The sequence below is a fragment of the Platalea leucorodia genome (genome assembly GCF_965183815.1).
Source record: "Platalea leucorodia genome assembly, chromosome: 5".
Taxonomy (NCBI): Eukaryota; Metazoa; Chordata; class Aves; order Pelecaniformes; family Threskiornithidae; genus Platalea; species Platalea leucorodia.
In genome coordinates, this window is record NC_138827.1 from 81,717,212 (window position 1) to 81,861,390 (window position 144,179).

General features: G+C 36.1%; 2 protein-coding genes across 16 annotated transcripts; both read left to right on the forward strand.

The window, feature by feature from the left end:
- Positions 1-4,280: 4,280 nt before the first annotated feature.
- On the forward strand, positions 4,281-65,723 carry LOC309590419 (sodium channel protein type 2 subunit alpha; the record flags this gene model as incomplete). 15 transcript variants are annotated; one of them, XM_082311569.1, is made up of 26 exons in its annotated part: positions 4,281-4,547; positions 8,180-8,316; positions 9,207-9,287; positions 10,827-10,955; positions 11,466-11,557; positions 12,601-12,873; positions 13,176-13,239; positions 14,133-14,274; positions 14,427-14,633; positions 17,523-17,822; positions 21,919-22,284; positions 24,083-24,215; positions 27,688-27,926; positions 30,851-31,024; positions 32,255-32,611; positions 34,667-35,152; positions 45,123-45,243; positions 45,831-45,985; positions 47,066-47,239; positions 53,394-53,516; positions 55,482-55,763; positions 58,945-58,998; positions 60,261-60,402; positions 62,097-62,221; positions 63,351-63,621; positions 64,531-65,723. In XM_082311569.1, 26 exons carry the CDS (start codon positions 4,281-4,283, stop codon positions 65,721-65,723), a joined length of 6,087 nt encoding a protein of 2,028 aa, XP_082167695.1. The 15 variants fall into 15 exon arrangements, with proteins under 15 accessions (XP_082167695.1, XP_082167697.1, XP_082167693.1 ...); XM_082311571.1 differs by having other exon boundaries at positions 17,532-17,822; XM_082311567.1 differs by having other exon boundaries at positions 17,532-17,822; positions 21,919-22,119.
- Positions 65,724-113,358: 47,635 nt separating this feature from the next.
- On the forward strand, positions 113,359-135,990 carry SLC38A11 (solute carrier family 38 member 11; the record flags this gene model as incomplete). Its single annotated transcript, XM_082311781.1, has 11 exons — positions 113,359-113,467; positions 113,878-113,952; positions 116,214-116,348; positions 118,045-118,110; positions 119,808-119,914; positions 120,461-120,540; positions 128,693-128,763; positions 129,732-129,893; positions 131,645-131,757; positions 132,431-132,562; positions 135,745-135,990. Exons 2-11 carry the CDS (start codon positions 113,892-113,894, stop codon positions 135,988-135,990), a joined length of 1,173 nt encoding a protein of 390 aa, XP_082167907.1. The 5' UTR covers positions 113,359-113,467; positions 113,878-113,891.
- Positions 135,991-144,179: the final 8,189 nt, after the last annotated feature.

A 144,179-nucleotide genomic window follows, 5' to 3' on the forward strand; every position in this document is an offset into this window, starting at 1 on the left:
CGAACACCAGAAGTTTGCAAAACAACTTCCCAAATACTAAGAGAGGGAGTTAGGATGACTCATTTCTTTAGAATCTTCCTGCATACACTCCCTCTGTACTCCTTTCCTCCTCAGGACAGTGGTAGTTTGAGTTGAGGTAATTTTCTGACAACATCAGCACAGAACAGCTACACTTTTTACTTCTAAAGCTGCAGAAAATCATCTCTAGCTGATGCTGAAGTGGTGCCACTAACCCTGTTGTTTCTGTCTCTCCTTCCATGGGAGCCCCACCTTTTTGATTTGGACAAATATCTTTACTGGGCTAATGTGAGACAGCTAGTCTTATTAACATGAGTGATTTAGAGCAGAGTTTTTAATCCAGATTTTAGCATTTGAGAGGCTATTGCTGTGCTTGGCATAAAGGAAGATATTATTCCCAAATTACAGCCTCTCAAATAAAAGATTAGCATAAAAAAATTATGGTATTTGGTCATTTTACAGATTCCATTTGCTAGCCTCGCGCTTATTCCAACTCAAATCAAATACATGTTTGTGTGCCAGTGTTTCAGTTTTAATGGAACGAAAATCTCGGTAGACAGCTTTTTCAAGGTTTTAGCAGGAAAATAATAATGATACCAGTGTTGTAAAAGAAAAAAATCCAGCCCATAAGAAAACTGCATGTTTTGTTATTTCTCCACCTTGAAAATTTTGAAGGGTGCATGTGGATTGTTTCACGCAGAATGTGAATAACCTGTTAGATAACTTCATGATTTTAATAAATAATCATAGTATCTGCCTGGTTCTTACACAGATACTTTCACTTTTACCATTTGCCTGATTTAAGATATTATAAGAATAGATACTTCAGGACACTTCTGGCTTTTTCAGAGACACACAAAAATTAATTTGACATCATTAGCATAGATATTTCACTTACTTTCTGAGTCATCTTCTGTGTAAATGATGAGAAGATAATTATATTCAAAAATAAAATTTAACAAGTTATCCATAGACATAATATAAATAACTCAAATATGCATAAAATTAAGAACATATGGATAGTGTTTATTGTTCAATCTTATTATTTAAAGGAAGGGACTGAAGGAAAACTGGATAAGGATTTATGGAATGCAGTGCTCAAATGCAACTAAATGGATTTATTTAGCAAAAGCATGTCTTTAATAAATTGGAGCTTATTCTTTCCAATGAAATCTATTGAATTGTAGACCATTATACATATGGTATCTAGGCCCAAACTGCATTTCAAACACTTGAAATTCTTTTCCCTGAGCAGTATCAGGTACTGAGGGGCCTGGACCACTCAGATCTGACATGTATTTTTGAGACTATTCCTTTAAAGATAGTTTTTTAATGAAAGCTATTCTGAAATTATTAGATAGACAGAATTCTTTCTTTGTCTGAATTCTGCCCAGTATCATTCATGTCCTGGCAGTTTAGTCACAGGATAACAAGCAATTTTAAAACCAGTGAAGGAAGAAGAGGGAAGCTATCACTAAAAACCAAGTGGTTCATAGTTCAAGGGTTGCTAAGAGCTTGTTCAGGGCTCAGTGCCGGGAACAGAATTACTTTTCTTTCATTGTTCTATTAAACTACTGCATGTATAGCAACAGCAATCACATATTTGTGTGTTATTCTATTAATCTGAATGAAAACACTTGAGGTATATTTAGTATAGGGAAAAACTTCTTGTGTAATAGGAGCAGCCAAGAAAGATATAATTGCACTAGACAGTAGTGGAGGCAGGACTCAAGTCATGTTTCCAACTTGTCAAGAAAACTTTTTTAAAGCAGGTTTTATGACTGTCTGAGAAATACAGTGAAACCCCAAGTCTGCTAATATTACTTTTCCCAGTCATTCATTGGCCCCTTTGTGGACTTCTAGCAATACAAATATGTGTATTTCTAGTGAGGACAATGTATTTTGTTATAGCATTCATAACTGTAACTGTTAACGGATGAAAAGCAGCCTAACCAAATGCACTGAACTATAAAGAGAAGATGGACCCACTGATGACTCTAGGAGGGTGCACATTTTAAGACTAGCTTCATAGAAAAGGCACCTAGGTCAACAGCTTGAATCACAGACCTGTAAAACGTGTAATAAAGGAATCAATTATTCAGAAAGACCAAAGGGAAACCTCAAACATATCTTTTAGTTTATTAATCCTGGATGGGCAAAAGCAATAATCAAAGGAGTGTAGACTGTATCCAGAGAATGTGTGTGCTTTTAATTCTCAAATAAAGGACAATTTTGAGTTTAGGAACCTTATAATTGGGAGTTACATTAATAAAAAACAAGTATCAGCAAAGTCTTCCATCTTGTACAAACTGAAAATTAGTCACAGAAGTTTCAGTATAGCAACATGCGGTAAGGTTGCTTGCTGGAGACTTTGGCTGGCTTAACAATTTATTTATCAGTTTATACTGCATCAGTACCTCCAGCCCCTCTGGGATCTCTGTGATTCTACACATTACATTAACTCATGGTTGTCCAGGTTCTTCCTTGAGAAAAGCTTCCTCCATGTCTACATTACAATATATTTTATTTATGAATTTGTGCTCAGGTACCTCAGTCCTGGTCTTATACTACTTAGATGCTTGGTGTTATAATCTACCGACTAAATTATTTCAGTGATCTCAGTGCTGATTGTACACACTGATGCTGTGCTGTAAACCCACTCCAGAGATAAATACTTGAGGTGGCACAGGAGCAGGTTTAGCCACCATGCCATTGGATTGGTAATTCAGATTTAGGAATACGGAGTCTCATTTCTTTCCTCCAGTTTTCTACTGTAGATTCTTCAAGCACTTTTAAACATCCCCCTCTGCCTTCATACAGGATTTGATTTTTTGGGGGGTCATCTGAAAAGAAATCCATTATTTCATAAGATCATTACTGTGGCACTTCATGTGTGTGTGCGATTTATACAAACTACTCCAGACAGGCAAGGAGCTTTAGAAGAAAGACTATTGAATGAATGCAAATGAATAAAATATTATGTCTCAAATCTAGATGTGGCAGCTCCAGAATACAGCTGTTGCACATTCATGAGGTAATGTAGGGAAGGCTACATGGCTTCATGTACAGAAAACACAATTAGAACTCATTTCAGGCACTGAAACTTACTCTTAAAAATTGGTTTTCATAATTAGAAGTATTACTACACTATGCCACAAACTTTTGCAAAGTAGGCGTCAAATAAGGCTATAATTTCTTACTTGTTGGCACTGCTCCGTAATCAGACCTGCCTTCCTTCTGCCGTTCCCTCCCTCCAGCCATTCAAACTTCTCCACTGTGCTGTACAGTGCATCAGTTTAAGCAACTGGTCCTGCTGCAGAAGGACTTGGAAGAAAGAAAAAAACATTACTTTCAGCCAATGCATTGCAGGGCTTCATAAGGAGACGTGTTGTACAGTGGAGAGTTTGGTGCAGAGAGCAGGAAAAAGCAGAATAGACTACATCAGCCAGCACTGGCACCAAAGACATTCATAGGGAACCAGAATCTTAAATTTCAAACTAGTTTTAGTCTGAAATAATATTATGACACTTGCCTTGCAGAAAATCAGGAGCAGCATTCTTTTCCCACATGGTCTTGATTGTACATCCTGTTTCCCTTTACTTAAAAGGCTTGTGGTTTTGATTCACAGCTCACAGGCAGTCAATAAATGCAACCTAACCTGCTTTGGTATCCAACATTAACCTTCAGCACAGTAAACTGTCAGTAAGAAAGAATTATGCTTGTTCCTCCCATAATTCAGTTGCTGTCATTTAAACAGCGCTAATTGTACAAAAACTTTTTTCATTTAATGAAAGTATTGGATTACTGATACTTGAAAAAATATAGGAAGATAAAATGTATTAACTAGTAAAACATAGGTTTACAATTTTCAAGAGTACTTCATAAAATATGCATTTATATTTGCTGTTAAAAAAAGATAACTGTTAAAAAATTTGTGCCAGTATTTTGCTCTAACTGGGACAGTCTAAGGACATAGGCAAAGCACTGTTTGTGGGCAGAAGTAGTGTCTTTTTCTAGACCAGCAAGAAAAAGCTCAAAAATAATTTATAAAATATCTAAATAAATTCTGAGCAGTTGCTTTTAACTTTTATTCAGCTTTGAAATATGCTGCTTCTATTTCAGGCCTGGAAAGCAATTCTGAGCAAATGTTGGGGTTTTTTTTTTCTGTTGGTACAATCTAGTTTTCCTAAATTATCTGATTTCCTTTTATAGGTCATTCTTATGCAAGAGGCTAAAAGTAATTAAATTTGCAGGATGAAAACATGGCACAGGCACTGCTGGTACCACCAGGACCTGAAAGTTTCCGCTATTTTACTAGAGAGTCTCTCGCAGCTATTGAAAAGCGTTCTGCAGAAGAAAAAGCTAAAAAGCCCAAGCAAGAACATACAGATGATGATGATGAAAATGGTCCAAAACCAAACAGTGACTTGGAGGCAGGAAAGACACTGCCATTTATTTACGGTGACATACCTCCAGGAATGGTATCTGAACCTTTGGAAGACCTGGACCCATATTATATCAATAAAAAAGTGAGTGAATAATCTATTGCACAAAAGAGAATATAATTTTCTACCTTAGAAAAGTTTAATCACAAAATATGATGGTTAGATAGTTATATCAAGCCACTAAATATACAGAAACATTCTTTCATCTAACAGAACTGATTTATGCTCTTCTATGCGAATCCTTCAACTTCCGTTGAGTTACTTGTTATTTACCTCAGTGTAAGGAAGATAAGCTTCCTTGAGCTTGCCTGAACTTGAGAACATGACAGAATTTTCCTGATTTCAATGTAACAGTAAGACTGGATATGACAAATGAGGTGTTCCAAGCATGATTTTGCAGTGGAGATGGTTGTAGATAATCAGGTAGCATCCATCCAAGTTAGTGAGATAAAGAACTATAACTGTATTCTTTGCCTCTGTTATAGCTATATAACATATGTAAACATATGTCTATGTGTGTATGTAAAAATATATCTACATATATATGTAGCATATAGGACTGTGTAAATCTTGGGTCATATAAAACTACCACAATGAAATGCTTGAGGTGCTTGGGATTGCTATGATAGTTCTCTGCTGCACAGCTGTCAATTAGAAGTCTGTGGCAGATGCCACAGAAAAGCTAGGTTTTGAGGAAGGAATCGAAAAAAGACTTTTTTGTTGTTCTGAAGACTAATTGAGAGTTTTCATGCAGGAAGAGCAGAGCAGAGTTACGTATCATGAGAGAAATGTAATATGCCTGAGTTACATGTGTGAGGCTATAACACAACCGGGCCATTAATAGCATAGTTGTGCTCCATGAAGAATTTAAACTCCTAAAAGAGGTGTATTTCCCCTTCTGATTTGCACATTCATACAAAGTCCTCATTTTCACATGATCTGCAAGCCAGGGACTTGGAGATAGAAAGACTAGTTCAAACAGATCCATTCAAGTAAAATGTTTGCTCCTTGACCTTTTTAAAAGTCAGGATCTACAGCAGAGTATATGGTTTTTGGTCTTGTAGCAATGATACATAAAATCTGGAAACAGACTACCATTATATGACTTAAGAGAAAGACAAGGAATAAACAAGTACATCTCTGTAGCTGGGATTAGTTGTAGACTGTGTTAAATTCCTCCAGGATCTGAAATAGTCCAGCCTGGGAATAGTTAAAAATACTTTATGTCCTGCACAGATTAGTAAAAGGTACAGCTGACAGTAAGAGCAGGTTCTCCTCTGTACTCTCTATGTGCTTATTTCTGCATGCTCCTTTTCAAGCTGTTCTCCCAGTTCCTGAAAGACCTGCAAAGGGTTGTGGGTAAGGAGAGTGAAGGAAGACGAAGCTGTGGATAATAACCATAAATTAAAAAATGCAGAAGGTGTTTTATGGACAAGTGCTTGGGATTATCTTTCCTCATCTCTCTGAAACAGAACAGGAAACAGACACAGTTGCTCTGATGACAGCTTGAGGCATTCCAGGCTGCCATCCAGATAAGAAAGTTGATATTGAGCAACTATAAAAAAAGGAAGACATAAAATATTTTAAATGGTAAAGAAAGTTTGTTGTTGTTGTTGTTAGGAAAAAATCATGCCAATAGTGCTCTCAATTTTGTGGCTAAATTTGTGGTTGTCTTTGGTTCACAAAACTGGTTTAAAAATTACGACTTCAGTAACAGGAACAGAAAATAAAGCAGAATCCATATGTAATTCCATAACCTAACAGTTGCCAAAGTTAAATAAACAGTGCTGTGGATAATGCAAATATTAACATTATTAATGGAAATTAAGGAAATTTAAAGAAATGAAAGCTCAGAGAGGGACTGTTGCCAAGGGCTATTTTCATTTATACGGTTTTGGTTATATCAACAGTTCCATGCAGATTCTTACTTATAATATAATTGTGTGCACTAAGCTCTTTTTTCTGACTAGCTACAAACCAATTCAGGAATAAAGTTGCATAAATAAGTTTGGGACTACAGTTTTCTAAACAAGTCTTCTACAAATGAAGTATCAGAAAACCTAAGAAGTACTGAAGTATACTTTCTAACCTCCAATGATCAGAAAAAGTAGTCAGACTTTTTGGAACAAAAGTGTAAAAACTCAGGCTACGGATGGACTTGTTAGTCTATGAGAGTAATTAGCAAACTGCAGAATCTTTTGTCACAGGTGACATCTGTATTTATGTTATGTACCGGCCTAATGTGCTCAACAGAAAACAAATGGACATCTTAAACGATGAACTAGAATTAGTCATCCCTCCTCCAGTTTGCAGCAGAAACTACTCTTAATCATCGACTTGTCAATGCAGAGAAAATCATATGTGAATTGGAGTCTGTCTTCAGGCTCTGCTGCAGCAGCAACCTTGGGACAGGCAACATCTTTCTACCATTTCTAGCTGGGTGACGGACCGTAGGGCAGAGGGAAATGCCAATGAGTGTGAGTCCATTCACTGTCATCCTCAGTGCTACGCTCGATATCATTCTGTGAACAGGCACCAGCAACACTCCTTTACCTGTCTTCTTCCCCACTGTAGAGTGGTTTGCTTTCTCTCCCAGAGACAGCAGACCAGATAGGCAGCAAAGGCCACGGAGAGGGCAGCGTTTTTCTGATCACAGCCAAGTTTTTACGGAGAATGGAAATCAACATGGAGAACAGTGATACTATATAGCTCTGCTGAGAGCGTAACAAAGACTCTATTATGGTAACACAAAGCAGAGCCATTACCATCGACAAAGAGCAAAAGGAATGAAGAACAGTCATGTCCTGAAGAAATTTCAGACAGCACCAAAGATGCAAGTAAAGCTCACACACAAATACACTTGGAATAAAAATGAAAACACTTAGGCGATGACCGCCAACAGGAACAGAATGAAAGTGAACACGAACTGTAGGTTTATCAGGTCAAATTTTAAATGATAATAACTACCTACATTTGGTGCTCACATATAGGGAAAATAAGAGCATATTGTTAAAAATGAAAACAGCATTTTTTTGAAGAAAAGATTTGTTGTTATAAGATGCCAAATTCTGGTGTACATCTGTCTCAGACTGCTCAGAATGTCAGCTGGCAATTTATTCATCCCTTTTATTTTTTCACAAATACATTTTTAGAAGACATATATAATTTATATTGGTAGTATTTAAAAATCTAAAATGAAAGCAAAATTATTTTAAAATTATGGTTAATTGTTTAGTGACAGGTGTTTGTCCTTGTCACCATATATATGTGTATATAATTCTGTCAAGTATTTGTTCCCAATACAAAATGGCGTTTAGAATTGCCCTTTTGCTGTTTTGGTTTTGTCAGTGTTTGCACAAGGTAGAAAGTATTTGATTAATTTGAAACTCTGACTTTAATCAAAGACTTTGTTAGAAATAAAATTGAAAATATTTTAGTGATGAAATGCCGCATTTTGCTATTATTGATAAACTGTCATTAGTACTGATGATTCCCACCAATTTTAGTAATATCAGAATTCAGAAATTTAGCAAATTGGGGAATTGGCTGTGGAAGGCTTAATCCACTGTATTCATAGAAATCAGTCATTTCCCTACCACAGGTAGACAGTAGAACGGATCTTGAACCTCCCAGGCGGAGAATGGACTACTTTAGAAGGAGGTAAAGACATTTATGTAGTCAACATCATATTTTAATTTTGTATTTCTTTTTTGCAGACTTTCATAGTATTGAATAAGGGAAAGGCAATTTTCCGATTCAGTGCCACATCTGCCTTGTACATCTTAACTCCTTTTAATCCCATCAGAAAAATTGCTATCAAGATTTTGGTACATTCATATCCTTTTTTCCTAATGTTGATTTAAGGGTTGCCATTTAAAACTATTTAATTACTGAAATAATACTTTTCATAAGGATATACAAATTATGTCCATGTGGGTGTACTATGCTAACTAAACCTATGCTGATCACACTTAAAAAGCCGCAATATCACGTGTGAATTGCAGTATGATCTTCATTCCTACCAAGAGGATTCTTTGCTGAACCACCTAAAGCTGTCAGAGTTTAAATATCAGGCTTTATATACAAATGGAGACCTGATCCCATACTAAGCCCTGCAGCTAAGGCCAAATTAGTAACAAACCATTGCACTTGAACATATCTAAGGTCACACTTTTACCAAGACCAGTAGTACTATTCACGAACTAGGCTCACTTAGCAAGGACAAAAGAGCATGAGTAAAGAGCTGCTTTTTCAGGCATACTTTTTCAGCATTGTGTTTTCAGCATTGGGGTAGGCATCCTACAAAAGATCCAGGTCAGAATAAAGGAGAATATTTTCAAATATATTTCAATCATGTCCAAATAACAACTTGGGCATAAACAACCAGCCTCTGCCTAAAGATCTTTTAGAAAGATCCCCCTGGCTTCAATGAGTAATTATGTCTGGGTACTCATTTCATATTTTTACAGACTTAAGGATGTGTTTCAGTTTCATTTAAATTCTAAACCTTCCATAATTATAAAAGTAATGCATTGTTTTACAGTAAGTGCACTATAACATGCCAGATGGCATACCATTTAAAACAGATAAAATTATGTGCAAAGCTTTATTTTCAGATTGTATTTAGAATGTCATGTTATTTGTACATATTTTTATACACTTAATATTTTTAATTATTTCAGTGTTATAAAACTGTCATGTTTTTCTGAGTTACATCCCTTGACTATAATCTACATTATTCAGCATGCTTATCATGTGCACTATTTTGACCAACTGTGTATTTATGACCATGAGTAACCCTCCAGACTGGACAAAGAATGTAGAGTAAGTTAAACATTTTACTTCTTCATTTTTACTACTTTGTTTTAGTGTGGCTCCAAACAAGAAGCATTTTTGGAAAGTTGCATGGAATGGGCTTTTCCAGAGTCATGAAGAATTAGATTTCATGAGATCATCAATATCTTTCTGGTTTCCTCCTGGATAATTTAAATACTTTAAGAGTAATGCCTTGTTCTTTAAAATTATGTCTGAGGGATATCTGAACTTCCACTGTGAAGTACGAACATGAGCTCTTGTCCTTGGGTGTTCTAAACTGTAAATTGGAAAAGGAGCTCCAGACCTTCATGCACACATGTAAAATTGTTGCGTGTCATTGGTGAGGCCAGCCATATATTGCTTGAGTATCCATGATCGTAGCACAGTGGGACATTCATCGCGGCTCACTGATGTGAATTACAAGTGCCAGCCACAGCAAGCACACACAACACCCAAACCACGAGAAGCTCAAACTGCTGAGGAAAGGGCCTTGCCTATGAAGGAGTAACAAAGAGTTCATAGAAGTAAGGAAACAACAAAGTATCTCTGCTTCTCTTTCTTGTTCATGGGTACACATGCAGATTCGTTCTCTAACAAAACGCAGATACACATTTTCCTTTGAAATATTATGTTTTTCTTCGAAATAATACTACTCATGAAAAACCTAGTTCTAACCACTTGTGGTTTCTTTCATTCCCTCACGTTCTCCAATAGTCATTATTGATTTCTATTTATTTCTTTCCCTGCATTAAGGAATCTTACTCTGAATGCTGTATTTAGAAACTGCACCAGTATTCATGTGTTCCCAGTATGCTCAACAGTGACTATGGCTTGTTAGGGTTGCTGAGAGTCTGAAAGGAGAGCAGTAGGGTCTGTAGGTAGATTTTCTTTATTCTGGAGGTCCGCACAGACCCATGTGGGTCTCAGGAAGTCCCTGCATTACACTGGTTATAACTGACTAGTCTACGTTTTTAAATGAATGGCTGTTCCCACACCAGGTAAATTGGTAATCATGCTCCACATCTTCAAGAATAAGAGTCTGGGCATGCTTTCTTATATTTAATGATTATTTATGAAATAAACCTGTATTATAGGCCTGAGTATAGTTATTATCCAGAACTGATTTTCACAAAACTCTCTGATTTTGAAATTAAAAAGTCTTCATTTTTTGTAACACTTAGACATCTACCTGATTTGTGAATGCAAGCACAGAGGCAGCCCTGTGAGTGCCAGCGAATGTACGTATAAACATCAAAGTCTGAAGCGTATCTATAAATACTAGAGTCTGAAATTATTTGCAAGCACAAAAACTGAGGTTAAATCAACCTTTTAAAAAATGAATAGCATATATGTGTCAGGTTCAAATTTCATCTACTGAACAACGATTACATTCTTAAGTGTTTGGGGCAAGTTAAGTTAACGATTTCCTCCTTTCACCTCTAAATAATTTTTCTTTTCTTTTCTAGTAAGTCATCTTTGATAAAGAATGGCACCGTCTATAAGCATAAGTATGCGAAAATCCATTATTCCTGCTTTGATGCTTTTCAGGTACACCTTCACTGGAATTTACACCTTTGAATCACTTATCAAAATTCTTGCAAGGGGCTTCTGCTTAGAAGGTTTTACTTTTCTGCGAGACCCGTGGAACTGGCTTGACTTCAGTGTCATTTTAATGGCGTAAGTGGTTCAAGAACTTTTTAAGCTTTTAGGGCATGAAATTAGTGGCAAATATTATTATAATAAATATATTGATTTAAAAGTATTTAATTTCTGCAACCTGTGAAGTTAGACACCGTATCACACATTTTAGTATTCATAAATCAAAGTAAAATATGGCAGGAGCCAGCACGGAGTGTCAGCCGCTAGTGTAATTACTGCTGAGGGACACTAATTTCATGTCCTACATTTTTCTCCTCACCAGAATGGAAGCCACCCCTTTGACTTCATGTCACCGTCCTATTACAAGCTAATTAGTTTCATTAGCTGTTCAAATACAAATCAGTGAGTTTCACTTCAATGAAATTTAAGCAAAATTGACGAAAATAAACAATTATAAAAGCAAGGTGTACTGAAGAGACAGGTAAATTTTGAAGTATGATTGCTAATATTGCCACAGAGGTTTTGAAGACCCACATAATTAGTATAAGCTCTGCCTCAATTCTGAATAACTGTGATTTAATCCTACAGGTATGTAACAGAATTTGTAAACCTAGGCAATGTTTCAGCTCTTCGAACTTTCAGAGTATTGAGAGCTTTGAAAACTATTTCTGTAATTCCAGGTAAGAAGTAGTTGGTGTAAGGTGTTAGGCCCCTCGTAACTCCAATTGTTATTTGTGTGCTGTCATTGTGTTTGTGTGTGAACTCCCCTATTACAGATATGTGACAGAGTTTGTGGACCTGGGCAATGTCTCAGCGTTGAGAACATTCAGAGTTCTCCGAGCTTTGAAAACAATATCAGTCATTCCAGGTGAGAGCGAGGTTAAACACCGAGGCTGACTTTCGTTCCATTGAAGTCGAATTCACTTCTTTTGAGCATAAGTCTTGCTGTTCGCTGCTCGTGTTGCCAAAAAAAAAAAAAAAAAAAAAAAAAGGCATGGATCATAAGCCTGGATTATGATTCTTTGCCTTTCCAGCATTAGCTTCTTTTATTTTGCAAAATCAGCCTTTGAGTTTAACAGATTCTTGCATGAAACATAAAATATGAGGCCTATGGGTTATTTTGCTTTGTTTTTCTGCATTTTATTACAAGTTGTCTCTTTTACATTAAAAAAGCTTTAGCGCTATGGCTTCCTTGATTTTGAATTTTTTCCTTTATTTTACCACTTAAAATTGACATTAGTCTTAAAGACAACCAAGTAACAACAAAAAAGCTACCAAAAAGGAGATAAATATTGCACAGGAAAATTTATCAAATGCAAATGTTTTTTTTTTCTTCAAAAGCACTTGCAATTCTATCTCATACTATCTTCATACTGTTGTGAAGTCATATTTAATATTAACTGGAAAGTGAATTATTGGCAGTATATTAAATGCAGGGAAAAATTAAGAAATAAAATCAAATCTATAACAGGAAAGCATGATTGATAAAATTTCCTGTTTGAGAATAACATTATATATTTGGTTTATTGGAATATATGTACATTGCATATTCATAAAAAAAGCTTTTTCTTTCATTCATCTTCACAAGCTCTGAGGCTGCTCATGAAGCTTTACTTTTTGAGAAATAAAAAATAATTTCTTTTAAGTGTCTGCATGACATCTTAATTATATGGGAAGGGCAAACATACTCTTTGATAAATCTATGGATCTTTTCTCTCTGCAGGCCTAAAGACTATTGTAGGAGCCCTAATTCAGTCTGTGAAGAAGCTCTCAGATGTTATGATCCTGACTGTGTTTTGTCTGAGCGTATTTGCACTAATAGGGCTGCAGCTGTTCATGGGCAACTTGAGGAATAAATGCCTGCAGTGGCCTCCAGACAATTCTACTTTTGAAACAACTGTTATTTCCTACTTTAATAGCACAATGGATGAAAATGGTACATTTGTTAATATGACAGTGAGCACATTTAACTGGAAGGATTACATTGAGGATGAAAGTAAGAATGACTGATATAACTATTTTTAATATATTTGTGGCTATAGTATGTAACTATCTGTGATCAAAAAAAGAATATTGAACGGTTTATATTTCTGCCTTATGCAGAACTGCTTACAGTCACTGGCCGACAGGGATCAAATACAATAAACAAGTACAATAACCAGAAAGGTTCCTAAACAAACTACAAAGTGATCAGCAGCTAGCCACTTTGATTTTATTATAATTTATTTTTATTTTACTTTGTAATACTTTCAGGTTCATTTGATTTATTCACATATATTTCTAATGCTTTCTACACAGCTCATTTTTACATTCTGGAAGGACAAAGAGATGCCCTACTTTGTGGTAATAGCTCTGATGCGGGGTAAGACCCTTTCAAAAATCCTCTGTTATGTTCTGTAGAAAAAGCAATAACATGAAACCTCTCTGTAGCAGTTGCAACTCCATATTTAACAGTGTTACAGAACTCAGAGAGTTTTGCTGCTAAACAATGATTTCTTACTCAAGTCAAAGTATTTTACTCTCTGGCTAAACAAAATACTCATTAACAGCCTTTCTTCCTGCTTGATTGGGAAATGATGTTGGTGTTAATGATAAAATCTGAACTCTTGTAAACTCTATTTTGGAGATGTACTGATTGAAGAAAATAGGGTGAAAGCAAAGGTTAGAACTGAGAAAGAGAATACATAAAATATTAGGAAAGCGCAGTAGTGACTTCATAGTTCAAGATGAATCTTTTTTATCAAGGCTAACTCTTTTTCATTACTGGCAAATTCTGCCATACATGTGTGCCCAGTTATGAGCCTAGAACTGTTAGCTGAACTCCGATACCTAACTGGCAACAGTGAAGAAACTTATTAAAAAAAACCCAAACATCTCAGCATTATGTGGGAGAACCCTAACAGTATAATTGGATTTAGCTAATAATGTTGTTTAATCTGTCTGTAACCTTAACAACATTTTAGCAATTATTTCTCCCAGGAAATTATTCATCTGCAATAAAAATTTTATTTGCAAAATGTGACTGAGGAGAATTTAAATATTTAGGTCATTTCAACCAGTGAACGGATGGAAAGGATATCTTTCATTTACTCTCTTATTAGTTCATTTCTTAGGACTTTTTTTTCTGAATGACTTTAATTGTAATTCATGGATTTCCTGTGGACAAATAATGCATATTGTTCCAAAAGATAATAAATATGTTCCAGAAGGAAATAAAAATGATGACTAAGTACAACCTGTTTGGTTTTCACATAGGCAGTGTCCAGAGGGATATATATGTGTGAAAGCTGGTAGAAACCCCAACTATGGTTACACAAGTTTCGACACCTTCAGTTGGGCTTTTTTGTCACTCTTTCGGCTAATGACTCAGGACTTCTGGGAAAACCTGTATCAGCTGGTAAGAAATTTTTATGACATAAAAAGTAAACTGTAGGTGACATACAAAATTATATAAATAGGCTTATTTGTACATGAGCTGAAAGCATAATGCTGTTGCAGTAACAAAGATAAGTGGTGGAATAATATATAGATATGCCTTCTACTCCCTAGACGCTACGTGCTGCTGGGAAGACATACATGATATTTTTTGTTCTGGTGATCTTTCTGGGCTCTTTCTATCTGATCAACTTGATCCTGGCTGTGGTTGCCATGGCCTACGAAGAACAGAATCAAGCAACCATGGAAGAAGCAGAGCAGAAAGAGGCAGAATTTCAACAGATGCTGGAACAACTGAAGAAGCAACAAGAAGAAGCTCAGGTAATGATGGAAATTGTACTTTCTGAACAGCCTTATTCTTAAGGCAAGCATAATAATCTTTTATGAATTAGAACATGTATAAATTGTGCAATGAATTGCAGGAAGAAAAAAGTCTTGTTTACCACGCAAGTTATAAAAATGGAAATAGCCAATGAAAATCAGGAACTAACCAAATAGCAAAAAAGCAAGCTAATGGTACAGAAAAGAATGCTACTAAGTTCACTAAAAGACTGTAAAAATAAAATATTTGTGGTAAGAGTGTCCTAGAAACCTGACTTTAAGTAGTCATAGTTCATGATGCTTTTATATTACAGGTCTTATGAACAGCATGAAAAAAGTCTAGTGACTTTACTTCTGGTTTACGGTCTGAGTGAGAATTTCCAGGCTTGCTGTACTTAATAGTTCTTCCCCAATATTCAGAAAATAGAGAGAAGGATTGTAATCAGTGTTCATTTAGGTTTCTATCCAGCAAGGTATTTAAGCATGTGCCTAATTCAAGCATACTGAAGTCAATCAGAAGTTTATATATCCTTAGAACATACTAGCAATATTTATAACAAAGGTATTACTTTAGAATTCTTTTAAAGTAATCTTTGTTTTCTTTGAAAAGAGAAGAAAATTATTTAATGTTTTATGAGAAAAAGACATTTTAGTAGATACTTTTGTGTGAAGTTTTCTTATCGGAAAGTAAAATATATGCAGGAATTCAACTCCGTGAGTCAGACGTCTGTCTAATTTCTGGACTGATTTTCTATTGCTTTTCATCTGGTGTAGATGGACAGGGAATGTTTACATAGGAATGTCCTGTAAACAGGACAATGTTTACAAAAATGCTAGCAAATTAGAATCTTCTATGAAACTATAGTTTTAGTAGTATTTTACAGCTACTTTCACTAAGTTAGAATGATTCTATAAAGTGTTAATAGAAAGTGAAACTCTCCATCTTTTCCTTGAAAAGAAAGCTTTATGCATGACCTGTGAAATCTAATTAGTATATCTCTATTTTAGTTATTAAACCTTTTCACTTCCAAATCACTAAAGAAAAAGCAGAATCCTACAAAATTCAAATTAAAAAACACTTAAATATCAGCAAAGAATACTTTTTTTTTTTTTACAAATCTGACATTTTCATCCATGAAATGCACTAAATCACATTATATCAAAAGATATCAGGAGGCTTTTCTAGATGTTTGTGTGTTTGAGAGTGGGGACAGAGATGAAGCTGATCCAGAAACAGGAAGAAGAATAGAACCATATGAAACAGAGAGTACAAGGAAGGTTGGATAAAGGCCCTGGAAAGTCGTTCCTTTTTTAAATGAATGACCACTCAATTCATTATAAGAAAAGCAGTATTACAGTCAAGATCCCTTTTGTACGTGAAAGCAGAAAGTATGCATTACAAAGTGGATCACTGAGCTGTTGAATTGGTTGCTGAGACAGAAAATGGGTGTGGGACCCATCCCTTCACTTCCTTGACACTGAACCTATTCATCCACAAACCTAAGTCATCACAGCGGTCTTTGGATTGCTCCACTTGTTTGACCTCTGGTGTTAGTATTATGAAGTAGATGGGTGATGACTCAGCATCCGCTGCCTTTGTTTCTGTTAGAGCATTTGAAGGACAATATTCTGAAACCAGTATGACAAAATTTTTAATATCACTTTTTTTAATTGATAAACACTTCAGAATCCTTTTAATACTCCATTTAGCAGAAAAAGTGTGTATCAAGTCGACTTGCATAGCATGTGTTGCATATTGTGGTGCAGAAAGCCATTAATTCATACCATGAGCTCTCAAACTATCCTTTCCTGCTGTAGAGAGATATCTCATAATTCCTGAAATACTTGGCATTGAATATAATACGTTTTGCCGGATAATTACTAGTCATCTTTGTTATATAACCCTAGTCTCCTGCCATTTATCACATCACCCTCTTTTGTAAGCTCACAGCTGCCTATCATCTTCCCAAACATATTTTCCACTGCAGAATTTCATAGCAATCTCCCAGACAGTTCTTTCTAGGAACAGTACTGGACACACTCTCAGTTCTTGCCTTATTTGATGACTAAATGAGCCAGTTTCCCTAATGAACAAAATCAGGTAGGCTGACCACTGTAGTTGAAGATACTGGTCCTGAGTTTTGGGATGGCTCTTCACTCCAGTAAGTCACCTCATCCCTTTCCATCAGAGAAGAAACCTAAACTTTTTCTTCTCTCTGGCTGCAGCAGCAACAGGCAATAAATGCACCTTTGTGTATCTATAACAAAGACCTATAGTGCTGCTACAGTGGGAAATGCGGGACGGGAAACTTGAAGAGGGAGGTAGGGCTTGAAGACATGTCTAGAGGGTGTGCCTGTTGCCCGTGAAGGTAGAAGGAAAGTGAGGGGAGTGTCCTTGCTGTGGAGACAGTGACGAAAGGCTGGATTCAACCACTTGCAGGCTGCTAGTTGGATTATGATACATTAACTCATATGGTGGATGTTAGGAATTAGTTTTCTCTTTCAGGACTCAGAGGGGATCAGCTGAATTAGAGCATGATGTGGGGCTTTTCGCGAGAGAAAATGGGGAAGCAGGTCTGAAATACATGAAAAAGCACCATGTTTATACTTTTCTGACTACCTTAATTTTAGACCAGTGTCTTGTGTGGCAAGTCTTTAAGGAATAGTGATGCTATTGTTCTGCTGAAATCGATGCTTGAAGTAGCTCATGCTAGTAGACAATGAGGAGCTATATAACTCAATAGTTTATCTTCAGTTCAATTTGTTTGTGTTTATTTGCATACTGCAAACCAGCAGTATTACCACAGTAATAATAAAAACAGTTGATAAAAGCCTATGAAATTGTTCATTTTTGGCCTACTAAGAATACCTTCCTTTGTATCCTGACAGGCAACAGCAGCAGTAGCAGCAGCATCAGTTGCATCAAGAGATTTCAGCGGTGTAGGGGGATTAGGAGAACTCTTGGAAAGTTCTTCAGAAGCATCAAAGTTGAGCTCAAAGAGTGCTAAAGAAAGAAGAAACAGAAGGAAGAAAAGAAGACAGAAAGAAATGTCTGAAGCAGAGGACAAAGGAGATATCGACAAGTTCCCCAAGTCCGAGTCAGAAGACAGTATCAGAAGGAAAAGTTTCCGCTTCTCCACAGAAGGAAGTCAACTGACATATGAAAAAAGGTTCACATCTCCTCACCAGGTACAGCACTCTTTTTTATTAAATCATGTATGTCTACTCTAATTTGGTTTTGACTCACATTACAGCAGCTTTACACATTGGAAGTTATGTAAAAGGTGAGTGAAGGAAAAAACAGTGGTAGTACCGTTAAGAGTGTTACAGTTTGGTATGGTTTGACCCATTCTATTAACAAAGAGATAAAAAGAACATACCAAGGATAATTGTAAACTTAATTAAAACATTTCTGAAAATGTATTTCTGATATCTGGTAGATTGGAGAAAGAATCAAAGACTCTTTGATATAGTACTCATATATTTGCATTAATCAACCATAGGTTCTCTGTTCTGCATCCATTTCAAAACTATACAAATAATGTGGGTTTTTTTAGCAGACCACATCATCAAAATACCCTGCATAGGAAATTCCACACTACCATTAGTTTCTATTGTTTTCCTTAATTAGCTTCTTTAAATGGTAGATAACGAGAAAAGTAGCTCTAGTGCTCCACAATAAAGACAAAATATATAGGGATCGTTTGGGCTTTATATTTGTAAGAATTTAGTCATGCTGTTCTTTTGCATTAGAAATTCATTATGCAAGATGAAGAATCATTGCAATCATAGAAAAAAATCATTTAGGAAGGACCTCTGGAAATCATTTAGTCCAAACTTCAAAGATCTACTACATTAAATCAAAGGATCTCTTCCGTCACTTAAGGATACCTTTGCTCATTTCAAGTCTACACGCAGTTACGGTATTTGTAGAAAAATCACTCAAAACACATCTCTTCAAAATGATCGTGTCTGGTCTCAGACAACAGATGACATTTTCCAACCAATACTACCCATGCTTAATTACCAATGTTTATTCTATTTAATGTCCATATCAAGTGTGTTAGTTTACAGACTCATAGAAAATATGAGATTCAGTGGCAGAAATACTTCACACTGAAGTATATGCACTGAGGGGAGGAAAGCTTAATTTGAGACAAAGCCTCAGTAATTAGTCAAGTATAAGGGATGATGCCTGGTCTGAAAAAGATACATTTGCATTTCTAAGAAAGTGAAGTAATGTTTATTATAATTAAGAAGAATGACCATGTTGTTCTCTGGTTAAGAAATAAATAAAATATAAGAAAAACAAATTATTAAATCTATATCAACTCCTTTGAGTAATATTATAGAAGTGTATTTCCAATCTAATAAAGTGTACTATTAGTTTTGGGCCAAAGCTGCTCCAAAAAATCTTTCCTTAATTGGAATGGGCTTTGAGTCAGGCTGATACAAAGGAGCTGCAGCCAAAGATCTCATCTTAGACTGCACAGTCCTGCCTCACTTAGAGAGAGAGAGATATATATATGTCTGTACCTCATAGATGAGGATGATGAGTGACTTGACTACACTAAAGAAGAGTCACTGACAAAGTCTGAGCAGAAAGGAATTTCTGACTGCTAGTCCTGTGCTTTAACTACTTGATAACAGGCCTCTCCATTGTCTAGTCTAAATTCCCTGGTGCTCTTTTACATGCTTCTGGTGAAGAGAGTGATTAAGGAATATATTATGCTTATATTAAATACGTTTTTTGGTGCACAGAAAAATTACTTAATACAGAAGCATGTATACTAAGGGGAGGAGAATTAGAGACAAAGAGATTCCACAGTAATAAACTTTCTGTAGCTTTATTAACATAGAGTAAAACATTGTTGCATGTATTTGTTCACACTCTGAATCTCTCAGAAAACTTTCACCCTATCAGTTGTTGCGAAAAAATGTGAAACTTCCACAGAAACTTAAGAAGCTTAGGAAAGCAAGGGATTTCAAATTACTTTTGGTAACATTAAAATTAAATGTGAATTGATGTTGCAGAAATAATTAATTAAAACCCATTAAAATCAAGTGAAAACAAATATTGTACGTGTCTTGTACGAGGGTAATTTATTAATTAAAGACTGTCTTGGTAATTGTTTTTGCAGTTGTAAAAGTGCTTTGGGGCAAAGGTTGCCTCCATATAACTGAAATAAAACTGAGCTGCCAGAGTGGAAGGATTACGGGCAGTAGAACTGGCAAAGGAAGAGCTGGTTTGTCTTGCTAGCCGTGCAGTTAGCTCCCTGGTGAAACAGGGTGGCAGAGCATGAAACAGCGTGGTAGAATGGTCAGGGGAGATAATCTGCCCACGCGGTCCCTGGAGAGGTTTTGTCCTTTGACACAATATTCCATGTGCAAATGAATGGTGCAGCCTGCAAGAAAAGCCAAGCTTTCCTTTCAGACCTGACTTTCCAGGAGCATGTAGACACGTACATTTCTGCCTCTACATGTGTTCGAATTGCAGCCATTTTGGCTTATATCTTTTGTCTGAATCCAGCAGGGATGTGCAGAGCAGGCATTACTCCTCCCAAATCCCTGAGGGGCCTGATCCATTTAGCTGTGCTCAGAGCATGATAACACATATTGGAAAGACTGGACCACAAACAAAACATAGCAGCCATGGAAACATTCTCTAAAAAAACACGGGTAGCAGTGGTAGCCAGATGAAACCTAGTGAGCGTGTTATTTTTCGAAGGACTGTAGGTTGGCCAAATACATTTACAAAGAAACGTACAAAGGGTGCAGTAATTAGTTTACCACTTTGTCAGAATTCAGTGTCATGCTCTATAGCAGCTAGAGCTTTTTTTTTTAGATAAAATTATCTTTCAGCATAAGCAAAACAGCACTTTTTCTCCAGCCAAGTTTACATAAATGGGTTAGCAAAACCATTTGGCTGATATTCTTCAAGTAACTCAGCCTGAGGCTGACAGCCAGCATAGAAAATTTCAGCCCAAATTATTAAAATGTGGTGTAGCTGTAAGAGCAGAAAAAGTGCATCTGATAATGGTAAACACCTGCCAGCCTTTATAACAGGCAGTACGACCAGTTCGGCACACACATTGTGTGTGTGTATGTATAAATCTGAGTATGCATATACAGAGATACATATGGATTGATATATGTATATATTCAGTGTTTGGTTTTCACAGTATTATTATAGGCTTATATATCATAGTGCAGTTTTCACTTTAATTATCCTGGGGTTAAAAACACTGCTATTACATATGAGCACTTTCCACCTTCAAAACTAGTGAAAAATTGAAAATCATCTCAAACCAGGTTTTTGATGTACCAAGATGCGAAGATTTGTACAAATGCAGAATTGAAGAAAGCCTCATGCAAGGTTCCTTTTTTCCACAATTAGTACTCTTGTTATTTATTCATGAATGCTGTTAATAAAATATGTAGCAAGGGAGAAGAACATTCCGTTAACCAGCTTCTACTGTAATTAAAAGATGAATTACCAACAACCACTGATTTATTTTTCTCATTTGTAAGAGGATATCTTTAGGTAACTGTGTCCCTGGTGAATGCTTGCTTTGAGCTGCCTGATGCCCAAGTGGTACCTTCCGGTAGGTGTGCAGCCTGCTATAGCCCCCAGAGTGCTATGTCCAAGAGTGCTACTCGTCACGTTCACACTGTATCTCCAGACCTTCCCCAAGCTGTTGCCTCTGTCTTCTAGTTTTAGAGTACTGCGTATGTTGTTCCTACATTATTGAGCCTATTGTGAAGAGGGCAGACAAGTTCTTTACATCAACTTAGACTGAATTTAATACCAAACTTAAGACCACTTCTGCCTCTAGCAAGTAGAATAGAAAACAACGATTGGTGAGCGTTATCAGTTGTTACTCCTAGGAATCCAGGGGATGAAGAAGGGAAGAAAAGTAAAAGATTTTAACTCTGTCCTCTAATAGAAGAAGGAATAAAAGGCAAATACCTGCAAAACCCTGATAATGATGTTGAGAACTGTCTTCAGCACAGTCATGGACCCATACCAATTCAACCTGCCTTCTTTGCTCAAAACTGTCCACCGTTACTTACGTCTTCTGCGCAACTTTTCCTCAGTCCTGCTACATTACCTTAAAAAGAATTTTTCCCCTCTACTTCAGGTCCCCTAATGAGCACATTCCCCTAATGGACACACTGATACTATTGAATAAAAAAGTGGCTATCCTTCCTCCAGCACTGTGACTATTCTTTGAACTTCAGTTCTAATGCTGTTTTGGTTTGTGTTGTTTTAAATCTTTTACAGTCTTTGCTAAGCATTCGTGGTTCCCTGTTCTCACCAAGGCGCAACAGCAAAACAAGCATTTTCAGTTTCAGAGGTCGTGCAAAGGATATAGGATCAGAAAATGACTTTGCTGATGATGAGCACAGCACTCTTGAAGACAATGAGAGCAGAAGAGATTCTCTCTTTGTTCCAAATCGACACGGAGAACGGCGCAACAGTAATATTAGTCAGGCAAGTGTGTCATCTAGAATGGTACCAGCCCTTCCAGTAAATGGGAAGATGCACAGCACTGTGGATTGCAATGGAGTAGTTTCCTTGGTTGGAGGACCTTCAACTCTAACTTCACCTACTGGTCAGCTTATACCAGAGGTAATTATAAGTAAACTAGTAATTGTTACAGTTTGGTTCAGGCACAGAATTTTTTCTTACTGCTCACCTCTGCATGCCCGATCATTTCTTAGAGCTATGAGAAAGAACTTGCAATAGTTTCTAAATAAGAGAACATAAGGGAAAGAAAGTCCTCAACCTCCTATGTCTGAGCCTCAGTAAAGTATTGTATTCTCCTTGCCTTCAGCACATAGAAAGAAAAAAACATAAATTGAATTTGACAATTTGTATGTAGTTTCACCTCATCAACAAAGGTAGACATTTGATATATAACTAAGGATAAACTTGGAAATATGTATAGGAAAACACCTGCAAAATTAAGCAGAATGCAGTTACTACTCCCATGATAGTTAATAGAAATGCCCCCTACTGAATTCATCTTGAAGAATTTTTTTCTCATAACTTTCATGAGAAAAATACGTACAATTCCCATGTACCTTTCCAATTACATTACATTTCAGTCTCAGTTTCAGACTTCTGTAAGCTAAGATGTTCTTTCAAACTTTAAAAAAAGCAAGCTTTCTCATACATAGTATTTTAATGTGGATTCAGTATGGTATTTTGGTGGCTATAATAGCACTGTATTTAACCTGAAAAATATTTTCATTATAAATAAGTATTGAGATTTCATTACTACTATTACACATTTCTTTTTATGTTTCTTTCTCTCCTATCTTGACACAGACTTTCATACCAGAAATTCAATCAGATTACCTCAGAGGTTATGCGTATATAGTTCTATTTCAGAAATACATTCACCTGAAGAAAGATTTAGCCTTTTAACTCAAATCTTCTCTAAAGAAATAGTACTAGTGAATGCTCAAAAATGGTTTTTCATCTTCACACTAAGATAACCTTGAAATCCCTTATGAGTTCTGCAGGCTTTTTCAAGCTTTGTCTGGATGGGGACAGAATAATGAGAAAAAGAGTGAGTGGTTTCCATGAATCACAGAATCAGTGGTACAGCAGGAACCAAGATTTAGGAACTTTTTAATCCCACTCCTGTGTTTAGATCCCTAGGCCACACTCCAGAAGAAAAGCAAAGCAACTGTAAGGACACCTACATGCTACAGAGTAGTGACACATTAGGCACCTTTAAATCAGAGCCAGGTATTATTGCTTTGAAAAGATAATTAGAAGCCATACAAAACAGAGAAGACTTGCATATTCATTGCAAGAATATATCACAAATTCTGCATGAGCATTGCAGTGGGTGAAAATTAGGTAGAAGAAATATTAAAAAAGATGTGATTTTTTTCTTATATAAAATTTTCTAACCACACTTATCAGGTTAGGAATGCAGTACACAGTATTAGAGAGATAATTAATTCCTAGAATTATACTCATGTTTCTTGTATCAGAGTTACTTTCTTAAATAATAGTTCACTTCTTTCTGTACTCACACTTTAATTATTTAACATGACTAGCTGCTGGAAATCAAGGTGACAGGTTTCAACTTTGATCATTGTTTCTTGAAAGAATAATAATAATCACTAGCAAAAAGATACCTAGCAAAAATTTTGTTCACTCAGTCATTTAAATGAGAAGCACTTTTGGTCCAACATTGCCTTGGTATTGTGTCCCCCAGGTGATTATTTGTAGCACTGTACAAAATTCCCACTGAGTTCCTCAATAAAAAACAAAGAAATTCCTACAGGAACAGAAATGTTTAGTGTGTAAGAAAAGTCTAGTATGCTGCACAAAGCTGATTTTGATTATCACTACAATATTTATAAAGTAAATATCGTTAATTGACTGTTGAAAAGGATGGTTTAATTTCTCAGTATTTCATTTACAGGGCACCACTACAGAAACAGAAATAAGAAAAAGACGACTGAGTTCTTATCAAATTTCCATGGAAATGCTGGAAGATTCTGCTGCAAGACAAAGAGCAATGAGTATAGCCAGTATACTTACAAATACAATGGAAGGTATTTGATGCATTTTTTCTGACAGGCAGTTCAGTGAATTTCTGCTAATTACATGTACAGAGCAATTATTTATATAATTTCCATTGTAAATGTAAAACTGGACATGTGAAATCTCTGAACATCAGATACAAAAGGCTTTTGAGCATTTCTAAGATCATTTACACATTCTAAATGCTTAGTCGTTCATTTTTTCTGATGCCTTCCAAAATAGGACTCTATTGAGTGGACAGAGGCAAAATAATCATAGCTAGGGGATTGCCAGAGCCCCAAACAGAGAACACAGGGATTTTCTTCCTATAAGACATCAACAGGAAAAATCAATTAAGATATACAGGAATTGCTATGGTAAAGGCAGTGATGTGCTAGAATAGTCATTTCCCCTAGGCTTAAAATCCAAGGATAGACAATAGGGAACTGGAATGAAAAAGACATAGTTTTAAAGAAAACAAGCAACTGTAATCAACCCATGCCAATGCACATGAACTGCATTCCTTAAGCATTTCTTAAACTTTCCTAGGTAAGTACATCAAAGATAAAAAAATACTGTATTTACTCTATGAAAAAGCATACATTGTTGGAATTGTTTTGCTTATTTAATGGAAACTGAGAACACTCACACTTCATACATATGCCACTAAAATATTTTTGTAAGCTTAAAGGATCTATATACTGGATACAGGCACAGTGTGACAGCTGTTATAGTCAGATAAACCCTGTGGATGTCTTTCAACACATTCTAAAAGGACAAGAAATTACCAAGAAAATTTGCAGTGTTCTTAAGATTACTTTAAATCAGAATTGAAATATACTTTTTAAAGTGAGTTCTGACGCCCTTTGCTCTCAGATAAACAAATAGATCCCAAACTAATTGTGGTCAGAAATATAAGGCTTATATCGCTTATTTTCTTCTAAAAGTAGAATCATAGAATCATAGAATCATTAAGGTTGGAAAAGACCCTTAAGATCATCGAGTCCAACCATTAACCTAGCACTGCCAAGTCCACCACTAAACCATGTCCTCAAGCACCACATCTACACATCTTTTAAATACCTCCAGGGATGGAGACTCAACCACTTCCCTGGGCAGCCTGTTCCAATGCCTGACTACCCTTTCAGTGAAGAAGTTTTTCCTAATATCCAACCTAAACTTCCCCTGGCGCAGCTTGAGGCCATTTCCTCTCGTCCTATCACTTGTTACTAGGGAGAAGGGACCGACCCCCACCTCGCTACAACCTCCTTTCAGGTAGTTGTAGAGAGCAACAAGGTCTCCCCTCAGCCTCCTCTTCTCCAAACTAAACAACCCCAGCTCCCTCAGCTGCTCCTCATAAGACTTGTGCTCTAGACCCTTCACCATCTTCATTGTCCTTCCTTGGACACGCACTAGTACCTTGATGTCCTTCTTGTAGGGAGGGGCCCAAAACTGAACACAGCACTCGAGGTGCGGCCTCACCAGTGCCGAGTACAGGGGCACTATCACCTCCCTGGTCCTGCTGGCCACACTATTCCTGACACAAGCAGGACCCGGCACTGAGCCTTGCTGAATCTCATACAGGTGGCCTCGGCCCATTGATCCAGCCTGTTCAGGTCCCTCTGCGGGGCCTTCCTACCCTCCAGCAGATCAACACTCCTGCCCAACTTGGTGTCATCTGCAAACTTACTGAGGGTGCACTCGATCCCCTCATCCAGATCATCGATAAAGATATTGAACAGGACTGGCCCCAGTACTGAGCCCTGGGGAACACCACTGGCTGCCAACTGGATTTGACTCCATTCACCACAACCAACAAGTATTCACAAACCATCCTCACAAACATGTATCTTTCTGAGTATATCTTCCTACTTTAGTGCAAGCGTGAACTGTTGGTATGTCTTGATTCTCAGTGTGCAATTCTTAGTTCTCCTCCCAGGTAGAGAGGATATCTCCTTAGAGGGTGCTGCGCTCTTCCTCCAGCTGAATAGTTTGTCCTTCCGTTCTTCTGGACAGAAAAAACATGTCAATTTAATCTATATTGTCCTGATAGTCACCTCCTACTCACATCTGGTTTCCGTTATTTCAGAAGTTGCTAGTGCAAGCAATGGAGTCTTCTGTTCCAACTCAGTGTCCAGTGTGAGTGGCCACTTTTGTCCAAGGCCAGTCCCATCCTACCTCTCAGCATTCTGAGTTACATGTTCAGAAATGTGATTATTCTGCCCAAGCCATATATTCCTTCAGAAGCACTGTCTTTGTTATGGTTTATGAAGATTATAGAAGACTTTCACTACTTATGATACCCTTTTCTGCCTGGAGGCTACAGTCTCATGTAATGGGAGAGCTTGTTAGTTTCAATGAGTTTGAGAGCTGTAGCAACTGACCTTTTAACTTTCCGTAATTCCACCCATATAGGACAATATTAGAGGCAAAAATCAATCCACTGGTCCTCGAAGTGTAGAGTTTAGCACTAAATCCTTATTAGCAAATACTGTAAAACAGCATGTTTGCTATTTTAGCAAAATCACCCATAAGTGTCATGATGATGGAGACCTCCCTGTGCTCTAAGGGATGTCTGAAAACTGGCAAATTTCAGATTTGGGTTGATGCCGCTATGTAGAAATGTTATTGAAACTGTTGTGGCCATTTCTTAAATATTTTGTAGTCTAAGTATTTCTCACTTAAGCAAATATCAGTCTTCCTTCTGGGCTGTCCTCAAACATCCCATCACATTAGACATTCATTCTTGCTATTATTAACTCAGAGGAAGTTAGTATTCTTCTGTAACTTTCACAATATTGACAGTGAAATGGAGAAAAAATAGTTTGTAAAGATTCTAATGTGAGCAGAGTCGTTCTGCTAATACTAACACTGCTGTTCTGTTTCTCAATTGATAGACACTGCAGTTGTACAAGACATTTTCAAACAAAGGCAAATGATAATTTTTAAAATAAGAAAACAGGCATTCTGCATATTAAAAATATTGATTCAAATAAGCAATGATAGGTATGCACACCAAGTCATTTATCTGTTATGATATTGTAGTGGTTCAGTGTAGTAGCAAATATAATACTTTTAGTAGCTCAAATCAAAATATGTACACGTTACATACTTAACACAAAAATTTTATATTTTATGAAGCTTATAGAAATAATAAACTCACTGACAATGGAGTCATGTTAACTTTTAATATCTAAAATTAAGACATCTGCTGTAAGCAAGTCAACTAACCTAAACCAAATGTCTAGACTCTCCTTACTGTCATGGGAAAGAGACAAACCCATTTCTCTCTTTAGATAGATGTCTGAGATGATTCACTCTTTAGAGATAACTTCACTGTCCACTGGTTGTAGAGGAGCTTAAATAAATTAGATGCTTAATTTTAAGACGGCTACACATAGGTGAGGGAAATCCCATGTTAGTGTGAGCTGTCTGTTTGAATGGTTTAATCTTTTTACATATGCTAAACAAGTTATTTGTTAATTTTTTCTATTTTTTTTTCAGAGCTCGAAGAATCCAGACAGAAATGCCCACCATGCTGGTACAGATTTGCAAATACTTTCTTGATCTGGGATTGCTGGAGTCCATGGTTAAAAGTAAAACACATCGTCAATTTAGTTGTGATGGATCCATTTGTTGATCTTGCTATAACTATTTGCATTGTTTTAAACACCTTGTTTATGGCCATGGAACATTACCCAATGACAGAACAGTTTAGCAGTGTCCTTTCGGTGGGGAACCTGGTAAGTGGTTTGTCATGCACTACTTGGTGTCAAACTACCATTTTCTAAAAGAAGAAATGCATAAATGCATTGCATTGGTTTTAAATTTATTCCAGGTTGTTTTTTATAATCAGTTTAGAAACTGTATATATGATTTTCATAGATAAAGTGATTTTTGCTGGAGCCTTAAACTTTCATGAATCTATTTTGTAACTACTATAATGAAATAACTGAATATGTGTGGAAGTGCAGTCTTCACTGGATTGTCAGATATCTTGAGGTCTACCTTGTTTTTTTTCTTTAAAATGTTAAGGTAGAGTATCTAATTTTTACCATGGTACTGATATTCCATCACAGAAAATATTTTTCTTCTGTAAGAAATTGATGAAATATTCAGATATCAATTTCTTTTTGAATTTTTTTCAGTTACACTACAGTGAAAGTACATTTCCAAGAAAGGCATATTTCTTGTTAGCAGTAAGTCCTTGTCACTTTAGGTAACTAAAAAAGACTTAATAAACTAGAAGATTATTATTTATTCTCTAACAAAAGCACCTTGTATCTGTAAGTTTATTAGTGATGCCTTTCCCGATTTTAACCTGATCCTTTTCTGAGCAGATACCTAAATGTGGCATAACACTTAAATGGTCTTGTCTGTTCCTCTCTATTTTCTTCCAATGCTCAGGAAGCAGAGGACTGAACCTTGCAAGTGTTTGTTTCAGAAGAAGATTCATACATTTTTAATTTTTTGCCAGCTCACGTAACTACCAATAGTTTATGCAGGAGAGGTCTGGATTGACTCACACAGCATGCAGTCCTGAAAATCAAAACCAACCAAGAGTTCTGAACTAATCATTCAAAAAGACTAGTTTTGAAAAATCTGCTAATATTTAAATGGAGCAGTAATACTCATTCAGAGTATGTTTTAAAGTCTAAACATTTTCTTTATATGTACTGGTAATACATCCTTCTATGACTTTTTTTAAAAATAGAACTAAAATTGAACTTACTACCTACGTGTTCTTGTGTGCATTACAGTTTCCTTTCTCCTTGATAAAGATCTAATGGCTGGCATATTCTTATATTCATCACAGATTGCAGAATATTGTATTTTAAAAGGTTGGTCTGTCATATTGTTAGAATTATTTCTCTCCAAATATTTATACTTACAAGGTCTTCTGCCTTTTCCCATCTCATATTTTTATTTTTTTTTACTCTAAACTAGCAGCAGTCATATTTTTAACTACCTTTGTAACAATCTAGGATCCTTAATAAGGACTATATATGTGCAGTGAATACTATTCCTGTGGTTTCAGTTAAATTCTCTGTTCCTCACTGTATTAATCTATTAACCTTAATTTTGTGATTTCCATTCAAAATATGTTAACTTACTCTTTGCTTGTGACATCACGGTCTGTTTGAGGATAAATTAAATATGACAAATATGACTCTGCCTTTTCTGTAGCATTTTAATGAGAAGGTAAAAATAATTCTAAAATGCAATGATTAATTTTCATAATACTAAAATTCATTCTGTGTTCAAAAGTCCTAAGTAATTATAAGAAAACTTGAGTTTACTTCTGTTAAAATGTATTTTTGTGTATTTGGGGATGCAGTTATGCTCAAGAAAAAGTAGTTTGTGAATGGAATGGGTTTTAAAATGAAATATTTTAAAATTAAACTATTTTCATTGCTTTTTTTTTCAATTATTTTGACAAATATGACAATTTTGTCAAGAATAATCTTCTTTGTTGCATTCTCCTTTACCACACATAGCAATACCTGTTACATTCTCCTGATTATGTGGTAACGTCTCTCATATATCAATTTAATAGCTTAGTGTTTCTTGCTATATTTCTATTTTCTTAAAAGTATACACTTTTAAAAATGTTAATATTTACACTTTGACAATGGGGAATGTTTCGACAGCATTATATCCACCTCCTAATCTTCTTAAATTAAAAGGTAAGCATGAGTGTAGTTATATAGTGTTGTAAAAAGTCAGCTTTGCATCCATAAAACTTGCTGTAGGAGGACTGAGAGCAAGCTGGGTAAAGAACTATCACAAGGCAATGGCAGAGTACATTGCTGTACTTTAGTAGACTTTTGGATCATCTAGGATATCCTTTGGGTGTTGTGCAGAATATTCATATGTCTTTAGTGGTCTTGCATTATGCTCCAAAACTTCTTTATTATGCTGCACAAACCACTGATGACTACTCATTGCAAGAAAGTGTTAGGTTAAATTCTGGACTTTAAAACACTAAGGAGCATTGATAATTTCACATTTGGCACCTCCAGATATTTCAAAGAACATTATTACCATAAGGTCTTTTTTCCAAAAAGAAATAGCTATCACACAGAATAGTAGCTGTGTGTGAAACCTCTATATCCTTACAGAAAGCCCAATGCATGAAACTCCAGTTTCCCCTGTCTATTCCACCCATACTCTTAACTCTGACGTAAAAGACAGACCTTAGAGAGTCTGTCCTTAGACTCTGACCTTAGAGAGTTTCTTCTAACACTTCTCTTTAGACCATGAGCAAGGAAAAAAATTGCTGTCAAGTCTTCTTTTGCTTTACTGGGACTATCCTCTAGAAACAGGACTGAAAATACCAGATCATATCACATCATCTGCTGGATGGATAGTTCAGCACATATCAGTCAAATATGAACTGGAGCTGAGCTGCTGACTGGTGAATAACTTTTTATAGGTTCATCAGTCCTCTCCCCTCCTACATCTGTCCTGATTTAGTAATTTGTTTTTAATTATCAGTTTTCAGTGTTTAGAAATACTTAGATGCCATTTGGAGATAGCAATCAGCTGTTTTTTATAGTAACAGGTACAAGTAACAGGTATGAGAACTCAAGCTGGATTAGAAAAACTTACTCAGGTATATAAATTTCTCATAACAATTCAACTAATTAATTACATTTTATTTTAGGTATTCACTGGGATATTCACGGCAGAAATGGTACTAAAGATAATTGCCATGGACCCTTATTATTATTTCCAAGAAGGCTGGAATATTTTTGATGGTATTATCGTTAGCCTTAGTTTAATGGAGCTTGGTCTTGCAAATGTTGAAGGATTATCTGTTCTTCGGTCGTTCAGATTGGTAAATACCTTGATAATTAAATATTTGCATGCAATTGTCTCACTTGAAAAAGATGTGCTGATGCCTGTAATAATTACCAGTATTTTAAAGATATATTATATACTTAAATGGCTCATAATATTTTTCATATATGTCTAATTTGCAAGCCATATATAATAAATACAAGTTTAAGGTGTTGTCAATTTATATCCTTTAATATCTTATGGTATCAAATTATCCTATTGATATCCTATCCTGCTGATATCCTTTGCCAGCATAAGACTAACTGCTACTTTTTGAGAATTTTGTAAATCTTCGTTATACTGATTTCATTAAGATTCATCAAAGCTGAATATCTGTAAAAACATACATATTGCCACCAGCATAAAGAATCATAACATTTTTAGTCTTTATATTGTGAACATTACTTTGTGTTACTCATAATTTTAATGGGCACCGAGAATAAACATTTAGTAACTCCATTACATATAACAGAGTCATAACAATCTGACTTTAGGATAACGGTTAAATTGAAATATTATTGAGCTTCTACTAGAAATGTCTTTTTTATAGCAATTAGTATTGTACACAAACTAATTTATAGGTATGTTTACCAGAGGCACATAATTCATGATTTAAAAGTCTGTATTACTAGTAGTTATCACATTACTAGAAAACCTAGGTTATTTCCTAATATATAGAATAGGAAGTAGTGACTTAGTTTATTAGCACCAGTTGCAGTGGTACCCAACTTCACATACCATAGTTTGGTTACTGAATATTATTTTTGAGTTAGTGTTTATAACTTGAATGGACATCACAATATCAGCATCAAATTGTTGCTTCAAAAATTGTCCTCTAAGGCTGGAAGATGTAATGTGGTGCTGAGGGAAATGTGGAATCAAGCCAGCAAAGAGGGTATAGTGAAGGTGAATAAAAGAGTACAAGCTTCTAAAATGTCTTTAAGAATTGTTCAGTAATTATCTGTAAGTGGATGTTTAAAAATATTAGAATCAAATGTGGGACAAACAAAAATTATGGGGGTTTTCCTATGTACATCACCAAGATGAAATGCTGAACACTGCAGTTTAGGCAAATACCCCATGCTCCCTGCTTGCCATTAAAATAACAATATGTTCCTACTGAAGAACAAATTAATCTACAGAAATTGATATGCTCTGCTAAACAACTTGGACCTTGCTTCTATTTCTTAACTAACACTAATGATTCCTCTCCGTTTTTGTTTTTCAGCTCCGAGTTTTTAAGTTAGCAAAATCTTGGCCAACTCTAAATATGCTGATTAAGATTATTGGCAACTCAGTGGGGGCTTTGGGAAATCTGACCCTGGTGCTGGCCATCATTGTGTTCATTTTCGCTGTGGTTGGGATGCAGCTGTTTGGGAAAAGCTACAAGGAATGTGTCTGCAAGATCTCCAGTGACTGCGTGCTTCCACGCTGGCACATGCATGATTTTTTCCACTCTTTCCTGATTGTGTTTCGAGTGCTCTGTGGAGAATGGATAGAAACCATGTGGGACTGCATGGAAGTTGCAGGCCAAACCATGTGCCTTATTGTTTTCATGCTGGTCATGGTGATTGGAAACCTAGTGGTACGTGACAAACATTTTTGAATGTGAACTCTGATGCAAAATGTACACAACTTACAGCTAGGCAATGAGAATGTTTGTCATAATTCTGTTCAGAATTAAAAAAATAAATCTGAATGTGCTAGATTTTGGGTAAAAACATATGATGATTCCCTTCTCCCCCTTTTCCCTCATTTCCATACACTGAAGAACTCTCACTATGTGTACAGGAATTTAGGAATACACCCAAATGCCAAATCAAACACCCTATCATGGGAGTGCTGCAGGTAATTTAGAGGTGCTGTTTAAATCCAGATGTCTTCCTAACTACTCTTGAAATAATAAAGCTTATACTGCACCAGCTCCTAGGCAGCTGCTTCTTCAGAGAAAAAAACTCTGATGGACTTTCTTACACCCACTACAGCTAACTGCAGCACTAATACTTCTGACTTAATAAAAATAAAGTATAATGTAGCTATTCTTGTATAGAGTATCTTAAATTTAAGTACTGAACTTTTTGGCCTGTTTAGGTGTAAAAAGCAAAAACTAAATACAGAGTGACTGGACATCCATCCTAAAAATGTGTTTGAAAGCTTCTAACTCAAAATTATAAAAGAAACCTTTATAGAAAAATGTTAATTCAAGCTGACAAATTAAATTGCCAAAGGTTCAATTGATAAATATTGAATTGGTGAGAACTTCTTAGAAGTCAATGTTATAATTGGACTGCCCCATTTACACTTTTATTTTTAAGTTTCTTTTACTGTTATCTTTGCAGTTCATTCTGATGTGCCTAAAAACTATATTACCTGTCAAAACTCTCTTCCTTTAGTGACATATTTTAACATGATTTAAATTTTATAAAATAGAATTCAGAATGTTTGTATCCTAGTCATTTACATGACCTTGCAATCTTGACACTGTATCAGCAGAAATGTGCAGAGCCCCAGAAAGCTATTTATGATCAGTAACCTGCTCTACTATTTTTTGAGCATAAGCTTCAGCACAGAAATACTGCTTGAGATTCATATTGTTTTCTTCCAAGTGCTTTTTTACCTTCAAGGTTCTTTTCTGGAATTGTGAAAGTCTGCAGAATTAAATCTCATAGAGAGTACAAAAGAGAGACCTAACACATTTAACAATGGGGAAGTTTGTTTATGCCATTTTGCCATATCATGACAACTTTTAATGCCTGGTAGTACATCAGACTGAAAGTATGAAATGATTAATTGCTTGTAAGCTTTAGTGAAATAGCTACAGCTTATAGGAGATTATATTAAAACAACAATAGTGATGTCTGAAGTCTGAAACAATAAACCACAGTTCTCAGTCAATACTGGTGCTAAGATTGTTACCTGCTGATGAAAGAAGTCCATTTTATTTTAAATTCCTACATAAGAGCAAACAAAATTTTCATTTTTTGCCAAGTGAAAAAGGAAAAAAAAATCCAATTACAAATAATACAGTATTATTATAAATAATCGAGACTGAAGTGTAAAATTAATTTTTAAATATTCCTTTTATCCTTTTATGATAAGCTTTATAGAATTGAAGAGACAAGCCCAGAATTAACAGAATATCACAGTCTCATGGTATAATCTTTCAAATAGTAGTTAGAAAGTATAAGTAGGTTATTATAGCATTAACTAATACAAGTTTCTAAAATATCTGCATCAGAGAAACCCAACTAATTTTATGAATCATGTTTATTTAATTCTACATAAATTCCAAGTGATCTTAAGAGATTTAGACAGAAGCCTTTCAAACCTCTGATGAATGTGTATAGCTAGAATTTTTGTAACTTTTTTTTTTTATTTTAAAGTCTAAGCAACCATGCTGCTTCAAACAAAGATCAAAAGTTTAAATATTTAGGTATTAGTTTGTCTGTTTTCATCTTCTGAGTGAATACTGATCAAAACAAGTAAGGACATCTTTCATAATTTAAGGTGCTATATGGTTGTCTAAAATGAGTGAATGTTGTTTTTCAAAACAATGTGTGCTATTCAACAGTTTCCTGTAAAAGTACTCACTTCTTATATGTATGTATTTACTGTACAGCTGTATTCTTTCATCTTTTAGGTATTAAACCTATTTCTGGCCTTGCTGCTGAGCTCATTTAGTTCAGACAACCTTGCTGCTACTGACGATGATAATGAAATGAACAATCTCCAGATTGCTGTGGCAAGGATTCAGAAGGGAATAGATTATGTTAAAAAAAAGATACAGGAGTTCATCCAAAAAGCCTTCATTAGAAAGCAGAAAGCTTTAGAGGAAATAAAAGCACTTGAAGAGCTAAACAACAAGAAAGACAGCTGCATTTCCAATCATACTGCTGTTGAAATAAGCAAAGATCTGAATTATCTTAAAGATGGGAATGGAACCACGAGTGGTGTAGGCACAGGCAGCAGTGTGGAAAAATACGTAATCGATGAAAACGATTACATGTCATTCATAAACAACCCAGGCCTCACTGTGACAGTACCAATTGCGGTTGGAGAATCAGATTTTGAAAATTTAAATACAGAAGAATTTAGCAGTGAATCTGATATGGAAGAAAGCAAACAGGTAGGATTTTTCGTATCTTAACAATTAAATTGTAGCCATGCATTTACGTATTTCTTAATTACATATTTAGAATTTTTAAAAAACTGTCTTACTGCATGTAAATATATTTGGTATTTTATTATTTGATGTAATTATAATTCAAGAAAAAAATTACCCCATGTGATGGTATACTAGGGGGTCCTTAGAGTTTACATTTTTAATACTCTGTTTATTAGCATTTGGAAGATGTATAATTTTAAATATGATTATTTCTTTCACAATTTTATGAGGTTGTAGGACTAGCACACATTTCATAAACCATTCTTTCTGTACTACCTATAATGCAATCAGGATTTATGGAGAAGAAATATTTTTTCCTATATTTAGGGTAGTTCTAAAAATGAACCCTGAGACATCATAAATCAGTGATATATTCTGGATTATCTAAAAAGTTTTGTAATATTCATACAGATTTTGGGTTCAGAGACTATGGCTGGCTGAATTGAAGTAATCCAGATACCAATCAATGTCATGGTAAAGCAGTATCTCATGTTATCCTGGAGAGCAGAATATAGATGTAATATAGATGCATGTGGAAACAGTTTACTTGAAAGCCTTATGCTATTGTTATTGCGCAAAGAGACAGAAGTTGGTGTAAAAACCAGAAGCCATGTGCCTCAAAATATAAGTGGCTCAAATACCAGAAGTGATCATGAACAGCTGATAATGGTATTCAAGGAAAACTTTGTATGTTGGATTAATGATCAATGACAAGCTAATAAATGCATTAGCAGAATGCATTATATTCAATGCCATTAGAAATGTAGGAACTGTGAGGTTTAAGGGATCAGAAACCATGGATAAGTATGTTTTCAGTTAGATTAGAAACTATGATGTTGTATGATAACTCATTAATACATAAGGGTTTGTTTACCATAAAGAAAGCTCTTCTATAAAGAAGCCCTGCATTCATGACTGTATCATAGCTGTATAGCTGCCATATTTGAAATAATGCTGCATTCCTCAGCAATACCAAACTATACCACGTAGCTTTAATGGATAGCCATGATCCAGTTAATGTTTTTTTTGCTAAAGAACATAAAGGAACATAAAGAGTGTGTGTTTGTTTGCAGCTGCAAAGGTTACTCTGCGTAACAATTGTAAGATTAAGAGCAAGATATTCTATCATCTGACTGAGTTGCTCAGTCATGAGACATTTTCAATGCAGATGTATAAGACAGTATAGCAGTAGTGCTTATCCATGACAATTTAAGAATATAAGAGATACGGGAAGTGTAAAGTGATATAATTTATGAGATCAACTAGTATCAAAAAAAAGCTTTCAGAGTGACTCTGGGTCTGAGAGTTAAGTATTTTTCATGTAAGCTGATCTAATAAAAGTTAATTGTCTTTTCCAATGAACCTTTAGCAAAGTCTTCCAAGTCTTTTCATATATTCTGATATTCTTTAAAATGGCATTTTACTACAAGTTTTCTGCTTTCCTTGTGGTTAGTTTTGATAAATACAGCGATGAGTGCCTTCCTAGTAACTCCATCTTATGAAGTTATATGCCTAAAAATTTCCTGCATATGCTACTTTTTTAAAAGTTTGTAATATGTATTAGGAAGTTGGGACGCTTATAAGCTGTGCAGATGCTAAATGTGTGGTTATGTGGCATGTTAGCCCCAGCAGGGAGCTGGCTTGGGACGTTCCCATCCGCACCTGGCTCCTGATCCCCTGGCAGTCCTTACCACTTTCTCTGCTACAGTGCTTGTGGGTCTGTACTATAAGGCATACCACTGGAGTGGTGTAAGTTAAATAACATCATCCCATAGGTATTATTTGTTTGTTTCTTCTTTAAGATAGATTGAATGGTTCAGTTTACAGTGTACTGCCATATATTCTAACAGAACAGCTGAGGACAAAACAAAATGCAATGCAAAGGCAGAAACTCCTCTGCTTTCCAAGTGAATACATGATGTAAGTACACCCCAAGAAAATGGAGTAAAAGTCCTTGTTGTGCTGAGAAGTTCTGAATGATACTGATTTCAAGCTGACTTTCACAAGTCAATTGCTCTGTTCATTCCCACCTTTGCTTGGTTCAGGCATCATGCTTTTTTCTTCTAAGGTCATCCTGAAGTTTCAGGACTGTAACAAATCAAAAGGCATTTTGCCTTTTTTATGGCCTTTGGATGTATCCATATGTCTTCAGGAAGAGTAATAAAATCCAAAAGTCTGTATAAGCAATTTGAAAGTGAAAATTTCAGGTGACTGTGGGAAATCCGCCAGTAAATGAAGGATGGTGTTTATATTAAGAACTTGTGAAGAAATTTTCAATGGAGATAGGATAAGTCTAGGACTTCTGTGGAGCCTCAAGATTTCCATAGAATGTAATAATCACTACCATTGCGAAGCTGGCGCAATAGCGCTTCCCTCAAGTTCTGTTTATGCACAACTGTTTATCATTTAACTATTTGACATGTATTCGTACAGTGCAAGTGTGCATATTGTGAACGGTATCTGATAAGACAGGAATTTCTTACCAGTGCCCTGAAAACTGTGAATTCTATATTAATTGCAGTTTCCATTCTGGATTCCTTATTCCATTCCTTCTGGATGATTTTTAGGGAAAGGATAAAGTGCTTTCTTTTATTGTGCATATAAAAATCCACCTGCTTTCGTAATATATGAACGGATGTTCTGATGTGTGACAGGAATTTGTGAAGATTCCCAATCTTCTCCTACCAAGTCAACAGTACTGTTGAATCTTTTGCTACCTTCTGATTGTCTTTTGAGGAAGATAGAGAGTATATTGGCGCAGTGTTTAAGTTACCTCTCTAGAACAGTACACCATCATTTACTTTATTTTGCCTCTCAAGGGATACTACTGAGAAAACATTCCTGCTAGGAGAAGGCCTGGTCTGCAAAAGGAGGGTAAGAGATGGGGCAGAAGTTTCCCTGCCTTACCTGTGGCAGTACTTAGCACTTAAAATACCCCCAGGAGGTGTCCCCTTTAATAACTTTTTCTTTAACAACAGAGCTGTGGGAAGCTAGATCTGCACAGGAACTGTAAAATGAACCATTTTTTTCTGGTGTCTTACTCACTGTCACTGATGTTAAGAGCAGAATGATTATTTAAAGTCTGTCAGCAATAACAGGTCATGCTAGAAGTGGGGCAGGGGCTGTGTGCCCCTGAGGAACGTGCCAAGAGCAGGTAATTACTATAGAAATTGTAACTGTGGGTGAGTGAGGAACAAATTGTAATTTTTCCTATTTTTATTATCAGATATACTATGGTACAAAATTACTCTAGCCACCAAGTTTCTTTTGGAAGGCTCGTTCCTTTTTTTTTTCCCCTTTCATAAAAACACTTTCTAATTAATTTGCTAGTTAATAACTTCCCAAATCTGCCAGAACCTATTCTGGAACCTGGTTGCAAGTTCCAGACCTAAACAAGATCTTTCTAATACGTATCACTAGAAATTTGGGGAAGTCTCATTTTGGATGAAACAGAATAATAACATTTATTAGATTTTAAGGTTACCCACTGCTTTAGAGTAATAGTTTGCTGAAAGTATGTGAAAGAAGTGAGCATTTTTTGATACTTTGAAGAAGGATTATTTTTAATATCTACCATCAGAAAATAGAGGTGCAATACCCAATGAAATAACCATCAGAAATAACAGATTTCTGCTCTGAAAATAAGATACTCAAGATAATTAACTTTGCAGATAATAAGAAAATTAGAAGCAACTAAAGGGGATAATTCAGTGTTTTTTAAAGTTAGCATTATGGATGGTGTTTCTATTATAAAATATGCCTGCTAATCAGTGAAATGAATGGACTACGTTAATCTTACCAAATATAAGACTCCTAACTATTGTATTTCCGTACCACTTAACAACTGTTCATTATATCTGAATCACAACTTTATGAATAAAGTTTTGGACTTCAACATGGAAAAATAATTTCAAAGGTATTAATCAGTTATGGAAAGCTTATTTCACAGCTAAAGAAATACATGTACCTACAGGCCTCTATCATTCAGAATTCCAAAAGCCTTTCTATCTACAGTATATGTACAGCAAGTACAAATGCAGATTGGAGCAGTAAAGCTGCTCAATAACTTCTGAAATCATCATCTAATCTACTGAATTTTCAAAAAAAGAAATAATTTCAGTTTTCTGATTGGCTTCACTCGTGCCTTTGTGACTAGGTGAAGTAAAAAGACAGGAACACAGTTATTGCATTCCCAAAAGTTAAGCATTGCCATTGGGTTGCAATAAATTTCTTAGCCAAAACATACCCAGTAGTGATTTGATCAATTTGTTGAATGACTTTTTATCAGATTTCTTTTAAAATATCCAACAATCTAAATTCCCCTTTTCTAAAACTGACCAATTCTGGGACAGTATCTTCAAAAGTCACAGATTCTTTAAGTTCTGGACTAGCTGTGGATAACTAATGAATGAAACCACATCTCTGGATACACTGATGGGCCACTGTCCAGACACTGATCCAATCCTCTTTTGAAACAATTGGAGAGAGATTATAGAGTCAGAAGTATATAGCATACTAAATCTAAACTAGAAACTTACACAATATGATACTTCCTCACATTTAATTTGAACAGAAACTAAGGAAGTTTATTTTCATTGAGATCTATAAGTTCTACCACCATTATTACAGGATGAAGGAGGAACGGGAAGACATACATCTTCAAAGTATTTTGCTTACTGTACATACATTTTTTGCAAATAAAACAGATAATCACATAGTTAAATGAAGACTAGAACATTAAATGAAAAAACCCTTAAAATTTTCATTAATATGCATTAAGCACTATATAAATACTGGAATACTTTCCAAATCTGCTAACCATCTCTTTATTAATTTAATTAATTGTATTTTTATTTATGAATCACAGTTTCAGAGTGTGGATTATTAGGTCTAGCTTCTGCATTTCTTATTTCTCTAAAATAAACTAACAAGTTCCGTAGAAAAGTTTGTTGAACATTTCAGGTGGTATGTATTTCCCTTTTTGCCAACTGATCATAAAATATTTAATAACTATGTTTTAATTGTGCTAAAGCCATGTTTGAATTAGAGATTCCAAAAAGAGGAAAACTAGAGATCCTGTGTCTTGAACTTCACTACCTACCATTCTTACTTCTCACAGGGGTAAAACCAAGCTGGAGCAATCAAGAATGCAGCTCTGGTGCTTTTTAACCAGGTAGAGCAACGTGTCACCACTTTCACACAGGTTACCTAAGCAAGTTATACATATATATGTATATATATATATAATCACTTTTTAATGGATTTTGACTGGCCTGCATGCTATTCAGCTATGTACCTTCCCTATCCATTGCAAGACAGTAGAAACATGCACAGCTGCTCTCTGCTGAGTCATGGGACTCACATCACAGCATGGTCAGGCGGGATTGGCAACCCCGACATACATTTTTTAACTCTGCTAATGATTTTTCTGGATATTTTAATAGTCTTTAGCAACAACTGCATGCTCTACAGGTTTTGAAGTATGGATCGTAAAAGTACTGGAATGTTATGCGTTAAAGAGGCCAAAGAAAAAGGGAGCATGCATAGTTTTTAAAAAATAAAAACAACCCTTTTTGATTCAGCCCTTATAAATGTAAATATTTAATGAATGAAATGTGTTAAGTGATTTATGTAACGATTACTGCCACAACTTCAGCTCCTTCATGAATAACATTTAAATTATTGCAGTAGCTACTCGCATAAAAATTACACTGTTATACTTTTAAATTTACAATGCACTGTAATGCAAATCTTCAAGATGCTACAAACTACATACTATATTCATTTGGGCAGTGCATATCTTGAGATTTATAAACTGTAAGCAGAGCAAACAGTTTCATAATTGCTAAAATTATACTTAGCAAATAACTCCCCCTAAAAAACTCCCAAAGCAAAGCATTTTACAAATACTCTTTTTTTAAATTTTAAATTCCTTCATAAATAGTGGTATTTTGGAGTGTGTTTCGCGGTAGCAGTCTGTGACTGCGCTGTGGGACTTTACTTGGTGTAAATTAGAAAGACTATGGAGTAGTTGGCATCATTTTTATAAAATTCCATGTGTATTTACCCTAGTGGGTTTTTTTTCACTATAGGCAGGTATAATCTTCATTGATGCATAATTGGCAGAGCCTTCAGGATATAGGGACAGCAAATATTGCACAGGAGCCAAAGTAACATGAAACTAAGGAGGTCAAATTATCCCAGTAAAACCAGGTGTCAAAATTTTCTTGGGATTGAGATTTCAGTCCTATAGCAGGATTCAGAGCTGTTTCCTTCAGGCAGAGTCTCACTGGCTTCAAAAAGATAACCAAATGGTTCATTTTATATCATTGATTATAGTGTAGTATGATCTGCCTATATGATATCATACTATAAATTGTCCAGGGATGCCAACAGAAATTAATGTTGGTGTGTATTCTGAAAATTCTCAGATTTTACTGATTAAATTCTAAACCAAGATATGCTTCAAACATCAAATAAAACTCTATGGAAAGAGATTTTTAAAGTGGTTTTCTTAATATTATATAAAAGTCAAATATCATAAGATCTGAGATTTAAAGTCAGTTTAGAATCACTTTGGAATCATTGGTCCCCATTATTTTTTATTTTGTCACTCAATTACAGTGCAGCTTTCAAGATTCAAAGGATAAAACCACATGGCTGAATTACTAAAGGCAATTTGTAATGGCTGAATCCCTTTATTTTATTGTCACTTGAATCATGAAGCCGTTTGTAAAGCTTAAAATTTTAGTAGCCCGCTCTTGCTCTTATTGAAATCTAGAAAAAAATCAAATGAGAGCAAGACTGGGTCTTAAGTGAATGCATTTTCTTGTAAATGGGCACATTAACATGCTGTTGGTCAAAGCTTGTTTTAATGACCTAAGCTGTTGAAACAAGATGCACTGCTCTGAAAGGACAGTATGGAGGCTGATTATACATATATTAATCAAGTATTTGGGTTGGTGACGAAGCATTTTTTTATGTTATATCCTATACAATGATATTTATAATACTATTTTCAGAAAAATATAATCCCATTGAGGTAGTCTTATTTTTTTATTTTATTTTTGTGTGTGATTTCCACAGTATTGCTCAGGCTTCTGCTCTAGTCAAGCATGTTGTTTTGCTGATTCAGGCCTTGAGAATGCTGCATCATAAGCAATTGCTTTCAAATGTATCCTTGTAAAGGAAAATGTGTTATCACTGAAGATGCAAATAAGCATTTACAGGGCATGGCGTGTTCTAGAGGCTGATAATCACATTTATGAGGTGAAAAGAAGATTGTGTTAATCCATCACGTATCTTGAGTTTCCTATTAGTTTTACCGCTAGAAAAAAAAGATCATTAAAGTTACCTTATTTGAAATGCAATGATTCTTTCCTAATTTAGGGTCTTGAAGCGAAGAAGAGGAGTTTTATTGACTTAATGAGGTTTTTTTTGTAATGCGATTGTTTGAGACTATTTGAAAAATAATGAAGAGTATGCTTTATGTGAAAAATAATGAAGAGAATTATAGTAGGTTTTGTTTGTACTGATTATAAATTGCACTTCTGGCACTTGGTTTTTAGGAACTATGCTGACAGGACTATCTGCAACAGAGTTTACATGGGAAGATGCAGTTAAAAAATTGACTGCCTTTTAATTGGCACTCATATAGATTAATAATTGACGCTTACTATGAACCTTTATCTTGCTACTATTAAGTCAGTAATTGATTTAATGATGATGGATCAGGCCATGAATTAGTTTTAATTTTCCTAACTTGAATGTGATAGATTATTATTTTCACAATATTTGGTTTTTATTTAATGAAGAAACTGCCTATAATTTCAGTGACAGGTTTCAGACTTCTTATTTCTTTATATTACAATGATATATAATAAGAGAGTTAATTCACAAATCTTATTTCCTTTTTAAAAGAGAGCCTTATATGTGGATAATAAGGTGGTGTGCTAATAATGCTTAATATAGTGTACATTAATGTGCATTATGGTCTGTAAATGTAATACAGAAAGCAAAGTTTAAAATATTCTCACTATATGAGGTACACAGTATTTTATTTCAGACTTACTGATCTACATGATCAGTAATAAAAATATTCCATTTAGAGGCAATAGGGCCGTAACTATTTTACATATATAAATTTTGGAAATCATAGAGGAAGTGCAGTATGAAAAAGGAAATATGATATTTTAACATGTTTACTAAGCAAAAATTAACCATTGGAAACATCCAAATCTCAATGTATTTATCCAAATCCTTTCACATTTGCCAGCATGATTTTCCATGTATGACAGATCATGATATTTAAAAAGGGAAAGAATGTTTTTAAACTCATACCTGTATGCTTGTCAGAAATGTTTTCTATTATGTGACAAGTCCTTTATTTTTGGTCACAGTGCAGTAATAGCCATGAAAGCTGAGGTCTGAGTGACCCTATATTGACCACATTTGCATGTGTGTGTGAAGGGCAGCTTCTTGAAACTTAACCCTGAAATTATTCATCACCCAACATGAATTTTTTTTAAACTTCATTCATCTCATGCAAGAGTTGAATATGAGGAAAGAATTGCTTACCAAATTATATATGTGCCATTTACTTAATTTCTGGCAGAAAAAAGCCCTTTCCTGAAGGGACTGGGCTTTAACTGAAGAGTTCAATAACTGGTTTTAATTTGCAGCAGTGTCTCTGAAGAAGAGAATACATGGAAATGCCTCCTTAAAAAGTTATTGTTTATTATTTATTGCAAAATCATTCAAATCATCTGAACAGTATTTTTTTCAATATTATAAAAATGTCACTGCTTTGAAAACTAAATGTGAAAAGTAATTGGTGCCTGTACAATTTAAAGTATTTAAGTTAGAGGTGCATTCTAGATCTCCCTTGAAATTCCTATGTATTACTGCTACATGGTATAAACAAGAAGTATTTCACTGCCATGCATTTTTTAATGTTGCTTTCTGATTACAAGCCTTATTTCACAGTAAAAGACAATGTATTTTGGATGAAAGCAATTAAAGATGCAAACAGTATTGACAGCTGAAAACAAGTTACAAACTCTATGTCCAGTTATTGCATTAGTTGTGTGCATCTTTAGCAGGTTTGTCCTTTCAAAGTATGCTTTCTTAAAAGGACAAAATTATGGGCAGTCTTGCATGACTGATAAACAGCTTGACCTGATCCAAATTTCAGTGTACTTGGTAAAAAGTTACTTAATTTCAGTTGCTTTATATCACTCTCTAGTTCTTGCAGTTTTCAGACCTAGAACTGCTTTTACCGTAGGAAGGACTAGAGTACTTCTCTGTACACAAAAGTAGTAGAACGATAGAAATATTTGGGATAGAAAGGATCTCAGGAGGTCTCTCAATATGCACAGGAGACTGGAATGCAAAGAAGATATTTCGGATCTGGTAATTTGTGTTTTCTGCAAAAATTAAATTGTGCAGAAATTTGCCATTACATGCCATTAAATTTACAACTTTTTAATCCAGATATGGTGTATGTTTGTGAAAACACCATCTGTAGTGGAATGAAGATATGTGTGGACCTTTCTGTTAGTTCATTTCGCTGGGAAAACTAAGACACATTTTCAGTGTAATCCAGTATAGTAAAGAAAATGAAATAACTTGAGAGTGTGGTACATGCAAGCTCTCCAGTTTTAATACTACTGAGAATACTTCAGAAGTCTTATACGTGGATCAGGTTAGTAGCCAAATTATATTTAATTGTTCCCTATAAGAAGATAAACTGGGAAACAGAACAATACAATGTACATGTCATTACTATGTTTTTACTTATGGTGATGCATATTTATCAGTATAAATTTAGTGTTCTTCAAAAGTCAGAGACTGGCATGATTTGATTCACTATCATCTTTTACAGAATATGTATCTAATGAGAAAAAATTGTTCTGTGGAACTTTACTTGCAGAAACTAAATGCAACCAGTTCATCAGAAGGCAGCACAGTTGATATTGCTCCTCCTGGAGAGGGCGAGCAAGCAGAAATTGAAAGTGAAGAAGCTCTTGAACCAGAAGCCTGTTTTACAGAAGGTTGTAGAATAACTGTTGACTTAAGAGATGTATTAGTAAAATGGCATTATTACTAGGCATATTTAAGCTCTTGAGACTTTCAAATCTGGTGGACCTTCATGACCTCAACAATCGAAAGAAAATACTCCCAGCCTAGAATGCTGGAAATCAGATGCCAAAAAAGGTTTCCCTAGGCTTTGAGTAACTTTATCTGCCTGGCCACTGCATACATCTTGTAACTAAGAAGCTGCATTAACTTTTCTATTCTTAAAATGCTTTTCAGTGATTTGAAAGAGCCCTTGAAATTTGGAACAAATTAATTTTTGTGAGGCTCCATCAACAAATGGAGCAGTTGTTACATGCCAATAGTCAAAAACATCAAGTTTTTTGGACTGAGTTTACTCGTGATTATGTCTACTATTGTCTGGTTTCTCTTCAAATTACTTATCTAAATTCAGATATTCAGTATCCTATAAAAGAGGATTCCCGTGTTTAATTTAAAAAATTATTATAAAATTTGTTAAAGCTTCTAACATGTTGATACCACAGTAAATATTGACTTTGAAATAATTTGCGTTTGGATCCTAATATCTCTTAATCTAATGCAGGGTGTGTGCAGAAATTTCCATGTTGTCAAGTAAGTATAGAGGATGGCAAAGGAAAAATTTGGTGGAATCTTAGAAAAACCTGCTACAGCATAGTTGAGCACAACTGGTTTGAGACTTTCATTGTCTTCATGATTCTCCTCAGCAGTGGAGCACTAGTAAGTACAAAAAAATTGGAGATGCTGAAATATTTAGATATCTCCTCAGAAGCAACAGCAAAATTCAAATTTGCTTCAGAAAGCTTGTTTTGCTTGGAGCTGTATAAAACTACCTGCATTCCGTCATTTCAGGATGGAATGAAACTTGGCCCAAACTTGAAAAAGTTTGTTAAATTTCACATGCACTTTTTTAGTAATACGTTTGGTTTACCACTGTAAAGCTGGCACAATTTTATTTAAGCCAGCATAGCTACCCAAGATTTAAATTGCCTGCCAATTTCCAGCATGTTCATCAAGAGATTTGAGTACAGAGGACCGTTGTTAACTGTGAGTATATAGCTAAATGTATGATTTTAAGTCCTTAATTCCCTCTAGGCTCAGCCACTTCTTGGATTCTGCTTATGAAAGACCATACAAAAAATGCAATAATTACTTCATTCTGTTCCTTTTTTGGAGGCAGGAGATAGGGAAGAGTGTGACGGCAAATTAAACCTAACAACCATTTTTCAACAAGATTACATTACCCACTTTTCCAGCTTTACTCAAGTTGAACATTTGCTACAGTATCAATGTGCATACTGTACATTCTAGCAAATACATTGCTCTTTATTTTTAGTTTTAGACATAAGTTTGATTGATAGAGCATAGAAATGTAATCTCCCTAACTGCTTTCTAGAATGGAATACACATATCTGGAACAGATTTTGTATAAGAAAGGGGGATTTTTGTGTGTGTATGTGGAAGTTTCTTAATACCACAGCAGATGAAAATTCATGCTTTGAGTTTATTTCTTCATTCATTAGGAAAATAGGACATATATATATGTGTGTGTGTGTATATATATATATATATATATATTCAACTCCAGACAGGGCAGAATACATAAAGTTGCTCCAGTCTGTAGTATGGCTAAAGATGGGAAATATGTAAAATAAGAGGATGCAGAAGAACAAGGGGAAAGATTAGCTCTGACCTACTTATTTTTTATTATTTATTACTTATTTTTTATTATTTATTACTTATTTTTATCATGTATGTTCTGTGAAACATTAGTAATACCTGAATATATTTTTTTCGTAGGCTTTTGAAGATATATATATTGAACAGCGCAAAACTATCAAGACTATGCTGGAATATGCTGACAAAGTTTTTACATATATTTTCATTTTGGAAATGCTTTTAAAATGGGTAGCATACGGTTTTCAAATATATTTTACTAATGCTTGGTGCTGGTTGGACTTCCTGATTGTTGATGTAAGTACACAGTTTTTAATATTGTAAAATTCACTATAGTGAAGTCCATTATGTTGTAAAACTCATTACTACTAAGTAATCTTCTTATAAACAGGCAAAAATAATTCACATTGTATAGCTATACTGCATTAGTGATAGCCTGCAGTGATCTGGATGTGTTATTTAAAGTGCATTTATGTGCCAGAAGGAAAAGGATGGCTGGCCATCAATTCGTTCATTCTTCATGGTTAATAATTTTGTTGCCAGGATGTATCAAACTTGAGATTTTACGAGGAAAAAAACTAATTTTGAAACATGCTATTTTTAATGGACTCTGATCACACCACCTTATTCCTTAGCAAATAATACACTACATAGTGCAAGTTTCTTCTACAAACATTGCAGCTTTGCAAGTGAAACAATACATTTGGTCCAGATTTCATCTGAGTTCTCAGAACTTCATCCCCTAAAACTATCCTATTATCATTTTCAGTAAAACAGAAAGACAGTGGCTATTTAGTCTAAAAATTAATTAGTTTTAATAGGCTGACAATCTGCAATAGTTAAATCAGCTATGACTTGGCAGCGTTTATGATAGAAGAGAATACAAGGTTTCTTGGCTGTGTTCCCAGCGTGATATACTTCTGAGCAAAGGCCTTGCTTATATTGTCAGAAGGGATCAAAGCTGGTTTTACTCCCAGAATATTTTGGTCTCTTGCCTTCACACATTATCTGACCCAGTTCACTGGCTATACATGTCCTCTGTGTGGAACTGAGAGATGGCATCTCAGGGCAAATGTGCATTTATAGTAATTTGTGCCCAAGCTACTGTATTTCTTGAGAAGTTTACATAAATCCTGGTCCCATAAATACTTATTCCTTATGAATATATAATAGAAATGTATCAGATTTGTGACTCCCAGAGGAAAAAAAAAACAAACCTTGCTAGATTGGCCCATAACTCAAAATGGAAGACCTTCACTTTTTTTTAACCTGCCCAAGTTAGTTTTGTTATACTGTTAATCTCTAGCTCTGTCCTGAAAATCTACACTAGAATGGAGCAGTGTGAATGGTTTTCTTAAGAGGATGTTAGTGCAGAAGACAGATGCTCCCTTCCAGGATTATGTTAAGAATGGATTTTTTTTTAGATAAACTACAACTCATGTTTTAATTATCCTTTTTGTAACATAAACCTAAACAGATTATTCTAAGCCATACTGCATGGTTTCTTAATAATAGTTGACTCAGAGATGCTGTTATCTGAGCAGGCTCTCAGAATTACAAAGAACATAATCATAAATAAAGCAGCTTATTTTGCCAAATTTTTACCCATAATTTTTAATTTTATAAACAAAAGCATGACTAAATGAAATTGGAACCTTCTACTTTTGAAGATTTATATTCAATGTTCCAGAAAGTGGTAAAAAATGTCTTACTGTGCCTAAGGCTAATTCAGCAATTCCTTTAGCACCACCAGACAGCACTTGAAAGATATATAACTCATGTTATCTTCCTATAGAAAAGGAGAGAATTGACACTGCTTTAACAGGCAGTTTAAACAGGTGTGATTCAGTGGCATTATCCCAGTGAGAACACCAGTGAGACCTTCTTCATTAGAAGTGACTAAAGTTAATAAAATTGTTTAATTCCATCCTCTAAAATTATTCAAGAGTAAACACTGATAGTCTTTTAGGGCTTTGACCTTTAGTATCTTACATACCTGAGTCTCTCACTGTGAGAAATAGCCATAGTTACTCTCAGTGATTACGACCAAATTAGATTTCAATAATTACACAAAGAAATGGCAATTTTCACCTCTGTCATGACAGATGACTCTTGGTATATCTGGCTACCTCAGTTTAAGACCTTATCATGCCAACTCTATGCCCCACTCTTCTGCTAGATGCAACAATATCTGCAGCAAGGAGCAGATACTTGGGTGGAGTGCCTTATCTATCCAAAATCACAATCTGGTAAATTAGTTCAAACACACACATTTATCAGTGGTTTAAGCTAAGAGACTGAATTTTGGATGCAGGCAGCTGAGAAGCAGGGACATATTTGCTTTTTTGGGGGAGACTAATTCTGGCAGAAGTATCCAGTGAAGCTTTGAGACAGTCATATCTTAATCCAGTACAACTAGATGCTATAGAGCATGTCCTCCTGTACCTTGGTTTTTGCTCTTAGCTCTTTTTCCAGAAGCCATCTGTCATGAGTTTATTATGTCTAGGTTTTGATGTACAGCTGTAGTGACTCTAAGTTCTCTTTGCCACCTACAAAGCTAGGAGACAGGACATCAGGGAAGGAGACAGGGAATCTGGGAATACCCAATGAGTTTGTCACTTATTAAATTTGTTTGTATAGTTTTCTGCTATGATATGTAATCTTAGATAATCTTAAGTGGATACTGTGTTATGCTGTATATTTTTAAACTTTATAAGGTAGTCCTATTATTTGGTATAGGCACTTTATTTCTAAATGATTGTGTTAATAAGTTGTACTTGAATGAAATGGAAATATGTAGCATTTAAAACAAATCATGTATTTGCCAAATGCTGTGGGGCAGTAATGAATCTCTAAGTGGAATGAAATCTTAGACCTTCCTGAAATTGCCCATGACTGATAAAATTCCAATGGGTACAGTTTTTGAACAATTAAATGTAGCAAAACAACCCTCCAATTGGGCTTGTTGTATAATACATTAAATGGCTTATATGCATATTGATGGCTTATATAATATTTCTTCATATAGCTAAAAATGTTTCATGCTTATTTGTTAAAACACTTAAAGTAATTTAATTAAACTGTGCTCTCAGCCTTTTTATTAGCTTTTCAGAACAATTTACTCAGCAGCAACATTCTGGAAAAGATCAGGGTCACATTATAGTAATATACTAAATGCTGTATGCACAGAGTAAGAGGCAACTGCTACCCTGACAACTTCATAATAAAAATAAGAAGAAATAAGAAGATGAGAATATTGATGTGCTGGGAAACCAGATACAAAAAGAGATGTCACTTTGTCTTCCTAGACAGTCACACATGTCTTTATGTGTATCCTAATATAGTACGCTATGATAACATTGGATAATCTAGAAATTAATGAAATTAATTAATTAATTCAAAGGGGTATTCAGATGATATATGCATGAAACCTAAGGCTCTTGTTCAGTGAGTTAGGGAACAGAATCATCGCTAGCAATTATGCGTCTAAACAAAATGAATTTTGAATATTTGACAGTAAAATACCATAAATTAAGAGTCATTCACCAAGTACATATAGAAAAATTGATATTATCTTACCATAGGACCATAACATAAGAAAGGCTACGTAAGGCATAAGAAAGGCTACACTGGTCAAAAATGAGAGTGTCAAAAATGCCTGCCTGGAAAACTGATACTATAGTATCTATCTTTCAAAAATAAAAAAAAAAAATTGTTAACTTCTCAATAGAAAGAAAAATCTTTGGATTTTTTTTTTTTCCAAATCTTGCAGTTTATTTTTATTCCTAGTTAAGTGTAATATTTGAACACTTAAACTACATGAAAGATAGGATAAGCGGTGTTGGAAGTGAGGAGGGCCATATGCCACTGAGGACCTGGAATTAAATCACGCAAATTAGCCACCCCAGCAAGAAACACAGAATTCATATGGATTAACATTTTAGGCCTAAATAGAAAGCAACTCAATGTGGAGCTGTATGACCAATGATCTGGCTCAGATGACACCCCTGACTGAAGACCTTGAGCAGGGCTAACTGTGACTGCTAAGTTTCAAAACATTTTTTGCAACAGATTGGAAGATCTGTACACAAAAATGCGGACACACAACCCTCCAGTTTTAGAAGATGAATGTCAAAATTCTTTCCAGCATTTTGAGTTCATTTTAATTTCTTAAAGTTACTGCATCTGCATGCATTCCTGTTTCAAAAGAAAGTAATTTATCTATTTATCAGTGTACAGAGACGTTTATTTTCTCACCTACTAGCAACAAAACAGGAGGAACAGAGGACAGAAGACCAAGCTAAGAAGACTGAGAAAACCAGAGCAGTACAGAACAGCTGTCTATATGTATGCTGTATATACAATAGAATTAATATCAGAGAATGCCAAGCCTCTCATTTGAACTGTCCTTCAGAGGAAAAAGTGTTGTTTACAATAGATGAAGTATTTCTCTGTGAAACAACTTCAGGTTTATGATGTAAGAGCACTAGCACCATGGTAAGAAAGCTGCAAATAGCTGAAATGGAAAGCACAAGCTAGGCTGGAGAATGACTTACAATCAGAACCTAAAAACTGCCAATATACACAGTGCCACTGAAGTTACAGGAGCTACAGCTACACAACTAGCTTGTATGGAGTCTTGTTTGCAAAAGATAGCTAAGGCACAGTGCTAGTTTGGGGAGAAAAGTATAAAATGAAGGAGCCATTAATGTGAGTTCAACTTTAAAAGGGATGTCTTGCTCTCCCAGTGAGAGACATATTTTTTTAATATATATATCACAGTTTATTTTTAATCTGTAAAATGTGCTGTCTTTACACTAAAGTTTATTGTCATGTCTGGGTATCTTCTTGATGTGAGCGAATCAATGAATATTCTATCAAAAAAACAGAGAATTCCACATCTTGTTATCTCTGTAATATATTAAGAGTGGCTAAGGATAAAAAAGAACTCTCTCACTGTAGAATCACAGGACAAATAAATTGTATTGATGACAATTATTAATAACAATTAATGAGAATAATTAATGGGAGAAACAATAATGTTCTCTCTTGTAAGTGAACAGACTTCAGTTACAGAGGACAGAAAATCAGTAAGATTTTCTTCTTAATATGCTTCTAAATCACAGCGAGTTCCTTTACAAACATATCCATTACAGCAACAAAACAAGCCTTTCCTTTGATAAAAAGAATTACATCCTGACATGTAATCCAGTTGAAAAGTACAGTGATAGGAATTCACCAAAATACTCTTTTCTGTTAGATTAATATACATAGCAACATAGTAATGAATAATTGATTTCTATCTGCTCTCAGACTGTCCTTTTGAGGCATGATCTTGTCACTCTTGTGTTTGTGATTCATCTAATGATTCAATCTAATTCTTTATGGATACAAGTAACATAGGAAACCACCTTTTCATACAATGGGCAAAATCTTAACACCATAATCAGTGAATGCCTATTTCTGTACAGCCAATTATTTGAAGAACTCTCGAGACTGAGGTACAGAAATGAACATTTGAGGGATTTTTTCAAGGACTGAAATATGTCTGTGTTCATTTATGTGCCTTCTATGCTTTTGGTGGTAGAACTGAATAAAATATGAGTAATGTATGATATTTCCCCACTCCTGTCTCCAAAACTGCTCAGAGTAAGTAAATTAAATTCTTTCACATTAACACTGTTTAAAACTCAGCTCCATTGGAGAAGCAAATTAATTGCTCCTTCCTGAAGTGGATTGGCTTGTAATAAAATCCCAGTAATGTGAATCAGGAGCTCACTACAGTTGTAGATAATAAAGCACTTACTGTTATAATGCTAGCATCTGTTAATATCTATCCCATAATATTTTCCTATACTTAGAAGAGAAAAAAAAATTATTGAGAGTGTTGTCAGGCAAGTGAGGAAGTCCCACCTCTGTCAATATTTATTTCATAGATACCCTGGCTGTTGTTGCTATGATCTAAGTGTTCGACTTAGAAGTAATATTTATAACAAAACCTAATTAACCACTACATTATTTAGCATTTTATTAGTGATTATACATATTAATAATATTGTCAGTAGTTAATAAACTATCCTAATGTATTCAGAATTTTATATTGCTTGGAAGGTTGAACCTTAATGAAGTTACTGAAAGTATGGCTATTTTGTCTTTAAATATTTCTGAAAATTGTATCCTTCGACAGTGCGCTCCCATCTGCTGTTAAACCCTATCCAGCTATAATGGACATTTAATAGCATATATTCCTTTTTCAAACATGCCTTCATATGACCTCTTGCCTTTCCAGCAAGTATGAAAATTGTGGGATTGGGCCTCCAATGTCACTATAAGCAAGAATGCTGTTCTTCCATTTGTCACCATTGATCTTTCTGTTGATTGAATCTGTATTCTTTTTAAATAAACAGTATAGAACAATTTTTATAATAATATTTTTTCTGTATTTCTATAGGTCTCATTGGTTAGTTTAATAGCCAATGCTTTGGGCTATTCTGAACTTGGTGCCATTAAATCGCTTCGGACATTAAGAGCTTTAAGACCTTTAAGAGCCTTGTCACGATTTGAAGGAATGAGGGTGAGATAAATGAATGAGTCTGAATGATGTACGCGTACAAAAAATACTGCAGAGGTGTGACACTCATGCCTTCTGCAAAGAACTCCAGAATGAGAATGCACACAAAAATGTGTGGGAAAAAGGCCTTCCAACATGTCCTTATACACAAGATATGTGTACATCTTACATTTGGAGATTAGACCTTGACCTCATTAAACTTGCCTGCTCACTGCTGCATAGTTGTGTTATTCCAGCCCCCTGACTGTTAAAATTTCTGTTGATTTATGGACCTATATAGAAAAGTAAAAGGATGTGAGAAATTTTAGAACAGAGGGTTGGGTTTTTTCCTCCAGTTTAGCTGAGACTTTATTTTATAAATTTCTGTAGCTAACTTCTATTCTCTGTTAGTTTGTCAGTGGTTCAAGATGGAACAGCATTAGCTAGAAAATAAAACAAAACAAAACAAAACAAAACAGGGTGAAGAAGTTGACAACAGTGCACACCAGAAACTAAAGCCTCCCTGTGGCTCCCTGTTTCCTGCCTGGAGAAAAAAATCTCACAATAAATGCTGTAGTATTAGGGAAAGGTTCTCTGAACAGATACCTGAAATAAGGATGGGGTAGGAAGTACAGAAAGGGAGAGATGGGAAATAATTTTCTCAGCTAGTGTCCTTTACTTCATATGAATGCATCTACCTCTCCTCCTACACAGCTAAATCCTTCCTGTTTAGGAAATTATTATTTTCATATTCTGCCAATCTGACAAAAATACCCCAACAAACCTATTACAAGCTGTCTGCTGAAAATGCAGGCTATGCTATTTCCTGGAAAAAATGATGCATAAAAAATTAACATGGTAATGTTATTGAGAAATCTCCTTTTAATCTGTCACCTCAAAATACCCAGATGCTGCAATACGTGTTTATTGTTTGGTCATAGGTCTTAAGTTTCCAACTAAATAGTGTGGTTCCTGTCTGCCTTGAGGCTGCTGATATTCTACAGGTGGCCACAATAGCCAGTGTAGGGGGGGGGGGGGGGTCCTGTGGCATATTGCCATCACCACTATGTTTTACATGACTTGCATTGCAAACAACACATAAGTCCCTATCTAATAAATGGGCAAAATCTCTATTGATCTTAGACTACTTTCAGTCAAAATGGTGCATTGAAAAATATTACTATTTTCAAACCCAGACACAAAAACCTACTGCAGTGTCTACTGATTTGGTAGAAAATTATTGTCTGAGTATCTGCAGTTTTCTTTTAGTTCAATCACAATAAGTAAGTAAAAGAAAATTTCTGTCAAGGGATTTCATCTTATCTTTTACTGCCACTTGCCCATATAGAATAGCTCAATTGTATTAAATGCAGCCAATTAAAAAAAACCCTAATGGATAAGTGTAAGAGCAACTGTAGTGAGCCAGGCAATTTAAAACCAAGACTTAACAGCAGATGCTGTTAATAAAAACTAAATAAGATGTACTTAAATATGTTACGTTGTATGTAGATGGTAAAGTACACTGTTGCCAATATATACATAAAGTTTCTGAGAAAAAAGTCATTAGTAATGATAATTTTACATGCAGACATTTTTATTCAGTCTTCCACATCATCATTCTTTGATCTTTTCTGGATTTATTTTCTATTTATAGATTTTGATTTGTATTGTTGGAATTTAACATTTATTTCTCTCTTTTTCTCTAGAGCACACAAATTCTAAGAATCCATCTTGCTACTAACAGGTTTTCTTTTGCTTTCGGAGGTTTTTTCATACTTTTGCATTGTCTTGGTTTCCATGTAATTTTATTTTTTGCTTTTTGCAATCTCATTAGTTATTTTATTGAACCTTAAATAATGTTTTCCTCTTAAATTTTTAATGTAATATTTTAACTGTCCATTCCATATTAATACTGTTTTAACATTTTTGAAGTATTTTTATTTTTCTGTTCATAAACTAAGTGGCTATTTTGTCTAATTTGTACACTAGGTGGTTGTAAATGCCCTTGTAGGAGCAATTCCATCTATCATGAATGTATTGCTGGTTTGTCTTATATTCTGGCTCATCTTCAGCATCATGGGAGTAAATCTGTTTGCTGGCAAATTCTATCACTGTGTCAACACCACAACTGGTGAGATGTTTGATGTCAGTGATGTCAACAATTACACTCAGTGTGAGGAACTCATAAAAAACAATCAAAGTGCCCGATGGAAAAATGTGAAAGTAAACTTTGATAATGTAGGAGCTGGATATCTTGCTCTGCTTCAAGTAGTAAGTAAATTTATATATTTTGGTTTTGTGTTTTTTAAAGAAGTCTAGGAAAAATGGGCAAGTTAAGACTGTTAGGTAGAGGAATGATTTCTTCTTAGCAATGATGTACAGCTTACACAACTCTATTGCATTGTTACCTGTAATTTTTGTATTAATGATAGTAGAGTAACTTTCCATTCCAAGGCTAAGGAATGCAGTCTCATCATGATGATAATAATGTGAAAATAACAAGTGAAAAAGGTACAAGAATCTTTTTAGTGGTGCACAACATAAACTTCAGCCATGGTGGACAAGGCTCAGAGGTTCCTCTAATTATTACAAAGGTCTCTCCTCTCCTTTATGAGCTCAGTTATCTTCTAAGACAGGAGGGCAGACAGCAGCTTAAAAGAGGGCAGACATACTAACTGACTGTCTGGTCTGAAGTGAGCAACTACCGCCAATGCCTCCCACATAATCTGTTCCTAGGTATAATTACACATCCACTGCAACATCTTTCACAGTCAAAAACCATTAATCTAGGCACTTTTGGCACTGTGAAATAATTTTTCTTTTGTCAACAGCCTGGTCAAGGTAGAGTGGATTTTTCTTCATTTCTATACTCATTTAAGGAACCAGTTTGTAAGGTAGATGGTAAAAACGAAAATATATCAACCTGCTGTCTCCAGTGCAGATATTTGTTTAATAAGGGCTTGATTTTCCAGACCTGGAAGTGGGTTTAGGGAAGGAAACATAAATAATGCAAGATCTGAGATTGGGGCACCCAATGTTTCATGTAGCATGGAGCCAATTCTTTATTATGATAATACTTGTGTAAGATTTCTGAAATCCTCTGAGAGAAGTAGGAGCTGCCCACAGGAAGAATACGTGTAGTTACTGGTAGACAGATCCTAATTGAGTATTAGGTCTGATTAATCATATAACACTTTCTCTTGATGTTTGCAGATAAACAGCACTTGCTATTAAAATAAATATATTTCATTAAGAAGCACATGAAACTACAAAGACATTAAACTGTGGGTAAAATAGGAAAATGTAAAATATTTTATCACAAAAAATACTCATGATTTATAACTACCATATTCCATTAATGCTTGTTAAAGAGTCATTATAATATACTAAATAAATATTATGTTGCTTATAGTATTATACTTGTGAAGTATTAGATGTTATTGTGTTGCATAGCATATTCATTCTATTAATTACTGCTACTTATATGAAGTGTGTAAATTGTATTTCCTCTTGAAGTCTTTTTCCTATGCACTGTGATACAGAAACCTCTTTGTTCTAGGTACTGAGCTTACCCTTTACTTATGCCAGAGAAATAAAGACCTTAGCTCTTTACAGGCTCCTTGGTTTAGAATGGAGCTTCTGATAGCTGATATCTGACCCAAAACACAAGCAAGAAAGCAAGCAATTGTGCTTAGATGATTGAGCTCTATAGAACCACTTGTCTCTAACTTGGCATACAGCTTCACTCTATGAAAAGATGTCAGAAATGTCACGGGATTGTTACTGCTCTGGTATCACCAAGTTATCTAAGAATGACATGCTTGTCCCTTTTATTCTGGAGCAGTATCCCTAGCTGACCTTGATACCCAAATTAACTACCTGGCTTAAAATGTTTTGCCTTTAAAGGCAATGTGACTCTCATGTGCTGAGTAGTAGTATTGAATGATGATTCTAATTGTCTGACTTTCAATCTCATTGCTATCCTTGTACGAGAGATTAAAGTAAACCAACCATCTTATTACCAATACTTGCCTCTGAAGATGTGTAAGGAAAATTTCTAGTCTCTTGAAGCTGTGCCTGAATGCCATCCGTGTCACCCATCCAGACAGTATTGGTCTTTAATTACTACATCACTACTGTGGACCTTTCGTTCTTCTTCTCTTATTTCTTTTTGTTCTGATTTTTCATTATTTTCCTTTTCAAATATTCTCTTCCACCCTTTACTTCTCCTGCAGAGATTAAGGGATCCTTGAGCATGTATCATGTCACCTCTTAAGCTGATTGTCTCCATTAACATTCTCTCTCCACTCTTCCGTATTTATTGCTCCTATCAAACTCTGCTCCTCTTCTAATGGTGCTATGCAAAGTGCACCAAATAATAGCTGGCAATTGTCAACTGAGCCAGAAAGATCTATGAAGCCTGGCTCCAAGCATAACTTCTTAGTAGATTTGTATTGCACTGCAAGATTCAAGAGGATATGAACACTCCTGGAGTGCAGGTTTTCTGCTGTGAAAACTAGCAGCTGTACCAAAGTACCAGAGCTCACTTCTAGCAAGCACAGATGCAAATATACTCCTTGGGATGGTTGCTCTCCTGAATCTCCTCAGGAGAGATGCTCTTTATCTGTTCATTTCACAGGCTTTTTAGCTCTTTTTTTTTCGTTATTGTGAGTAAGCTTGAAAAATTTGGCTAGCGAGCAGGCGTTCACACCTTCAACTATCATGTCACACCAACCCTTTGGTGTTCCTCAGAAAGCGGACATTCCATGTCCATGAAAATCACCTCCCTAGAGCAATGATGGCAGATCTTTTTTACTCTTTAGTCTACCTAGACAAAGTCTCTATAGGAACTCAGCCCAAAGTTTTATAAAAGCTAATCACAGCTCTTTCAGAGTTCACTTCTTGGTCTTTAAATCTTATCCCTCAAGAACCATTGTATATTTTGATTATGAACAGAGTCTGTTCCTTTTAGTTATGTGGGATTAAAACGTTTCTAAAAATACCACGGCAGTTTAGCCATCGCAACAACATTCAGAAGCATGTCGGTATCTGTCCAGAAGTTGTATTACTGACTCCATCAATTCATGCTGTAAACTTGATAAAATGGCTGTCACCATGAGTGATTCTAGTAGATTCTACCTGAACATGTCCAGCACTAATGTCTATCTGAGTCTACCATTCTTGATCTGCAAAGTGAGCATCTGCAGCTCCAAACACTGTGCCCCTGCTGAGACCTTCAGAGCCCAATTTTTAATATTTTTGGAACACCTAAAAATAATTTCACAAAAACCCTAGTATTATGAAAAATATTTTATTATGCCTGTGTTATTAGATGTGGTTTATTAATTTAAATATGATTTTATTAAAAGTTAAGGTCAAAATGCTGTGACCTAGTTATTTTCCACATTATGAATTTTTATAGGGAAGATAAACAACTGTATTTTATTTCTAGGCTACTTTCAAAGGATGGATGGATATTATGTATGCTGCTGTTGATTCACGAGATGTAAGTCTAAGACTTTCAAAGATCATTCACTGGTTATTTTCTGATATAGTGTATAGAATTTAAACAGCTACACATACAATAACATTAAGAATTATAATCAGCACCAATACATATTTTTTCCAGATACATTTAGCCTAGAAAGGAACTTTTATGTAACTTCATGAATCTTAGAATTTGTAGTGGAAAGAATTAATCCCACTTCCTTCTGTTTAGCCAAATAAATTAACTTAACTGGACTTTTTTTGGAAAAGTTAACGTTAATGAAAAAAAGAAGAGGTTTTTTAACCACTTCCTTTGGTAATCATGAGAATGAATTAATATAAGATTATATAATGGAATTATGATGTATTGAATATATTAATCTTGTTTTATAATTTGTAACTGTGCATTTCATTGTTTCTTTAGGTTGAGCACTTATGTTATCTAGCTATTTAAGTGCAATTAGATTTTAAGGTTGAAGATCCATCTGTTAAATTTTCTAGGGATTAGAATTTTATCTGGGCTACAAAACTAAAACTATGTTTACCTTGCACAAGAAAGTGCAACACAGATGCGTGAACTGGTTCTATACAACCTAGGTTATAGTCACATTAGTGATATCTGTCATCACACAGTGATATTTGTCTCTCAGAGTACTATATATCCTGTTTCATTAACTTCAGCATTTCTACACTCTAGCACATTGTGCACCAGAGATGCAGACATTGAGATGTGGAATCCGGAAGAATTGAGACATTAACAAAATTCTCCTTAGAAATTTGCCTCAATTTATTGCATTTCACAAAACACGTACTCACTAGAAATTTATTGAAAGCATCTGTTCTTAGCTGGATGTAAGAACACTCATGTAAGACCGAAAGAGTTCCAGGGAGATGTAGGCAATAGTAAAATTGATTGATTCTGTTGCATGAAAATATACTGAACACGATATAAAATATTTAGATTTGTGCTGTTAAAATTTTAAGTACTAATGACTGCTCTCAGTCCCACATTGCTTCTTCCTTCTGTACGAGGAACTTTGTGTATATGTACATACATAAACATATGTGTGTGCACATTTACTTTAAATTCCATATGAGTAATCATTCTGTAAGCTTCCAGTTCTCCAAATATTGATTGGAATGGACATGTTGGGTCTTTTTAATAACTGAGTGCAGTTTATAGCTTTTCTAGCTGAGATAGCATATAGCTATCATAAATTATATACATTGGTTTTTACATCTAGTATTCTCATGAGTAATAAAATTTATAATATTTTGTAGGTAGAAGATCAACCTAAGTATGAGGACAACTTGTATATGTACCTTTATTTTGTCATCTTTATCATATTTGGATCATTTTTTACCTTGAACCTTTTCATTGGTGTCATTATAGACAACTTCAACCAACAAAAAAAGAAGATAAGTATTTAAAATATTTCCATAGTGCTATAAATTATTAGCTATAATAAATTGATAACTTATTTATGTAAAGCTAATAAAAATCAGAAGTTGTTACAAGTCCTTGAATAAAAATGTCTCTTTTTTAAACATAATCTGTGTTAAGTCTGTGGATGCGATATGACCTTTGCATTTCATCATTTTGACAAGTGAAGAGGGACATATCATGAGTCGGTTCATAATAATTGGCAAATTGTGTAAGAGATGCAAAAGGGAATGTGCATTATTCTTTTGATTAGATGTAATAATATCTGCCATAGGAGAGTTCCTTTTTTTAATTAACTTTAAAGAATTATGATAAATTAATTTTAATTAATCTTATAAACTGTTGGCACTTAATGAAGATACAATATCGCACTGTGTTCATACAATAGATAATAGTTCTGCAGACTGGTTAAACAGTGGGTAAAGAGTGAGTCCAATAAACCTCACACAATTAGGCTTAAAGACAAAAGTAAAAATGTGTACAAAAGAGCTCTATTTTTCTAACACTTTTATGAGAAATGAAATGAACTTGCTAGACACAAATACAATCTATAATTTATTAGCAGTAATAAAGCAATGGTATAAAAGGAAGGATGTTTTTTTCTGTATACATTTGACATACAAGTATTTTTAAAAGAATTATATTGATAATGCATATAGTTTTACTTAAAATAACTTTAAAAGTACAAATAATCACATTTAAAATATTTTGAAGCCTCACAATTCTTAGCCTTCAACTGCAAAAAGAACTAGAACCTCAGGATCATTCTAAATCTTTGTATGCTGTGAAAAAGCAGTTTCATATGACCTGGCTTTATCCGATCACAAAATAAAAAGCAGCAGTTCCAAACAGAATCTATGGTAAACATCAATTGTGAACGACAGAAATTTTTACTTGTGAAAATATTCTTTAGCTTCTTAAAAGAGCCGTAAACGCATCTGGGGCTACTTCCTCAGTTTCTATCAATTATGCCATGCTTTGGGCTTTGATATCCAGTTTAGCAGACAGTGACTTTGACATTGGGTTTCCATCTGACTTAGTTCAGACTCATCAATAAGCACAATTTATTTTATACTGAAATTCAGTCAGTCAGTTGCATATCTGACTGGCAGCATTTCCATCTGCAAATAAAGGCTAATTTGAGTTAGTCAAGGTTCCAATGGTGTTTTAATTAAGAATTTGCTATGGCATGATTTGGATTACTTTTCTTAAGTTTGTATCAAAGGTGATCTTTTTTGCTGTCATTAAACCCCTCAGATTAGACCCAAATACTCTCCCTTGACACAACTGGTCCCTCAAAGTTACCCCACTTTTAGACCTGGCTAGCTGTAATCCTAGAAGTCTATCTAGAATTTAGGACATGTAAGGCACCATTCGGGGTCCTATGCACTAAACATATCCTAATCAGCAAGTTATTTAACAGCATCAGTATAGTAAGAACCATTTTAGCCATATCAGCAAGAGTGAGCATGAAGACACTGGAAAAATTCAACTGTCAGCCTGACAAGGCACTAGTAAGGGGGATTTTTGTAAATTAGGAATGCATACGAGCATCCACACTATAAATACCTGAAAAAAATCACTTTTGTTATATAAATCAAATATAACTGTAATATTATATTACAGAGAGATATGCTGTAGTTAGTTTTATGTGTGGACATGATAGTAATCAGCTTTGATATTATTTCTTTACTTTGGAGGTCAGGATATATTTATGACAGAAGAACAGAAGAAATATTACAATGCAATGAAAAAACTGGGATCCAAAAAGCCACAGAAACCTATACCGAGGCCAGTGGTAAGAGTGATTTGACTTTAATACCTCTAATATTAAATACTCATTTGGGAATATGATTTTAGCCAATGAGAAAAGGTTATATGTCTGGAAAGAAAATATTTTTTCCATTTATTTTCTTGTAAAGATAGAATTTGTCCCCCTTTTTTTTTAGATCAGTGGACTAGATAGTCCATGTTTCATTTAGAAACATACATACACTCTGAAGTATGAACTGTAGGATTGAATAAGGTTAATGTGATGAATTTCATAATTCCCTGCCTAAATCCTAGAAAAGTACAGTTGATTGGATCATTTATTGGTTCTTGTTACCCACAGATAAACTTCATTTGCTGTTTTTTCTCCGCCCAGAGAATTTGTAGGAAATGGGGATGCACTGGCCCTTGCTGCTGAAGACAGAAGGGGGCAGTGGTCACCTAATGTGAAAGAAAAAGACAGATGCAGATAATCTTACAGAATAAAAGAATGCCCTGGGGAGTAAAGCATAAACTAGGATAAATTTGTCTCTAAGATAAGAAACTACTCTGTTATTTACTGAACTCCTACAGTGGTTGAAAAAAATAAAATACTTGTTGCACCTTATGCACCGAGTGGTTAAAAACAGTCTTTCTAAGGAGAGACACATGGCAATAAACATTTAGCTAAGTACTGAAGGAAAACTAGGATATTGCAGTCATGCAGTCATGGTGTGTTTGAGACATGCACTTTCAGTGGTCCAACGATCTCACCAAGCACAATTAGTTTAAGGAAAAGAGAGACATCTCCGAGCGTTAGTATTCTAAAACCAGCTAAGAATAAAGATAAGAAAATGAGTTTCTCTTTGGGTGGTATTCTTGCTGGGTATCGAGTTATACCACCCTTTTTACACCAATAATATCAATTGTCAATGTTATTACTATTATTATTGCATTGTTTCCCTTCCCATCCCTTCAGCCAACAGTGGTACACTTCTTGATCCACTCCAACAGGATGAGACACAAACCAGCATGGGTTTGGTGTATATTAACAGATTTATTGTGAATGGGTCTTGCTCTGCACTCCTAAATCTTGTAGGGACTTGCTTTCCCATTTGGCATTTGTAAAGACAAAAATTTTTCAGAGTATAAACTGTATTCCATCTTTGTTTTTGCAGAACAAATTCCAAGGCATGGTCTTTGATTTTGTAACTAAACAAGTATTTGACATCAGCATCATGATACTTATCTGCCTTAACATGGTCACAATGATGGTAGAAACAGATGACCAGAGTAAAGAAATGGAAACAATTTTATCCCGGATCAACCTTGTGTTCATTATTCTTTTCACTGGAGAATGTGTCCTGAAATTGATTTCACTTCGCCATTACTACTTCACTATAGGCTGGAATATTTTTGATTTTGTGGTTGTGATTCTCTCCATAGTAGGTAAGAGCAATTCCCTTTCAAGAAAGAACTAGTGGAAGGAAAAGGGAACATTTGTTTCAAGAATGTTATGATACTGAATATGAAATTTTCTGTTTCCTATATGACTTACATGTTGATTCAGATCTTCATACTTTATAGCATACAATGTATGAAACGTTGCATGTAAGATTTTTATCTCTCCCTTTACATTTACTGTTATCATCCACCTCAAAAGATATAAAGGAACTATTTGGCACATTAGATTAACATGTACAAATGTAAAAAGGAATGTTTAGTGGTATATGCGAACTAACCACAAATTTACTTGCAGTACTAAAACTGAAAAGTATGTGAAGGGGGTGAGATTTTTAATTGCTTTTGCTAACTAAGGTCTTGGTGAATATCTAGATTTCTGTCAACTAAAAGTTAATGACTGTCCGAGGTGTAAATTAGTTGTGTGACAAAACTTAAGTCTTAAAGAGTGATACACCTGAGAGAGGCTGTGCTGATACAGTGTAGATCCTCAGGTAAAAAAAAAATCACTAATTTGCAGAAATTAAGCCAATATAGTCCTTCATAAAAGACAGTGGTAATAGGCTCAGCTTCTAGAACTAATTATATTTAAGACAGATTTCTCTTTCCAGGCTGGTTTAAGAATAACTGATAGCTTAGACAGACACTAGCTACCTTGCCATAAGCAGTCTTCTTTCTTTTACTTATTTCCCTTCTCCTAGATAGCATTTCAACATGAGGAAGGTGCTTTCACCTTAATAACACCTTTCAATAAAACGTAATAACTTGTATGATGTCTTGCTGTAACATAGACTCCCTATATAGATTATTTTGGAGACAGCAATAAATAAAACTTTCTATAGGTAATGAATGAATAAATTTAAAATTATATTTTAAATATACACTTTTTCTTTTTAGGTATGTTCTTAGCTGAGATGATTGAGAAATATTTTGTGTCCCCCACACTATTCAGAGTCATCCGACTTGCCAGAATCGGTCGAATCCTGCGTCTCATTAAAGGCGCTAAGGGAATCCGCACTCTGCTTTTTGCGTTGATGATGTCTCTTCCGGCTTTGTTCAACATTGGCCTGCTGCTCTTCCTGGTCATGTTTATCTATGCGATATTTGGCATGTCCAACTTTGCCTACGTTAAGAGGGAAGTTGGGATTGATGACATGTTCAACTTTGAAACGTTTGGCAACAGCATGATCTGCCTGTTTCAAATTACCACATCTGCTGGCTGGGATGGTTTGCTAGCCCCAATTCTTAACAGCGGGGAGCCAGACTGCGACCCCCAAAAAGATCATCCGGGGAGCTCTGTGAAAGGCGACTGCGGCAACCCTTCCGTTGGGATTTTCTTCTTTGTCAGCTACATTATCATATCATTTCTGGTAGTGGTGAACATGTACATTGCTGTGATTTTGGAGAACTTCAGTGTTGCTACTGAAGAAAGCGCTGAACCCTTGAGTGAGGATGACTTTGAGATGTTCTATGAAGTCTGGGAGAAGTTTGATCCTGATGCAACACAATTCATAGAATACAGTAAGCTATCAGATTTTGCAGCTTCGTTAGATCCTCCTCTTCTTATAGCAAAACCAAACAAAGTCCAGCTTATTGCAATGGATCTGCCCATGGTAAGCGGTGACAGAATTCACTGCCTTGACATCTTGTTTGCTTTCACAAAGCGTGTTTTGGGGGAAAGTGGGGAGATGGATGCCCTCAGAATACAGATGGAAGATCGGTTTATGGCAGCCAATCCTTCAAAGGTCTCCTATGAACCAATTACAACCACATTAAAGCGAAAACAGGAGGAAGTATCTGCTGTCATTATTCAGCGTGCTTACAGGCATTACCTTTTAAGGCAAAAAGTTAAAAAAGTGTCTAGTATATATAACAGAAATAAAAACAAAGAAGGAGATGGACCAGTTATAAAGGAGATAATTATTGATAAACTAAATGGGAACTCCACTCCAGAAAAAACGGATGAGAGTTCCTCTACAACTTCCCCACCTTCTTATGACAGTGTAACAAAGCCAGACAAAGAAAAATATGAAAAAGATAAAGCAGAAAAGAACTACAAAGGTAAAGATGTCAGGGAAAATAAAAAATAAAGATCTAAGAATTCTGCTTGTGGGACAACTTGTTTACAGTCTTTGAGAATGAAGCATCAACTGGACTCCTGCAGGAGATTTATGCCAAACTGACAGTTTTTACACATATATATGTGTGTGTGTGTGTGCGCGCGCGTGTGTGTGCGTATATATACATGATATATATACTTAAGGTCAGTGCCTATAACAAAACAGTGAACCTTTATCATCAAACTGACCCTGTGAATCGGGGTAACAAACTTGACAAGAGGTTACTGTTTTCACTACAGCTGACACTGCTAAGAATGAGGGGAAAAAGTGGCTCCACAGAGAACACGGAGCATGAAATGAGTGCAAAGCGATACTTTTTTGTTTCACGTACTGCAAAACATGTAGAACAGTAATTCTCTTCACTGTTTGTAATGCAACTGCTACATTTGTCATATTTTTACAAAATCAGTATTAGTGTATTTATCATTTTTTAATTCACAAGTTGTTTACTATTATATGTGACTATTTTTGTAATAGGTTTTATGTTGGGGAAAGAGGTATGAGGACCAGGTGTTCTACTCTCAGAATCTCTATAATGTACAGATAGAAGTGATCTGCATAGGCATGCTGCACTTGTCAATCATACGTAAATAAAAATATGACATTGCACAAAGCTAAAGATTATAAGAACTTCAATGTTTCAGGGTTGCTCTTAAATTTGAGGCGTTCTGACTACTTGTATGGCTGCATCCAGATTATGTGCATCCAGATTAATGTGCCTGGAAAGTCTCCGCTAATTTACAGGAATCTGCAATGACTTATTTTTATGCAAATCATTAAACATGAACAAGTTCTTTTTTTTGTTAAAATATTCACAGCTTAAAAAATATTGTGGTGTTTCTGCACTGGAAAAATAGCTTCACCAAAATATACCTGGGAATTCTTTTGTTTTCTTTTTTTTTAAACAGCTCAAATTTTTTCCTAGACTGTTCTTTAATTACTGTCTTCTCTCATTATGGCCAACATCCAATGAATCAATAAAATACCCTTTTCCACGTAAATATTAACGGTATACTGTCGTGCATATTTGAGCATAGAATTAAATGGCTTTGCCACATTAAATTGCATCAGATATGTACCACAGTATGGGTAATTTGCAAGAGCTCAACAGGACGTGCTGTATTCTGTGTCATTATAGACAGTTTGGAGAGTATCACTGATGCATGTCAATGCTTTTGCTGATGTACCTTGCTCCTTCCACTGTCCCCAGTCTCCACTATAGGAAGCCATGTGTCAGTGGTGAAGTGAATCAAATTGTCCAACCAGACCTCATTCTTTCAAATCATTAAGCAATAGGTTGCAGCTATTTATGAGCTTCTTTAGTTTTGCATTTTAAATTTGAAGTGGCTACTATATGGTGTAGAATCAGACTGTACAGGCCATATTGCAAACTGTTCAACCTGTTGGAAATGTGGTTAGCATATATAAATAATGTAAAGAAATACCATTTGGCAACAGTTTTGTATATAAGAAAAGTGTCTTCAAGTTTAGATCACTGTTTCTTATATTTCTTTCCTCATTCACTTGGCTTACTTTCTAACCACAGTAATTTCAAACTGGCATCATCACACTATGAGAAAAAAAAGTGAGTATTTGTAGACTATCTTGTTTTAATATTATATTTGCATATATTTCAATGTGAAGTAAATTGTGTAAATCTGGAACCCAGCTTGTTTCCAAATAGTTATATCTGGTAACAGGACATAGCAAGGAAAGTATTAGGGGAATGTGCGAATTTCTAGCACTGTTTGCATCAGAAGTTCAAGATAGTCTCATTGTTCATGAAATCCTTGCTATCTTGCAGTGTCTGTTTACATAGCCTATTCTTATTCTTTTTGAATCATGCTGCACTAGACTTGTACAAATAGGATCCACAATATTTCCCAAGAACAAAATGGCACATTTGTATAATCAAGGACATCAGGACATTTTGTGTTTCATACACAAGCTAACATTAAATGTAGAATATTTCTTTTACAAATGCTTTTGACTTGTAATGTGTTGGTGAAATGCATGCAGGAAATTGTTATTATCATAAACAATGTAAACAATATTACAAATGAGCCAAAAAATAAAGATTTCATTTTTTATTGTATTTGGTTTTCTTTGTCTCTGTCTTTCTCTTGGTTAAAGCAAGGTAAAAACTGGTTTTGGTACAAATAAAGAATGCTTTCTTTATCACTAGAGCTAAATACCTTATTCTTCATATTTTAACTTTTTTTATGTAAAACAATTTTAAAAAAAAATCTGAGAACTTTGACCACACCCCATTAATTTCTACTTCTTTGTCACCAGCATACTGTCTGGGGATAACAAGGGACATCTACACATTCTGCCCCAACAGCCTTTCTGTCAAACCTCAAGAGCGCTTCCGAACCATAAAGGCACTGCTCAGTATCTAAGGTATTGTTTTAGTTTGCCACATTGCTGCTACCAAAGCTGCCCACACTTTATGAGCCTTAAATATGCAAACAAACTCTCCAACAAAGTTCCTCTGTTTGGTCCTGTATAACGTTCAGCCAAAGGTCTCATTGCAAACAGATAGAAGTTGTTTTTAATTGTACAGTGATTCTTTTTATTCCAGTAATTCTCAAAATTAATAAATACCATTTCACTTGATCTCACAAGAAAGGGACCACACTGAAATTCAGCTGTGTTAAGCAGTGTTCATAGCCATAATATCCGGAGGTCACACAGTAACTTCTGACTTACAATGGATGTCTTCATGCTGTTCAAGGGCAGAAAGATATAGTACATTGAAACACAATATTATCTTATTGAATTTAAATATTATATTTCAAAATTAGCAGTAAGTAGAATATTCCTGGAGTTTTCTCGCTGGCATGTTTTCAGTGTTTTCTTCATCTGTGGATATTATGCCATACTAGCCATATTTTGGCCAAATATTAAATTGCTTGGATAGCCATGAAATAACTGATGGAATATTCTAACACTACAATCTATTAAGATCTCTAGTATGATGAGCATCAGCAGTCACTGCAGCAGAGTCTCTGAGTTGGTGTACCATGCAATAGGGAAGTCATATTTGCTTACAGGAATGGCTTTACCTGCACCAGAAAAAATGCCTTACCAAGAACACACAGAATTGTCTAGCCTGCTCATACCGTTAGTTCCTGGAGCTGGTCCCTGGCCCTCTTAGAATACAGGGTTAAAGCTCAAGACATGGCCTTCCACAGTTGTCTGGGCATCCTTACAAGTACCTGGCCTCCAGGCCCAAATTAGAGAATCCTCTAATCACATGGTCTTAATGTCAATATGTAAATCCTTGAAGTCAGTTATGTACATTATTTATTCCACCACTCCTCTGACTACCTTATCCAACCTCATAAATGATTCAATTTACTTCCAGAGATTTTTGGAGCTCTTCTGCTTCTTTGGTCCCTGACTTCACATCTAACAATTGCTTTGTACTCATACCTTTTCTTACTACCCGCTCAAAACAGCACATAAAATCTGCAGAACTTCTGCTTTGTGAACAGGTTGGCAAGTGTTCGGATGAGGAATGACAGTTCATCGTTCATTTGCAGGAACCTGGAGTCTCTTACAGCACTCTGTAAAAGTAAGATTACTGTACCCAGCTTCATTACCAAGCACTGTATGTAGGAAAACATTGACAGTGCTTTTGGCCTGGACCAGCAGGAATGGCTGAGGGTCTTGGTTTAACCTGGGCTGGAAACCGGCTCACTGCTTTGAGGCCACGTACGTCCTCCTAGTTACCTTTTGCTGCTTCTGTGAACTTCCTCTTCCCTTCTACCTATTCCTTTTTCCACAGAAATCAATAGAGTTTGTATAGTTTAAATCTCACGTTACACACTCCTCTCCTATGCTTCCAGAGCATTTGAACAGAAATGCCACTTGAAAGAACTCCCTACATGCTACTAGGAAAGCCAGTAGTGATGGTTATCCCAGTCAAGCATGGTGTTACATTCCTACTACATTGTGCTTGTAGTCCTCCTCCACAGTTTCCAGTCAGCAAAGGAGGATCCCTTATTGGCTCCTAAGATCCTTGTTGTATGACTATACTGATCCATGTGCATGAACAGGGGAATTTTCAGTGTTTCCAACCACAGACAAAATGCCTTCCACTATGTATTAAACCTCTTACCTGTCACGTATTGCCAAAATGAGAGTATTAGTAATGCTGACAGTAGAGGCAGGTCACTCTCATACTGTAAGTTCATTACTCACTGCTTTTATTTAATGAGTTTTTAGATTAAAAAATTTCCACATGGATGCCCAGAAAGGAGACATATTCTTATTCAGTACATTGCAAATTAATTCACAGGGCAGCACAGCTTAATGCTGTTCCCAAGGAAGTGTTCCCAGAAGTCCTAATGCCTCACATGAGCTAATGCAGCAGTACTAACATGTGCACAGTCATAAAAGAGTAATGAGCTTGCAGAATTAACTGAAGTTAATTCAGCACTGAAGTAATATTACCAAAGGAGCAAAGGAGGAAAGCTCAGCATGTGGTGGCAAAAAAACAACCAACCAAACAAAAAAAAAACCCAAACCAAACAAGTTCTTCCAAGAAGGAGCAGACTGGCCACAATAACGATAACTGGGACTGCCATTATAGCAAGTTAGGAACCCCGGCAGTCAAATGTATTTACCGTGGAATTCATTAATCCATTAAAGGAAACTGAGTACTCAGCACTTCTTAGTCCATTATGAATTGCGTACTGTACTTTTTTGAGGAAAAAAAAAGCCAATCATTTAGAAGGTAAAATTACGATAGGAATTAATAAAATCAAGAAAGCCCTCACTCAAGAGGGTTCATCTCCAGTATCTGACTTACATGTTACATCATTATTATTGCTACATGAATTGTTACAATTGTGTGAATATTTTTACATTGAAGAGCTTAACTGCCTTGAAGTGCCATTTGTTGTAATTTTTATGTTCATCTCTTTAATTCTTCATCCAGATAGATAAATTTGAAAAAACATAAAGAAATTTGAGCAGGAAAAGAGATCACTGAACTAACAACAAAACCTTATACTTAAAATAAGTTTTCATTATTTTCTATTTGTTGCCTGTTTGAAGAATGTTTGATTATCCAGAGATAAGACTCAGAAAAGAGAAATAACACCATGTGACTGAGGCTGAAAACCACAGAAATACTTCACTATAAACAGACAAAGCAAATAGTAACCACAGTTCATTAGTCATGTGTTCAAATTACTGAGCTAGTTACAATGGATGTTTTCTAAAAGATCATGATTAGCTCATGTACAATTTAATAACAAGATAGGATAAGGTAAAGGGGGATGGTGGAGTGCTGTGACCTGTTTCCACTAAACACCACAGAGCAGGGACGTGCTTTGTCTTTGCAACGCAACGCATACTCTCCACCACTTTACAAATTAAATACTTCACCCTAATAGAAGAAAACATGCTGCAACATGAGCCTCAGCTAAGCTAAGAAAATAAATTGTACTGCAGCAGCCTAAGTAAACTGAAGCCAATTACCATCTCTCAGGAGAGAAGACAAATCACATGCATCTCTGCAGCAAGTGCTATGTTTGATGCATATAAGAAAAGACATATCATGAACAATTTATAGCAGTAAAGCAGGCATCCGTTCCCAAGCATTCTACACTTCAAGTACCTTTCCTGTATAATAAAAGCCATTTAATGTTTTTTCTCATAACCTGCATTAAAGGGTAAGGGGAAAAATGGTATCAGCCCTAAAAGGTATTCTTCGCTCTTATAGGAAATCCATATAAAAAATACAAAAAACATTTACCAGACCTTACACGGCGTTCCTGTTTTTTTATGAAACCATAAGCCTCTCATGAGAATTTCAGTATCAGAGAGTTATTTACTCTATACTAAAACCCTTACAGCCTGTACCTGGATCACACTCTGCCCCACCAGCCTCCTAATGTAGAAAAGTCGGGTTTGCCTTCAGAAGGCATAGCCCCAGGTATGTGCTTACAGCAAAGTACAAGCAAAGTACAGTCTTAATGAGTGAAATCGGCCATCCTAAATCAAAGTGGGTCATGCTGGTTTTTTTTCCCTCAGTCTAATGCAGCGATATCAAATCCAGCAAACCAAAAGAAGTAGTTTAACAACATGGCATATAATAGCAGCTATATTCAAAGATAACACGCACAGGTTTTTTTTAATTATGTCATACAAACGCTGTAAGTGGTTGTATTATGAGTTTGTTTCCCAGAGAACGGGAACAGATCGACTGAGTTCAACAGCCACAAAAATTTACTCTTCTTCACATTTTTTCTCTTGTTGCTATTACAGGGGGATGACAGTGATGGGTCTAATTTTACGACTCTGCAGGAAGCTCAGTTCTGGTGTACACTTCAGAGATCCCAGCTCTGATCTAAGGAAGGAAATTGATTGACCCAGAAAAAATAACAGCTTTTTGTCTCTGCTGAATACCAAAGGCCTTATCCTACCTCTTCATGCAAATAAGCACAGAAAGATGTGAGAAGCATGTGAAAGTATGCAATGGGAAAGCTGTATAAATTCTCTCTCTCAACTAAGAAACATTAAATGAAATACATAAGCACAAGAAGACACTGAAGAAAAAAGGGATGGTAGCTGTAATTGGCATAGTCAGATCCGAACATGTGGGACACACATCATAGGTATCATTTATTCTTTGGACGGGATTTTGCTACTGCAACTCCAGGCACCAGGGAACAGCACATTCTTTTCAGACGCTGAAAGTGACAAGGGACAAAACTGGCAGAGCATATGCTACTTCCATGAATGTGCGCTGTGTAGAAAGGATGTTACTAACATCTCCCATCTGCACCAGGCACATCCTTAATTCATGTGTTGCAGAGTTTGTGCAGAAATGAGGACAAGCAATGATTTTTATTTTACTGTTATCTTAGTTTCATAATGCAGCATTTTAACCCAGAGTCTATATTTTTAAATGCTTAATTTACATGTGTATTTTCAATTTTATATGTTTTAGACATAAAAACCTGTAACTGCTCTATTTAGCACACTTTCTTCTTTTTTTTTTTTTTTCTTTTCTTCCAAAGAACGGGAACAAATTATCTGGTTCATCCAAGTTGTGCACTAGGAAATGCGGAAAGGCAGCAGTGGTATTTAAATTACCTGCATCCTCTGCTCATGCCCTCTGGGTTTCTGATACACAGCAGAAGAATTTCAAGAGTTCCAAATGGGGACATGAGGGAACATCCCACTCGCTGGCCATATACATGGAAATACATACTGAGTGCGAAGAGCCTTACGGGGTACTTGGACTCCAGTGGACAGCCCTATAGGGGAATTCTCAGTTCCCAGACACAGCATGATTATTTTTGCATACCATGATCTGAATTCATCAGAACTCTGATGTTGACACCTTGTATGTCTTCATGATTGACATGTGAGAACAAGTCCTAAAACTTAGTAGGTAACTAAAATACAAAGCCCCCCCCTGTTTTCTTAGTCTCAGAATACTTGCCCAGAAGAAGTAATGTTTTTTATCCAGGTGATTTATGGTATTTAATTGTCAATGGAGCAGGCAGGGCAATTTGATGGCTGGGCTAGAAAATTTTCAAAGCGATTTTGCAAGCCTGTATTTCTTGTTCTAACCATTCTACTTCTATTTCACAGATTGTATGTATATACAAGAATGGTCCTTGTTGTACTTCAGATTAAAATATGAAACCGACAATTTTGGAAGACAACGCAGTTTACTAGCATGGCTACTCCCATTTCATCATTCTGCAGAATTTGTCTAACTGAAGCTAGAGATTGTAAATATTTTACAGTAAAATGGTACTTCTATATTTTCTAGGTCACTGATGCTTTCTGTTCCCAAATCATTACGAGCAAACAGCAGACTGAAGGAACTGCTGCATCTGAAGATGGAGTACAAAGGAGACCGATCGTTCTCCGCAGCTCACCACTGCTCCCGCACTCCTCCACATCACTGAAAACATAGAGTGTCTCTTCGCTTGGGAAACTAAGATCCAGGTGGTAACTCTCATTCAGTCACCACGGGGACTTACACGCTTCAAGGAAGTAATATCTGGAGTCTTTTCTTCCATTTACCCAATTCTCTCTAATTAATTCTGCATTAAAAAGGCAGCGTTTCTTCCCATCTTTACTCTCCTCATGCACTATACACTCCTTATTCCTGTCAGCCCACATTAAATTTGAATCAGGTAGACCTTCCTGTTGTATGTGTACAGCATTCCTGGCTGAACTTTAGGCTGAAAATTCCAACACTGAATAATATTAGTAACATCACAGATTACAAACTCTTTTCCACAATTCATCTTCACCAGGTACTACATGCAGACATACAGAATGACAGCTGCATGGCCCTTAAAGTAAAATTTCAGTCATGTAAACAACAAAAAAAATCCCTTCTGAACTACAAGGCCAGCTTTCATTTATCGTGTTCTGTCCCTTCAAGTCTGACAGTCCTTTACTGTTTTTCTCTTACCCCCCTCTCGTTTCTCTCTCCTTACTCAAACACATATACTTCCTCCAGTAGCAGACATGTTTACCTGCACTGCTGCAAAGGAGTGGAATCAAAACAACAAGTATCCTGCAGCAACACCCACTCCAGCTGCAGTCTTGGCAGATCTCAGATGTTTAAACAAGGCTGTGCCAGGTCAGGCCACAGAAAAGCATGTAGAGGGAAAATAGTGGCAATTCACTAGGTGGCACTTTTTGAGTTGCTCAAATCTGAAGCCAAAGATAAGGCAATCCCATTTTTCAGCTATGGCATCAACAAGGTCAAACCACATTTAATCACTGAAAATGCTATCAGACCTCGTTCACAAGTGAAGGCTGGTGGTCTGTGTGTGCTAGGCACAGTCCAGCTTCTTAATTCTGCTTACCTAAATTGCTGGGACATACCAAGGGAAGACAAAGCTGAAGGACTTTTTCCATTTACTTTCATTAACATTTCCCATCACTTTCTATCACTAGATGTGGCCACAGCCCCAGAGCCCTCCCTTCCCGTTCAGGCCAATGCCCTAAACCGCTGCCATATTAATCAGCTTTCACCTCACACAGGTATACCTTTCCTTCTGAAGTGCCTAACTCTGGGAAAACCTCCGATCAATACAATGCAGAAGCTCAGGCAGTCTGACTGTAATCGTCCTTTTGCCTTTCTAATCCACGTAAAGACTTTAAATGTTAAATGTGAGCAGCCCCTGTCATGCTGTCTGTAGTGATGTATTCTTTCCGATTCCTGCATTTCAGGGAGCACACACGCATGTGACAGGGTAGGCGTGTAATCAAGTGCAACCCATACAAAAGAACCCATAGCTAGGAGGAGTATATCTTGATGCCCTTCCCCCCATTCAGGAATTACTATCATCTTACAAGAGCCCTCCCTAAGGGCTGTATGTAGTCATGGTGACAGGACATCACCACCTGTCTGCCCCTGCAACTGAGGCGATGAGCCAGAATACAAAGCTTTGTTTTGCTGCTGCCAAATGCATACAGCACATTTCCAAATAACCCGATCCTAACAGAAACCAAAGAAAATGAAAACAGTCCTCAAAGTATAAAATCTGAAGAAAGTTCCAGATTTATTAATAAAGGCTTATGAAAATGAATCAATAAAACAAACAGTGGCTTGAAAATTTACATGAATGGACATTTCACATTCTTCAAAATGCAATTTTGAGCATAAAATTATAAAAGGGATGCTTTATGCCCGAAAGTCTAAAATGCAAGCACTACAGAAACAGATTTTACAGTGGGCTGCAATTGTTACTACACGTCACTTTTATTCCAGGCGAAATGCAGGCAGATTATTATGTACTGTTTGCCTGCAGTTACCAGTGTCCAGCTTGCAGCGTTTTGCCAGTTTCTGAGACTCTAAGCGTCAGCTGACCAAAAATCACAAACTAGCTAAACTACTACCATGATGAAGGAAAGTAGTAAACAGTATAAATAATGAACTAAGCAGGCAAAATGCACCCCAGCACAGATAGGAGACAGCCTAAACAGAATGGTAACAGAGGAACAACTTCTTATCTCATAGGTTATACGTGCATCGTGGAATTAGGCAGCACCTCACAGCTCTCAGATGTGGGTACATGCCCCTACCTTATCTTGACCTTACACTGGGCAAGACACAGTTGAGTATCTCCTCTTTCTTCCCAGCGTGCTGGGTTTCCCCAGAAAAGAAATGCAGGCTGGTAGGGATTTTCAGTGTTCAACAGGTTCCCTGAAATGGGTGACTGGAGGGTGAGGACTAAAAGGCAAGCTGCAGAATTCTCCATCTTGTAGTTTAGATTTACCGTCAGAGACCATATGTAGATTTTCTAGAGGTTGTGCTGCTGAATGGGGTTGGACCTCTATTTCCCTAAGTGGGCAGGAGCTACTGGACACCTAGAGCTCCTGTGGATCCATTCACCTGCACTGGCTTTCCCATCACTGTGGACGACTTCTTTCAGTGTGGAAGGTATTCTTCCATCCTTTTGTACATCATTTGTAAACAGTAAACATTTTATCTTTCAGATGGTTAGCAGAGAAGACAGAGTTTTGATGAAGTTAGGAAGAATGAAAAGAGTGGTTCAATGCTCTGAGATATGTTATTCATTCAATTTTGACTAATCCTTACTACTGCACAGAGAGGAGGTGCTTAGGCGCTTTGCCTATTGTCACTCTCTTTCCAACATATTCCCATTTACAGGCAGGCAGAGGCTTTCTGGCATCAATAAAACATTAAGGCTTCATGTCTAAAAACAAAATTCAGCAAATGCTGATGGTCACGTATGCTAAAGTTAATCTGCCATCTTGTGGGTATATACCACAATACACTGTTTTTTTAATATCTACTATACGATTTATTACAGACAAATTAGTATCTTGTATTTGTATATTTACTGCCTACGAGTAGACAGTAAAAGATTTCTGAATGAAAAATGGGAGATACAAATACAATCTACTATCTGATAGGTAAGGCATACACAATGAGTATTGTATGTCCTGAAGAAGTAACCACAGAACAATATTTCCCAAGATATAGTGCTAATTCTAGTTGGGCAGACACTTTAGGCTAGACTCTTGGTCACTCTGAAAAATTAACAATACAGTTATAAATAATGACTTAACAACATAAAAAATTAGTGTAATTCAAAAAAGAAAAAAACAAGTCAGACTCTTCCAAACACAGGAAGAAAGATCAGTCAAGAAAACTTGTCATCTCGTCAATGTGAAATGGAATCAAAACCTAGCAGTGAATTTTATCTAGCTGTACGAGACCTAGGTTTTATTTTTGGCTAATAAACTTGTCTATTAATAAATAAAATCCACCTGGAACGACTACTGCATTCAATCCTAACACAAGTTGTAAAGTACACTTTCATGAGTTGCTGAGTAACAACTTCGTTACTGCTTTGGCTGCCAGTTAAATTGGATGTGGCATGGAGCAAGCATCAATGCAAAGGTAAAGTCCAAATGGCATCCATCAAAAGGGTTTGCCCATATATATAACTGTCAGCAAGTTATGACCATCAAAGAAAAAAATACATTCTCAAATGTGCTTAAATATTCCTCTAAAATGCAAACAGCCCTTTTTTCCTTCCTGTGTGGAATATTGTTACATTGGTACAAAACAATGTCACGAAATTACATAAGTATAATTGGTGACTAATTTCAATAGCATCATGAAATCTTGGTCCCTGGCAGGAACTCCCAAACTGCTATCACGCTTCATGTGCATTATTATTTGTTTTCGTTCTAATGAAAATCTCTTTCTAGTCATGACTTGTGGAAACTCTTTATAAAATTAACAGTAAAACATTGATTCATCTTTACACACAGAAAATTTATTTCAATATAATCCTTCATTAAGACACTTTTCCTCATCTCTGATCATAATGACTATTTGCAAAGCTCTAAGTCTTCTGTGGTGCTTTCATAGGAGTATTTCTACTAGATAGGAGTAATACTCTAGTACAGAGATGTCATGCGTCCAATATATTTAACTTTTTAAACTATCAGAAGTCAAAACTATGGTTATGTCCTAGCAAAGGTAGAATGCTTTAATAAAAACAATTAAATGGACTCAAATTATGGGCAAATAGCGTTTTAAACCACCACTTTTAGAGCCACGATGCGTGTCACTTGTATAAGTACTTTGGAAGAGATTCACTTTTTTCTTAAGCAGGACTGAGGAATTAACTTCATTCTTGGGTTAGAAACCTGGAATTTTATGGGCTAGCTAAAGCAAAATAGCCAGCTTCCTCAAGAAAGTGAGAAAAAGGTCGAAGAAACAGCAATAGAAAGTATAGCTCGATAGTTTATTACATTCCTCTAAACAAAAAAACCTGCTATTCAAAAGAAAAAAAAAAGATTTTGTAATGAACATTTGGGATGTATTTTCAGGCTGAGAAAAAAAGTCTGCAGAGCTTTTGGCTGTTTACCCAGACAAAGATAACAATCCTAGCAGTAGATAGACAAAAAGATATTGCAGATATGCTGCTGGTTTTGAGTCCTTGAATGAATCTGGCTGGGATAAAAACTATGTCACAGGGAAAAGATGATCAGCAGAATACCTCTTTTGGGTCACCTCTCACCTCCAGTGTAGCCGATTTGGAAGAGCGGGGGGGGGCAGGCCAATATAATAATATGCTTGATTTAATGATGACGTTAAATATTTTCATGGCAGACTAGCCTGGTAGCCTGTTGAGTCAAAATTCTGTGTTACCCATGCAAAAAATGATTATACTCATCAGGTCAAAGATGAGAACGTCTTTTTCCACTTTACAAATGAAAGTATTATAAGAGATATACAAATTCAGATATGACACAGACACAGCAGAAAATGTATAATTTTGTAATATATTTGTACAATCCACCTGGCTTGTTTCTGCTACACTTTGAGTGTTGTATCAGTTACATCATGGGGTATTGCTTAATTTCACTTAAATATCATCAGAAATAGAAGTCTGCCACAAAACTAAGACATGGATTTTGAGCTACTAATCTTTAAGGGTAATTACTGCCAAGACTTTGGTTCAGTTCACTTTAAACTTAAGTATTGTTTGCAAATCAAAATTCTAGATATGGGATGTGATTTTGAATAAAAATTCTTACCATATCTCTGTACCAGTCATGGCATCCTACACTGATTTTGGTGTGATATCTGAATATAAATATAGTCTAAAAATGCTTCACACAATGACACTGAATATCAAATGAAATCAGTTTCTTCAGTTATCTACAACTTTGTCCTTCCTTATTATGTGCATGTATTCTATATACATATACAAAAAGCAGTTCAGAGAATTTCATATACAAGGATTCAGCAGCGTTACACAGACAAAAGTGACAACAATGTCTCATTTATGGGTACTAGAGATTGTATGGATGTCTTCCCATGGTCAAAACAGACATTAAATCTGAATCTGTAACCTGAATGTAGGGATTCTGTTCTCCTTGCCACCTATATGTGATCATGCCTCATGCCTACCCATCAGAGGGTGTAAGGATGTTTCTACACCATTTAGGACAAGTCAGATCACACCTGTCAAGAGTGACTCGTACAGATAAGGCAACAGGTTCATCAAGAGATAGTTGCCATGGCAAACAGGTAGTGAGTTCAGTTTTGTATTAATCAAAAGAAGAGAAATAACCTCCAAAATAGCTATCTCCAGTACACTATGTGGTTTTTTCCTTCTGCAAATATTATTGAGCCAGTGCGATACAAATCATGGAGTCATACCGTATAACTCATAGATACATTTTCATCAAGAGATACTGCAGTTTCAGTAAGTTCTAATACTGATGAGCTACAAAAATACCAGTTCCTTCTCCCAAACACTTTTAAATATTGGAAACGTACTCTAGAGACAATGTGCTTGATAACATCTGGCACACAGAATTGGCAAACTATTTAGAAAAGAATAATTCTTTTCATTTTCTTTTTTTTTTTTTAAAAGGAGAAAAGGTATGAAACTGATGCCAAAAAAAAATTCTGAAACAAAATCAGCTATTAACAAGCCAGTGTAACAACACTAGTAAAATCTGAACAGCTGTATCAAAACAGAACACGGTGAATGACTTTTCTAATTTAATGCCTTTTACAAAACATCACGAATATCTGAGAAAAGGAGTAAATAATACCACTACAGCTGGAAAGGAAAAACCAAGATGCTTCATGCAGTTAGCTAGTTTTAGCCCAAAAAGCAGATATTCTGCAAATAGCACCAGCAGTAAGAATTACAGTACAACACATAATACACCGTCATTAACTACTTTGATTTCAAAGAACTTCAGGGGGTCTGTGTGTGATACACATACTCAGGATACATAGCCTCTAAAGCAAGCCAACTGTATTATAAGAGGACAAACGCCATCAAGAATATCTCTGCCAGAACAGTAGAAAAAAAAAAACAAAACAAAAAAAGCCAAAAAAACCAAACAAGAAAAAAACCCAAACCAAAACCCCCAGCCTATTCAAGAGTCTTGTATTTTATTTGAAAAAAATTAACACACAATACATGAAAAGATGTTTCAGATCAACTTGAATAACTGCAAACCTCCTTTGAAGAAAATGCCTTTAAAATTGCACTAAAATAGCATTGTTGCATCAGTGCTTCTCAGATATATTGTGTTTACTCAGATTGCAATTTGAGTAAACTTAAGTAAATAATTCACTAAGTTGTGTTGTTCTGTTTGTTTCTGTTCCCTTCCAAATTCAAATTCCAGAAACTGAATTTGAAGGTCAAGCTAAGTTATTTCTGGCTTCTCTACAGACTCTGATTGAAACACGTTCTTGTCTCACAGGCTATAATTTACCTATCGCTCTCCCCAAGTAAATGATCATCTTGGCACCTCTCTTCCCTGCTTATATCCTCTCTCTCTGCTGCACACTACATAGGAACCAGCTACCTCCTTTCTCATATAATCTGAGACAAATTATTCTCAACGGTATTTAATTTTGAAGTTTGTGGTTTCTATTTCAGATCCAAAAAAAAGGGCTTCTGTGACGAAATGCCACTTTGCTAACTGTACTAATTGTTCCAAGAAAAGATATCACCTGTACCTACAATTCCAATCTAGCATCTGGTAGGTAAGACATATGCAGTCAGTATTATCAACAACTTCTGTGTAGTTGTTCTAATAATTCAGAATGAGACAATGTGATGAAGAGATTATTGCTCCACTTCACACATCCTATCAAATTACTTTATGACGTTTGTACGGACTGCACTGCATAGTTACTCAGGTGATGCACCTGAGATTTGTGCGTAAATGAATAAAAGACACAGATTAAAACTTCGATAAAATGCTAGCAAGGGTTAAATTCTGTTTTAATCCTTGGACAGTTGAGTCACATGGCTGCTATTGAACGTGCACTTTGCCTCAAGCTTTTCTTTGTAATATGTCTTGATCTGTAAAGGAGTGATGAATAAAATAACTATGAAATGTTATTTCTTCCCTCATGGTAAAGTGAGGGAAACGAGAGTAAGATTCAGTATGCACAGCAGACTATACAGTGAAGTCAAAGAACCCAGCGTACACAGAAAAGTGAAAGCAGTGGCATCAAAAACGTTAATTATTTAGTCACTACAGTATTACTCACATTGAAACACTGGAAATTTCAGATGAAAACAGGACCTTTTTCGTTTTTTAGTTATTTAGTTTTAAAGGAGCTATCCATTTGCCATAAAGAAAAGGCTTTGTTAAAAACCCAATCATCCAGTGAAACAGAGAACACTATCAACCTAGCCTAGTCATTTTTACAAATTTCATCTTAAATAATAAAATGAATTTGCCAAGTGAAGCAATGTTCTAAATAACAAAGCCAACTTCCTCCATTTCTGTTCTATCACCTCACTGAGTTTAAAGTGCTAATGCTTTGAGTAAACCCCACACACTATCAGAAGGTGAAGGAATCACTAAATAAATCACAAATTGTACAAGATCATCTACTTAGATATATTCATGTGTTTCTAAAATAGAAGCAGATGGGAAGATAGCAAGAAGAACTGGAGGAAGCAGGGAAACAGAGAGATAATAAGCCTTTCATGTGGACAATACACTCAACCTACCAAGCACTGCAGTAAGATTCTAGTATATCTATTCCTATACTATTTCTGAGTAATAAAAAGGTGACAAATGCAAAAGAAAGGTATGTCACAGAGACAAACGCTCAGTCTCTTAGGTTGGCATTAATATGGCTTTTGGCATGAGCACTCCATTCATTTACAGAGTCTGAGAGAAATAATATGGAACACTTAAGACTAATAAAACATTAACAATTTTCTCACTTCCAGTTCTCATGAAACTTTGCATTTTTTTTCTGAACAAGACTGGAAACTAGCAGGGGTAAATGAAGCACTATTGTGCTATTTACCAAGTTGACATAAAAAAAGCACTGAAATCTGATAAAATTTTCTTAATACCTTTCTTATTACTGCCATAAAAAGGCAAGAGATTCAGAAAAAGAAAACAAAACTGAACTGCAAGTAGGTCTTCATTAGGAAACCAGGTTGCATTTTAACTCACTAGAATCAGTTCACTGATGATACTGGCTGTGAACAGGCAGCATAGATATGGGAGAGTAAAATTTTCAGAAATCTCACCATGCCTTTTGAGTGTTTACCCTAGTTTACTACGTGATCCTGAAATTTTTACTCTCTCTCAACAAATGACAGCTCAAATCTAAAAAAGAACACAAGCTAAGTATAAACTGCCGCCATGACACTAAACATCATTTTCATGTTTGGTCTCCATATAACCAGTTGTGATGTCAGCATTTTACCACTTACCCTCATACTTCTGACTAATGGTTAAATAATAAGGTTTTGCAGTGAGGACAAGAACTATTAGCCTGTTTATGCATCACTTTAGCAAACTGAATGGCTTACTGGGGATATGGTATGACTAACATGAGGTGAAGGAAGGAAACAGCTTTATGTCACCATGTTTCAAGAAAATCTTATGGTAAAAAAGATGGTATGACCATGTAATCAGGCATGATCCTGTTCTCTTCATGGTGACCAGTCCTGTGTAAAGTTACCCTGCAAAGGAGACCAAATTATGGAAAGCACTGGATCAATCCTGGTTAAATATCAGTCATATTTTGATTCCATGGGTTACATTTTCAGTGAAGAATCTCCTTAAAGATTACTCAGCGAGAGTCTGATGGTTAAAGTAAGTCAAAGTAAGTAAAAAATAGACTTATAATAGGTGAATAACTAATAAAAAATAATGGTTAGTTCATGGCAGGATGCAGTAAGGATACTCGAACATTCTTATTGACTTGCCTAATCCTAGGAAAATCCTTCTAATTTGTTTTTATAGACCATCACTCGGCAGTACAGCAAGCAGAGTTTGTACATAAACAAGATGACCTAGTTTCCAACATCTGCAAGTCTTAGCTTGAAGCTTGTTTGTTACTTGAAAAGGCAATTAAAATTTAAACAAGTGTGAAAGAACAAACTCTTACTTTCCTTGAATTTCTGTGAAAACACAGTTATGCATTAACTAATGCTCAATACAAAGTCACATCAGAATTCAAAATAACAGAGGATAATTAACAGTCATATTCTTTGAGAATAAAACAAATCAGACAGATACTAGAACACAGGCAGAAATATACAAGAATAGTAGGAGTAAACATTTCAGGAGAGTTGGGTGGGTAATTCCTTTCAAATCATAAACCGTGTAAAAGAAGTGTAATTCCACAGAACGTTCTTCAAGTAAGAAATAAGCTCTGAGCTGATGAACAAAGTGACCTGTATATTTTTGTATGGAATTAATTAAAAATCCAGGCACTCAACTTGCAACAGAGAAACACTTCACATGAAAGGTGACTTTTAAACATCAGTAAGTATTTACATAGGCAAACTTATTCCTGCTTTATTCTATTTCTAATTTTTTCCATTGCATTTGCATCTGTTATTATTTAACTATGCACTTCAGAATAGATTTACTGTTATTTATTGAACATGTTATTTATTACAAGCTGAAAAGCGATACACAAACCAAAACAATTTCTGTTCCAAAGAGCCTGTAAACCAGGCAAACACAGGGAAACACAGGAAAAACTTTCAAAGGACCAAGGGACATTACAGCACCCATTTTTCACGGAAGCTAAAGAACCCAAGTAATTTATACCTCTGCGTCCTGAAAAATGTTCTGGAAGACAAAGGTGCCAGAAATTATTCTATGTTATACTAACAAACAACTCTGAGCAAATTCAGCTCCATCCCTGTCACTGCTCCAAAGGATGGCTTTTTAGTTACAGCACGAATGCTGAAGTCAAAAGGACTATATTCTGTTACCAGTTCCCCTGCAGAACTTCAGACCTTTGGCCAAGACTGTTACATACTTTCTTTACTTTATTCTGCATTAAGAGTCCAAATGTCACTTACACAAACACACTTTAACATCTACATAAACAAGTGTTTTAGACTTTTCCCATGAAAATACTTATTTTATGTAAGGCATATAAACTATTTTGATGACAAAATTTGGCCTCCTACAGACAAGCGCACGATATTATGAATGCTTAAGATTTCTGCTTCCATAGACTATGGCATTCATAAGAGAAATAACTGATAATTTAAAGATCAAGGATGGGAAATAGAGTGGTCACAGAAAATTAAGTCTTCTCTAAAATTAAGTATATGTTGCCATTCTTTGTGAACTTACATTTAAAAGCTCAAAGATTATTCAATATACAAATAAATTATCTGGCTATATAAATATCTGATCTCAGGTGCACTAAAAGAACATAGAAGAACAGAGGATGAGGTTGCCATTAGTGCAGAAATTTCAGTATTGGTATTTCCTCAGTGTACATTTATGTACTTTCTGATCCTTATATTTCTCTTAAATTCACTCTTTGAATTGCCCTGATTTCCTTACGTTTAATTACAACCTTCTTTGACCTTTTTCTCTTACTAATATAAAGTATTTTCAAAGGATGAAAGAGAACAGCCATGTAAATACACACTGGTTACTCTAACATCGATCCTGGGTAAAAACATAGAATGGAAGGTAAAGACTACAATTGGTTTAGAATTAGAGATGCTAGAATAACTAATGAGCATCAGAACAGCTTTAGGAGAACTAAGTCTTGCCAAACACCACTTTTTTCTGAACACAGGTTTATTTGATCAAAGTAACTGTGTTGACATCAAATGCCTTGCAGAAGCCTTTTAATAGGCTTATATGACATTCTGAGACAAAAAAAAACATTACTAGGAAAAAAAAAATCTGGATAGAGTCTGAAATCGATTATATCTATGTAAATTACAGGTATCCAAAGGTAAATGTAAGATGCTACTTATACAATGTAAGATGCTACTTATACAAGGGAGCATTCACATTCAGATCCTATGTGGCTGGTTTTGGCCACCAGTAACATAGGCATCTTTACCATAGACTGGAACATAATCTTGCATTGCATTCTGGCATACTCACTTGAGAAAAAAAAAGTTGACAAACTGAAAGACAAAAACCAAAAAGAGTGTGAAGGAACAATTTTAGATCTTAAATAATGAAGAGTGAAAACTGTACTTCATCTACTAATTATGTACAACTGAATACTGGAGCAATGTGATTATCTAGATGATAATAACATATTCTTACATGCAAAAGAGATGCCTTTTACATTTTTAAGACGTAAAGTGTTATGAGAGAATATGGTTTGCACACTATTCTCTTCAGTATCACAATCTAGTAATAGATGCAAAGCCTAATACAGAATCTCAGAATTCTTGTAGAATACTTGCATACAAAAAGTCTGAGCTACAGCTCTGTAAAATCACTTTTCTTTAAGTATGATTTATATACCTTCTTTTAATCTCCTGGGGAGGAATTATTAGAGTTATTACCAGAATACTAGATAAAATACTAGAATCATAACCCCTTCAAGAAATAGGAAATAACAAGAATTAGAAGTTTAAGAAAAAAAAAAATTCATACAAACTTCCCCTTGGATTCACTGTATTATCACCACCTGAAATTACATACATTGGAATTCAAATTGCCTGATTCCAATATCCTTTCACCATTAGTACAGCTTTATATCTTAAAAGCTATTTCTTTAAATCACATACTTCTTGTTATTGAAGAATTCTGCCTTAGTGTGACATGTTTGGATTCCTTTCTACCCCGTTCCCTCATTCTCTTCTGTCATTCATTTGCTTATGGTACCATCCGAGAAACGATTACAGGTTAGCACCCTGGAACCTATTAGCCAGCAGACTGTTTCCCTTGTAGGACAGCACCTCTGGGCAGACGGTCTCGCAAGCCAGTTCACTCCATCTTGATTCTCTCCAGACAGGGGGACGAGTGATTCATCCCTCCTGGCAGATAAGCTGCTGACATTTCCATCGCTGTTTACTGGGTTAGCTGACAGATTGTTGACATGGTCCTTTTATTTTCTCCTTATTCTCTTTACATTAGACCTGGGAACTTTAGCAGGTGAACACTCACTTTCTGCTACAGTCTGGAGACACCACATGGAGTCAACTTTACTGGTAGTTTCATTCTCAGAGTATAAAAGTTAAGCATGTGTATTAAAAATGTACATTGCAAAACTCAATTTGACAAAAAATTAGAAGGTCCTGAGGAAAAAGGCATCACAAGTCATATGATACATATTAATTTCACATACAGATGCTATTTATCAAGGAAAGCAAAAGATTTTGCGAAGATTTCTTAAGGTACTGAAAAAACACATATGAGGAGGTGAACAGATCTTGCTCCATAAAAAAATTAAATCAGACCTCTTTTTTAACTGAAGTGACAAGCAGTTAAATTCTATAAGCTAAAGAATTTTAAACTCAGAATTTCCAGAGTGAAATGCACCTTTTTAAAGCAAACAACTGACTTAAGCAACTTCAGGAGTGTAAGAATCAGATCCAAAAGTTCTATCTAGCTATAAAAAAGGGATATGTTAAAAATGTTAATGATGCTTGGCAGCTCCATATATTTTAAGCAAGTTAATCTTGGGGTTGTTCAACTGTACCACACACAAAAAACCTTACTTTTATATAGCATTACACAAATAAATCTTCTTAGGACTGGAACCTTACAAGCCCTACAGGATATGGAGAGACGGAGGACAGGCTTAGATACAGGGTTAGCAGCATAAAAACAGACCACTAGTGCTCTAAAAAGGGGGGAAAGCAATCACTAACTGCTCTAAGACATGGACCCATAAACTTCTGACGCCACTAGACTACCTTACGTGGCACACAAAAACAAGGAAAGCCATTTGTTTAGTTACTGTTTACTAAAAACTCACTAAATTGTGATTGTGTTTTAATATTGAATACAAAAACCTAAGTTTTGCATCATGATCATATTATTTCTAAATTATTAGGACACATTCTAAAAGTAAAAGCTGACAGGATATTTAGCTCTGGATTCTCCCTTCTTTGCCCTCTACCACCACCAGCTCTCCTTTTATCTTTGAGCTCTGCCCACTGCCTGTTTGCTGTTGCCTCTCAGAAACAGGTGGCACTTTTTTTTTTAATGTTGATGTGATGTGCTTTAAAAATGCTAAGCTGGAAAATTTACATGTAGAAACAAACACAAAGTACCTCTAAGGCTGAATACTGAATAACTATTTGGTGACATTCCCCAGCCTCCAGGGTGCTTACTACTATAACATTTTTGCTGAATAATTTCAAAGTACATAGGAACTAATTCTAATGCCCGTATTTTAGATTTGACTGGTACCTGTAATCAACCTGATAAAGAAGAAAAACACCCTAAGAAGAAGAAACAAAATACTCTTTCACTGGAGTCCAAATCTCCATGTATTTTATTTTTAGCATATAAATAAGAAATTAGACCGTACAAATAATTCTTTATTGTATCAAAATTGATCAAACATTTATTGTGCCTTTAAATGATACTTTAAACAGACTTTTTCTTCCTAATTCAAGAACTGAAGTTGCAAAAGAAACAATTCATATATAACCCATTTCAAATACCCTTCTCCTATTCACTATTAATGATTTAAATGACCTACTGGCTTCTGCAAATTCTAAGAGACAAGAAAAAAATTTCTTCAGATAATCATAACAGAGAATGGAAATAATTCTTATCAGCATGTTTTCAGTGATAATAAGAGTGATACTGAAAATTTGCCTCTTTCACCCAGTTCCTGGACAATAATGTAGAAGTCACTAAATAGGTGGGGAACATTTAAAAGGGAAAGTGATTAAGCATTTATTTTCAAAGTCTGTAGGACAGGAATTATTCAAAACAGAAAGGATGCCTCAGATTTATAAACACAGAAATTAGCATTAGCCAAAGCACACTGGTAAAGAGATTAAAAAATAACAATAAACCAGAATGTACAATATATATAACGCCAGCGTCAGAGCTGTAAAACATTGGGTATATATTTATTTTTAATGATTTATAGAATATTTCTGAAAAGGTATCAACTAAACAAACAGATGGAGGATATAGCTAAAAATTACCTCTACAGCTCCCAAAAGAGAGAAGTCTTCAAAGGAAGACTCATTTATCTGACCAGGGCTTTTGGTCTTATCATTTATTGATTTTCATTCAGCAGAAAGGAGTATTTTTTATAAGTTTCCATTGAAAACCACTTTAGATACACAAATGATGCAATACATTTGGCAAGGTAAGTCCTTGAGTCACACTGATATATCTGAACCTGCATTGAGTTAGATGCAGACTGTTGTAAATATGGTGTATGGGAAAATGGACCCATGGGAAAAAATATACAAAACATTCAAGTTTTGCAAGATCTGAGTAAGAGTCCCTAAGCGAGCTGTAATAGTATTATAACCTTATTAGAGGTATACTCTCCTTTGCTATCATGAAGGAACTGGAATAAATAATATTCTATCCTGAAATGGAGAACTACACAGAAAATTTGAAGTATTTCTCCATCTAATCATCCATGGTTTAGCACTACAGGGGAAATACATGAGAAGTCTGACTGATTGAAATACATGAGAAGTCTGACTGACTTGGTATTACAGAATACCTTAGTATCAGGAAAAAAAAATTCCGAATCAACAAGACTTCAAAAAGCTATGTTTCTTATTATTATTGCATCTCTGAATGATAAAGACAAAATAAAAATGAAGTTAATTAAGCAGTGAAGAAAGTTTTCATAGTTCTGTTAAATATTTCCTCCCAATATTCCTAAATCACAGAGGAGGGAAAAAAAAAAAAAAAAAAGATCCCTTATTTTACAGTTAGGTTAAATTACTTCATTGGAAGATGAGAAAAAAGCCCTAAAACGAAAACATAATTCGAAGTTGATATTCTGTGACCTTAAAATAATTTGAATTAAGTTAGTACAGAAGTTCTACAGAGATTTCAAATCTAATTGTCTCCTCCCCAACTTCAACACAAGTAAAGCACTTTTTGTAACATATGTCTATATTATCATCAAATTCAACTTTATAGTACTTCTGATATTTTATAAAAGCTTTATATTATTTGACCACTATTTAAGACACATTTTCAGAATTTTGTGCGAATAAGTTTTAGTACTTTCGAAAAATATTTAAATTCTAGTTTGCTGTGGGGACATCTGCAAACATAAAATATTCTGTTACATTCTTATTCTGAATTTTTATGTTCATGATTTTGTAAATCAAAAAATGCTACTCCGCTTTAAGAAACAGATAACCCTTTTGGGAGGGTCAGCAAATTTAGTCATTTATAGCAAGAAAACATTTAGTTAAATTACAGAATTAAACAATAACCTCTTGGAAATGTTTTCATATGACATCATCTACAAAATAATTGAACTAACAAGGAAAGAAATTAATATAATTAACTGTTGAAAAGTCCTTACACTTTGTATTGTCCTAGTATGCCCTTAACTTTCTATTTAGCTGTTCTAGTCCAGCAAATAGAACAAAGCTACACTGACACCAGTGTTTCATTCCCATTATATTTAAATTATGTTTCCTGAAAGAAGGATGCTTACCCATTGTAAATAGGTTTACAAGATCTACTCTCAATGTATTTAAATGAACTCGATACTAAAAAGGGGAACAATTTCTCCATGAAATTTTCTGATTGCTTATATACTTGACCTCCGCCAGGGTAAGTTCCTTCTCCCTCCGTTTTATTTACATGAATATACAGCCAACCTTTTTAAGATTTTACATATATATCAGTACCCACAGGAAGCATGCTCTGTCTGCTGACTTACTGAAAGGGAAGCTAGGCCTTTTACAGTGAAAAACAAATCAATGCTCAAAATGGTTTTTTTCAAAGAATAAATCATCATAAACAAAAAGCACCATTTTGCATACAGATTTGTCTGACAAGGATAGTTAAAAAACCAAAACATTCTGCAGCATCCTAGTACATGACAAAAATCACTGTCTGAACTTTAACATATTCCAGGAATTCACAGAATTCCAACGTCCCCACTTCCTCCCCTCCAGGCTAACATTCCCTTTTTTCTGTTTCTTAGACCTGAACAAGTGCTGCTTGCACACAATTTAAAAAGTCTCTGTAAAGAAAGAAGTTATTAGTGATAGCCTCTGAAAATAAACCGAAATTAACTTACTTTGCTGAAGCACATCATGAGCTGCATCACTTCTACATATCCCTAAACTCCTCCTTTCTTGGTATATTTGTTCCTTGTCAGTTTTAATGGGAGAAGAAGGTGAATGGCACTCAGCACCAGACCTGCCAGAACTTCACTATTCAGGATGCAGCACCTAATGGGACAGTAGAAAAGAGTTGGTTTGAATAATTTAATTTTTTTTAAAAAAAAAGGGGGGGGGGGGGGAAGACAAAATTATCTTGTGAAACAAAAGCAATACTTGATTCCCAGCAACTTCTAGGTTTGAATTCTACCTGTTTGTGAATGCAGACTATTTCTGGTGAAACTGAAAGTTTCATTCACTACACGTTTCAGAATTAACTGTACTGAAATGGGACACAACTATTGAAGGGTAAACTGGATGAGTGAAATCTTACTAAAATTATAAAACAGTTTAAAGATTTGAATCTAGATAAATTCCATATTGATCAAAATTATGAACATTAATTTACTTCTCACCAGTCCACTAAGTTTCTAGTTTTTGAAAGTCTTGCTAATCACTGCTGGCAAAGGTAGAAACTAGAATCAACATGAACGCTGATCCCAGTAGACTGAAGACCTGGCTACACCAAGATACGCAGGGAATTTGATACACGTAGGACCTTCTCTGTGTCTGCAGAGGTGGACATTATATTGCACTATAAATTATTTTTTTCAGATGCTTGTATAAACTAAGTTGATTTCTTAGTTTTTACAGCATATCATGGTTTTTACTTAAAAACAATTCTCCAGCTCCCTCCCTGTCCCCCCAAATATTCATCTCCCAAATTTCACCTCATTTTTTGACAGGAAAGCAAGAAGGATTCTCCTGATTCAAAATGCCTTTCAGCTTAACTTAAGAAGAGAGAATTTAAAAGACAAAACTGAATTTGGCGGAAACCGAACATCTTTTTATATTTTATAAAATGGAGACCTGCAAGTAAATTAAATTTGTGGTCAAAAGACACACAATGTTTCCTTCAAATGCATGGTAGGATAGCTCAAAGTGCCTGTAAAACGTGCTCACTGATGCAAATGCTTAAAACATTATCTACTGCCAGTAGCTGCACCACTGGCAGTAGATTACAAGTGCAGAAAATTTCTATCCACTATAGCAGAAAACCGACACTTTGTACATGCTTACAACTAGGCAGAAAAGCCTAGCAAAAAGAATAAAAGCATTTTCATAAATATAATGGTAAAAACCAGGTTTTAGATAAAAATTTTCATACACCATAAAATCTTATCTGAGTTGGTGCTGATGAATAAAAACATTTAACAAAATTATGCTTACTATATGTTTTTACCTATCTCGGTAAGAATGGGCCTTGGAAATCTGAAAAAGAGACAACCTGAGATCTATAGGCTTGAAAGCAAAGAAACCATGTTATAGTGCCCACCCAGCTGTTATAACTAATATAGTTCTCACTTTTGAATTTCTCAATGTATTAAGTAACTCAGATTTTCTGTAAATGTTTCCATCAAAGCTGCTTATATTAAGTGAAAATAGTGTTGTGCAAACATTTTATTAGGCCATTCTTTTTACTGTCACACTTCAGTGCCAGATGAACATTTCCTATCCACCGCTGGCAGACTGGACCTATGAAAACTGAAACTGGAAAATGTCTTTCATGGATCTGTATGGAGCAGTAAAGTCATGGTGGGAAAGATACCAGAATCCACTGGTCTAAGCACAATTCAAGAAGTTTATTGGGAAGCATATGTGCACAGGATGCATTGCTGCTCCAACGATGGACTCCACCGCAGCTTCTTTCCGCATTTCATTCTCATTAAGCACAACCGCCTGACATTTCTGTACATATACAGACATTGTGATAACTTTTTTCCCACCATATTATGTGAAGGTAAGAGAAATCACAGAATTGTTTAGGTTTGAAGGGACCTTTTGAGATCATCTAGTCCAACTCCCTTATGCCAAGCAGGGTCACCCAGACCAGCTTGTGCAGGACCATGTCCAGATGGCTTTTGAATATCTCCACAAATGGAGACTCCACAACCTCTCCAGGCAACCCATTCCAGTGTTTGATCATCCTCACAGAAAAAAAGGTTTTTCTCTTGTTCAGAGGGAATTTCAAGTGTTTTAATTTGTGTCCATCACCACTTCTTCTATCAGTAGGCACTACTGACAAGAGTCTAGCTCCCTCTTCTTCATTCTCTCCCAGCAGGTACTCAGACACATAAGATGATCCCTGCTGAGCCTTCTCTTCTCCAGACTGAAAGTCCCGGTTCTCTCAGTCTCTTTTCTTATGATGGGTGCTCCAGTCCCTTGATGATCTTTGTGTTCCTTCTATGGACTCACTCCAGGAAGTCCACATATTTCTCACACTGGGGAGCCCAGAAGTGGACGTGGTACTCCAGATACGACCTCACCAATGCTGAATACATAAGAAAAGGACCACCTGCCTCAGCCTGCTGGCAGTGCTCTTTCTAATGCAGCCCAGGATGCCGTTGGCTTTCTTTGCTGTGAGAGTGCTTTGCTGGCTCATGTTCAACTTATTGTCCACCAGGACCCCAAAATCCCACTCTGCAGAGCTGCTTTCCAGCCACTTGGCCCACAGCATGTACTGGCAGGACTTGGCACTGCCCTTTAATGAACATCATGAGATTCCTCTCTGCCCAATTCTCCAGCCTATCAAGGTCCATGTGAATGGCAGCACAACCACTTGGTGTATAGTATTATGTAGTAACTCCTCACCATTTCTGTACTGCCTGCAAATTTGCTGAGAGTGCACTCTGCCCCATGACCGGGTTATTAACAAAGAGGTTGAACAGTACTGCCCCTAGTATCAATCCCTGGGGTACATACCAATTAGTGACTTGGCTCCAGCTGAACTTTGTGCTATAACATTATTCTTCAGCAATTAACATAAGAAAACTTCGGTTTGTTTGCTTCAAATTCATTATTTATATTTTTTCTTGGTTCAACAAATTCCATTAATATTAATACACATGCTATCAATTAAATAACTTGTGAGTACAGTTATTCTATTTGACCATCTGCAGCCAGAAGAACTTTCTGCAGCAAAATGGAGCAGAAATCTGCATACTACAAAGCCTGAGAGCACACGGATTTAAAACAGAGACTAAAGGCAGGTTTAAGTCACTGTGTCCTCAATCTGTGGCACTAATTTCTAAGGATGTTTTTATACCATGCTATCTTTGTACTATTAACAATACTATGCATATTTTATCACCGTTTCCCTTTTGACAGAACTAGGTCTCCATAAACATGTACAGATCTGGAAGCAGAGTAAGTGTTTGAAAACAAACATCTCAAATGTTGGGCAGCATATAAAAGCTAAAACATTATCACTGTTTGTACCATTATTGGCCCTGCATTATATAAGGAGGTTATGCTGGATTTTCTTTTTGATATTAGTATCACAACAGGAAGCCAAAATTTTAAGACCCTTTTCTTCTGAAAGCAAAACTGCTGTTAAATTCTGTCACAAACCATTTTTTCCACTTAGAACTGCTAGTAAAGCATGTGGGGAACATGCTTGAATTCCAACTCCGTAGGCTACGGGACCCTTGCCATGAGACCAAAGAGTCTTACTATTCATAATCCCACATTTTAGTTCATGCACAGTCACTGATGTATTTTAAGACCACTATCCAGAGGAATACTTGAAGTTACTGACATCGCATTTCTGGTATCGGGATTTTCTGCAGGTAAGTTCAGGTGCTCCAACACCACTGAGGTCTATGTCACTAGAGTTAACTCCATCGAGTGGCCTTTAGACCAAATTGATCTAAAGGTAAGCACAATTGAAAAAGAAAAAAAAAAAAAAAAAAAGAAAAAAAAAAAAAAAGACATCACAACCACAAAACTACACCACCACAAAAAATCACCAACACCACTCACTGGTCCTTCAGGTTGGGGATGTGAGGGAGAAATGGAGAAATTAAGTAACAAGCCTTGTAAAAATATATATTTTTTTTTAAATCCTCCATGCCTTAAGTGCTGTCAGGCACCTCAGGAAGGACCAAACTCAGAAACTGGATTACACTAGGTCAGCTTCTACAATACTAAGCAGAGTTCTGCTATCAAAATGTACTACTCAAAAGGTCCTTCGTCTAGCTCATGGCATAGAGAATAATATAGCAAATATAGAGAATAATATAGAAAATAGTGTGTGAGCTATACTTCTGGAGCCAAGGTTGCCCAATAACTAGAGCCATATTGTATAAACTGGTTCCTTGCTATGCGTAGATGTTAAGTGATGTGATCAATATTGTAGCATGCATTTTGCACATGCATTTAGCTGGATGTTATCCTCTGCCCACTCAAAGTATTTATAGCTATGCATGTACTAGATGTGTTGCAGTACTTCATTAAATGACTTAACACCTTAAATTGCTGTACATACAAAAGCTGCTGTTACTTTAAAGGAAATAAAATTCTCAGAAACAGCTATTCAAAACAAAGCCCACAAGAAAGTGTTTTTAAAATGTATCATGTTAGATATTTTCTTTGCAGATTATGTTCATCTTCAGTAAAATAAATATTTGCTTACGTTATTAAACATCAATTTAAAAAATGTAATGCAGTGGAATGTATTGAAACACCCAGATAGCTGCAAAATATCTACAGAAGTTGTGACTGAAATATCTTACAATTTGAGAAGAAAAACAGAATGAAGTAACTTTTTTTTTTTTAAAAAGTATACAAATACATACACAAAATACAAATTAGAGACAGATAAAAAAATAACACTGAAAAGAACATCGCTCATGTATAATACCTACTGAGATAGTTTTAAATCTGTTTCTCATTATTTGTAAAGAAACTGTTGAGGCTCTTCCACTTAATTAGACTTACTATATCAGTTATGTTTCAATTCTTGGCTACGACATCCTTTCAGCCTGCCCCTACACTGCACTCTTGTGAGCTAGTGTGGTAATGCAATAACGCAAGATGACTTGTTTCAATAGTATGCGGTTTCTTCAGTACAGAGCTGCACAACGGGAAAGGAGTGACATAGCAGTTGCATGCATGGGAGAGAACTCCTTGGCCTTAATTTGCTGATGCTGGACGATTCAGCACGAAAAATGGATTTAACACATCTGCACGTGTTCTTTTCAGAACTGGCACTGTAGATCAGGACTACTAAATATTAATTTTGCAAATAAAACTGACAGAAGAGAAAGCAGTCAGACAAGCTTTTAATACCATATTCTGGTTCAATAATAATTTTTCACAGAATAATCATGAAAAAAAGTATTTTAAGTGGAAATAACCTGCTGTAACTCATTATGCAATTCCATCTCTTGGCTCTAACAGGAAGCAATATATTCAACTCCTTCATAGCAATGTGTATTTCTTGGCTTTAAGCAGATCTGTGCTTATTCTGCCTATAATGACTGTGACCACATTAATGCATTTCTGAACCAAACCTGGTGAACTGTGCCAATAACCTGCTGGCCATTACCTGGATCATGCAGACGTTTCCAATTTTATAATCAGTTGTGCTTATGTTTTTAAGGTACCATGAGTAATCTTAAAATCATCTTTAAAAGCATTTAAATAATATGATATCTCTACTGCTATGCCAGGAAACAACATTTGGAAAGCCTGGGCAAGGCCGTTCAGCTAGTTTTCAGTTATACAGAGTACATGCTTATTTGCATATGTTATGTTAGTAAAAACATGTAGTGAGGAAAAGAGGAAAGGAATTGATGGAGGATCATCTTAAATAGTTAGAACTACAATAGCAGTAATCCATAACTATATCTAACAACGGAAACTCTAGCTGCAGCTCTTTCTGCAATGTCACTAACGGTTGCTGTGGAAATAACAGTGTCATTAATCCAAAATTGAAAGCAGGGAGCATCTGGAAACTCAAAGCCCAGTCTGCAGCATCTCTAGTGTTAAATTTCTAATGTTAAAATTTATTTACAGGATTGTATTTCTCACCCATAAATCATATTCACTCAATCCTCTTTTCTGCCTCCCACCCAGCTGCACCTCCACCCACCCTACTTCAAGGCTGTACTGTTGGTGCAAGGTAATGTTCATCGCTGCATATAGTAAAATGATTCTACCTTCTGTTACCCAACAGTGCTTCTTTTTCACTCCATATCATTAATAGTTAGTCATAGAGCTATTATTCATTCTCTGAACTCCTAAAATGAGATATCACTGATAGGGTTATATCCTTAGCAACCGCACATAATATGGAGAACTGTATTTTGCTCAGCTGTCTCATCACATGTTCCTATTTCTGCTTGCAAACAGACTCTTGTTGTTGTTGAAGAATGTGTGTCAACAACAAGCTTTAACAAGGTATTTCATACCAGTTAATATTTAAAACATGTCTTTACCTCCCCAGCAATGTCACTAGTTTGAGTTACTGCAGTCTTTCAGCCCAAAAGTAGATCTCTCTACCAGCTAGTACTAAGCCAGGTACCTATTAAGCCTTGGTTCTAGTATAAAAATATACATATGCATATATATCTCTGGTTTTGCCTTAAATAATACTGCCTCTTTATATGTAAAAGCATGGCAGATATGTTAAATTGCCTGAAATACTTAATCACATAGTGGAAATTATTCCCGTAAACATAAATGTTGGGGTTTTTTTATTTTAAAACTTGATATTTACTATATTTTACTCAAATTATTTACTATATTTTACTCAGTTTTACTCCACATGCATAGTAGGGAGTACCCCAAATAGAAGAGGTGAGACTGGGAAATTCTTTATAGAAAATTAAATTGTCTCAATAGTCACAATCAAATTTTATATTCTCTAGGAAAAAAGTGCAAAATATACAAGGACTTTAAAAAATAATGTATTTAACTTTAGAAACATGTTTGCATTAGCATACTTTCATATAATAAAGGAGTGGGTTTTGGAAGACTACCTTTGTTATACTAAGCATGAACTGGATTCAGCTGGTCTTTCAACATAGACCCAGCCTGAATAGACCCTCTATCATCTATAATTTACCCCTTTCCTAAGACAGTAACAATGTTCAGAAATAAGGAAAGTCATAAGGTCAGAGAATACTACAGCAGCAGAAATACTTAGAAGCTGACATCTCCGTAAGTAAATTCTCCATTTGATAAGAAAAATATGTCTACTGTTCAAATCCCATGTCTTGTTTCTTGATGTTTTAGCAGTGGACTTCTTACAAGTCTACATTCCTTTTAGACCAACCGTGATTCAAAAGCACTACAAGGAAGCCAAAAAACCCAAACTTAATACAACTAATACCTCAGTACACAAGGGGAACTTTTGTTCATGCAGTACTATAGCAACATCTTGTTCCATACACAGACCTAGCTGGTATGACCTGCTTCCCTTTTCCATATATGTAACCATGTTAAAAAAAAAACAACAATAACAAAAGACCAAAAAAACTTTAAAAATCATTTATTACAAAATACTACCCTTTTGCTCCATTTGGCCCCCTTTTTGTTAGTCTTTTGCCAAAGCCTCACTTTCCTAAACCCTTCCAAAAGACACAGAGCCATTGCATTTTACAGTCACAAATACTTTACCCCCAAACCAGACAGAAAGAATGATTTGAATTTTGAATAAGGGTGGTGAGAACTACAGGGACCACAGTTATTCCCTCAGGCTCCAAAGACAGCCAAAAAAGTCCATTACCATTTTCTCCAAGGATATTATCAACTCAGACAGCACAAGGAGGTTTTTCTGTAGGTCTTCTGATGGAAGGCAGAAATGGGGGTGCAGATAAGGCAGTGTTTCTTGAGGAGCAGAGGGTAAATTCAGGCTTCTGAAGGAATAGCAATAATAGCAATATGGGACTAAAATGTGTGGGAAGTACTTAACACGTAAACCAGAGTGTGTCTGTATTTACTTTTTTTTTTTTTTTTTTTTAAACAAAGCTCAAATGACAGAGGGGACAAATTAAATAAATACAACTATCATATTACATGCCACCCCTACATGTATCAAAGAGATGTTCTCAGGTAAATGATGCACCTTGTATGCCAAGCTCTTCAAAAAGGTGCCTCTTCAATAACTCACCTAGAGGAAGTATGGTTTTGGCCTTGGGAGGGAGACAGTATTTTGTAATACCTTCAGCTGAATTTCACTGTTGAAAATAGGTACGTGTATATATATCATGCATATATTCACACAGTTGCACACACACACAGTTGTCAACATTTCCTTTTCTTCGCCCCATTGAAAATACTACTTTGAGTGTTAAAAAAGTCTCTTGTCAGTTATCCGTACTGAAAATAGAAAAAGATTGTTTTTATTAGCAAATACTTTATTGTTATAATTGTATGCAGTTATCCATTCCTTTAGTTAGTTGTTATTGCCAATGGAGATGATTCTTAGTCTTTCCCCAGTGACGTTGTATTTGTCACTATTCTGGGCATTAATCCAAGTCCAAAGATAGGAATGAAAATTATAGGCTCTTCCTACATAGCTTTCCTTTTTAGCAACTTCATGCAGGCTCCACATTAGCAACTTCTAACTTCTCTCAGATTTCTTCCTACATAAGTCACTCTCCAAATGGATCAAAAGTGAAATAAATTCAGCTCATTGCCTGTAAGGGAATTTATTCTTTAACTTCTTACTGAAAATACACTTTTTTTCAAATTCAAATCAAGCTAAAAGTTTTTTGTGGTTGTTGTTCTCTTGTAGCATTTTCTATAGGATCTATCACATTAATATCTGAGGAAAAATATTAATGGAATTTTCTTCACAATAGTTCTGTAAAATGGAAAACATTATCCTCATTTTAGCAATAGAGAACATACGCACAGAGAAAGTGTACTGCATGTTCAACATCATAAGAGCAGATTATGCTGAAATCAGGGATACCTTTCTGAAAATACAATCTTTCTCATTCCTAATTCTTTCAGTGTTTTGGAAAATACTGATATATATTCTTACTGCTGTTCCATGCTGCTAATTAAACGGAATGCTGAATGCAACTTTTTGATTTGATCTTATTCATCATACTGCCTTAATGGGTAGGAGCCCCAGTCATGGGTCAGGATTCATTCTGCCAAATGTTAACAAACTAACGAGTTGGAAATGCTAAAAATACTAAGTATTAACTAACGGAAAAAAAATAGATAACCAAATTTAATTCACTCCTAGTCTGGATTAATTGACAGCAAGTCTATTTTGAAGTAGGAGACAGAACTAAGGTGTCACTGATACCATCTGTCATTTACGCTTTGACACAGAACAGATATTTGTAAGGCACATCTACATCCTACTGCTAATGGAAAAATCTCTGTATTCGATTATGTGGAGCCCCTACATAGCAGCAGCAGTATATTTGACTAAACATTGCTCTCTATATGTTAAGCAAATCCCTTGGATATCGAGTAGATACTTTAAAAGAGATTTACTGTTTCACTGAACTTTAAATGGACGTATTGACAACACATTGGAAATCTGCTAGATTTTTTTGTTCTTTCCTCTTGAGTCCCTTCCTCTTTCTTCACTTCTCTTTATTTATAATAATGAAAAAATAAGGACACCATATTTGCATGTAGCTCTTCAACCTCACTCCAAAATAAAATCAAGAACTGTTTCCAAAAACTTCTTGGCCACCTTTCACAATGAAATGTATTCATTTAGGGTTAAAATGAGCAATCAGATATGATTTCAAATTGAATGGTGATTGGGAAGCACTTAATCACCTAACCAAGATAAAACGTTATGACTGGCAAATCAGAAAATACTTCTGAGAGAAAAATCCGAGAGGCTGCAAACACAATCAAAAGAGAAACTAAATGGCAGGGAAGTCATTACCAAAACAGCATTTGACAAGCCCTATTGCCTCCTACTTATTTTTGTCCTACCATTTTAAAATCATCAGTTCCCACCCTCCATTTCTAGTTTTCTCCCTCTTTCCTCTTTCCCCTTGCTAGCCCTTTTGGCAAAACAAAAGCTACCTGCTCTTCTACTCCTTCTCAAAACACATCAGTCTTTCACTTACTAACCCCCTCCAAACCTGCATTACTGTAAAGCCTACTACAGGACTTTACACATACAAACAATTCTGTCAGATATACAAGTAACAAAAACACACAAGAAGCATAACAAAATAATCCATTACATCCTACAGGTGTATGTAATTGGTTAGCTCTTATGCTATATTCATACAATTCCATAGAGCATTTAGGAGTTACACCATTGACTTCACCTTGTCCAAGTTTTCATCATTAATATGCTATCTATAAATCAGATTTTAAAGTAACAAACAAGCAAAAACTTATGGGGAGTTCACAGTTTCCAAAAGCATAGCAAAAGAGTTCAGTCACTTAGTACCTCATAAATAAACTATAATCTGTTTATTGCCTGTAACATTTTACACTGTAAACATCCTAAATACTTATGTAGCTTGATTTAAACACCAACTTTCTTCATCAGATTTGCAACATCTTATCTCCTCACCCTCTGCATAGAAACAAAGAGAAACATGAGCTTGAAAATGATCAAGACTTATAAACGGCCTAACAGTTGTAAGGAATGCCAAGTTACTAAGACTGTTAAGAACAAGCCAACAAAAGACAGAAGGATTTGACTAATCTCTGAGACAGTTATCGCTTACTGTACTTAATTTTTGTCATGTTTTTATAATATGACACTCTCTTGTGAGAAAAAGAATTGGAACAGTATCACTTGATTTTATTTTCCATCCCTGACAAATCTTTTTGAGCACGTCAAAGTGCCCACAATGGATTCTGAGCTCAGGCGCAGTTTTCACCATTTGTTTTCAACTGTCATTGTGTTTATAGAAAACTTTTCCACCAGGGCCTGTATAAGCAGTAACTGAAGTGAGAATCCTGACACTGATTTCAGCGCTTAGCAGATACCACCTACACGTCGATAGCCTATAGGGAGGGGTTCGTTAGCGCTTTGCAGTACGCAACTAAAAGAAGTCAAATATCACCCCCTAGTGCCTGCAGGACAAAACACGTCGTTTACGAACAACTGACTTTTAACATCATACCTTAACAATACAATCTTTCAATGCCAATTTGCAGTGGAAGCATGGAGGATTGTGGTAATGCATAATTCCAAGGGCCAGCAAAAAGCTGTCCTCCTTAAGCCTTGCTGGGTGAGTTCATCGCAATATAGCTCAGAAATGACCTGTATGAGTTACATACCTGAGTAAGAACCACTCAGTTCTGCAAAGAGGAATTAAAAACATTAGCAAAGAACTTCAGGAAAGAATTAATATTGTGTATTAGGGATACAAGGGATATGCATATCAAAACATGAGAAAAAAGGGTCTTTTTATACTCAAAGTATATTGTGTTCTTAACTAGAAGAAAAATACTGAGTAAATTGACCTTATTTTTCCAAATAAGCCCATAGCTTATCACATTAAAGGCAGCATTTTTTAAGCTACTACAAGGATACATTCAGTTCACCTTCCACCTCAGAAAACACAGAAGAGAGATTCCCTAAAAAGCAAGGGAATCATGCCATTGATTAGTATTCATTCTGAAGACATTCAAGGATTAAAACATAGAAAAGCAGGGCCAAGTGCTAGTAACAGAAATTAATACACTAACACTAATTTTAATCCTTTGAAAACAAAAGCATGTAAGTAGTAATCAAAGCAACTTGTTCTATTTATTTCTGTATAGGATCTGAAAGGTACTGGAGAAATACTATAGGAAAAGCTCTAGGATTGCACATGGCTTCATGTCATTAGTGAATCATGAACACCCAGCAGAATACCAGCACTCGCAGCATCACCAGCTTCCACTACAGTTCAGAAAGAGAACTGAAGCAATTAGCTAACCAACTGGTAACCACAATGCCATTACACTCAGCATAAATCAAAACTATGCATGTAGCAAAGAAATTTATCACACTTCACAAAAACACCCTTTATACATAAATACATGCTCACCAAACACATCTCTGTGCCCTTACCTTTCATTCCCTGAACACTGAATGTCTTCAGGCTGGCTGCTGGCTAGCACGTTATCAGTCACTTGCACCTTACTCTCTTGCCTCCAGGTCTCCTACTTGTCTTTATTATGTCTATATTCTTTAATCTAAAATAATTCCATAGTGTTATTTTTTTATGTCTATAATTCGGTAGTCAGAAGAGAAATTTAAATAAAAAGCCTGAAGACCCCACAGTTCAACTCCTCATGACAACACCCATTTATCTGCTATTGCACATTCAGTAAGCAACCTATAATACACACTGTACATTATAATTCCTTTGAACATTAGCAGAACAGCAATCTCTACCATCTAGGAAAAAATAATTCTGACATTAAGGGCTTACAGTAACATAAACATGTATGAAGAAGAACAGAGAATGTTATAAAATAAAACTGTAAGATCCAGAATAAGAGAAAAAAGATAGTAGATACTAAAAGCCAAAGCCTGTAATGGAGAAGCAGGGTAAGCCAGCCTACTTAATCCAAGGCTGTAGCCAAATACCATTGTCTCCATTTAGTCAACACTGAAGGGGTACGGAGTGACATAACTGAGTAAGCTGGTTTTATTATGGCGACAGCTTCAGGCAGCTGCCTAAATCGGTTCTTTTATGTCTTCATGAATTAAAATTGCTTTAATATTTTTTCCTAACAACTAGTCAACCTTCCCCACCAGCTACCAGTATAAAAATTTATCTGATGAATATGAGGCATATTGAGATAGTTTGTTTATACTTTTTTGTAGACCCGGCTGAAAACATTGAAAAAAAAATCTTACCTTGGCTTTTGAGAGACCAAAACTATTGCAGAAGAAAACTGTAAAAGTCTTCTCACGAACATTCCTTTTCAACAAACCTGGCTGGTTTGTGGAAAACAATGGCTGTTACCATCTACTTCCAGTTCCAGATATAACTGATATTTTTGGCACGAAATAGCAAGTAAAACGGGAGGAAAAAATTCTAAACTGATTGACATTTTGCCTCACCAGTTTGCCTTTGCAGAATGTAACTCATCAATCCCAACACTCTTCCAAATGGTTCCCAACTTCATCCCAATTTATCAAGTCCTCAGGGCTACATAGACCCTGTTTCTCTCATATGCCTTGCTTGCTGCTACCCGCCCATACAGTTTGTTCTTCCACATTCCTGGCACCAGGCTCAGTGAAAGCTGGCACGCTTACTCTGGGGGATAGGAGGAGAGGGGAAGATTTTTTTCATACTTTCTCTTCCCCCAGATATTTTGCTGCATTCCTGTAAGCAAAATGTGACAGGTTTTAGGCATTTGTTGAAAAGTTCTGTTTGTGAAAATTTCACAATCAGTTCACAGTTCAAAGTACCCTTTTTAGAGTGTTTTTTTTCCCCACTTGCAGATTTTATATTAAGTTCTATATTAGAACTGTAGAAATATCAAACTTTCCTATAACCCAACAGCCCTAGTAAATAAAGTTTGCAAACTTTGTACTGTTAAATCAGTGCCCTCAATGCTCTCCTTTGTACGTTCAGGATCATAGTGTAGGGCTATGGAAAACAAGTTTCTTGTAGACCAGGCAATATCATTAATCTTTCTCACAATTTACAGATCTCTACATATCCAACACTCAGACAGAGAGGGAATTAGCCAGATGCAATGATCTCTGAGAAAGATTTCCACCTACATTAATAACATAAATTTCATAACCATACTATATGTTTACATAGGCAACAAGTTTGAGACATATGGCATAACAATTCACTACTATTGTTAGGATTTGTAAGAAAGTCAGATCCATTCAGACTGAGGATGAAAGATTTTTTTCAAGCGGTGAAGGGCCACACTTTACCTGCTTTCTCCTACTCTTTTAAATCTGGTCAAGCAGCACAAAAAGAAATATCCAGACCTGCTACAGCAACACTTCAAGCAAATCCCAATTCTTACAACTTCTCATTCAAATTCTAACTCATACCCAGGTAAACAATCAAGCAGACGTAACTAGTTTCCATTTTCAGCATCTCTTTTTTTTCCCCAATGTAGGCGGTCCAGCAGGTAAAAGTGTGATATTAACTTCAATCCTAAACCCTTAGCTAAGTACAAGCACAGTTAGCTGCACTCACATGCTGTTCACCTAGAGTCATCTGAATATGAAGCAACCATTTATTCTCTTATTTACTTTCTCAGTTATAGTAAATAATCAACAGTAGAGCTACTGGGAGTCAAAAGTACACAAAGGGGGGGAAAAAAAGTCCAAGTTCTACGAAAAATGAACAAAACATCTAGGAAAGCAGATAACTAGTTCTTTTTGGGCTCATATGGTATAGCTGTAAAGTTATAGGGCATAACAGAGCAAGGCAGTTCCAAATTCACAGCCAGGAGTTCTTAGTACAGCTCTCCCACACCAGCATGCCTGCCCTCTGGGCTTCACTGGGGCTATTTTGAACCAGAAGAATTTTGGTTTTGATTTTCCCAGATACAGATCCCACAAATTAATGAGTTAGAAAGAAATGACAAGTTTACATTTCAAACTTGCCATAAGAAAAAAAATAATATGTAAAGCTTCAAATTCTCTTATTTAGCTGGGTTTGTGCGAGATTCAAATTAAACAAATAGTGTATTTGTCACAACCAACTAGTAAGGCAGATCCAGTTGCAGTTTGAGATTTTTTTCCCCTCCAGATGCTTCTTTTGACCACAGCTGTGCACGGCATGTTATACATGAAGCAGAAAATCTTCATTATCACAAAAGCCTGAAGACCCAGAATCCACAATGAGAACCATCAACAAAAGGTTACTAACACTGCCTACGCAAAATTTATCACCTATATGTTTAAAGACTCTATGTTTCTCCAAAAGAAATTATCAGAGCTACAACTCATAGGAGCGGAAAAGCTGTACTGGTAACTTCCAGCTCAGTTGTTTAGCATTTGTCCACTAACTTCACAAAGACTGCAGGTTCTTATGAAGGCCAGGTTAGAACTTGTAAACAAATATTTTCCTCAAACTGTAATTCTTTTACATAGTTTCTCTAATGCTGTATGTACTCCTGGTGGAGACCAGGTGCTCGGTGTTTATTAAGCTCATCAACTAAGCAACACAAACAAGACTGCTTACAACTGTAACATTAGGAGGTTGCATTCCCCTGTAGTCCTGACTGTCCTTGCAGGGTGCCTGATTAAGCTGGGCAGCTTTCATTCCATCTTGCTCAGACACATCACAAAGGCTCATTTCTCAGCAAAATCTTTTAAAAAAAGTGTCCATAATCACTCTTACTGGCAGACTATTAGGTATGTTACAGCTAAATGTTTTTACAAATATATCGGTGACAAAAGGAGGGCCAGGGAGAATCTCCATCCTTTGTTGGATGCGGAGGGAAACATTGCCACAAAGGATGAGGAGAAGCCTAAGGTACTTAATGCCTTCTTTGCCTCAGTCTTTAATAGTCAGACTGGTCATCCTCAGGGTTTTCAGGCCCCTGAGCTGGGAGAAGGAGATAGGATGCAGAATGAAGCCCCAGCTGTTGAAGAGGTGGCAGTCATCAATCTGCTCCTCCACCTGAATGCTCACAAGTCCATGGGGCCAGATGGGATCCACCCAAGGATACTGAGGGAGCTGGCAGAGGAGCTTGCCAAGCCACTTTCCATCATTTATCAGCAGTCCTGGTCAACTGGGGAGGTCCCGGATGACTGGAAGCTAGCAAATGTGACACCCATCTACAAAAAGGGCCAGAAGGAGGATCCAGGGAACTGCAGGCCTGTCAGCCTGACCTCGGTGCCGGGGAAGGTCATGGAGCAGGTCATCTTGAGTGCCATTATGCAGCAAGTGCAGGACAGCCAGGGGATCAGGCTCAGCCAGCATGGGTTTATGAAAGGGAGGTCCTGCTTCACTAACCTGGTCTCCTTCTATGACCAGGTGACCCACTTAGTGGATGAGGGAAAGGCTGTGCATGTTGTCTACTTGGACTTTAGTAAGGCCTTTGACACCGTCTCCCACAGCATTCTCCTGGAGAAGCTGGCTGCACATGGCTTGGATAAGCGCACTCTGTGCTGGGTTAAAAACTGGCTGGACAGCCAAGCCCAGAGAGTGGTGGTGAGTGGAGTCAAATCCAGTTGGCGGCCAGTCATGAGTGCGTTCCCTAGGGCTCAGTGTTGGGGCCAGTCCTGTTCAATATCTTCACTGATGACCTGGACGAGGGGATCGAGTGCACCCTCAGTAAGTTTGCAGATGACACCAAGTTGGGCAGGAGTGTTGATCTGCTGGAGGGCAGGAAGGCTCTACAGAGGGACCTGGACAGGCTGGATCTTTGGGCCAGGGCCAACTGTGTGAGATTCAACAAGGCTCAGTGCCAGGTCCTGAACTTGGGTCACAACAACCCCATGCAACACTGCAGGCTTGGGCAGGAATGGCTGGAGAGCTGCCTGGCAGTAAAGGACCACCCCAGGTCCTTTTGGTTGACAGCCACCTGAACATGAGCCAGCAGTGTGCCCAGGTGGCCAAGGCAGCCAACAGCATCCTGGCTTGTATCAGGAATAGTGTGGCCAGCAGGACCAGGGAGGTGATAGTGCCCCTGTACTCGGCACTGGTGAGGCCGCACCTCGAATACTGTGTTCACTTTTGGGCCCCTCACTACAAGAAGGACATCGAGGTGCCAGAGCGTGTCCAGAGGAGGGCAACAAAGCTGGTGAAGGGTCTAGAGCACAAGTCTTATGAGGAGTGGCTGAGGGAACTGGGGTTGTTTAGTTTGGAGAAGAGGAGGCTGAGGGGAGACCTTATTGCTCTCTACAACTGCCTGAAAGGAGGTTGTAGTGAGGTGGGGGTCGGCCTCTTCTCCCAAGCAACAAGTGATAGGATGAGAGGAAATGGCCTCAAGCTCCGCCAGGGGAAGTTTAGGTTGGATATTAGGAAAAACTTCTTCACCGAAAGGGTAGTCAGGCATTGGAACAGGCTGCCCAGGGAAGTGATTGAGTCCCCATCCCTGGAGGTATTTAAAAGACGGGTAGATGTGGTGCTTGAGTACATGGTTTAGTGGTGGACTTGGCAGTGACAGGTTAACGGTTGGACTCAATGATCTTAAGGGTCTTTTCCAACCTAGACAATTCTATGATTCTATAAATTAATTTACTGTTGAAAACAGTACTTCTTTTTTAATGTTTGCCTCATGGAGAAAGACACTATTAAAAAGTAAAAAATTACTGACCTTTTCAGGAAGGACTGAAGTCTGACATTAAAGTGTCATGTGATTTAAACAATCCCCACCCTACAAAAAAAATACTCATTTTTTTTCTGTTTTATTCATTCATTTAAAGAAAGAGATAAAAGGAAATGAAATCTCTTATGTTTGTCAATTTGCATCACATGGCTTTTCTTTTTCTAGGCCTGCTTTGTGTCTGATCTTTCTTACATCTTTTATCTCATGTTTTCAGATGATCTAGACCACATCCTTAGAGTACACAAAGAGCTTATAGTATTGAGTTTTCTCTGTTTTTTTAATACCTTGTTTGCTTTAATACATTTAACGCTCATGAAAGATGACAGCATTTTTATCGGCATTTAGAAATTCAGTTCTCAAGCAGTAACACTAGCAAAGCAAAAGCTGTAACAGTGCAGGCTTCTCCACAAAGCTCTGCCAACACAGCTCAGTGCTATCTTATCCTATTATTTATTATAGTTTCTACTACCTTGCCCAGTGGACATGTCAGGCATATTGGTATGTAGTTTCCCAGATCATTTCTGGAGTCCTTTTAGGCAGTTATATTTATGTCACATTTGCCATTTTTCAATACCACTTAGTACCACTGATATTAAGCAAAAACTTAGCACTCCCCTTTCCCCAGCTACAAATTAATTTAGGATTCCAAGATTAATACATCTGATCATCCCAAATCGTTATTGCTTATCTTCTCCGTTCACTCTATTGATAATTCAGATTAAGGCATATTCTCTGTCTGGTCCTCCATATGGGAAGAGTTCTGCTGTGGAATTCTTCCCAAGATACTCTCCAGTGAACAAAAAAACCTCCATACTTTCTCTGCTCTAGTTTTATCGTGATTGCTCTTCCCACCAAACCTTGATTCTCTGTGGATCCTCAGGATTCTCTTGCAGGGTTTCTGCTCATAAATACTAAAGTTACTAGTATTGATTCCTTTTTGCTGGTTGTTGCTCTAACTCATTTTAGCCTGCCTTAATGTGTTTCCACATTTCACAAAGATTTATGATCCTTTCTGTTTCCTTATTTGGACGCAACTTCCTTTGTGTCTTTCTTTTTGGAAGATGCCTTTTTTTTTTTTTTGTAATTGCCCTACCCCCATGGTTTAACTGTGTTGGTATCCTTCAGAGCTTGGCCCTCCACCACAACCACAGGAGTAAACAATTGTACAAACTGTCCTGCAGCAAACTCCAAAAGAACATAATGCAAACACCGGATTATGGACTTTCAGTGCACCCTGTAATTTTATTCACAATGTACTATAGTCTCATTGCTAAGATTAAAACCACTGCTAAGCTTTTCACACAATAACCACATCCCAAAGCACAGCAAGGAGCACAGAGCAATCCAAGTGATCAAAGACTACTCTCATAGTACAGGAAAAAGACCCTCTACACAATCTTCTGGGAAGTGCCAATTCCTTTCCGTAATTTGCTGCTAGTATACTGAACTAAAGCTTTTAAGTTTACAAACACTCCTCAGAATCATGCCAGTATGACTGATACAAGTAAAATTCTAGGACTCTTAAATAAGTGGGTGCCACATTCAGGCACCGGCCCCCTCACATGTTAAGAGCTGCATAGCAGGAGCTTGACTTAATTTGTGTCAAATAAATGCCTGAAGAATGTATCTGATTAATAACAAGGACATATAGGAGAAAGCATTTGCACAAAACAGAAATTATTTTCTGAGGTAACAAATGCATGCTCCAAACTGGAATTAGAACAAAATCGCAGAACTCAGAGGCACGATTGTAAAGCACGTGGGTGTTAGATAAAAAGTCTTCGCAAGGAAGTTGCTACAGTACTTAAACACACAGACTCCGGTATAATACTGTCATGAAAACCTACTATACACTTCATTACACTCAGCTTTAAAACAGCTTAATTCCCTGTTTTTACACAGAATTCTTTGTACAGTTCAAGAAAAAAAATAATGTTGCTACTAAATCACAGGAACTTTCCCTGTACCTTAGGCCTCTAAAGTTTTCTCTGCTGAGCCATGTCATCTGACTGGTCACACAAGAATACATGTCAGCTTGTAGTTTGTCATGGAGTTGATTAGAGATTTTTTTTTTGAAGGCGTTGAAGCTAATGTGCTTAAGCTATTGAACAAAAATGTCATATATGCTCTTTATGTGCACTTTGTTCTCCATATTAAATCATATGCATCATAGAGCTTTAAGGACAAAATTACCGATGCACTGCATATGCACTCCTTTAACCACTGCAGTTTACCCTAGCAAAGTATTATCAAATGTAAGAGTTCTTAAGACTATATAAAGGAAATTAGCATGCTCTATTTTCTTCTGCTGTTTAGTTGTCATCTCTCAGGTTTTTTTCCCCATAATGATTTAATCTCGTTGAAAATTCTGGATCACATTTTATTGATGGGGCCCTCCAGTACTTGGAGCAAGTTCCCAAAGTTATTTTTTGACTCTTGTAGACCCTAAATTTTACATCCAGTAATACTTTACAAAATGAATGACTGTCTCCAATTTTTTTAATATTGCTTACTACTTCCTACACGTTTTTAAGATGTACATTTCTTTGTGTGCCTTGCTCTATGTTTACAAAGCATATTTCTGCTGGAGACTGCCTGGTCTCAGCTCAAGATAACTGAGGTGTCTACAGACTCTAAACTTTCAGCACTGTAATTTTGCATCTTTTAGTTAGTTTGGCCTCTTTCTATACTTTCACTGTAACCCCAGTATGGTCTTTATCTGATTTATTCCCGTTTTCCTGACTTCACACTCTCTACGGTAGCTTGCCCTCCCTGAGTAGAAAACAAACAAACAAACAAACAATTATTGCAGTAGTGAGGCCTCATAAATAACATCGATATTGAAAAGCAACAATAAATAAGCAACTATGACATTGGAGCCAGTTTTCGCTACACACCCTACAGAGAGAAAGCTTTCCTCGTGCATTCAGGATAGATAAGTATTTTGTAAACTCGGGGTCTCATAAAAACAAGGCAGAAGTGCTTACTTTCTGGAAAGTTTCAAACGAAGGACCGACCGGAGGAGGGGCCGCCGTCCCCCTCACGCCAGGGCGCCCGAAGCCGCCGCCTCACAGCCCCGAGGCGGCGCCCGGCCGCCCGCCCGCCCGCGGCGCCGGCGCTCCTCCCAGCACCTGACCCCGGCTCAACAGGTCTGTGTGCGGACACGGTGCCGGGCAGGGCGCCGCCGAGACAGGCCCATAAGCTCAAGTCTTTCCGAAAGCCCTGGAGGTGCCGCGGGACCCTTCCGAGCCCACCTGCCACCGCTCCCCGCCCGCCCGGGAGGAGCAGGCGAGCCTGCCCGCCGCGCCTCTCTGCTCCCTCCCCTGCCTCTCCCGGGGCCTGCGGGGCTCAGGCAGCAGAGGCAGCCCGCAGCAGCTCAGCGGCGCTGCGAGGGAAGCGCCGCACCTCCCCCGCGGCAGCCGGCGATGGAGCGCGGCGGGCCGGAGCCGCTGCCGGCCGCTGCTCACCAGGTACCGGGGCTGAGACCAGCGGCGGCAGGGATGGGTGAGGTGGGAGGCTCTCCGCAGCTCGGCTGGCCTGCTGGCATTTACCTGACTTCTCTTTACTTTCCTCGGCCCGTCGTCGCGGAGATGCTGGGAGGAGGTGGGGGTGTGTCAGCCTTTGAGGGGCGCCGCGGCTGGTTTTGGCGGGCTTTATAGCGACCAGCTGCGTGAAGCGTCCCGGGCGGGTCGCCTCTTCAGCCCGGCTCCCCAGCTGTGCTGATGAGCTGACAGCAGCTATGGCTTTCTTATGTGTTCGGTTTCCCCCTAATTCATATGAGGAAGAAAAACTCATAGGTACCACGCAGGGAAAAAAAAACAATCTTAGGGACCTTATTGTGAGGTAGGAAAACAGTGGCGGCTTGGCACTGCTAAAATTCAGTCTTGCTTGAGGACCAGAACTTGAGCACCCTATCTCCTGGTGGGCCCGCTGCTATCAATACGATAGTGGGTGGCCCTGGCTGTCTCATGGCCTGCAGCCAGGCCCTGGGAGAGGACCCTACGAGAGGCAAAGGCATCCCGTTCACCTCTGCCGCAGCGTTCCACGTTGCATAGCTTGCTAGCATGCCTCCCAACAGGCATTCCCTCCCCTGCCTGCACTCCAAGTGCACCTTCAAGACAGCTAGTCTTCACACAGGAGCTGTTTCACCTGTGTCACAATTTCTGTCGCCCTTTCTCAACCTTTTTACCAATTCAAATGTGTCTCTTCCAAGTGGGGAAGGGACCAGGGTTCAGGTCAGAGTCTTTGAGCTGTACAATGCACGTTGTGTTCATTTTCTTGTAGCAATTAAAAAGAGGGAACTGGACTGTTCTAGTTCAGTGTGATTTCATGTGTACTGTGCTGTAAGTATCAGAGAGCATTAAAATTTCAGGAGAGAATGACAGTGATGCTTCTGCTGCTCAAATCAGCAGTGAAATAAAATGTAGCACCTGCAAGTCTAGATGAGAAACAGCTGAGGGAGAATGTTACCTATAAAACTGCATGTGATATGAAGAAGATAAGTAGGAAACACTGGTTGATTTGTCTGTGGTGATACAAAAATTTTTGAGATACCAAATGGAATTATTTAATGGTAGATTCAGAACAAAGAAGAGTACCTGTCTTTTCATATGATGTGTAATTAAGATGTGGCATTTATTGCCATGTTGCAGATGCTAAAAATATGCGTATCTTCAAAAAAGGGGTAAATTCAAGGAGCAATCAATTAATGGATGTGATGCACCAAGAACATATCTGCTTTGGGAAGTCTGGAATATGCAAACTGATGAAGGCTGGGACAGGAAAGTTATTTGCTAACTATCTATTTTTCATGTTCTTAGACTCTTCCCTAGGTGCCTTCCATGGCTGTTCTCAGAAATGGGATATCAGGCTCTACTGGCCTTTGATCGGAGCCAGTATAACTCGTTTTATGTTATTATGCTTAAGGATTAGAGGTTCTACTTAAATATGTAGCCCTCCTTGAGGCACTCTTATGCTTGTCAGCTTATACTACTATCTACAGATGACTTAGATTTATCAGTCATTTAATTTTTTTTCCAGGAGTATTAGTGACAAGCATCTGAGTTTGTACTACCTGGTATATATCTTAAATAGGCTCCTGCATCCATGTAATAGTGGTTTTATTTTCATGGTAAGTACACAATGTTTTGCTTTTGTAGAACACAGGCAGGCATTTTCTTCGTTAAATGCATGTTCCTCTTTTAAATTACACGACTTCATTTAAAATACTGGCATTCTAATGAATGATTCTACAATGTTCTCTGACAGCAGAGTGGTGATCTGAGGAGAGGACCACTGCATGCTTATGAAGAAATGCTTTTTGAAGATAAGAACATTAATTTTTGAAGCTACTGGCTACAAATTGTGCTTTGAACTTTGGTTTGTACCAGGCCTTCCCACAGAATCTTTCTGGGACTAGCCAATTTTGTAGTGTTGTTAACTATTCTTAATGAACTAAACCATTGGATGACACAGAAATATTTAAAATGCTGGATAAAACTTAAATTAGAGCATCTTCAGATGTTGGCATACTTTACTAGTAACTCTTGAAATTGATTTCATTCCCCTGGTTCAGGGGCCTATTTTTGCTGACCAGTCATATTAGCCAAAATATTTTCAAAAATACTTGATTCATATTTCTGCCTTTGGAACGTGACTAAAAAGCTCCTTGTTTAACAGGCTACCTCTGAGTTTATATACATTTCTGTCCTTCCACTTACTTTTTTTCAGAGAGGAATTAATTACAGAAGATTATGGGTCAGACTTATACAGGAATTAGATGCCTAATGCCCCTTTGATTTCTCAGTGAAAAAATGGGATTTAGTTATCAAAATACCTCTACAAATCTGAGTCTATGACAATTTTTTTTGATCTTGAATAGACTATATGTAAAATCCTCATTCTCACCTATTTTTCTCATGTATCATGTTATCATTGTCTTCCTGAAATAGGTAGAAACAGATGACCAAACAGCCCTTGTTAGTAAGCCCAGTAAAAAAGGAGGAAACAGTGATCTGGCATCAGCTGGATTTAATATTATCAACTCTATTATAGGATCAGGTGTTATAGGTAAGTATACCTTTCTTAACTATCCTGCATTCAGCCTTGTTTGTATATGCATGACTATGCAGTTTGGAGAATAACACTGTTGTCTTACTTTCTGCTGCTGTTCCTGAAGATTTTTATTTGCTTACTATGCAAAAATGAAGAGGTGTCAGCTGAGATCACATCTCACAGTGATAAATACCCTACAGCCTCTTTGCCATAATGATCAGAGAGAACTGGGTGGGCAGGTGCTGACTGAACTTCATACCCATGCAACATTTTGTCCACTAAAAATGATCTTTCTGAGGTTATTAAGCATGCTGGTCCAATTCGGGAGATTGATAGCATTTTTTTAAAATCTGAATATTTATTTTGGTCATCACAAATAAGTATTGGAAGGGTTCTTCTATAATCTCTCCTTTTCTTATTTACAGGATTGCCATATTCAATGAAGGAAGCTGGTTTTCCACTAGGAGTATTGCTTTTATTTGTGGTTGCCTATATCACAGGTACTCTAAAAGCAGTTTCTGTTATAAAGTGAAAATTAGTCTTGCAATGTTTAGCCGATCTTGAGCTTAGTGATACCTTAAATGAGTATATCTATGACAATAAAAATGACAATTTTTTTCCTTGCCTCACTAATCCCTTGAGCAGATTAGTAAAAGTAGAGAATTATACTGTATAACATATAAAGGTGCTTTTCGTATGTATTTTATTTTTGTAAAGCCTGGTTTCTTAGGCTAGGTCAAGGTGACATTTGGAAGAACTGCTCTTATTTGTGTCTCGTAATCACCTGTTTAGTCCACTGTTTTTATCCTAATTAAGAGAATGATCTTTGAGTGGGTTGTATATCACTTTTTTAAAATATACTTCAGAATGAAAACCTTTGATTGTAATATGATTTTGAATATTCTATTTAATTATCATTCATCCAAAAAAATGGATTTACTGTCAAAAAGGGACAAGTTTTGAAATTGTGTGGTAAATAAACATAAGTAAATCTATTGGCATCAAAGCAGAATTTTTGTAAAGACACTGTGGATTCGTCTTAAAACAACAAACCAAGTCAACGTGAATGGCACAGATTCTGTTACCCATATGCTGAGCAGCAGTTGATGCTTTTCATTGCTTAAAATATCATTTAAGGGTCTGCATAAATGATCAAGGTTTGACTGGAGAGCAATGTAACAGAAGGAATATGTTCCTTATGAATGGAAAGTTTTCTTTATGTCTGATGGCAAAATACATTCATGAAATCATAACATAAACATATCTCAGAAATTTCAGTTACTTTTCTGTAGGAAATTTAATTTGTCCTTTGCATTTCTAAGTATTTTGAAGACTTTATAGCCATAGGCCCAGAACCTGTGAATTAAACTCAGCATTTTATTATGTTAAGGATGTGGCTCAATATATCTTGCACAAGGAAATTATAACTATAGTTAGAACTTTTGGACTTGTAGCATTTAAAGTACAGGCTAAGTATGTAACATTAGCATTTATTTTCCATAGTTTTTACTGAATAATTGGCAAATAGCTGTTATTTAGCATTTCTCACTATTTCATTTTGGGGGATGTTTTTGAATTATAGTGTGTGTAGTCCTAGATTGACAGAGAAATACAATTTTAGATCATTTAATGATAAATCTTTTTCAAGTTTTGTGGGTCTAAGATCCCTTGCTACGAAGACTTAATATTTCTTGTACAAGATCAGCTCAGGATGCAACACAATTGATAATGAACCCTTCTGTATCTCTGCTTTTGTCTGCTCCCTATTATAGTGTGAGTATGTATTGTGTAAGAATTGCATATGCTCATGGGAATCTCTGGATTGGCTTTCATATTAACAAGCGGTAGAAATCTCCTTTGTAAAGACTGTGAAATTTTCTGAATTTTAGTCATTCTCAGAAGATAATAAACACCAATACTGTTCACAGAAAGGAACTGTTCCTATTGCAGCATAGATTACAAGCTAAGTGAAAGCCAGATGAGGAATAGACAAGGTCTAGGTACTATCTGTCAAGACATCTGCACTAAGGTAATTCTAATAAGTTCTGCGCTGTAACTAATCTGGACTGGAAAATCCCATGGTGCTCAAATGAATACTGAAGCATAGCTTCACATAACAGCAATATTTTGAACTGTTCTTCATAAAAAGTTTCTGGGAGAGAATTCCACCTGTGACATCAGCTCTGTTTCAAGGCACATTGCTTCATGGTTTTCCAGATAAATCACTTTGCACGTTTTATTTTAAAAGTATCCAATAAAAATGTTTATAGTATTTTATTGTAAACAGTAGAGAAGACACAAAATACTAACCAGGCTTTATCTTTCACAAACTTAGATAAATAGCTGAGTAAAGTGATTGGGAGTTCTAGCACCATGATACAGGCAGTCCTCGCATGTTACCCCCTTTCAGGATATAATCAAATGCTTCATTCATTCAGGAGCTCTCTGCATTATTAATTGAATTTTCCTTTTTTGGTGCTCGTGACAGTTCTCGTTCCCTTTGACCATACTGAAAACCAATGAAAGTGAGCCTGGTTTTGCTGTCCCTAATCAGGAAAGCTGGATTTTCCTTCCAATATGAGCCTATAACTGCTGATTTTGGTGGACTGAGATCCTTTGTGAGATTTCTTATCCCTGCTCTTCCCACTGCCACTGTTTTCCTTTTTACAGACTTGTTTTTTTTAAGGAGTGGAAAAGATGAGCAGTAACCAACCACGAGTTGGTTCATACTGTCTTTAACAATAATTTTATATTTTAACAGATTTTTCCATTATATTACTGATCAAAGGAGGAAACCTCTCCGGTACCAACACCTATCAAGAGCTGGTCAGAAAAACATACGGTCTTGTAGGTTATCTAATTCTTTCAACTCTTCAATTTTTATATCCGTTTATTGGTAAGATCACGTAAAATATTAATGTTTAAGTTTTATAAATAACAAGTTTTTTCACATTACCTTATTCTTTCACTGGTTAAGTATTAAGAGCTCTGTAAAGAATATGCTGTTTATGCCTTTTTCCTATAAAGAAAAAATTAAAAATTACTTGGTATGTTCTGCAGAATGACTGAGGAAGAATTCAATGAATTGGAGGACCAGAATAATAGAAATGAGCTGAAATGTAATAGCAGAAAAATTCATGATCACACACCTAAAAACTAATGACAAAAGTAGCTATGAGAAATAGCAAAGAATTGATTCTGTTTTAGAATGAGTAACAGAGAACAGAATTGATGTGCCTGAAACAAAAGGAAAATATGACTTTAGGAGTGTACTGAATTAATATTTTTTCCAAAGAGGTAGTATTACTGTCATTGGAGAAGCCACTGATCAGATCTTGAATATTATGTGCTGTCATTGCTCTTCAAAAGCATTAATTCAGCCTCATACCCAATGAGCTACTAGAAAATTGGGCAGTCAAGACCCCTTTGAAGAAGAAATAGTAAAGAACAGGTATAATCTGGGCACGAATTAATTAGACCATAAGTTTAAAATAAAGTGATATTCGAATCAGTCTCCTACAGTAGTAACATAATTAAATCAAATCTTAAATAAGCTTGATATTTTCACACACGGGGCTGCAGGAGGTGGTGACTTGAGATACCAAGAGTCTGGACTTGGTGACCACAAAGTCCCAGATCAAAATTCTTACTTTGGGAATAATCAGTCTGAATTTCCTACAGGTAGCTGAGATTTTTAAAGGAGTCAAGTTACTGTTACTGCAGGCAACAATGTTGCACATGTTGACTTAAAACAGAGTGTAATTACTACTTCATAGAGAATATGGAAAAGAATTGTAAAGATCTCAGTCCTTACTATGGAACTAGTTATGCATATGTATGTCCTTGAATTTATTTCTATAAGTAGTGTTAATGACTTACAATTTCACCAAAGTGAATATTTATGCATTAGTTAAGGTCAATACCTATATGTATGCTGTCTAAATGGTGAAGACCACATAAGTATATAAATATTTTGTGTGTATGCATACACACACATGCATACATATACACACTTCTAGTGTAGAATAAGATAAGAACGAAATATGAATGTTAAGGCTACAGTTCTTATTAATGAGAGGAAGGAAGGGAAGTCCATATCTGATATCTTCATCTATTTTCTCCTCCTTTCTTCTGGTTTAAAGATTTTGCTAACTTTTTACATGAGCTAGGAAGTCCTATGCAGTTGATTGCAGGACTGATTATTAGACTAACACAGGAACTTTACGAAATAGAAACAAGAATTTGAAAATAAACTGACAAAGAATTGCTGTTAGAAACAAACAATTTTAAAAAGCCTTTTTTTCCTCTTCTGAAGTAAGTTTATACGGCAAATCAGCACAACGGCCTTGCTTATCAGACTGGATTCTTACTTAGGTGTACCTGTTTAAAAAAAAATAAAATAAAGGGGACCATTAAAGAATTTTTTTAAATTTTGTTTTAAATCTGAAACTTAAAAATTATTGGTGCTAGCCAGAATTCATACAAGAGGGATAGTGGCATATAATCCTGAAGTCTACAAAATATGTCTATTAAATGTTTATCAAATATTTCATATTTAACTTGTACTAACAAAAAATTTTATTTTCTTTAAGCTATGATCAGTTACAACATAATAACAGGAGACACTTTAACTAAAGTTTTTCAGAGAATTCCTGGAGGTAAGATGCATTTGAAACATTCAGAATGGGGACATCCTGTGTCAGTCTGAAGTCCTATCTGTTACTTTGCTTCTAAATTACTCTTAAATATAGTTCAAGTTAAGATCTTGAAGCATATTTGTATGAGTGGTTTTTTGTCTTTGTTTTTTTTAATAAGTCTTTCTCAAATAAAAACTATGAATCCTAGTCCTTGGTTATCATTGGACTTAGTGAAGAGACCACAGGCTTCAGTGAAATACTAAGCAAATAGAAGGAGTCTTCCACAATGGTATATTTACAAGGTCATCATATTTTGTCATCTTTTCTAGATATTTCCCATAATAATCATTTTAATACTGAAACTGCACTTTATCTAGTGAATAATTCTGGATGACTTGCAAATAATATAATGGGATATGTGTGCATATGGATTTAATGCTTATGTAAGCATATCTGTAATAGTTGGTCATGAACTGCATATGTAATTTTCAGTTCTCTTAGATATTCACTGTAAAACCAGATGTGGCATTTTGAGCTTTTTAATTGTTACTTGTTCCTCTGCTCTAAGTTTTCACAGCAGAATCAGTGGAGCAGTTTGTGTGCATGCTTGCCATCTACTTTAACACAAAGCCAGCTAAGTTAAAACATTCTTCACTGGCAAATTAAACTAAAAAGAACATGTCTGCAATGAAGTGGAAATTAGTATTTGTATGAACTGTTTGATTTCCACAGGAGCACTATAATTTTCAGCAGGTGAAGCCTGCAAAGTGTGGATGCAGTCTTAACTGTCACACTCTCTTGTTCTGTGAATCAGGTTGATAGTGACAGCAAATATCTAATAATTTATATACAATACAGCTTCTGTAATAGGAGGAACCGCCAGCATGGCACACCTTTTCGCCTAGCTGGTAGAATACCTGCCTGGAAAGAGGTGGGAAAGCATATAATATATATGCTTTATTATAATCTCACATAGAATAGACGGAACTGAACACAGACTTTCAATGTCAATTGCCAGTCACTTTCTGGCCATAATTATTCAGCAAGCTTTCATTCAAGCCCATGATGCATGGTAGCCTGACTGAAACTGAGATATGCTTTATTTTAAGTTGTCATTGGCTTGAAAAAAAACCCACCAGTTGTACAAATAAATCCCACTGATTGCAGGGAATATTATTATTGTTGCCTTCACATGGTAATCTGTAGTTTGCAAGTGGAAGCCAGCTGACAGGAAGAAAGGAGGTGCTCAAAAGAAACCTCAAAATTAACTCATTTTAGGATCGTTCTTTAAGGATTTGCTTATCTTCAACAGCACAGTAATTGATGTCAACACACAGTGTCAAAAAATCCTGAAGAGTAAATGGCAGAAAGAAGTAGTAGAATGTTTTACTTGCAGTCTGCCAACATTGACCCAGGCATGATGAAAGAAATTAATACTAATCTATATGTAGAAATGCCAGACTTCCAAAGTATAATATATCCCATAAGTTATGCATTTGGTTTGAATTTGCAGAATTCTTGTGATTATGCACATGCTGTGTATGGCTTCCTCAAGGTTAGTTAATGCCTAGTCTTTATTTCAGTGTTACTTCTCTTGAATAAAGGGGATAAAAGCCTGGTCAACATCAGTGTTTGTTACTCCTAGCCTTTCAAATATAACTAAGCTGTTCCTTATGTCAGTCTCTTAGAGAAATAAATTATTTTCTTTTTTGCTTTAGTGGGACCAGATAATGTGCTTACTGACCGTCACTTCATAATTCTTCTTACCACCATCATCTTTACCTTGCCTATATCTTTATATCGAGACATAGCAAAACTGGGAAAGGTAAATCATAATAGCATTTGATATTTGGTTTACTTTTCTTATGCCATTAGAAAATAAGTGCCAGTCATAACAATGTATTTGAACTCAATTACATCTGGGTAGCGCATGTTAAATATTTTAGAAGTTCAGACTGTCTTCTGTCCCAAGAAATATCAGAAAACTTGGAATAGTTTAGGCAAAACTTTGGTCTCTATATGAATCACTGGAATTTTTCCATCTACTGCTAGTAGAACTCAAATCTTGTAAAGCACTGGGTGATACAGGCCTGGTCTTGAAATGCTGAACACTGTTGATTAGCAATGTTTAAATAGGAGTATCACTTAAAATTAGACAAATGGTTGCAATTGGCTAGTTACTCAAAAAGAATAACAAATTAAAAGATGATGATATAGGACAAGATTTCTAATTATAGATGTTTGACATGCGATATTTAGAACTTTACTTGGTTGTTAATTATTCTTTAAAAAAAAAAAAAAGTATATTATGCTGCTAAGAGGACAACCTTTCAGCAGCTCACTGACTGAATTCGTAATTTTACCTTTACAGGTATCTCTTATTTCTCTGATTTTAACCATTGTCATCCTGATTATTGTGGTGGTGAGAACAGTAATATTCAGTCCACAAATGTGAGTATTCTTACACTTGCCACAAAGTGAATTTTTCATCATATGTAATCTGTTATTTCACTATTACATATATCTGCATAGTTTTGGAACATGGCTGTTTTGGGAGAGACAGGTAATTGAAAAAATAAATCTATATTAACAGTAATACAAAATGAACTGCTAAACGTACTTTATCCTTTTTTTTTTTTTTTCTTCTCTTGCACATAAGCGAACTTAGAAAAAGTCTCAAAAAAACTACAAATTAATTGGTAATTGCAGGTGACGTGGCTAATAGAAGGTGGCTCCTGAATGGGCATGTGAGGTTGTCTGTCACTTGAAGTCTTTAATTTTGTCCATTATTGTCAGATGGCCTATATTGACAATCTTAAAATAGATAGTATCTTAGGAATATTTCTTTTTCTGTTAATACAATGATTTCATAATAAAAATTGAATGCAAATAATGAAAAGGAAAAAAGAGAACACAATAATAAAAACTTTATTCTGTCACTTGAGATAACAACAGTAGAAGCATGCAAAACTGTTTTCCAGCGCTCATACTCTACGAGTAGTATTTAATATTGCACATTAGAGTGTTCTAGACAATTTAGTACACATGAATGTGTGTTGTGGCAATATTTTTATCATTGTATTGCAAGAAAGTATTATGAATCTATTATCTTTCCTTTATGGCCTACAAGGTCTGTCTTTTTCCTTATCCTTTAAATGTGAAGATACATTAATAAAGATGACAAACCCTATTTCTGAATGTGCTTTTTTATTTATTGGAATAGTTTTATATAGTATTTCTAATGTTTCTGTAAGAAGTGGATTCTTCCACCATGATTGTTTCAGCAGTGTTACGCATAATTGTTCATTTGTCTTACTGCTGTGATACGGGGGCATCCATTCAAGATGGCTAGAATAGCAGTTTCTGAAGTTGTATGAGATGATGATGTCTGTCATCCCTAAAGTGGTGCACTCAGAACAGTGTGGGACTCCCCCCTGCCCCCCCCCCCCCATCTTTCTGAAGCAGCATGTTTTCCATGCTGTCTGGTAAAGGGTAATCTCAAAATCCCCAGTCAAAAAAGGAAGAAGCTATATATAATGGTTACCGATGACCTTGTTACTATGGTAACATTTCTTCTCAACAGTTGTGATGCACTGAAAATTATGGAATGCATGGCTTTATTTTTTCTTACAATAAGTAATGTTGGGTTTTGAGTGATTCTTGAAGTTTTACTTTTTAATTCTTTAGAGACTTCCATTTTTGCCTTTACACTTCTTGTTTTCAAAAATGCATCTAGCAAGTTGGTAAACTCTTAATCAGAACTTTTTGCCTCACAAACGTTTTATCAAGGTCTGTTTGTACTGTTTGCATTTTAGAGTTAGAAACAGACATATCCTTTAATTATTAAAAACCTCTCGTAATATTTTGTTAATGGTATAATGGTATGCCATCTCTTTTTTTGCAATGAGAACACTAATATATTTAAAATGGGTCCCATCTATCACAAGTGAAACAAATAACGCATTTACTGTGAATCCTTATTAAAATAAAATAGAAGTTGAAGTTTTCAGAGATTTAAAAAAATTGTGATTATGAAACACAGTCCTCAGATCTGTCATATAGGAAAAGAATTTGTACAATCCTAGATAAAGGCTTGATGGGACCAAGAGAGAATATTTAATCCCTACGGTTGTTACACGGCAGAACTGATTGTATACTTGTCATTGATGACAGGTGATTGTCTAGTTTGTTGTTGGCAATTCCCTGATTTCCCATTCCAGTTCTTAACTAGCCTTTTTTTATGAATTCTTTCTAAATGTGTATCGTATGTCTCTTTTACTGTATTTCATGTTGATTGCTTCTTGGCCTAACCGCAGTGGATATGGGCAGCAAACTGTTCATTATTTTCCAAATGCTTAAAAAACACCTGTGAAGAGCTGTATCTTGTCCTCCTTTGGTGATCCTTTCTATAGACTAAACAAACACAGTTCCTTTAGTGTTTCTCTTGTCATTTCCTGTGCTACTGAACATTCTCAATGGCTGCCTTAAGTTCTCTGTAAATTAAAGTGATATTGTGGTGCCCCAACTGCCTGTGGTATTCCCACTGAGGAGCAGAGAAGAAAGACTGATGTATCTTACGTGCAGAGTGTCTTGAGGTTCCTTTCAGCTGCATCTTTTGAGGACTGCCACGCTCCTGTTTATATAACCTAGTTTGATGTTTGCCTCTCTGGAAAATAGCATGACATTGTAGACATGCCTTGAGTTTGCAGTCTAACAGAAGCACAAGCCCTTCTCTGCAGAACTGTGAGCTGGCAATTTTTCCTTTCTTTTACTGTGTTCTTGTGAAGTTTGGGTTGTTTTTGCTTGTTCCCTCCTGCCCTGTTCTCGTGAAGCCTTTTTTCCCCCTGCACAACTGTAGAATTTGTCATTACAGAATTGAATACTGCTTTATCAGATGATTTCTCCATTTGCCAACATATTTATGATTTTTCTTTTTTCACCCTGTTCTCTAGCATGCTTGTGTTAACTGCTCATTTCGTGCTTTCTGTTAAGGGTGCTTCTTACTTTTTGTTCCATCATTCAAGTTACTGCTGAATACATTCAAAAGGGCTGGGCTCAGGTCAGGTTCCACTGGAATGCCATTCAGATATCTTCCCACTTTGATAATTACTCTCTGAGTAGTAACGAGTTTTCAGTTACCTTTCGATTTTTCAAAGTGAAGATTGCTTCCCTTTGAGAGGTATAAGATTATCTGGGAATAAAAAAAAACTGTCTTTTTGCTTAAATGCAATTCATGTTCTAGTTGAAAATTATATCTGTTATTTGGACAACAGAGAATATTATCTTTCCTAGAAACTTTCCACAATGTGTTAGATCATCAGCAAAACAACGATGTTATTACTGTTTTTCATGATTTGATGTGCTTGAAACTGTAGGCTGAAAACCAGCAATTAAGTCTTTGGAGTGTTGCATTTTTATTTTATTTACTTTTTTTAGTTGCTTTGGGAGTGGAGCGGGTTGTCCAGGGACATTATAGGAATGTTATTTTCTTGTTAGTTCTCAGGAGAAAAATAAAAATGTATTTATGATGAGGGATTATTTGGTTTAATTTATTTCCTCTTATGATAAATATGAAACTGAGGTACTTTTGTTGTTGTTGTTGTTTTGCTTTTGATTAATATCATCCATATGATTATTGTTGCCTGAAGGACATAATGAGCCTGCGGATAAAATCCAGTACTCTGGACCCAGAGTTTACTCTCAATAGTTTGAGATGTTGGATAAAAATACATTTTGATGATCTGTTCTTTACTTTATTTCCACCTGCTTATAGCTGGGTATTTTTCTACTGTGATCAAAAACAATGGGTTAGAACTATCTCAGCCTGTAAATATGCAGTATGTTAATACTGCATAAAATAACTTCATATTTCAAAGCTGAAACTTTCATTGCTGTAAAAAGCAATATTTTTTGTAGCTTATAAAGATGGATCATTTTAATTTGGTGTTCTTTTGGAAAGAATGTCATGATGTCAGTGTCTGCATAATACATAAATCTCTTGGAAAAACTTCAAGAGCATCTGCTACACATAAATAGGATGTGAGAATTACTCAACTGGCAGCTGATCACAGGGATGAAACACCAAGTGTTCAGGAAAATAACTTGAAAGTAGAAAGTTGATTCTTTCCTTCATATAAATAATCCAAGAGTAAGCAAAGATAAACTTTAATGTCTGATGAATTAAAAAATAAAACCTAAGCTACCATATATTTACAGAACTGCTAAGTAGTTCATTAAGGAAGAAAGAGGAATTAAAGCAGCTGTAACTAAGTGGGGATGACATACAGCTTTGTCTCATCTGTGTTCTTTAACAACCAGGATGACTTTGATTAATATAAAATTCAAGGCTGATGTGGCCTTACTCATTTTCTTTCCGTTACATTGATTGAAGTTATATTCAGCATCTATAAACTTTTTCAGTATCTTTAAACTTCTAAAGTTTAAACAAAAACTAAAAGGGTATTTTACCTTAGAATAGAACTGAATTGAAATTTTACAATTAGTTTCCTAAATGTCTAAATCATTGAATTAAACCTGAATTAATCTGCCATGTGTTCCTGGATTATTTTGATAACTGCCAGTTTGCACCTAAACTTGGTGCAAACTGGACTGATCTTCAATCCAAAACAATGGAAGTCTTTTGCTCATTCCAACATATAGGTCCCCTGTCAAACATATGACTTTGCTTCCTCTCTAGAAATTAACTGTTTTTTTTTTTTCCAGTCACTGTTTCATACCTGCAAGCTGGGTTGAGATCAGGGACATAGGTTTCTCTTGCCCTCCTTAAAGATATTTTGCTTCTGATGCACTCTGCTGCTGTATTATATTTGGCAGCATTTCTACATAAATGACAGAAAAGATATTTGCGTAGCATGGATGGGGAATGTTACACTGTAAATGTTTTACAAGAAGTAGAAGATATGCTAGTTTAGACTGCCAAATGAATTGGTCCAACTCTTACTCATGATCTGGGTGTGAAATGCCTGTTACCCTGTTAGGAGGTCTTAACCTTTGCCCAATTTATTTGTTCTTTTCATTTTCCCCTGTTCTTATGTAAATAAACATGAATATTTTCAAAACTTTTCTGAACTCATTAGTGTGTTTATTATGCTGTACTTTGCCTTAAGTATACTGAAGACTGAGGAGAGTTATTTTCTTAACCTCTAGGCTTTCTTCATTGCTAGGTTTCACTACCTTCCTACAGACAGTTCTAATTGTCAGTCTGTCTTGCTGTTCTCTTTCAGCTGAGACTTTTTCCTGTTTGGAATCTCCCTTGGAATGTCTTTTTATTCGATATTTTTTTTTTTCCAAGAATCACAGTTATATTACCTCTCCTACTTTTTGTTACAACTTCTACTAGGTATGATAGACAGTACAGCTCTCAACAAATGCATTTAGTATCACAAATGTATTTCTTCTGTTAACTTTCATTGTGTTTCATCTAACTACTTCTCCAGCACAAAAAAACACCTTTGTGTTCATGCAGGCATAGCCTGTGTTTTTATACACTGAGTGAGGAGCAGTAAGCTAGCTGGTTTTGTCATTCATGGATATTAGCAGCTACTGCTATTCTTGTATGAGCAGCAGTTAAAATCTTCCCCTAACAATTCCTCACAAGAATGTAGGTCAAACTGGTCAGAACAAAGGCCCTTCTCAAAAAAAAAAAAAAAAAAAAAAAAAAAATCTTGAACAGTAGCAGCAGGATTGAAAAAGCAGAATAGGTATAGTGTTACCTGGTATTCTTGTGATAGAGTGTTTCAGCTTATGGTATGCATCTGTCTACACGGACGCATATATTTGTATGTATGTATGTTTATCTTGACACTTGATATTTCCATTAGGTGCCCTTTGTCCTGTGAGTCATTTTCAGTGATTATTCACTGTATGGCTCTTCCATAACAGCTACTTTTACTGTCAGGACACAATTTTCTCTTTCCCAGTCTGAGGTCTTATTTTATATAGACACTTTCATGTCACCTGTACCCGTTTCCAGGAGCTTTGCATGAGTCTATGTCCTGCAGACTGGACTTGGGGGTGATTTGTTGTTGTATGGTCAGAACTCTAGAGCTGTTGACTGTTAGTTCTAAATGCTTAGAAATGAAATTTCTTACTCTGTTGCTTTCACTTCTTAGCTTACGTATCACATCTGTGCGAGATCCCTCTATTCCCAAGGTATGAAAATGTTTTTCAAAACACATGCAGCAGTATATGACTTACTGTAAGAAACAGTCATATACTCTTGCATATGTCATCTCTACCAATGTGCATTGTATGACATTGCAATCTGCTGGTAGTGTTCAAATCATGGATCTGAAATTCTTCCTTCATTCCGCAACTAGAATGGAAGGAATTTATCTTCTTATGCTACTAAATAAGCAGGATTTTGTTCTTTTGGATTCCTCCCTCCCCAAATAATAATCCTAATCTGATTTGTCATTCATCCGTAACACAAAGCTGTATTTTCGTCTGTTGCATATTGCTAGTGCATAAGCTAACACTGTGCAGGGGGAAGACTAGCTCCTGTAAATTTTCTTTTTAATTGATTATTTGTCTGCTTTATTGAAAATGTTGCAACTGAAATTCACATGCTTTCTACGTTCCATTGTTTAAATCCCTGTTTATAGGAGTTTATAATATAGCTATACTGTTGCACAGGATGTACCATTTTCACAGAAATTAAATGTTTCAGACAAAAGCATTCTTTATGCATTTCAAAAATATTTTGGTTTATAGGGTATTAAATAATCTAAGTGTTAATTATTAATAGAGAAGGGGTAAGGAGACTTTCACAAATTCTGTTGTCAAAGGATAATAAAACAAATTTTCATTCTGTGTGTTTGATATCAAAGCTGACCTCTAGTGGTTATGGAATGGAACAGTTGTAATGTTAGCTTTCTGTATTCTATTTTTATTTTGGAATATTATTGATTTTTTTCCTAATCAGATGTGAATGTTTTCCTGAAAAATAGTACATTCAAAATTATGAATATGAATTGTCCACAGACACCTCTAGTGATTTGAAATCAGTGGCATCAAGTTAAGGGAAGCTACAGCAGCTATAGAGGGTTGGAACTCCTATTTCACAAGACAAATGCCAGATATCTCTATTTCATCCATAGTATTTATTACATCTACATGCTGAGTCTGAGAATGCTTTAGGAGGGCCATATTCATCTGCTTAAGACTAGAAGCAGTACGTTATAGTAGTCGAGACAAGATACTGCATCTAAGTACAAAAAACTGAACTTGATTTTGATTCTCAGGTTCTGTTCACTTCAAAGTTAAGCTTAGCAACCACAGCTTAAGAGCTGAAAAGTTGCTCGAAGTCTGAACGGAACGTGCATTAGATGCTCAATCTGCTTTTTTAATATAGAAAAGGAAGGATTGACTATTTGAGCGCTCATGAAATAGTAAGATATGAGTTCTGAAAGAGGAAACAGCAACATCTTTTTTATCTTTTTTTTTTTTTTTCTTCCTTTTTAGCAGGTGGGGATGGAGTTTAAACATTTGAAAGCAGTGAAACCTAGCATACATAGCATATGCCCCTACGCTGTCAAAACCAGCTACTTATCACCAGATAGAGGGGGAGACAAAGCTGCCATTGTTACCTTCACAGAGCTGCCTGAGTGCCATACTGCTTTCTAGGACAGTAGGAGAACAGCAGTTAAGGCCTCAGGTGGCAGCAGCTTTCCCTCTAAATAAAACAGAGCAATCAAAGTTAGCAGCAGCCAACTTTTTAAGAGCAAGCTTCTCTGTACTGTTCCTTTGTCTGTGCTTTAATATTACAAATAAAATGTTCAACTGGCTTGTGAATTTAAACTGATATTTTTAGCAAATTGTAGTTCTGGAAAAGGGTGTTTTGTGTCCTTCTCCTTTCCTTCGTTTTGGTTCTTCATTCAGAGAGGAAGTTAATGCATCAAATGGATTTTAACAAAGTTTGTTGATAGTTTTCTGTGGTCCTCCTCTAAGAATTACAATTACCACAGGTCCAAAATTGCGGGCGTATCTTAGAGGAGCAGATGTAGGGGATATTACATTCTTGCCTGATTATAAAAGTCTCCATGTACTCTCTTACACTGTATTTTATCACTCCTTTGGGAACTAGCAGAATCCCTTTACTACGAGGAATAGTTGGAACAGGTGTAAAGAAAGGCAAACTGCCTCATATGATTTGTAGCCTAGGAAAAAAATCTCTCTAGACTGCATGGTTTACATGTGCAAATTCAAAGAAATAAATTGCCTCTAAATAGTCAGAAGAGATTTTGGGTTGAGATAACCTTAGTCAGAATTAGTAACCGTTTTTACCTTCCCTGTTGGTGTTTCTTGGTATATAATGACTTGAGTTTATTTACAAAACTGGTCACTGAAACAGGCTGACATTTTTGGCTGTAAAAATTGGTTACAGAAATACTTTAATCAAAACAAGGGAGGAGAGAAGGGTATCTCCCTAGTTTCAACTTACTATTGATGAACACTGTGGCCTGCTTCAGAGAGTTCTGGAGATCTGACTAGCAGTTCTGTGTTACAGCATAGTGTTTTAAATTTTTTTTAATAACTGATAGTTGAAAAGAGGATAATCTATTAAAACAAATGTCTGTTTTAGACCCAAATCAGAAAATGCATGGATATTTGCAAAATCAAATGCAGTACAAGCCGTTGGGGTGATGTCATTTGGTAAGTAATTTTTTTAATATTTTCAATATTCAGATCAACTGTAAGAAATTATTTAATATTTTGGACCTAGAAATTGCATATTTTAAATTGTATTTTTTTTATATTCATGTTAAGCTGGTTTAGAAAACAATGAAGTGACATTGAGTCATCCATAGGTGAATTTAATTGTTACGGTTTAAGACATTATCCCCATCCATTGCCCATCTGGCCCCAGAGGCTGTTCCCACTGTAGCAGAGACAGTGGTGTGGCATGTGAATCGAGCTCAACTGTCCAGGTCATCTTAAAACACCTGCACCAACAGGGTTGGTCTAACTGATAAACTGAGGAGGCTGTGATTGTTCTGCATTGTCTTGGATAACCCCTACCAGAAAAATCTTAGACTGCAATGTGTGCATTTGCTAGAGAGTGCATGTTGCTTCCCATTTCTCACAATGAACCATTCAGGTGAGTCTCAACTCACCTCCGTTATCCTCATTCTAAAATCTGTTCCTGCCTAGAGGATCTGGTATATTACTTCTTGTTAATGCTGTGATAATCTGAGGCCTCCCAATGCTTCCTGCTGCCTAAAATGGATGTCACAGGAAGTCTGAAAGTAGCAAATGGCTCTGTGGTTTTAAAAAAAAAAAAAAAAAAAAATCTCAAAACTGCTGTTGGGTTCTGAAGCAGAAGAAGAGCAGGAAGAGGAAATAGAGGTGGAATAGAGGTGAGGAGGGTGGGAAATGGCATGGCGTTTTAGGGTAGTGTAATCAGAATCATCTCAGGATGAATATAAACCTTCATCAAATAAGTAAGTAAAAGTTCAAGCCGTTTATCTTTGCCACTCATTGCAGGATTAATGTTTGTATTTAATAATGAGTGGATTCAAACCGTCCTGTGTCTCTTCTACCTTGGAATATTCACTCCATAAATTTTATATGCATATATGCATGAATTCATACATTTGCTTTAACTGTTATGTGTGTTTCAGCATTCATCTGCAACCATAACAGCTTTTTAATATATGGGTCTCTGGAAAAACCCACGTTAAAGAACTGGTCTCGAGTCACACATGTGTCGGTCTCACTTGCTGTTGTTATCAGTGTAGTGTTCGCTGCATGTGGATATATGACTTTTACAGGATACACAGAAGGTAAACTTCTTGATCCCTCATTTTTAGTGCTTGCTGTAATCCTTTTATTTCCACCTTTCTGTCTGACTTTTGCTGTTAATATCTTGGTGATCATAAAAATGCCAAAATCATACTGTATTTGGACAGAAATAGTTAGGACATTCCTTGTAGTTGCCCAACAACCAAAACAGGATACAAAGGTGTCAGCTACATGCTAATAGGTGTCAGATTCCCAAGTTTAAGCTTCACCAGTGAAAGTCCCCTATGAATACTTCCCTAATCAAAATACTTCTGAGTTCTAAACAGCTGTAATTTAGCCACATGGTCCACTAGCAGAGAGCAGTAAGAACAAAAATGGCCTTGATTTTTCTACAGGGTGACTGGCATATATTTCTGTACATTCTCCTGTATCTTTTCCTGTCTGTGCTAATAGAGTATCCTAGCTCTGACTTAGAGATATTTCCTATCTTTATAACAGATGTTCTGCTGTAACTAATCCTACTGTCACCTTTGTGTGTTTATGAATATACATATATGTATAAATATGTGTAATCAATGTTATATCATACTATTTAACATCATTTTGTTGAAGTGGAAAAGGTGCTTTCAGAAGAACAAGGCATAAATTTGGTCAGTGCATTAGCTTCTTCAGGAAAAGTACACATTTCATAAGCAAGCAGATTTTCTGTTATTTACTAGTGCTGTTCCAAATTGTAGGAGAAGGCTTCCAAGCTTTTTCCATTCCTGGTGAGCAGCAGCGTGTAGTTGAGCACAGAGGAATTGTAGGATGGAGGTTACTGGTTGATCTGTCCTGCTTTTTTCCTGCCTCCAGTGCTGTTTATGCAGAATAACTTACTGTCCTAGATGCAACTGTAGCTAGACTAAGTGCAAACTGGCTGAGATATTTCAAGTATGGAAAGCTCTGACTGCAGCTGTCCCTCAGCGTATGACTCTACTGTAAGCAGGTTCCTTCTTACCTTCTGTCTCCCCTGTCAAAATGTTTTGGCTGTTTTCTGTAAAGTACACTTTATTGCTTCTTCAGTGCCATTGTGATGCTAAAAGTAGAAAATCATAAGATGGTATAGTAATTGGGTAGAAAAGACCTGGTACGTCATCTGATCACTGTCTTGCGGTGCCTCTTGTGCCTCAGAGATCATTATTTGAGATTCTTTGTGGTAAACACTAAGCAAGATGATAATTTGAATTCTCTAGCAATGCTTTTGTTGTTAGATGTAAGCAGATTTGCTAAGTAATAATCCATATGTTTATAATGAGTTTTCAGGGTCACAATATTTGAAATTCTTCACTACAGCTTACCAGCTATGATTAGATACTATCAGGGAAATGCAGTTCTCCAGAGGTAACTCCCTGATCTTCCTTGTGTGATTGTTGTTGTTCTAGGAATTACGTTTATAAAGGAAATGTATCTTTTATATACAAGCTTTCTTTCTGAATCTGTCACATTTATTTAAACAAACACCAGCATCTTGTATAAAATCTGTGCTAAGGGGAAGATAACAGATGACAAACTCTAATGCGTGTATGTTAAAATATTTTTGAAAGATAAATGCTACTTGAAATAAAAACACTGCTTCTAGCAGGATAGGGTGAAAATTCCTCCTGGATGTAACTTGTGACTGTAACTACAGTCTCTTGATATGTGTCAGAAGAGGGGATCAGAAGGTCTTAATTACTCCAGTAACTTACACTTCAGTTTGCAAAGAGGCAAATGACACTAAGTGTAAACTAATTGATGTTTTGCTATGCCTCAGGAGATATATTTGAAAACTACTGTAGAGATGACAACCTTGCTACATTTGGAAGGTTTTGTTATGGAATTACTGTAATTCTGACCTTCCCCCTTGAATGTTTTGTGACCAGAGAGGTAAGCATTTATTACATTCTCCCTTTAACAATGTTGATACATATTAATAATATTCTCACATTATTAATACATATTGTAGCTGAAGTCAGTGGTTGATCTGTAATAAATATCAGCATATCCTATCCTGCTGCATGCAATGACTATGAGGTACTAGTTGTACTGTTTAGATTCTGGCAATAAAATGTTGTATTACATTTATTATAATATTATCCAATATTATATGAATAATTACTTAATAATATCAGGACTGCTTGAAATTCCAAGTTTGGCATAAATGTCACTGTTGTTATGTTGAGAATAGTCGAAAATAGCCTACTTATCATGCTTACTAGTTTTGCTTTGTAAAAGTATCTCCATCTTGGAAATCCATCTGTTCAATAAATAATTGTAAGTGGTTTTTATTCTGTAGTGGGCAAATGAGAAGAAAGTAAGTATACCCTAAATCCTGCAGGTGTAACTAAGTCAGTCTTGCAAGTGTTCTGCAATTTTAGTAATGCTTGTTACGAGTTATTTGTGGAAACGAATGAAGATGTTTTCTTGAAGCAAGATAGGTAAAGTTCAGTGTGTGTATTCTCACCCATTGTTTTAGCTTCATAAGGGTAGAAGAATTGGAACAAGCTGTTTGTTAGCATAAAGAGCAAAATCAAGGTTTAAAATTGTGGTTCTGTTTCAGGTGATTGCCAATGTATTTTTCCATGGGAACCTCTCAACAGTTTTCCACATTGTTGTGACAGTAATTGTTATTGCTGTGGCGACTGGTGTATCATTAGTGTATGATTGCCTTGGAATAGTTTTAGAGCTAAATGTAAGTGAACCTGTGTACTCTTTTATTTAATAAATCACTTTTTTATAAAACAGAACTCTGAAAAATCCACAGCTCTACTGAAAATCTTATGATGTAATTTGTCATAGTAGTCAGTAGAAGTGTTAGTAGGAAAAAGGGAATTAGTCACTGGTTCAAAATTGGATAACCAAAGGAGAAAGGAAGTTCAGGAAGTAAAGTTCCTATGGTTGGGGAGGGCTTTTAGAACAGTTCTGGAGATACGGCAAGTGGCTGTGACTTACCAAATGTATTTAAACTGCAGTGGAAATCACTAAAATACTCAACTGTATTGCAGGAGTGAATCTAGCATTTCTGTCTCTAATCCCTGCTTCTGATGATATTGGCAGATTACTAAACACTGGGACAGATCCTAAGGACTGCCTTGTGCCAAAGGGGCAAAAAACAAAGCAGGGCCTGGGGGGAGAAAGAAAGAACCAGTAGTAGTGAGACCATAGAGATAGTAGCTGGAATATTTCCCTGCTTTGGGGTTAACAGGGAGCAAAACTGAGTAATTTCATAACCTGAGTGTATGATTTTTAGGAGGAAACTGCTTTATTTGCCAGCAAACATTCCTGTGTCTGGTATCGCCTCATAGCAGAGATGGAGCTTACCAGGCAGGCCACACATGGCACTTATTGACTTGAACCAGTTTTAACACATTTATGTAACTTTTTTGGTTGGCTGGAACTGCGATGTAGTCTACTGGAGTCCTAGACTACAAGTTAGCAAAGTAGACTTCCCAGATGAAGGCAGTCTGTTTTGACACAGAATGTACATTTAATTGAAGGAAATATTAAAAAAAAAAAAAAAAAAATCCAATCTACATTTATGATAAACATTGTTTGTCTTAACAGTTTACCTTCAATTTCAGGTCAGCTATGTTTAATAAATAATGCAGATGTGGAAATATCATACTCCAGGATATAAAAGTCAGAAGGTAGAGAAAACTTTTTAAGGGCAGCCTTTGCTTCTTTATAGAAATATTTTAGAATTGCCACCTTACGTCCCTGTCTGTGCATTCATTGATAATTTCAAGCCATATAGTGCATGCTTACCTACAACTGATAGAACAAAATGGAGGGAGTTGTTCTTTATGCTACATGATACAGATATTTGTATGTACATTATGATATATGTACACTGTTCTGATCCACAGTGCAGTTCATCTGCTAACCAAGCAGTACTGAGTGATTTTGTAGAAGTGATTTAGCAGGTCATGCTTGCACTAGTATTATAGAACAGGTCTGAGTATTCCAATTACCCTCTATTTAAAATAATCACCTACATAGTTTCTTCTTAGTTAATCCTTTCCAAATTATAACTAGTTCAAAATAAACAATTTTCCTCTTGGTTTGGTCAAGATGCATGTTTCCATGAAAATCTCTCATTCCTAGCGTCTGTTGGTAATTTCTTTTCCGTCTTTTTTTCCCTTCTCTTTTTACATTGAAAATGCAGAACAATCACCTGTGTGTGTATCTACATACCAATAAAAGTATTTAAATGTTTGCATACATACATACATGCCTATTCTGGCCAAATATCTGAATACTGGTATAATGAACCTAACTATGGGTGCCCATGTATGTCTATATATGTAGATGTGTTTTACATTTATGCTATGGTATAATATGTTAAGAATAGATTTACACCAGAGAACTGCCAGTGAGTCTTTCTAGCATGAATAAATATGGGTGATTCCTATTTGCAATTAAATTGTTTTAAAATAATCACTCAAAAGCAAACATTCCATCAATGCAATGTCTTTACTCAGAGAGGCCTAAGCAATTACTGAATAGTCAAGCTGATAGCTTGATTCAGTTACAAAGAGAAGCTGATAGCCAGGCATTTGAGTGGGTAGCTCATATCTTGTGGTTTGTTGTTTTTCCCTTTTAAAGACAGAATTTGACAATACAGCTGTATGTATTTATTGGATGTAATTGTTGCGCTTAGAAAAATTGTTCAGTCTTGATATCCACAAGCAGAGAAAAATGAATAGGCAAGAGTCTTCGCATGTGAAAGAAAGATAATCTACCCAGCAGGCTTTCTGTCCTGCAGAAGAGCTGTCTTTTGGCTCTTCACCACAGATGGCATTCGCTGCTGTTTCTCTGACTCTGCTTACTTTTTCCTTGCTTTCTGGCTTTAAAACAAAACACAAGCCATTGTGTTTGCCCTGTGATAATTCCCCAGGGAGACTGTTCTGTCCTATGGGAGTCAAGGGTCCAGGGATTTTGCTGTGCTATTCTTTTACTGGGATGCTGATTTGTGTTGCTTCACATACTTTAGAGTCTCGAATTTTATGAAGAAGATACTTTGTGCATGTACCTACTTTTGATGTCTGTACTGATCACTGTTAACAGGTTCTACCATAAAAAGTTTGTACAAACAATAATGCAAAGATACTCAGTAGGCTGTATTACTACCTCACCGTAATTAAGCTGAAACATAGTGTTTGTTGAGTATGCAGCAAAGTAAATGTTCAAAATTTCTGCATAAAAATGCTCTCTTTTGGCATGTGACTCATACGTTAATCTGCAGTGGCTTTACTATAAAAAGCATTTAAGCAGGTGCTTTTTATCTGTCCCTATCTAAGAGAGCATTTAAAGAGGAGCTGAATTTTTAATAAGAGGGGAGGGGTTTACTTTCTCAAAGGGAGCTTTGCTTCCATAGGGAAGTCAACCTAAATCAGGTCATAAATGTAGAAATTGATCAGAATTCTTTGAACTGCTACATGATGTTTCTACTTTTTTTTCTTTAAGGCAGAATTATATCTAGACTCCTACATGGAATGATCTTAAAATATTTTAAGTCAGTTGCAGTATTGCAGAACTGTAATGTTTGAACTTTTACTGTGCTTCTGAAGCTGAGAAACTTCTGATAATCGGATTTAATAGTACTTGCAACATAAAATATTATTGTGTATCAGCAAAGCAAAAGCATTTAAATAAATCTGAATTATTTCAAATAGTTTTACAGATATTTTTGCAAGTTATTTGTGACTTTGAAAAGAAAGTTTTCCAGATAGCAACACTGGGAAAGGCCTCTGTTCTCTGGCTTTACTGTTGCATCAATCTAATCACAACCATTTAAAAACTTAGGTTTTTGTTCTTCACATCTAAATATACATGCTTATGAGGGTTTTTTCTATTGTTCTTTCCCACACACAGGGAGTTCTGAGTGCTACCCCACTTGTTTTTATCATCCCAACAGCGTGTTATCTAAGGCTGTCCAAAGAGCGATGGAACCATTCAGATAACCTCATATCCTGCCTGGTTCTTGCTGTCGGTGTGCTAGTGATGACAGTTGGGTTCGTTTTGACTATCTTGCATCCCCAAGAATGTAGCCATGGAAAAGAAATGTTCTACTGCTTCCCTAGTAATGTTTCTTTTCACAACAGTACACTTCCACCATAGGTAGCACACCAATCTCCAGACTCGATCAGGTACATCTTGCAGCAAGACATACATGCCAGTTTAAAGGAGAGTGGAACAAAGAGCTTTTATGGTTTGGTATGCACTAAGAATTTTAAACTGTATAACTGTATTTACATACTTGGTTTTATGCTGCCATCCTTTTCCAGATAAGACTTAAGTTTTAGCTGTTGAAACAGAAATTCTCAGAGGTGCCTTTCAGTAGACATTACTTGAATAACTTGCAAACCTATCAAAAAAGGCTGCATTTTTTTAACTTAGTGTGCAATGCTGCTTAAAAGCTATAAATGAAATATTTAGGAATGTAAACATCTCCCATGTTTCATTGCTGTCATTTAGTTTTTATTAATTTTATAATCGTTTAATGTATATTTATTAGCACACTATAGTATGGGTTGGGTTTTTTTGGTGTTTTGGGTTTTTTTTTGAAGTCCTGAAAAACATATGTCTGGGTCTCTCTCTGTGTATTAAACTTCTGCTGTTAAATTGAAAGACCCTTATTAATTCTGTCTTTGATTTTGCAATAACTGTCCTTTAGTGCTGAAAACATCCCTTGTACTAGGTCTTGAGTCAAGGGCACTTTTGTATTCTGACTGAACTGTAGCTGATATAATTCAACTGTAACTGTTACAATTTGTGGTATTCTAATTAAAAGACTTTGCATGAATAAATCCACACAAGGGAATTTAAAAAGATGAAAGTAAACAGCCTTTGTAAAAATTTCAAGATTGACAGAGAAGAAAATGACATGCATAACAAACACATCTTACATTTATAACCCTATTTATTATTTCTGAGACTGGATTGAAACATTGCTATATGCCAGGCATGTGCAGCTTGAGCAAATTCTGTAAGAAAACATTCTAAACTTGGTTATCATTCTAGTCCTCTGATTCTTTTCAATATATGGCTATTGATTTTGTCATGGTTTGTTAAATTTTGGTGACTTCTTATGTTCTCCAAAATTAATTTAACATTAAGGATTCATATATATGTGTGTGTGTGTATGTACATATAAACATATGTATATATAAAAATATACACACACACACATGCCTATAGAATATGAGTAATTTGAAGTTGAGAATGAGTAATATGAGTATCCTTTATATCAGTGCTGGGATTTTGAAAATGTTTTGTTATCAAATCAAACTGTGTACTTTGAGTTAGTTTTTGTATTATTATGACCATTGTGGTTCCTTTTGCAAACCATTCTTTGACAACTAGATGTATAATGCTACTCTATTTTTATGCTGCTAAATGAGGTGGTGATGGTTTTTGTCCAGTTCATCCTGCATGACAAAGCTATTTCATTCAAGAATTCTAGCTAAATAGATATTTAAGAAAGGGTCACTAGTTGATGATAATACTCATAAGAATAACACACTTCTTAAAAGCAGTGCATTCATAATAAATGTTTTAAGTATTGAGTTTTTTAGGGGTGGTGAGGGTTTTTTGTTTGTTTTGTTTGTTTCTCTTTAAGTTAAGCTATTAACTAAGTTAACTAAGCTATTAACTAAGTTAAGCTCTTTAAGTTAAGCTATTAGAGAGAACTGGAAGTGTCATTCTGCTTTAATTTCCCTTCATAGAGTGAACTTTGAGGGTGATAATTTATCTGCTGTCCAGATACCTGGAGAATATTTTTCACCACTTTAGATCCAGCAGTAGCTGATTTTGTCTTAGCTGTGGTTGAGTAGTCACTGGATGGATTCCCCTTCTATGCCAAATGGAGTTAAATAATATTTCCTCATGACAGCTGATGAGATCTTTCTGATGAATCGGAAATCTCTCATAAGCTTTTCTGTTCTTTTTTTCCTGATTTTTTTTTAAATTTCTTTTGTTGAAGTATGTTACCCTGTTTCAAGTATTAATTATAAGTTATTCTTGCATTAGAGGGTCAATGGAATAATTTATAGGATGCATTGTAGTATTGCCTGTTCAACTTAAAGATTCTACTGAGGCTATGTCAATGTTAAATCATGTTTACATTCCCTTTATGAAGGACAAGTGTTTCTATGCCTTTCTACTTTATAAATGCAGATTTAAAGAAAATTTGTTTCATGATGCTTCATAATTTGAAAAGTGTAAAGTCTGAGGTAGTAATGGTCAGTTAAATGTTTTTATTGCTGATAAAGCTTCTTTTGCTCTTAAAAATTTCTTTTGCCAAAACTAATCGCATTCATGCAATCATATGCTCAGTGGTTTTCATTCATGAATTTGCTAGGTGACGATGGGGCTCTCCCAGCCATAAATATACTGAAAGAGGGAAGTCAGACATCATGGATGCCAGAATTTAAAGTTAACTGCTGTTTGGCTAATGGCTTTATGGAAGCTTTGGTTCCTTCCTTTCCAGTATTGCATAGTGTAACTTACATTTATTGAAATGGCAAATAATAATAACCTGATATATGCTTTCTTAGGACCTAGGAGGTCTGAATACAGAAAGAAGCACCTCTTTATTTCATAATAAAAATTGTGATAGTGTTTTTTGGAAACAGTTAAGACTCCCAAAAATAGAGTTGTTGCTATCATCAAAAGCAATACAAAAAGCATTTAAGGATATAAAAATAAAGCTGTTATAAATATGGCAGTAGGTAGTCTTGATGCAACAGAAAAGAAAGAGATGTAAACTTAAAAGGAAACATTACAGCAAAGAAAGTACAACCACACTAAAGAACTACTAGCAAATATACTTACTTGAAGCTTCAAGCAGAAGTGTCTTTCTGTGACTAAACAAATAAGGCAAAAGCAGCAATTTACAATCTGGTAGTTTTAATGCAGCTCACTGAGAATGAATGAAAACTAGTTGCTACCTGTGTTATACTCTTGGACAGACTTTTGCAGTCAAAAGTATACACCTTATATTTCTAGGTACAAAGCAGGTTTTGTTGGTAAGCTAGAGGTATTTAGCATTGCTTAACTACTGAACAAATCACAACCTCTGGCTCTTTATATTTCAGTATAATAAAGTTTTCTTTTTCATCTTAGTATCTTTTCAGATTTTTATCTTGGGTTGTTAACAGTGCAGACTGGGGCTTGTTCTAGCTTTGTAAAATCCATTGGGGTGCTTTCACTGGCCTCAGCATGTGCAGGATCTTACTGCTACCATAGTACATCAAGCAGAGGTGTGCTGTGCACAAAAGTGGAAGGAGTGCTGGAACTCCAAATGCTCTGTGGTGACAGGACTTCACGGACTCCAGGCAGAGGGAGAACAGCAACGTTCCACAAGCACTTGCTGGCAGAGTTTTCACATCAAAAGCTGGGAGAATGACTCACTATTTCTTCCATGTTCCTCTCTCCAGCTGAGAAGGCATTTCAGGACACCAGATGTACAATTACCATTCTTACAGGAGCTAAGCAGACAGTTTCTAACTTTTTAGAGCAGTGTGCTTCCTATCAATCACAGACTTCCACATATGCACAAAATATTTTCTCTCTGAAAGTTTGTCAGATGAGCAAACCGCATGTACTACAGTGGACTCCCTAGAGAATTTTCCTTCTTCCTCAACTTTCTCTTATGGAGCGGGGACAGAATGGCTCAGGTTTGCTAAGTGGACATAATTCTATGTATTTTTCACACATAAAATCTTTATATCTCATATCACACACGTTATCTGGATCCGATAGATCTATTTAGTAGATGTATCATCTATTTAGTAGAGAAACTATTTAGTATTTGTGACTCAGTAGCAAACAAAACTTAAATGTAGTGTGAGGATTTATTTGGACTCTGGTGTGAACGCTGCATGGAGTTAGGGAAAAAGACAAAAAAAGTGGCAGACTAAACAAATGTATTGTGAGTGCAAAACATGAGATTGAACCCATTCCCATAGCAGGAAGGAGGGAGAAATCAAAAACCAAACATAATGCACAGAAGGTTTATATTTTTATAGTAGTTCTGCTACATGAAGATCTAATTTTAAAAAGCAATTCTTGAGTTTCAGCCTAGAAACTATGTTGCAACATTTGTTGTTTGGATTTTTTTTTAGAATTGGCATAAATTCTACAAAGTAAAGGATTTGAATTCAGGCCAGTGAAGGAAATAAGTAGAAGCTGTCATTTGGTGCTATTGGAGAAGATGAGATTCAGGTACATGCTTAGTACAAATTCAACATTTGACTCAAAACTCTTCATGGAAAGAAATTAGATTATTTGATTATTCCTCTGTCTGCTTATTTTTCTGTTCCCTCCCAGCTAAATGTTTATTCTACGTACTTCATAAGACAATAACATATGGAAAATCTATAGTTGCTCTCTGAAATTTCAAAATCACATGCAGCAGGCATTCAAGAAAACCAGATCAAAATTCTTACTTTCACATGTTGTTATCTAAAGGAGACAGTGGCCACTAAACACTGGAAATTCCCAATAAAATTCATGGACTTACTGAATTCATACAGGTACTGAAGTAATGAGCTGAAGACAAAAAAAAAAAGTTAGAAACTAAGTGAAAATTACTATTAGACACCGTAGGAATAAAGTACAGATGTCATTCTGTAAAACTTGCATTAGGTGGGATCAGGCAAATCAGCTTTCAATGGGAAGCGTATGTCTGCCACAAGCAGGACACTTGGCAGACTCAGCTATAGTAAGTAGAAAGCTCTATACTGAAATAATTCCACGTAGCCTGCTTCAGCTTCCTCCTATTTTCCTTTGACTCTTCAATGGTGTCTTGATGGCAGCAGGAGAACGGACAGTGGTGATATTGCTGTCTTGCCAAGACTGAGTGACTGAGATTTTGTGGTGGTTGCGTTGTACGTGTCTGTCATGGTTTAACCCCAGCCAGCAACTAAGCTCCACGCAGCTGCTCACTTACCCGCCCCCTCCCGGTGGGATGGGGGAGAGAATTGGAAGGGCAAAAGTAAGAAAACTCATGGGTTGAGATAAGAACAGTTTAATAATTGAAGAAAAAAAAAAAAAAAAATTCTAGTGAAAAGGAAAACAACAACAAAGAGAACAACAAAACCCAGGAAAAACAAGTGATGCAACCACTCACCACCTGCTGACCAATGCCCAGCCCAGCCCCAAGCAGCGATCGCTGCCCCCTGGCCAACTCCCCCAGTTTGTGTACTGGTCATGACGTCATATGGTATGGAATAGCCCTGTGGCCAGTCTGGGTCAGCTGTCCTGGCTGTGCCCCCTCCCAGCTTCTTGTGCACCCGGCAGAGCAGGGGAAGCCGAAAAGTCCTTGACACTGGTGTAAGCACTACTTAGCAACAACTAAACCATCAGTGTGTTATCTACATTATTCTCATCCTAAATCCAAAACAGCACTATACCGCTACTAGGAAGAAAATTAGCTCTATCCCAGCCGAAACCAGAACAGCATCTCTCATGAGTTGTGTTTCTAGGGGCAGGGGCTATCTTATTTTTTTTCTGTGTTCATATACTGCTTAGTACAGTGGCTTCTGATTGATGACAAGGCCTCCTAGGTGCTGTAGTAACATAAGCAGTAATTATACTTTGACCATATTGTGCTGTTTTTCTATCATATTTTGTCCCTATCATGAATGAGTAACATAAATATGGCACTGGGTGACAGAGGATCCCTTTGCTTTTATTTTTGGTTCATCTATTTTGGGAGGAAAAAAGGCTTGGAAGATGTCTCCATACTTGGTTTACTGCATTTTGTGTCTTTTCTGAAAAGGATACAGGTGTCAAATACCTTATTTATGTAGCCAAAGCGGTTAATAGTTATTCTAGTGTTTGTAGTGCTGCATGAGAACTCCTGTGAAAAAAGCAGTACCCTGCCTATTATGCAGAATATGTTTAAATACAGGGCAGTCCTGGCCCTCTTGGAACACTAATTAGCTCATCAAAGGAGGCATGGCTGGGGTCATGTGACATTTGATGAAGTGAGAACTGTCTAATTTTGGCCTTCTTTCATATCAACTCATTTGGAAAGATAATTTTGAGGGCAAAAGACAAGTATTTTCTTTTAAAGCCAAAACTGACTGCTTGGATAAAATTTAAATTATTAAGATACAGGGCAAAAAAGTTACATGATTACAGGGACTCGTATTTAAAACTCTCTCCCTTATACTGAGCACTAGCTTTTTCCTTTCATCCTACCTTTATAGATCATGTTTCTAATGAACTTCAGCAAGTAAGTTGCAGGCTCTTTTCTATCATATTGTAAGAGATACGTTAGCTGAGAAGAAGCAAATAGAAACGTCTTCCTACGCTGTTTGACTGAAGAAGTCACTCGACTAGGCACTAACATTAAAAAAAAACTGGAAAAGAGATTATAAAACATGAACTTATTTAAACAATGTTCAGGTCACATAAATTCACTTTTGCTCATTTGCTCCTTCTCTTTGCATCTTTTCTGTTTTATTTTTTCACAGAAAGGATTGGCTGTCTTTTGAATCAGGTCCTTTTATATCCCAGCTCAGTGCTCTGATGTGTGAAGCGCAAAGTCTTTTTTCTTTTCCATCTATTTTTCTTTACGTTAAAATTCTTGGCATTGGCCTACTACAGAATAATAGATGTCTTAAAATAACATGAGTTTTCACAGAACAATTATTACCTTCCCAGGACTACGTAGCTAGCTGTCTTCCAGAGAAGAGATAAATCCCTAAAATTAAATTTTGAAGGAGGTAAGATATAAATAAGACACTACCATAACACGGTGTTTTACAGCATTTTAAATTAGCGGCATGCTGTACGCTGGCACCAAACATTTGTAACAGTGCTGATCTGCCTGCAGTGTGAGACAAATGATGCTTTTAGACTCCATTCATATATTTAACAGTATATATTAAATCTGTTCCCATCCAATGACTGGGCAGTGGGTTGAAAAAAAAAGATAGTAATTTTTAAACTATACAAAAAGATTATGGTATAGCCCATTTTGTGCAGAAATCTTATTATCAAAACAGTTTATAGAGTGCTGGTCCTTCCAGAGACTTCATAAACCATCACGAAGCCTGCCTGGAGAGGTGGGACAAGTGTGAAGTTACCCAGTTACCATCGGATAATTGACATTTTCATTCTTTCAGAAATCAGATGTAATTTATTCCAGGTTTTATAAAAGAAGGGTAGGCCTCAATGGTGAAATGCAAATATATAATTTGTGGCATATCAAATCATTGCTGGTAGGCTCTGTTGGGCTTGCCACAACTGTGGGAAAAGCATGTGGATGCAGCAGTCTTAAACTAGCATGTTGGAGAGAGGAAGGCGAGCTAGACCCTAGAGGTGTGAAGCACTGCCAGTTCTCTTAATTTAGGTTCAGCTATAAAACCCGTGGGAATCAATCATTTCTTCCTCGTAATTCTCCCTTCAGCCCTGTGTTCCCAGTCTATTGCATTAAGTGGTTTACAGGGCACTATAATAGGGAAAGACCATGAGAGTGAGTGAGCTGGATCAGTATTCTAACTTTGTAGGCAGAGACACGAGAGTGGGAGAAGCTTTGACAGAGGGAATGGTGTAGCTGTCGATCCTGCAGATGCTGCAGGTGCACCGAAGACCCACGCCATTATACTTCAAGAGTTACTCATTGTGAAACTGGACAAGAGACCCTATTTCAGTTCTTCCACTTGAAAAATACAGATAACATGTCACAGGGAGCTTGTTATTTTGCTTTCTGCAATACCCAATCTTGTATTGCCTAAGAATACCAATGGTAGATATACTGACAATTCTGCTTGCTGTAAACAAATTCAAGGTTTTGGAATTGAGTTAATCAATCACCTCTGTCTAGTCTGAAGTCCACTGTAACTATTGACTAAAAAGTCAGGGAAATGCAGAAAGATGCAAGTAAACCTGAAACTAGTCTTCCACTTTGGTAGCATCTGCTGCTATTAAATGTCAGCCTAATGAGGAAATCAATATAAGCATTTAAAATGCAAGATTTCTTTAATAGAGAGAAATACTGTTTTGGCTAATACACACATAACTCAATTTATAACAGGAAAGAACTGTGGACTTTTTAGAGCAGAATTAGCTCTAAAAGATTCTCCAAGTTCTGTTGCGTGCTACTTTATAGTATTAATTGCTGGTAGTCTGTTCCCAGCTTCTTTTATTAGGATGCAGTTCTTCCTTAGGTGAACATTCTATTGTGATTTTTTTCCTTGGAAGACTGTGAAACTTGTAGGGGGCTTCCAGGAGGGCTTATATCTTGGAACCAAAGCAGGATGCAACAAGAAAAACATCCTGAAACTTTAGTAGGG